Genomic DNA, 144179 nt, shown 5'->3' on the forward strand with positions numbered 1-144179 from the left:
CAGCAAACAACATCTGAAACACACATTACACATGTGCATCCAGCACAGGACAAATAAAAACCTTGTGCAGCTAGCACTTAGCATAAAGTAAAAAAGTACCTCGTGCACTCAGCACGTAACACAAATTCATCTTGTGCTCCCAGCACATAACAAAAGTAAACCCTGTGCATCCAGCACAACTCATAATACCTCGTGCATCCAGCACGCAACGCTTAACAACCATGTGCACTTAGCACATAACGCAAAAACTCTCGTGCTTCCAAACACGACACACAATAAACTCAAGGAACACATATCAAACTCACATGCAACCCGCACATGACGCATAGAACACTCGTGTAACCAAACACAAACACATATCGAACACACGTGCAACCCGCACATGACGCATAGAACACTCGTGTAACCCAACACGAACACATATCAAACTCACGTGCAACCCGCACATGACGCATAGAACACTCGTGTAACCCACACGAACACATATCGAACTCACGTGCAACCCGCACATGACGCATAGAACACTCGTGTAACCCAACACGAACACATATCGAACTCACGTGCAACCCGCACATGACGCATAGAATACTCGTGTAACCGACATGAACACATATCAAACTCACATGCAACCCGCACATGACACATAGAACACTCGTGTAACCGAACACAAACACATATCAAACTCATGTGCAACCCACACATGACGCATAGAACACTCGTGTAACCGAACACGAACACATATCAAACTCACGTGCAACCCGCACATGACATATAAACTCGCACTAAATATCACTGGAAAACTTCACATTTACGACATTCCAGCCGTTCACTGCTGTCCCAAAACCCACTGAACTCCCAAAAAAACTGAATAAAAACTGCACCAAAGTGATGATTACAAATAATAAAAAAAAATATATTAAAAAAAACCAAACTTTTCACATTACTAGAACCCCAAAAATTAAAGCCAATTATTTTTCTAAGAGGTACCAAGATCGAAGTTTTGTAAAAAATTACAAAACTCCCGGCACTTCCATCACCTTGTAACGGTCGTATTCCTCTTGGAATACCTACTGTTACTTTGGGTGACGTAGCTCAGGAATGAAACTCAGCACTCGTTTACAAAACCCAACTTTATTAATTACTCAAAACAACACAAAGAACACAAAGCTCAACTAACAATCAAAAAGGTAGAGTAGACTGGAACTGTATAAATGAGTTAGGAACTTAAAACCCAATTTGGAAAAGACTCTAAACCCCAATTTTGAAAACCCTTAACATTTTCTTACCTGGACCCAAGGCCAAGGGCCTTGGGCTCCAGCTCCCCCAGCAGGACCCCGTCCTCAGGTGCACCACACAAACACTACACACCAAAACTGACCCCTTGATCAAGTGCACTGGCCTACTTAAAGCAACAGCCTTCAGTAGGTCAGCACAACAAGTTATTGTTTAACAACACTACCAGCCTACTCACACAACATTGCCAAACACTTCCTCTTTACAATATTTGACCCTCCTATTACAAATCTAAGTTTGAAAATGCATTTTTTCATTAAAAATATACCTAATCCTTCTTGTAATGGCTGATTTGAATTGGCAACTAGATAACTAATGGTGATAAAGTGTTTTACAAATCCTGAAAATGTGTTAACGTTTTTTAAAAAGCCTCACAAAAAATATTTTGTACATTTTATTTTGCTTTTTTTTATATTATGATCACACAAAAAATATTTTATGGGTATATTTATTTTTATATTTTGTTTTACTTGTGTACAATTTTATGCTGAATAAGAATCAAGCCCTCAAGTACAACAAATAATTTATTTTAGTCAGTATATGTACACAAAACTTAAAACATGTTTTTTTGCATGGCAATAAATGCAAGCGTATGGGACAACAAGGGGTCAACTAATCCGAGTGGAAAGGGTTTTAAACTATTTTAATCACTCTAAAATGTATCTCTACAACAATTGTTCTTTATTTGATATTGTTGGTAAAAATAATGTTGAAGCCTAAAATAATGGAGAGGGATTTTGGCAATATGCACTGATGACTCCGCTCAATTTTGTGGAAGCGTCTGCGAACGCCACCTAGTACAATTTTCAGTTTTGTGAGTTGTGTAGACTGGACTGGACCCTGGACTGTCAACATTCAGACTGAGACTGAGCTATTTATCTCAATGGTCAACAACAACAACAACAGAACTGTCAACTGTCACTGTTTTGTCGATGTCACTTGTCCTTGTCTGTCTGTCTGTCAGCGAATCACCTGTTTTTGTTTCGTTCTGTTAGTCTGCTCCAGATAGATGCATAACATCATCACCATAAAAACAAAAACATATTTTTCTCCATCGTTTATTTATTTACTTCACTTTCATAAGAGCAATAATTTATTATGGCATCAATTGGAACCCCTATTCGTGGGAACGTGCAAGTTGATTTTAATTTATATTCTTCGTCTATAGATGGTAATATTACCTCTTCATCATCTCTTCAAGAATGTCCACTTTGTTGCAAGTCAAGAAAGGTATTTTATTGCAAAACTTGCATAAACAATGGTGATTACTTCAGGTCGACTGCCCCCTGTGCTGAAAGGTAGGCTAGTTAATTATTTTAAACAAATACTTAGGCATACTCGTAAAATTAAGTCTAAATCCAATTATATGGTATCTACAATTTAGGCCTATTATTTTTTGTCCAGCTTTAAAGGAAATGTACATTAGACATATCGTTTCCATTACCAGCCTAATAAGTTATTTAACTTAACCAATTTTTAATATTAAGTTATTTCTTTAACTAGACTAGCCTAGGCTAGACTATGCTATTTATGAAGGCTTACTTATGAATGTGGTTTTTGTTGTTTAGCGTGGTTTACGCAACTAACCTGGGCTCTTACTGTCCTTGTTTCTTGTGTATAGCCTACTAACTTAGTGCACCCCAAAAATCGTTAGCCTATGTCACGTCACCCTCACCTCGTTAGTCACCCCAAGAATGATTATTCAGTCCGGTTTTATTATCGTTTAATTTTTTGTAGGTTAGCCTACACATTTATAAGGCTCAAACAATGTGACAGACCAGAACCAAACTACCCTTAAGTTAAATGGGGTACAGTTTCTTAACTGGGCTATGCTAATATCGATTGAAACTATCGATTCGATTAGTAACCTTCATGCAATTTTTTCACCATCAGCAAGTTTGGTTGGTTAGGTTAGGTTATGATAGTTTAATTTTATAATAGATATAGGCGCCTATTTAAAAATAGGCTAGGCCTATAGATTATTAATCAATATTTTCAATTCGATGTAAGCATAGGCCTAGCCCAGTTAAGAAACTGTACCCCTTAACCCTCCGAGTTTCATGCGTCGCTGCAGCGACTCACGAACACTGTTTACGGCGAAGGCTCTATGACTGACAAAATCGGATTGAACAGGATCGAGTTAGGTATCGTTCTTTTCATTAGATTCTAAGCTTTCTCCAGAGGTCTGTCTCTAAGCGCTTTATGTTCTCCGAGCCGATCGTAATTGTAGCAGACAGCTGACGTGCGTATTTGTAAACAGGTTAGTTAACCTCGGACCGATGACTGATGTGTTTTATTATGTTTATCATTGTTCTAGTGTTAAAAATCAAAAGTAGTGATATACCGGTACGTGGTGCATTATAAGAAGATTTAAGTGATTTTGAAGGGCTGGTTGATGATCCTGAAGAAGTAGGTAGTGATATTGATGTAAATTACCAGCCAGATTCCTAGCTATGGTTAGGCTATGCATTCTTAGCTAAACGCTATGTACTGAAATCTGTTTTTTGCCCATAACTTATTTATTTACAAATCTACTTCCTTATATTATTATATATTTGTAATCCTCATAAAATTTAGAACAAAGTGGCTATTTTCAAATATTTATAGGCCTATAATTTATACAATTTCATTGAGCGTGAACTTATTTATTTTTTTTTCAATTTTTCCAAAATAATTTTTATTTTTACCTAAAAAAATTGGTAAAACTGAACTTATACTACTTATGATATATTCCTTAGGTTTTATGTATGATATTGAAGCCCATGATTTTCCAAACAAAATGGTATATAGAACAGTAGAATTAACATTGTTTTAAGCTTTTCAGATCCGTTTTAATAAAACCTTGCAAATGAGCCAAACATAGGAGGACATTAAGGCCTAAACTATGGACACTCGGAGGAAATGGTGTGGTCAAGTAATTGGGTAGCTTAGTTGTGCGGAGGCGGTAGAGGGTAGACTTCCGTATCTGTTGTCAAAAACAACTGAATGAAAATATCGATCAATATATCGATTATTCAATATATCGAATGAAATAATCAATATATCGAATAATCAGTAGTATTTTCATTCAGTTGTTTTTGACAACAGTACGGAAGTATACCCGCAGTAGACCTAAGTTTACTGTTTATTCAGTAAACTGAATTGTCTGTGTGGTGGGAATGTAGTGATAAAAAATACATTTTCTAAACAAAGGTTAGAAGATGTAGACATGATTCAACTAGGCCTATTATTTTTCTTTCCATTTTCATACAAACCTAAGTAGGCTAACTTATTTTTGTTTGCTATTTTGGTACCATTAGATTCTCTCTAGAACTTATCAATGGGAAGAATGGTAGGCTAATAACTGAGCTTATACTACTTATGTTACATTGCATTTTTTTGCCTTATCTTCCAAAATTAGCCTATTTTAAGCACTTTTTACCTTTGGCACTTTTGAGAAAAACACCTATATTTCACCCTGACAATTGCATTTTAAAATGAAGAAAAATGCTAGAAATCCTTGATTTAGGCGCATGCAAAACTTCTTGGGTAGAGTTTCTTAACTGGGCTAGATGCTAATATTGATTGAAACTATCGAATTGAAAATAACGTCTATTAATCGATATTTTTACCATAGGCCCTATCAATTATAAAATTAAACTGCTATAACCTAACCCAACTAACCAAACTTGCTGATAAGTTAGTAAACAAAATCGAATGAAGGTTTACTAATCAAATTGACAGTTTCAATCGGTATTAGCATAGCCCAGTTAAGAAACTGTAAACTTACCCAACTTGTTTTTACTTTAAGTAAATGGTATTTTTCTCATTAAGTTAGCCTTAAAAGTTCTTTTTCAGTCCGTTTTTCGGCAAACACCTAACTTATTTCACCCTGAAATACGCAATTGAAAATTGTGAAAAGCGTTAAAAATCACTAAATATTGGCACATTTAACCGGTAAATGTGTCAATAACTTAATACTAACCTAACTTAACCTTGGTTTAACCCTAGATCTAGGGCTGGTCGATTATCGACCACTAAAAAGCGAGTCCTCAGTGGCGCTGTTTGATTATCGACCAAGACAATGTGGATGTGGTTTTTATATTATTAAATTATTATCAATCATTAAATCACAATGAATCTTATACTATTAGAAAGATGAGATTCTGAGGATTCATTTTCATATACAAAACAGTATTGAGCGAGTATTATGTAGCGAGAAACATGGTTTGAAAAACTAGAGAGTTCAAAACAGATTTTGGCGGTGGAAGGTTTTGGTCACCTGACTACAAAAACTAGGCCTACTGTTTTTGGCGATCGAAAATTAAATTGTATATAATATTATTACCTACATATTCCAAAACTATAATAAATTCCCTCCAAATCCCTCTGAATCTATGAGGATGATTGTAAAAATTGTATTTGGTTTTGAAAATGTCATAAAAATTAAGTTTTCTTAAAAAAATCTTCAAAATTTTACATTCTGACGTAAATTACTCAGAAATGTTAGAATTCAACTAGATATAACTATTAATATTTTCAGAAAGATCTTTTATTTTCTATTATGCAGTTTATCCTATTTATTTTCTTTTGATGCATTCAATTATTTGGTAGCCTACATAAGTTAACAACAAAAATTTGGTAGTTTTTCAAAAAAGAAAACTACTACCGTAACTTAGGCTATGTAGAATTTATTTTATTATAATTTTATTTTTATGAGTAGGCCTAGGTTAAAAAACATTTGTATTTCTACGTAGGGATAGGACTATTGATAGGATAGGGACCACTCGCCAAACCGACCAACACCAAAGACCCCCTATCAACCCCCCAATCCTGAAATCAATCCTAACCAAAAAAAAAAATATGACAAAACCTGATGAAATATCAGACGAAAATGACATTGCCAGAAAGGCATACTGCAAAATCTGTGACCAAATTGTTCATGAAAATGACAAAGCAGTGGCATGCGAGTGTGATGACTGGTACCATAAAAAATGTGCCTTGATAACTAAAAAAAAATATAAAGCTATCACAGAAGACAATTTTCCCATGACTTGGACATGTAAAACCTGTCTTAAAATTTGACCGAAGATTAACAACTCCATGAACAGACCCATGATCGAACCCGAAAAAGAAACTAGCCCGGAACAAAAAATGAATCAAACTATTGCAATGTACGAAGATAAAATAAAGGAATATGAGCAAATCATTGACATTTTGATGGAAGATATGAAAACCTTAAAAACCAGCCTAGAAGAAAAAAATAATGACATTCCGAAATTATCTGAAACCATAGCTAAAAAATAGAAATAAATTATAAACTCGAGGCAACTATACACAATATCCTCAAAACTACAAAGGGTTCCCTACAAGGACACTTGATAGACGATGCCAAAACAGCCTCTGACAGCGATTCTCTTGCAAGACAACACGGAAGTGATGACACAAATTTCAAGAAAAACATAGAAAACTACAATAAAGTATGCGGTTCACTAGAAAAAACAAATCACAGTGCAAAAACAACAAATCTTCCTGAAACAAACACCAGACCCAACTTACAAGACCATACCGATAAAAAAACAGAAAAAACAAATATGCACAAAGCCCTAATCATAGGAGACTCCATCCTCAGAGGAGCCGTCCACAAAATAAACCCAGATATCCGAGATGTCATCGTCAAAATTATACCTGGTGGAAAAATTGCAGACGTTAGCAGACACCTCAGCTCACGAAGCAAACTCCCATCAAAAGTCATAATAAATATAGGATCAAACAACGCAGCGACAGCGACTACTCCTAATCATCTAATGAGACCATACTGGCTCACCATAAAGGCCTTAAAAATTACACAAAGACACAAGATGGTACGTACATAGTCTACTCTACAGAGCGGATGTACCAAACACCTACACCGACCAACTAAACGAAGCACTAAAATTCATGTGCGACCAGTTGAATGTGAACTACATAGACATAACCAGCACATTCGGAGCGGAACTCTATTCAAATGACGGCATCCACCCAAACCCGAAAGGAGACAAAACACTGGCCAGGCAAATAACAAAAACAATGGACTTAGCTGAAAGTAACACATCAAGAACAAACATAGGCCTAATGGGTAAACCCAAAACCCACGGGATGACGCAAAACAAAAGCCCAACAAAACCAAAGACAAACCAAAAAACCCTGACCACAAACGGAGACACATCAGAAAAAGATGAACAGACAACCCAACAAAAAGATTTAAATGGAAGTCCCAAACGCAACGAAATCGAAAGCCAAAAAACCAAAATATCCAGATGACCGAATCCCTGACCTAAACATAACTCAAACAACAGCAATCCCACCCACAATTCGAACAAATGAAAAACAAAAATGCAAGATCAAAGACTGAAAATCCTTTTACTAAATATCCAAAGAGGCTTACAAGGCAAACTAGATAGATTACAAGTTGAAATAGGCCCTACTGCAACAAGAACCAGATATCCTTATAATATCAGAGCATGGACACAAAAAAGAGGAACTACTTCAAATAAAAATCCCGAACTATCAACTACATACAAATTTCTGTCCAGTGACGTAGCCAGGATTTCCAAATGGTGGGGGGGGGGGGGGGGTCGAGTCACCGGGGGGCCTGGGGGGTATGGAATACCCTCCAGTTAGAAGGGGGGTCCGGGAAAATTTTGGAAATATAGGCCCTAAAATGGCCTTTTTCAGCTCTCATGGCATTGAAAATAACCAACCCCTTTGACAATAATTTGGCTTAGTACGTCCAGGCATATTTTAAAATATGTTAATTGAGACATTTAAAGGCCTTGGTGAATATTTTTTGTTTCTTATTACTAATTGGCTACGTGTTTATAGCCAATTTCTGTGAAAATATAAAATTGTTATAAATTATTAATCTAAGTACTGTCGTGTAGAATTTAGATTGTTGCTAACTCAACAATGCTGTAACAGTTTCAATGACCTCTCAGACGTCTTAAGACGTAATTTTCTTAGTGATAGAATAAGTTAAAAATGAGATTAATTGAAGGTTTAGTTGGAACATAAGATATGCAACTCCCAAGGTGAAAGTTTTGTATTTTAGTACAATAACGATAGACCTAACATGAAATTATTACATTTTAAAGAATTAATTTTCTCTTTCCTTTAGCCGCCATCACATTCAAAACATCTTCTGCGGTGAATGGTACAGGATAATAAATAGTCTAATGATTAAGGCTAGTCCCGTCAGTCTCTCATTTCCCATCCTATTCCGTAAATAAGTCTTAATGCGTTTCAACGCAGAAAATGACCTCTCAGCTTCACATGTTGACACAGGCAGTGATGCCAACACACATAGCAAGTACCTGATGTTTGGATAAAAGTTCTTATCACACGAGTCTATCACTGTCATGAGCTGAGTCGGCCGGTCTGACTTTTTGACTGAACTCCACTTTTGACACCACATGGAGTATTCAGCATTGAGTAATTCTTGTGAAACTCTGCTTTCATAATAAACATTCAAGTTTTCCAAAAGGTGGAGGTCTTGAAGGCTACAGGTTTTTGGAAGGATTACCGTACTTTAATTGAGGACAAGAACTTGCGGTTTTGGTTGAATCTTTCCTCAATGTTGACAACAAGTCCGTCTATAGCTGGAATAAAAACTGCTCGTTTGTAGTAATCCTCTGGAGAGCTATGGGGATGGTTGTCTCGTTTAGTTTGACTTTTACTTTGTCTCGGGATTTCAATTTCACACCCAAGAACTAACTCAGACATCAATTTGGATCGCTCAAAAATCTTGTGAAACTGTTCTTCATCTCCAGATCCAGCTCTAAGATCCTTCAGTCGGTTCAAAATGTCGTCACAATATTTAATTGCTGAAGCAAACAAAAATGTATTCGCATACTAAAATAGAAACAATAAAGCTTCCTTTCTCCATTGCAGCTAAGAGCGTTGAAGCGGTTACAGAAAAAGATCGGTTAAGTTCTGACAACTTTCTAAGGCTGGGGACTATTGCTGGAAACAGTTCTACAAAAGAATTTACCGAATCTTGCCGCTCAACAAACCTTGTTTCACAAAGTTTTAGAAGCCTTGACTTTGTTGACTCAGGACAAAATATTTTGATGTTTTCTTTCAAAATATCTCCTGCTTGTGTGTTGTGCCTAAAAAAACTAACAGTCTCTTTTAAAACACCCAAACTGTTTGTGATTAGAGGAACATTGAGAGAGTCAGAAAGGACAAGATTTAAATGGTGACTTGAGCAATGAACATACATAGCTTTTGGAAAAAGCTTTGCGATTCTAGTTTGAACTCCACTTTTGCAACCACTCATTGTAGACGCTCAATCGTACCCTTGGCCGACCAGTTTGTTTTCTAAGTCAATACCAAGTTTTCTGCATGCCTCAATTATTTTTTGAGCAATACTTTCCGCACCTAAATCTACTAATGGAACAAATGTTACAAAATCCTCTCTCAGTGATGAATGTTCTTCATTTGTAACGTACCTTATGCAAATTGACAGTTGTTCTTGGCCAGAAACATCTAGAGTTTCATCCCCAATGATTGAAAAACACTCTGCAGAATTGACATTTGATGCTAACTTTTCTTGTATTATCTGGCCACAAATACCTATGATTTCATTTTGGATATCTGGGCTAAGGTAGGTTGCATTTTTAGGACATTTTATCACGTGGTCCTGGAGAGTTGAATCGTAAGCTGCTCTATGTCTAATGAGAGCTTGAAATTTCCCATCTTTATTCTTTGGTTTCTCAAGAGTCAAGGGTCCACTGTCATTGTCACCTCTTAAGGGTAGCTCTTGTTCTCCACACAATATTATTGTCTCTATGATCGGTAGAATGGCAGCTCTGTTTTGCTCTTTTTCTTGTTTCCTCCTGTTATCAAGAATGGTGGCTACATCTTCAACTCTCCCTTCTGCAACTTTCAGAAAATTGTCTGCAGAAATTGTAGCCAATTTGTGGTAGTTCCTGTTTGAATGGTGCTGGAACTTCTCAACAGCATCTTTCCATTTTTTGAATGGCTGTCCTACTAATGATGCTGTTCGAACAGATAAATCTCCCTTTCCCAAGCATTCTGAGGAAAAGAGAACACAAAATTTACAATAGGCTCCATCATTTAGTTTTGAATAAGCTAGCCAGTTCCATCGTTGCAGCCAGTTGTGTTGAAACTTTAGATGTTTTTTCTGTAGTTGTGTGGTAGGAAACTTAAATGCTGCATCTGGCACAAACAGTCCCTTAAGTATATTTAGTTTCTCTTCGTCACTAGTATTAACGCATTTATTTGAAGAATGAAATATGCTGCTTGAAATGCTTCCAATGTCCACTTCAGAGCAACTTACTTGTAAATTTGAACAACCTTCTTGTGAAACAGGTCCAAGAAGATCAAGAATTGGTAAGGGTGTATTGTCAATTTTCTCCACTTTCGGTTCAACCTAAAAAGAAGGCTAATAACTATTAGTAGGATTATAAATAGGTAATAACAAATCTAGGTCTTTATTTAAAAAATCTAAACACAGCTCAACCGTTGACGTGAGTTGAGTGAATTTCAATATTGTTTACTTATATTACGTTTCAACTGACGCTAAATCACTAATTTGTTATTAAGTTCAAAATTGGTGATTATTGTTTTGATTGCAGAATGTAATTTGTATGTAAAACTTGGAACACTGAAATGACATCATACGTATAATTTTAACCATCACATTTCCACAACTCAATGTGAAAAATAAAAATCGAAAATACACCAAAAACTACTTAACACGTTGAGTGCTGAAAATCTTTAAACAGGCGCTCGCCATGGCAGTGAGGCGTTGCCTCGGCGCGACACTGAATCAGCGAACGCAATTGGCATTCAAATATTTCAGTCTGACGAATCACAGAAGATCAGTGGTGATTGTGCTCCGTTGCCCTGTGAACCTGTTATTAGTAGGAAACTTTAAGACTTGTTTGGAAATTAAATTTAACTTTTAATAGACAGAACAGATCACAACACCAATACAAACTGAACTAAACAATTACACATTATAAATAATGTCATATGTTTCATGATTTATATGACATTATAAGCAGGCTTATTGAAATTGCTTTAACACTCCCCCGCAATTTTATATTCTTCAGGCACAAATATTAAAAATGTCAAGTTTCATTTAAGTGCCATATCCTTCCTGAATTTGTTGAATTTAAATATAGGTAATCCTTTGGCAAAAATATCTGCAACTTGGTTTTCAGATGCAACATACTTAAGTTCCACTACACCATTTTCTATCAGCTCCTTTATATAATGGAATCGCACATCAATATGTTTGGATCTCTTAGTTTCAAGTGTCTTAGCCATTTTTATGCAAGACTGGTTATCTTCCCAAATAACAACCGGAGTTATTTGAACCTTAAGTAGTATTTCTGATAATAATCTTGTTATGAACACACACTCTGTTGCACATGTAGCCAAGGCAATATATTCCGCTTCGCAAGTGGAAAGAGCCACTATTGGTGGTTTCTTAGTTTTCCAAGCCACTGTGTTGCCAAATATTTTAAACATATAACCACTGATACTCTTCCTATCTTCAATACTATTAGCAAAATCTGCATCGCAGTAGCATTCAATGAGTTTTTCTGTTTTGCTATTTTTGGAATAGGTCAGCGTCAAATCCTTGGTTCCAATTAAGTACCTCACAATACTTTTTAAGTTCTTCCAATGTCCTATGTCGTAACAGTTTTGAAAGGTGCTGAAGTACGTAACAGAGTAACTCAGATCTGGTCTTGTACCCAACATGAGATATATTAAACTTCCTAATAGTTGTTTGTAAGGTAAGCTTTCATAATTTTCTTTACTTTTTGTTAGTTTCAAATTCGGCAATATAGGTAACGAAACTGGCTTAGCTTCTTCCATCCTGAACTTTTGTATAATTTTTTCAATTAACCTAGTTTGTTTTAGTTTAAGTCCTTCTTCACACTTTTCTATAGAAATACCAAGGAACTCTAGATGTTTATCATCAGTAAGATCTTTCATTTCAAATGAAGATATTAATTTGGCTTTAACTTCCAACAAAATGTTCTTTTCTTTGGCCAGAATAATCATATCGTCAACATATATAACGATAAAAACATCTTGAGTATAATAGAAACATGGATCAGAAGACGATCTCTTAAAGTCAATACTGATCAAAAACTCATGAAGACGAGTATACCAACATTTTGGCGCTTCTTTCAATCCATATAGTGATCTTTTAAGCTTGCACACGATACCATCCTCAGTTTTTACCCCTTTAGGCGGTTTCATATAAACAGGGTTGGTTAGATTTCCATTAAGAAATGCACACTTTACATCTAGTTGACAAAAAAACAAACTATGCACAACCAAAAATGAAAGTAAAGTTCTTATCGTTATCATGCGTGCTACCGGAGCGAATATTTCTTCACATGACATCTCCCCCTGAAGAAATCCGCGAGCAATAAGCCGTGCTTTCTTAACTAGGTTTCCATTACAGATTTTTCCCGAAAAATCCACCGGGAATCAATTATTTTAGTGTCTTTAGGAGTTTCAACCAAATCCCAAGTTTCGTTTCTGTGTAGACAGTTTAATTCTTCATTCACTGCACTACGCCATCCTTCATCTTGAATTGCCTCCTCATAAGTCTTTGGTCCATCGTTCAAAAGTTCATCCACAGAATAAGCAGCTACATAATTTACCTCATAGTCATCCAGCCATGTAGGTAGTTTCTTTTGCCTTGTCGACTTTCTCAAATTATCTTGTGTTTCATTGAGGTGATAGTCATTGACCTCTGGTTCTTGAAAGATTCCACCTTGTTCAATTTCAGAATTTTCATTCAGTTGATTAACATTACCTTCAACTTCTCTATCACTGTCATTTGAGTATACATCAGGTATGTAGATTGAAGATTCAAACTGTAGAATGTCTTGTTTGTCTTTCACATCATAGTACAGCTCATTTTCAAAGAACTTGACATGTTTAGCTATGATGACTTTTTCTTTCACAGGGTCCCATAAACGATAACCATTGTTTTCATAACCAACCATGATCATTTTTGAACTGCGGTCATCCAGCTTCTTCCGAAGTTCCTTATCGACATGACAATACGCTACACAACCAAAGAGTTTGATTTTTGCCTGATCAGGTTTATATCCATACCATATTTCAGCAGGTGTTCAACATTTTTGTCTAGAGTTGCAGTAGGTTTGCGATTTATTAAATACACAGCTGATCGCAAAGCATCACCCCAGAAGTGTTGTGGCATTTTCGAGTCAAGTAAAATACAACGCAAACACTCACAAATAGCCCTATTAAGCCGTTCACTGCATCCATTCTGTTGGGAATTCCGTGGTACAGTATACTCTAAGGTTATACCCTTTTCACGACAAAATTTTTGAAATTCTTTAGATGCATATTCCCCACCGTTATCACACCGAAGGCGGTCAATTTTACTTCCAAAACGTGCAGAAACAGAGGCTTCAAATGATTTAAAATGTTCTAATACTTCATTCTTGGTTCTCATTAAATAAACATAAGTAAAATGTGAATAATGGTCTAGAAAAGAGACAAAGTACTTCATATCATCATATGTCTTAGTTTCAAACGGACCACAAACGTCACTAGAAACGACCTCAATAATTCTCTTTGGTTTCCTTTCAATTGGTAAAGAAGAAAAACTGTTTCTTGTTTGCTTACCCTTTAAACAAGTATCACAAGGTTGTTTACATGGAAATGTTGATGAATGCCCCATCCGTCTATGTAATAAAAGTTGATTGTCACTACCTTTAACAACATTAGCTTCAGATAGTTGAAGGGTAAACCTAGTTTAACCATGTATAAGTTACCATATATCTGACCTTTCAGAAGTACATTCCCAAGAGGTTTTTCAATGGAAACCTTATTGTCTGAAAATATTACAGAATGTCCCTTTTGCTCAATTCTACGCACAGATAATAAATTTCTTGTAAGGTTCGGACATTCAATGACATTTTCGATTGTGACACTTTTCCCGCTTGGTAAAAGTAACCTTAAATCACCACATCTAATAGCCTTTAGTTGTTGACCATGCTTGGCCACTTGAATATTAAAATCAACATCTTTTACATTTTCAAGAAATGCTCCGTACAGTAAAAATATGTTTTGACCAAAAAAAAAATTAGCACAACCGGGGAATTTGGTACAGATGTTGGGTGTACCTTCCTTTTGAACATACTAAAAGTCCCCTAAAATTGAAGCTGTGCTACGGCCGCCATATTGGAAAATGGCGGCATATTTCAGTATTTTTCGCTATAGTGACTTTATTATTAAAGATACAGGAAAAAGCTAAATATACAAAATGTAGGTCATCTAAAAATACACATTTTTTGTATTTACCATCTTTCTCTAAACCCAACGGTTTTTGATTTATTTGTTATTAAGTATATTTAGTTTTTTCTAATTATCAAAAATAGGTGAAACACATGGAAATTGACCGTTACTTTCAAGGATTATGATAATGTATTCTATTTAGTTAAATAGTATGATACTATAAAATCTCAAAATTTAAGCTTATTTTATGAGTAAAACAACTACGCCACAGCAAACCTGCAGACTCAGCAAATTTCCATTTGATTGGATGTTTTATTAAAAAATGTATATAAATAAAATTAGGTTCAACAGGTACCTAGGTTTGCTGCTACAGGTAGGTTATTATAGTGTGTTTTTTTTAAGTAAAATATCAATACCTTACAATAAAATAACTAATTTTCCAAGTTTGATCAAAATATATCTATAAACAAGCAAACTGCAACAGTTAACTAATTCATAAGAATAGCATGGGAGTTTTAAATTTACAATAAACAAATTTGAATATACAAATTTTGGTTGTGTTTACTAAAAAGGTGGCGATTATTCGTCACGATTAGAATATTAACCAAATGGGTTTTCAAAAGGAGATGGAGCCTGTTATTTATGTAATATTAATTCGTACCAAGCACCGAAAATATTGTATGCAGTAAGGTAATCTACCATATTTTGTAAAGTACGCAATAGTCATATTAATATTTTATCTTCATTTTTTACCCATTTAATAGTTAACATTTTAGTATTTTGATGGCACCACCACACTAACTAACTATACTTGACATCCCATTGTAAATTTGGAAGGGTGTTTTTCGTGTCTAGTTCATGTTGGTGACTAATTAAGTATGGTATAGTATAGTTTGTTTTATTTATCAAAAATTGGTGAAACCCATCGCAATCGACGGTTACTTTCAAGGTTTACGACAATTATTCATCCCACTTAGTTGATATCAGAGTGATAGTGGTAAGCCATCAAAATATTAAAATGTTAATTTATTAAATGGGTAAAAATGAGTATAAAATATTAATATGACTATTGCGTAGTTTACAAAATATGGTTGATTTCCTCACTGCATACAATATTTCCGATACTTGGTACGATTTAATATTACAGTACTTAAATTACTTGCTTCATCTCCTTTTGAAAACCCCTTCGGTTAGTATTCAAATCGTGACGAATAATCGCCATCTTTTTAGTAAACACAACAAAAATTTGTATATTTAAATTTGTAAATTGTAAATCTTAAGCTAACATGCTATTATTATTAATTAGTTAACTGTTGCAGTTTGTTTGTTTATAGATTTATTATGATCAAACTTGGAAAATTAATTATTTTATACTAAGTTATTGATATTTTACTAAAAAAAACACACTATAATAACCTACCTATAGCAGCAAACCTAGGCACCTGTTGAATCTAATTTTATTTAAATACAATTAATAAAACATCCAATCAAATGGAAATTTGCTGAGTCTGAAGGTTTGCTGTGGCAGAGTTGTTTTACTTATAAAATAAGCTTAAATTTTAAGATTTTATAGTATCACACTATTTAACTAAATGGGATAAATTATCATAATCCTTGAAAGTAACGGTCAATTTCCATGTGTTTCACCTATTTTTGATAAACAGAAAAAAACTAAATATACTTAATAACAAATAACTCAAAAATCGTTGGGTTTAGAGAAAGATGGTAAATACAAAAAATGTGTATTTTTAGATGACCTACATTTTGTATATTCATCTTTTTCCTGTATCTCTAATAATAAAGTCACTATAGCGAAAAATACTGAAATATGCCGCCATTTTCCAATATGGCGGCCGTTGCACAGCTTCAATTTTAGGGGACTTTTAGTATGTTCAAAAGGAAGGTACACCCAACATCTGTACCAAATTCCCCGGTTGTGCAAATTTTTTTAGGTTTATGGAATTTTTCTCTTATTTTTACTGCACTACAATGGTGTATCGTACCAAAAGCAATCCTATGTCATAGAATCTACCAGAATGGCTTGTAATTAATTATTTTACAAGAATATTGTTGTGGCCAGTGGCTTACTTGTAGCAGAATTAATGGTATAATATTTCTTTCAGTAAATATTACGTTATTTTCTTAGATAATTACACCACATTACTTTCAAGTTACGTTGTTCGTGCTGTTATCCTACAAAACATAACCTAGCTTAACTCCTGATTTTACTGGAAGAAATTAACAATTAATTGTAACAAAGTACACAGTGAACTTACCTCAGATACGTTTGTATCATCATCTGATTTCCTTTTCTTACGTGTTACGAACTTATCCATAACTATTATTCAATATAAAACATAACAAACCACTGTACCGGACGGTAAGATAAGATTCAGAGCGAGAGCGGCGTTGCCAAATTTCACCGAATAACGTAGTGTTGCCAGATTTTGCTTCTCATACGAAACCATAGATTAAAGTTACCATACTTAGTTGCTGTATTCAGGCTATAGTACCTGGGGACCGAGCTTTGCTCGGGGAACTTCATTCCCCAACTCTGCGATGCCAGCCTTTACTACTTCCTTCACCATTTCCTACGTCATGGACCTGTTTCCTTCCTTTCTCATAGCATTTAAGTATTACAGATACATTAATCGAACTGAAACAAACGGTTCCCACACTCTGCGATGCTAAACTTTATTACTTCCTACGTCGTGGACCTGTTTTAATCTCTTTCCATACAATTTTAGTATTTTAAATACATTAATCTAATTGCCACAAACATTTCCCACACTCCGCACTGCTAGCATTTACTACTTCTTTCACCATTTCCTATGACTTGGACATGTTTCCATCCCTTCTCATAGCATTTCAGTATTTCAATTTCAGATACATAAATATAACTGTTACAATTGGTTTCCAGTTCCCAGACTCCACACTGCTCGCCTTTACTACTTCCTTCACCACTTCCTACGTCGCGGACCTGTTTCCCTCCCTTCCCATAGCATTTTAGGATTGTAGATACCTTAATCTAATCGTCATAAACAGTTCCCACACTCCGGACTACTCACCTTTACTACTTCCTTCACCACTTCCTACGTCGCGGACCTGTTTCCCTCCCTTCCCATAGCATTTTAGGATTGTAGATACCTTTAATCTGTTCGTCATAAACAGTTCCCACACTCCGGACCGCTCACCTTTACTATTTCCTTTACCACTTCCTATGTCACGGAGCTATTTCCTTGCCTTCCCATAGCATTTTAGAATTGCAGATACCTTAATCTAATCGTCATAAACAGTTCCCGCACTCAGGATAGCTCACATTTACTACTTCCCTCACCACTTCTTACGTCGCGGTCCTGTTTCCTAACCTTCCCACAGCATTTTAGGATTGCAGATACCTTACCATCCTTATGGAACAGCTGAAGCCACTTTTCTTGTTAGTTCTGTCTGGTTTTCTGTAGATGTCATGTTTTGTTTACAATTTGTTTCTATTATTATAGGGTTAGTTTATCATTATTTGTGTCTCACTGTTTTGTTATATAGCCAACTATAGTAATATAGTAATATAGTCATATAGTACGGTAATATAGTGAACGAGTCTTCGTTTATGATTAAATAGTATTATTTGGTTAAACGAGGTTTTAAATTACTGAAATAACAAGAAACAAATTGTAAACAAAGCTTGACATCTGCAGAAAACCGGACAGAACTAACAATAAAATTGGCTTCAGCTGTTCCATAAGGATGGGAAATCTACCTTAATCTAATCGTCATAACAGATCCCATACTCCGCACTGCTAAGTTAGCCTTTACTACAATGTATCGAGTAAGCTTCAGTATAGGGCCTAATCATTGCTCAATAGCAACAAGTGATGTTTTTGGTTTGTACTGTATTTTGGAATTTCTAGTATACTGTGGGTAGATGCCTTTATGAACACATGTGTTACAACTTACAAGTCTTTTGTTTACTTTTTCCTTGTTATTTAATTCTTCCAACATGGTTACTTAGCAACCCATAATACTAATGTTAAAAAAATCTGACTTTCAGTTTCATTTTTCTACTTAATTAGATTTTTGTTGGCAGTTGTAACTGTAGTAAACTCGTTTTTAGGCCAAAAATAATCTATTTACAACATTTGAAGAAAATCGTCGGAGCCGTTTTCGAGATCTTGGTACAAGCAAGCAAGCATACATACATACAAGCAAACATTGCTCGTATTAGAGTATAGGATTTATATCAGCCTGATTAACCAGTTGGCTTACTAATCTGTGCCTTAAAAATAAGAAATAGGGAGTAGTATAATATATAATTTTACATTTAAGTTAGTAAACAAAAATATATATATTTATGGCCGGAAGGGGGGGTCCGGACCCCCCAGACCCCCCCTGGCTACGTCACTGTTCTGTCGCAATATACACATGTGGGGAGGAATAGCACTATACAAAAATAATAAATTAAAAACCACCATAGATGAAATATCTCTAATACAACCATATGAGCAAGAAGAACAAACATTTGAAACCTTAGCAGTTAAAATAAAATTCAAGCGCCACAACCTAATACTGATAGGAGTATACAGATCGCCAAACCCAAATACAGAAATTATCTTCCTCGAAAAACTTAGTAAACTACTACAGCCATACTCATCAAATAAAAAAAAACCAAATCATTGTGGTGGGAGATGCAAATTTTGATATTTTAAAGCCACTAGACCCTAGTATAATAATTTTTAACCATACACTCATAGAACATGGATGCCACATCTACGACATCCCAGCTACCCGAATAACACCAACAACAAAAACGAGCATTGACGGATGCTATACTAACATCCAACCTGAAAAAATCAAAACTGTAGCCTATCAAACCACCATATCATACCACCACTTCTTAATCTGCAATGTACAACAGAAACTAGATCGCGTCAAAGCCACATACAAATATTCAAGAAATTTCTCCGTAAAAAAACTGGACGAACTAAAAACAAAGCTCAGCAATATAAATTGGAATAATGTATACATAGCAAAAAAAAATAATGATAAATACACCTTTTTAACCCTAATAACAGAGAAAATCAATGAAGTGATGCCAGGTGAACAAAAAAAGCTAATTGAAAAGAAAATTCAGGACTTATGGGATGAAAAAATAGCGGCTTCAAAAAGAAAACTAGACGAAACACTGAATAAATATCATACAAGCGGCCTAGACAAAGACAAAGACATCTATACCCAAGCTAAAAAAGACTATGATCAAAACATAAAAAAGAAAAAATCAAGTAAAACTATGAAAAAGATAAACTCAGCAGATAATAAGACAAAGGCAATCTGGAATGTAATAAACCAAGAAAGGACCAGTCAACAAAAGACATATGAACAAATATCTTTACTGAACAACAACAAAATAGTGACTGACCCATACCACATAATAAATATCTTCAATAAATTCTTCGCACAACAACCTCTAATAGCAACACAAAATAAAACTAACTTAAACAATACCCAAGGAAAGAACATCCCACCGCTATGCAAATTTAACAAGATCACAAAAAATGAACTAGTGCTCCTTATACAAAGGTTAAAATCCAAAAACTCAGCAGGTTTCGACGACATAACAGGAAAAATCATAAAACACTGCAAAGAAGAATTAGTAAATCCCATCCTACACATAATAAACAACTCAATCGAACAACAAGAAATCCCAAAAAGAATAAAAGCTGCAAAAATATATCCAAAATTCAAAAAAGGCGATAAAAATAACCCAACAAATTACAGACCAATCGCAAACCTACCAGCCCTATCAAAACTCCTCGAAAGAGTCATCTACAACCAAATCACAGACCACCATAGAGAAACATAACTTAATTACAGCAAACCAACATGGATTCAGGAAAAAACTAAGTACCAACACAGCTATAGCTCAACTAGCCTATGTAATGACATAACCAACATTTGGGAACATAAAGAATCAGCATCAGGCATATTCATAGATCTGCAAAAGGCTTTTGACACACTCGATTGGAACATACTTATTCACAAAATGCAACAGTTAAATATACAAAATGAAGCTCTAAACTGGATAAAAATTACCTGACGGACAGACAACAATTCATAGAAATAAACAACCAAAATAAAAACATGATAACTACAGTCAAATCCTCACTCAAAACAACAGCTAGGGGAATACCACAAGGATCGATCCTGGGGCCCCTATTCTTCATAATATACATCAACGAACTTCCAAATAAACTTCAAAATGACCAAAAATGTATCCTATTTGCAGACTACACTACGCTAATTATCCCCACTAAATCAAGGGTAAACAATTGCCAAAAGATAAATAAGACGCTCAACCATATAACATCTTACTGCAACAACCTAAAGCTGAGCATAAATAAATCAAAAACCGTCCATATCAACTTCACAACCAACAACACAAAAACTAACGACGACTGGTCACAGCTAGAGATCCCAACTGTAGAAACCACTAAATTCCTTGGCATTACAATAGACAACAAATTAAACTGGAACAAACATACTGATCAACTCTGCAAAAAACTGGCATCAGCAGTATTTGTTATAAGAAGAATAAGAAGTATAACCAACCAAGAAACAGCCCTCAGAGCATACCATTCATTATTCACTTCACATCTACGCTACGGAATTGCAGCTTGGGGATCTACAGCTCAAAAAAATATGGAAAAACTTTTCACATTGCAAAAAAAAGCAATCAGAACATTAACAAGATCAGAAGATTCAACCAATCACAAGCCCCTTTTCATCCAACTCAATATAATGACATTAATCTCACTCTATATCTGCGAAACCATAATCCTTACCATCCGATCCAATCCCAACCTAAGACAATTGCAGCACAACCATAACACCAGAAGTAAAATAAACATAGACATGCCTCAACACAGACTTCAAAAAACAAACAACACACCCTCATACTCTGGATCAATGTTCTACAATCAATTACCCAAACACCTAAAATAAAACACACCCAATTTCGAAAAAAAAAATTAAAATTGTACCTAACTGTAAGCCTGTACGACTCAATAAAAGAATACATAGAGGAACACACATACACAAAACATAAAACATAAACACACGAAACCTGAACATAGAAAACCCTGAAAAAGGAAGAAAGTTGACGACTCCCCGATCAAACGATTGTGGTGAGGACACCGGAAGTAAGAAGTAAGTAAGTAAGAAGTAAGGGAATCATATTTTACACAACCTTTACATTTAGATAAAATGTGTTAAAAAAATATTTGTGGTTTTCTTGTGGGTTGCTTTTGAAATTTCTAATTTGCTTGATCCGAAAACGCCTAAACGCATTGCTAGAAAAAAATTTGTAAATCATTATATTCTACATTTATTACTGAAACAGAAAATATATAGGCCTACCTATATACAGGGTGATCAACTCAAGGAGGCCACCATTGGGATATCGGAAACGGTAAGAATTAGAGAAAACTTTAAATGGGGGACATTCCTTTATTTTTTGTGGCAATTAAAAATATGAATTTAGTATTTTTTTAAATTCAGCCGCCATTTTCCAACATGGAGGCCAACTTTGAAATTTCTTATGGAATACCCTATATTTGATCATGTTTTCGAATAGAACATGCAATTTAAAAACTTTTTTATTCTTGACATTTTTTTCATAAACTCGTTTAGGAGTTACAGCATAGATCTAAAGGCTGCGGTCTTGTGGATTGTCGGATGGATAGACTTGCTGTTGATTGTAGTGTCCGTTTGCGTAGGTTTCCTGTAGATGTCAAATTCTATCTTGCTCTCTTTTCTCTCTAATGTGAGGTCCAGGAAGTTGATCTTTTTGTTTTCTTCAAACTCGTTGGTAAAGGTGAGGTTCGGGTGGTAGCTGTTTAGTGTCTGCATCATCGTTTCGTGCTCTTGCTCCTGGGCTTGTCTGAAGATAACAAGAATGTCGTCTACATATCTAATGTACAGTTTTACATCATAATTCTTTCTTAAATTCTTTAACATTTCTTTTTCCTGATGCTGTAAAAATATTTCTGACAACATTGCCGAAAGTGGACTTCCCATAGCTAAACCATCTGTTTGTTCGTAAAATCTATTGTTAAATCTAAAATAATTTTGTTTCAAAACAGTCACAAGCAATTTTACAATCTGATTGACATATTCATCGTCTAAACTATTCTGTAAAAGCCTACATTTAACAAGATCTACAGTTTCAAATACAGGTATGTTGGTGTACAGATTTGCGATATCAAATGAGACTAGCCTACTACAGTATTCGAATCTATATCTATGTTCTTTACACGTTCAACAAATTCATAACTATTCTTTACATTGTATACATATTCTAATTCTAAATCATTGCTGAGCTTACTTGCTAACAATTTTGAAACATTGTAGGTAGGAGCACATTTAAAGTTAACTAAGGGTCTGATGGGTACATTCTTCTTGTGTATTTTTGGGATCCCTTTCATCACGGGTGCTTTAGAATTTAGTATGTTCATCTTCTGTCGACATTCTTCAGGAATCACTCTGGTGCATCTCTTCACAACGTCGGAAAGCTTTTTTTTGGCACCTCTGCGTTGGATCCTTTTTCAGCTCTTTGAAGTTATTTTCTTTGATGAAATCTTCCGTCTTCTTTACATATTCTTCTTTTCCGAGCACTACGATGGCGTTGCTTTTGTCTGCTTTCACAACAATTGAGCTATTCTCTTCCAGTTTCTTCTTTATTTCGTTGCACGTCTTCAGTTCTTCATTTCTGCTGGGATCTATGGGTCCTTGGCTGGTGAAATCGTTGGCTGTCACTTCCTTCCGAACGGCATAATGGTCTACGTCTCTGAGTGATTTTACATTTGCTTCAACTTCAGTAGCTAGTAGTTCGTTTTCTTCCTTCTTCTTCATTGCGAAATTGTACTTCATTCCGTAGTTCAGTATTTTCGTTTCTTCTTCACTGAGTTGAATGTCTGTAAGGTTGATGACTCTCTTCTGGAATTTGTGTTCTGTACTGGTCCTATCCAAGTCTTCATTAGGTGTATTCTTCTCTTCGAGTTTGTCTAATTTGTCGTTTATCCGTAAATATTTCCGGTCCATGGCGTCTTCAACCTCTTCACTGACGACTTTGTGTAGTAAATTCCATGCGATTAGTCCGTATAAGCTCAAAAATTGTAGGTGGATGTAGTAGGCAATCTGGTTCAGTTCTTCTTTTTCACAGTAAAGTTGTTTGATCATATTTTGGATGAATAATACCTCTCCTTGTTCCTTGGTTCTTTTAGCGGCAGTCAGCCCAGGATTAAAATGTACTATGGCGTAGCTATACAATTATAAATACTAGTGGTCGTCCAGTGGTCGAAAACTCGATCAAAAACATGTAATGTTCTTGTATTGACTATTGGATACTGAAGTAGACATCCCATCTATATGGACCAGCTGTCGCAATTTTTTTTAAAACCCATAGTTGTGTGAGCCAGTCAGGGACGTAACTAGGCTATTCAGCACCCGGGGCAAACACCTATTTTGGCGCCCCCCTCCTCAATTGGACTGAAACTAATTCCTTACAAATCTTCTTAGGGGTGTAGGCACATGACCCAGGCTGTAATCCTCTTAATCACGGTCGGTTGACCTGTCACTTCTAAGTTGGTGTCGAACGATTCCACATCATACCGTGCATTGCCGAATTGTTCGCGTCAAATTGTTAGCTCTATCACCGTCGATGTCAAAACGTATCGTTAGTAGGTTAAATCTAAATTTAATTTAACTGTCCTAACTTAACCAAACTTGCAGATTTTGAAAAATCGAATGAAGGTTTACTAATCAAAAAAATAGTTCTGTTCATAAAAAGAAATTACACATGCCTAAAATTAATTTTTTAAATTTTTTAATTATAAAATTAAATTATTATAACCTAACTAAACCAACCAAACTTGCTGATAATGAAAAAATCGAATAAAGGTTTAGTAATCAAAAAATAGTTCTGATAATAAAATTATCAATTCTAACAAAAGGTGTACAGTTAAGAAGTAATCGTATTCTAAGCGAAATCTTTGACAAAAAGTTAACGAATCCGGTGGGATTCAGAATTCTCGATTCCCCACCCCTCCTCCGTTGACCACTACCCTCATGCCATAAATCAGTGGATTAACCCAAACAAAGATCTGGGTCGTTGTCCGCCTCCCCTTAAAAAATGTGTGGTGTGTCCATCGGTACACAATACATTAATACTATTTAGATATTAAAATGCTTAACCTCAAGTTAAAAGTACTAAGGCCTAGATATATGTGGTAAATAATTGAATACAGTACGGTACATATTTTCAAGACAAATAGTTTATTTGAAAACAAAATCATTCACGAAAATAATATTACTAATAACACGCAAAGAAACAGCACCGCAACCACATTTCGTGTCCTGAACCACTGATTACGAGTAGAATGAAGTATTTTTATTTATTTATTACATGCACGGCAAACGCCATTTAGCAAGAGAGCTTAGTTGACATTGAGTATGAACTGTTGTCAACTACACTAGTGCATATTATACGTAGTTAGTCAAGGTCAGACGTGTTGTATATCGATGGGTCAGACCAGCGAGCGAGCGTCGATGTGTTAATGTTGTGTTTGTGGTATGTGTGTCTGTGTGTGTGTGTGTGTGGTGACTGGTGTGAGGGATGGTGAGCGAAGGGGTAGGTGGTTGCCGGGAGAGGGGTGGAAGTGTTCTGACGCCGCGCCGGCGCTGTCCTAGTCCCAGTGACTGTTCGACACAGACAACGCAGTATGCTCATCCTCATACTCGCATCCGTACAAGTTCATACAAGTTAACATGATTCGTAAACAGTATAATAACAGTCAGATAGCATTCATCATTTCACTTTGTACTTTCTTAGACTTATATAAAAATAAAAAATATATTGATTTTCTTTTGCAAGACGGATTAAAAATATTTTCAACAATTTTTGTTTGAAAAATTCTGTGCCCGTTTTGGCTCCCCCAACAACTGTCGCCCGGGGCTCATGCCCCACGTGCCCCCCCCTAGTTATGTTCCTGGAGCCAGTCGCCGAATGTGTGTCTTAAATTCTATTTTATACCTTATTTTTTGTTGCTGACAAAGTTTATGGTTCATAACAGTTGCTGTAGCTCATAATAAGTCATTCCATAAGTTTGACTTGGTAAAAAACATCGTTCAACAGAAATTAGTCATTTAGATCAGCGCAATGTGTTGGTGGCTCACATCAACTACGACGAATTTAATTTTAAAAAACTGGTGACAACTTTAACATGGGGATGGAATGTAAAGGTACAGGCTTCTCTATTTTCACCCCATACTGTAAATAAAACATGTGATTGTAATTTCTTCCATTTGTTTTGATTTTCTGTTTATATTTGGTTGTTATTTCGTTGCCAACATGGAAACCCATAAAACCCATGTTAATTATTTTTAAATTTCAAATCCATTTTTTGTGCTTATATTTGAGCCTATTTTAATTTAAAAAGGGATTCTGCACATCTACAGGAAATATCTTTCCAACGGTATGCGTCAATTTTCCCTGCGATGCACACGAGTTGAGAAAAAAGGTTGAGTAAAGAAACATGCTTGCCTATTAATATATAGATAGATAGATAGTAATTGTGAACCATTTTATTTTTAAAGTTCTTCGAAATCCCAAAATATTTAGGCAAACAAAACATCTTATTTCTTCTAACTTTACATAGGTATGCAGAGAAACGCTTGCGACTTATGAGACTCAAGAAAGAAAAAAGGGACATTGAACTAGAATGTGAAAAACTCCTTGAGTGGCGACTCCTCAAAATAAAACTTGTAAGTATAATCGTAGTTGTTGATCTACTTGAAGGCCTACCTATACTATGCTAGATTTACATATTTTTTATTGTACATATCTAATCTGTAGCCTATATATTTACTGCACGCCCTACCTTAGCGTATAGTACTGGCACCATACAACTTAACTAATGTAAACACGTTGGGACCAGTATTAAAGTGGGGTACGAGCCTGTTGGAGCCACAGTCTTGTGATTATGGTTTTAAAAGCACTGCGGCATCAGTTGAATTGGGCACGCTGGGACCGAGATCACTCGCTGACATCAAACAAGTGGCGGCTCTTTTCTCTTTATCTTACTTTTATTTGTTTCATAAATTGTACATTAAGTGGCAGTTCTGAATAATCCATTTTTCATTTCAACAATTTCTGGATTAATATTTTTAGTTTTCTTCGTACATTTATGACAATGAATTGGCTCTTCCATTTAGATATAAATGAATGTGTGTTATAAATGTCATAATTTTACTAATTTTACAATTATTGGAAATTGTGTAGGATGTAATTTATGTAAAAGAATTATTTTTGAGATAAAGATTAATAAACAAAAGAGTAAGAACAAACATTTTAAGAATAAACCAATAACCAAATCAGTAAGAATATTTTCTAACCAAAATCTTAAAAAATTCTCAAATATGCTGAGTCAGGAGGGTTGGGAGGAGGTCTACTTTGCACCAGTAGAGTTGAAATTTAACATTTTCAACAGTATTTTTATGTATTACTTTGATATGTGCTTTCCTATTACTAAATGTAGAGATACTGATCAAAAAGTCCCTTGGAATAATCATGAGCTAGAAACCGAGAGGAAAAAAATTATAGAAAAAAGCACATTAGGGAGGATAACAAAAAATTAATCTTAAGTGAATTCAGCTAAAGAAATGAACAAAGCATTAAAAAAAAATATTTTCAAAGCCAAACAAAGTTATATGGATGGACAAATTTTGAGATCAGGGAATGTGTCCAAGACAACTTGGAATTTAATTAATTTAAATATAAAAAACAAAAAAAAGGTTGTGAAGGGTGAGGTTCATTTGTCCGAGTTTTCAACTGTCCGAGTTTGTTAAAAATTACAAAAATTTGAAAAATCATTTGTCCGAGTTTTTAACTGTCCGAGTATGGTTTAAATAATAATAATATTTCGTTAAATCAACTGTCCGAGTTTTCATTTGTCCGAGTTTTTAAATTATTAAAAAAATATCAAAATATCATTTGTCCGAGTTTTCAACTGTCCGAGTAGGGGCAACATCAAAATGTGACAATGCGCGCCGAGACTAGCGTGTCTAAAGCGCCTGTCCAGAAGTCGATGTGAACCCCTTCTGTGAAGGAGTCGGGCATTGTGCGAGCCGCGAGAGGCCCTCACGTCGACTTAAGAAAAATTATATTATTTTTATTATAAGACTAATTTTACAATTTTTAATTATAAAATCAAACTGTCATCACCAAACACAACCAACCAAACTTGCTGATAATATAATAATGGCGGGGGTATTTTATATTATCAGCAAGTTTGGTTGGTTGTGTTAGGTGATGAGAGTTTAATTTTATAATTAATAATTGTAAAATTAGTCTTATATAAAAATAAAATAATTTTTCTTAATTCGACGTGACGGGCTCTCGCGGCTCGCACAATGCCTGACTCCTTCACAGAAGGGGTTCACATCGACTTCTGAACAGGCGCTTTAGACACGCTAGTCTCGGCGCGCAGTGTCACATTTTGATGTTGCCCCTACTCGGACAGTTGAAAACTTGGACAAATGATATTTTGATATTTTTTAAATAATTTAAAAACTCGGACAAATGAAAACTCGGACAGTTGATTTATCTAATTATTATTAGTTATTTATCAAAACTCGGACAGTTGAAAACTCGGACAAATGATTTTTCAAATATTTTGTAATTTTTAACAAACTCGGACAGTTGAAAACTCGGACAAATGATGTGATCCCGTTGTGAAGAGCATAGATGAAATAGAGGTAAATTCAAAAGTACATAATGACCCTACGGTTATATGTAACACTTTTAATGATTTTTATGTCAATGTAGTTGATTCTGATGTAATTCCAAAAATAAATACACCCAATTTATCAGTACCTAATTTAGGAATAAATAACCAAAAAAATAAATTTAGATGTGAACCAATCAGTGAGACAGATATCAGTAAAATAATTTCCATATTTGATAATAAACTATCATCAGGCTTCGACGATGTTCCCATAACAGTAATAAAGCATGCCCAGAGTTCACTTAAAAAACCATTTGCACACTTAGTAAATTCATCATTTATATCCGGCATATTTCTAGATAAATTAAAAATTTCTAAAGTAAAACCTCTTTATAAAAAAGGGGACCAATTAGATGTTTCAAACTATCGCCCAGTAGCCTTGTTACCTGTCATGTCTAAAATTTATGAAAAAGCTATGTATAATCAGCTCGTTAACTTTTTAGAAAGTAATGATCTACTCGATAAAGAGCAGCACGGTTTTAGATCAAACCATTCTGTAATATCAGCGGCTGCTACATATATTGAGTCAATAATTGATTCTGTAGATAGGGGAGATAAAGTAATTGGAATATTTATGGACCTAAGCAAAGCATTTGACAGTGTATCTCATCATAAATTGTTAAAAAAATTGGAAGGACTAGGGGTTGTAGGAATTTCACTAAAATGGTTTCAATCATATTTAACTAATAGGAAACAGTTCGTAGAAATTACACACTTAAACAATCATAACCAGATGGTTAAAACAAGATCGCAGTTGAGAACAATTAAACATGGTGTACCACAGGGTTCTATTTTGGGTCCTCTACTATTTCTTACATATATCAATGGATTACCCAATGTTATTTCAAATTCAACAATGAATACCATCTGTTTATATGCCGATGATTCTAATCTTCTTGTAAGCGGAAAATCTGTTCATGAGATAGAAAAATCTGCCATCGATAACTTGATGAACATCAATAACTTTTTTTCAGATCATCAGCTATTACTAAATCTTTCCAAAACTAATTTTACACGCTTTAATCTAAAAACTAATACCAATTCAGATTACCCAGCACTAAAATTAGCCGGTGAAGATATACAAATTGTTGAGAACACTAAATTTCTAGGATTATACATAGACAGTAAATTAAGCTGGAATGATCATATTGATCATGTGGCAAATCGAATGTCAACAGGCCCATTTGCACTTTATCGATTATCAAAATTTTGTAAACTCGAATCCCTAAAATTGGTTTATTTTGCTCATATTCACTCACATTTATCCTTTGGTATAAGTATTTATGGAGGAACATCACAAGCTAATTTAGACAGAATTTTAATTCTCCAGAAAAGAGCAATACGCATTATGTTAAATTTGGATTGGCAAGATTCTGTTAGGGAAAAATTTGAAGAACTAGGCATAATGACTGTATATAGCTATTATATCTATCAATGTATATTATATACTGTCAAAAATTCAAATAATGTCTCACTGGTTGGGGATTCTCATCAATATTGTACCAGAAACAGAAATAACTATGCAACACCTTCACATAGATTAAGATTTTTTGAAAAAAAAAACCAATGTATATGGGTATAAAATGTTACAATGCTCTTCCAACAAAACTAAAGGACTACACAAGGACTACAAAATTTAAAAATAATCTAAAAATGTACTTTTTAACCAATCCCCTGTATTCAAAGAACAAATTTTTCCTCTTACATAATATATTAGAATAAGAACTTTTTCAATAGTGATTTCTTTTGTACTTTTTTAGGATTAAGCATTATGATTTTGATCCAATGTAATGACGCCATTCGTGCACATGTTTGCAAAGTATGAATAAAGTTGATTTCATTTCATTTCATTAACAAAAGCTAAAATTAGTTGTAAAAAATGTGTGTTTCCTTCCTTTCTATTGCTTTTACAATCAAAATAAACTATACCGAGCCATGGCTCAGGACCCCGGTACTTAATTGTTATCTAGTTTTGGTAATGGTTTTTTTGGTAATGTTATCTATTTAGTTATGTTTGATAAAATCTTTATCAGTGTATTTTTGTTCATTCCTGTTCTGATGTAATTTTTCGTACCAGCATCTCAGCAATCTATTTTATTGTCAAGCTTGACGAATCTGAGTTATGTTTGTACTCTTAATAAAAGAAAAGCGTTTTTTTTCTGTTTGTTCATCTCTATATATAAATGTGAAATTCCGATCAACACACAGGCCAAACCATACCACTTAGAAGCAACGTGAGATTTTGCATACATATTCCTCTTGTAGGCAGACAATAAGAAGTGATTTTACAACATTCCCAATGGGCCCCACAGAAGGTCAAAGTTAGCACGGAGTTCGTATAGGAAGAATAATTTGTTTTGTGTTTTTGTTTACATTTGTCTGCAATTTATTTAATCATCAGCTGTTAGTATAAAAAATTAAGCTTACTAAGTATTTTCGGAGGCTATTTCGGACCATATAAACATCATAGTTGTGTGCCAGTGAAATTAACCTAATTAATTTTGGCATTTTAGTCTTATCAACTTCTAATATGTGTGATTAGTGTTGAAGAAAGTAGAATTGAACTTAGTTTTTATTGCATTTGAATTCTTAAGAACTTAAGATATTGTTTTGTTAATATTTTTTTAGTTGTTACCGTCTCATAGTATGGACACTGAGGTTTTAAATGTTAATGGCGGGTCCATTCAACACAATATCATTCACATTACAGGAGATGGTGCGTGTTTATTTACTTCACTCTCATTCATAATTCACCTTACACACATACATACACTAACTGTACGCATATCAATTGTTGAAGATGTTGTGAGAAACTGGGACTACTTCTCAGTCTTATCCCAAGTCAGTAATGGGAATAATTAGCTTAATTCAAGGGAATACAATGTCTAAGCCACCTTTGGTGGGTTGTGTGAGCTGGTTGACAAATAATATTCACATTTGTTTTCGAGGTTTATCGAATTGGTGAATTATATTTCAAGTTTGGCGATGAACGGTATCCCTCAAAAAGACTAAGATTTACACAATCCCTGTCTAGCGGGCACTTCGACGTTTATCTTCACAAAAATGTAATTGAGGCCATAGTGATCACCGCATGTGCCCGAGAGGAATCAGTTTTTATACCATGACTTCCCCTGGTTCCTACGGACTACCCGTTTAAAGGTTGCAATTCCCTTTGAAAGTGTGCTTCGCCCTCACCATCAATAAAGCGCAGGGATAGTCACTTAAGATCGCAGGACTAGACTTGAGAGAGGATTGTTTTTTCTCATATTCATGGGTCAGCTCAGCCACGAGTCTGGTGATGCTAGCACCTTCTGAGAAAACAAATAATGTTATATACTAAGATATTCTGTAAATAATCAAAAATAGCAAGAATAACAAACAAACTGTTAACTGCAGTTTTAATCATCATCGTAAAATGAAATATAAAAATTAAAATAATGTATTGTTTATTTAATGTGATTTATTTTATAATAATCTGGCACTTGTACACTAATTTATTAAACATTTCAACCAATTTGAATGTTTCCGTAGCAAAGCGCGGGTTTTCCGCTAGTCTTAAATATTCAAATATTCATCATGTAACTTGCCTATTATGTATTTATTGTAAAAATGTATTGTAATGTGTTTACCACGCGATTAAATAAATAAAATAATTACTAGATGACTTGAATCAACTATCAGGATTGGTTATGTTCCCACTATTTATTTGTTGTCTTCCTAAACATTTTTGTCCATTTGATGACAATTGCTTGACATGCTGCAAATAGGTGCATAGCAGTTTCCGGTACTGATTTACCCTTCATTTACTATACTAATCTTAACAAGGTGACAGGCCTATTTAAGTCTGCTATGTCCAGTTGAAAGAGCTCAGGGTCGCCCCGCCGCAGCAAGGGGGGCGCCACGGCTTTGAGGTAAAAAATTTAACAACGTTATCGGCAAACCGCAAATGAATATTTTACGGGAAACTCTTAAACATGTTATAAATGAAAATAACTATTCTAAAAGAAGGCAATCCATAGCTTTTGTTTTATTCATATTAAAATAAATACTGTTATTTAATATACAACTCGTACTATTACTACTTTTACCTCTGGCATATGACTTGTTGGCAATACTGCGAGCCTGAGACACACACTGCGTATTCGCCCACACGCCCCACATACACTTGCTTGTTTCTAACCTCAAAGCTCAAACTCTTACGTCAACTCATAGTCACTCTGTGATGTCTGTTGTGAGTCGTAAATTCAATGTTTTTAGTAATTTAGTTCAGGGTAGTTGTTACATTTATAAAAAATACTTGCAAAACATTCAATATCGATATATCGGATGTTGGGTCTGTTGACGCAAACCCCCCAAATACCTTTTTTGGGGAGGGGGCGAAAATTTAAATCTCGCCCCAGGCGTCTATTACTCTTGGGGTGGACCTGAAAGAGCTGTCACAATCCTAAGATTGTTCGGTGGGATTGTCTTCATCCAAGGGTTTCTCCCCCCCCTGAGTTTCCGTTAAAGGCTTGAAGGTACATTCATTTACTTATTATCGATGATTTGACCACTAAGATAAATAAATATTGTTCAGTATCAACATGAACAATAAAAAAAAAATATTTATTGAAATAAAACTGTTCTAAGCTAACCTAACCTAACCTAACCAACCAAAATTTCTGTAACATTTCTAAATTCCTATTGATATTCCCCACATGCCTTTTCTGTTTTAAAACGGAATTTTTAAATGGTGTAGCATGTTTGGTTAGTTATTTTAGGTTGGTTTGGAGCGGTTTCATGTCTTAATCCTATAAGTTATATTATATTTTGCCTAAAGAAGATCAGTTGTCAATTTTTAACTTAATATAAATGTGTTTGAAGATATTAAAACAGAATTAATATAGATTGTAAAGGAAAACCAAAATATCGATAATATATTGAAAAAATCATCAATAATAATGAATGTTTCCTTTAACCTGCAAGAATCTTCCATTCAAGAGCTTTGTTTCAGGCCAATGAGTAGGGAAGACACAACCTATCTGGTGATCATGTTCAATCCAATGTCCAGGAATACATAGAAGGGAACCTCTGATTGTTTTATTAACTTCATCTGTCTTGACGAAATGTTCAGTGTGTCAGTTAAAAAGACATTGTGCCTACACGGTTCAGTGAATTGAGTTTACATTACTATAAAATTTTTCATGATTTGCTGGGGTTTTATCTTTTATTATTATGGTTGCAGATCAGTGAGATTGATGATCACAAGGAACGAATCAAGCTGCTTAGGTGTCTGATAAAGAAGTCACAGGAGGAAATAGCCCATAGTAAGATAAATCATTGAGTTTGTTAGTACATACAGTATGATTCAACTACTTTAAACTCTTTTTTACTGTATAATAGAAGATAAATATGCAGACAGTACAAAAGTAGCCTAAGAATAAAACCAGTAACTGATCCTAACAATCTTTGAGATCAGTTAAGAAATTTGATCATATTAGCGTAAAGTTGAATAATTGCTGATGTCAAAAACAGTTCAATTAAGATGTTTAGAGTTTGATTTGTAGTTTGTGTTTCATTAGCAAAATTTGCTAACATTTAATGTTCCGGCTAAACATAATTGTGTTAGGGGAGAGCGGGGCTAAACCGTACAGCGAGGCTAAACCGTATACCCATTTTTTGGCCTTGAATTCAAGCTAAGTGATCCCGACAAGTGCTGCTATCTAGTAGCAGAATGCGCAAGTTTACAGTATCTGCATCGTTTTGCTATGTGTGCTAGTTTCAATTTTTCAGTAAAAAAACATGTTTTTACTCACTTGCTTCTAATTTTCGTCCAGTACTAAATAAAAAGTGAGTGAAGTAGTTTTTATCGTAGTCTATTAACTGTGAGATCATAATAAACTACATCCCTTTTAAAGCTCTCTTTTGGTTATTAGCGATGATTGGTTAAGTGATAGAATTTGAGTTTATGTCTATAAATTCCCACGAGGTACAGATTGGGGCTAAACCGTACAGCTCTGGTACAGGGTGCTGCTCATGTTCAGAGTGGGTCCATTCAGCTTGCAGTGCTGCGGAGTCTGCAGAGAACTACATTTGTGGACTTTTTCCTCTTTCTTTTAATTTTGGGATGAAATTTTATAACTTTTTCATAAACTTCATGTTTTTTATGAAGGTTGATTTTTGAAATGTAATAGGCTATCTTCTAAAGTGTTTAAATTGTAATACACTGTTTCTTAACTACAACCTTTATATAGTAATAAAAAGTGTTTGTACAATAATTTGTTGCAGTACTATTATATTACTAACCTAAACAAATAATTTTTGAACTGTACGGTATAGCCCCTTCTACTGTACGGAATAGCCCCACCCCCGGGGCTATTTCGTACAAGGTAACTTTTTTTTAATTACAAATTTTTACATGTAAAAAATGCAATAGTTCCAAAATGTTTGTATACAATCAGTAGCTAAATAATTAAATAATATATTGCTTGTGTTTACATTACTTTTACTTCGTAATTTGCGATGTAACAACGAATCTCCCTTATGTGTACAGTATAGCCCCGCTCTCCCCGACAGCCAGGTTACAATTAAATGTGATACAATCAATCGAGACCCTTGAGATGACGTGATTTCATTGTCATTTCATATTAGGCCTACAAATTATTTAGAAGATTTTGTAGGTCATTTTGAAGATCATTTTGGCCACAGTCCAACTGATTTGATTTCTACGTCTCTATCTTTAGTGTTGAATTAAAGCAAAGCAATTGGATTCAACTTTTTAATCATCTTAACTAAAATAGGTTTTTAAAAAGTAGATTTTGGTTTTTTTTCCAGAAAAGACAGTGATTGCCCAACTGAAGTGTGATAATGAGAAGAGTGTCAGTCAAACGTTACCATTATACAGGGAAAAGGTAAAACAGAAAAGTTGACAATTTTACCATCCCACCAATGTAGTTGATGAATGCGTTTTTGAATGTGAATTGAAGTAAACGTTTATTGTTTCATAATTTTACGTACATTTTACAAAACAATAGCCAAACATTGAAACAATAAAGAGGTAAGAAAACCTGTTCGGGAAAACATGATCTCTTGAATCTAAAAACACTTAGGTAGACCATTAACAACATCTACATACAATGTATAATAATTAGTGTCATAAATTGACTTAATAATCTATATCTATAAAAGAGGAACTGTGTATGTATGTATGTATATATGTATGTACCTTATGGACTCCAAAACCGCTCTACAGATTGTAATGAAACTTTCAGGCATTGGTTTGTGTGAAGTTTGGTGCAGATCCGTCAAAAGGGCTCTATTAAATTGTCAATTATCAAAGTCAAATAAAAGAATAGTCAATATCAGTACAACATTTTCATATCACTATTTATTTACTCATTCTTTAACATTATTAAAAACATGTGACATTTAATCTTCACAAATAAGTTATAGCACAAATATCTATAAAGATTAATCAATGGTCATACATATATATGAAATTAGTCATTAACATCTTTCCCCTCCTCAGGTAGAATGGTAATTTCTGTCATCGGACGCCGAAAAGTACTTTTTGGTGTTGTGATGTCAACAACTCTTACTTGTCCATCTCGACCGGGGTATAGAGCAGATATTCTTCCAAAGGGGCCATGTGTTACTTGCGTTGTCTTCGTCTACGATTATTGCCAAGTTGTTAACTTTAGGTGGAATAGTTCTTTTGTCCTCATCCATCCAGGCTTTCCACTTCAGACTAAGTTCAGGTGTCACAACATTATCCCAACCTAGTTTCGTTCTCCATATATCTTGAACCAGTAGTCTCCCTTTTACTGTGGTAGGGGCAATCAGACCTAGTCGAGTATCGGGCATCAAATGTTTGGCTTGGCTGGCTTTCAGGTTTTCAGGAATTTTCAAAAGTACTTGTTTTGAATTAGACATCCAGCTAGGCCTCGAGAACTAGGCCTGGACTGTGTACAGAGCTTATGAGTCTGGACTGCACTAGGCTTACTTGAAAAAATAGAGTTCCAGTTCAAAACTATTTTTTGCAACCAATTTCTACCTAAAAGCAACGGTGCGTTGGCTTTATCTACATCCACTACTGTCATAGGCAACATGTAGCTTGTCTGTTCATAAACCACGTTAACATCTACTTGGCCTACTACTTTAACTTCATCACCCGAATAGGCACGTAATTTTACATTACTACGAGTCAATTGTAATTGAGAAAAATGTTTTTCATACACTTCAAATGGACATACTGTGATATCAGATCCTGTATCAATCTCCATGTCTAAGTCTACATTTTCTATGGCTACTCTTACCTTGTAACAAGAGTTAGGGTCAGTTAGGCCTAGCCCAATATTGTACAAATTTAGCTCTTCACATTCCTCACTAGGGCTTTCAGACATCTGATGCACTTTATATTTACCTCCAGTAGTTTTACTACCTCTATCCTTGGCCTTGCATGCCTTTCCTAGGTGACCCACTTTTGAACATATATGACATTTATATTTATCATATGGGCAATTGTTAGCCTTATGGTCGGTCTTCAAGCACCTATAACACTTAAAAACATTCGTAGCACCTTCACTTTCTTTCATTTTACTACCCCTAGCCCACGTGGTTTTCCTAACATGAAACTTGTTCACATCCTGAAAATTTTCCTGTTTGCTGAGAAACATGTTTGTGTGCTTGTCTGCCTGTTCTAACGTGAGCGCCAACGCTAAGGTTTTATCAAAATCTTTTTCCTCCGACAATAACTTTTGCCGAATTTGTTCATTGGAAATTCTCAAGATTAGCCTATCTCTTAAAGCGTCCTTTAGGAATGTTCCAAATTGACAAGTAGCCAAGAGATGTTTTATCGCAACCACAAAATCTGAGATGCTTTCACCAGACCTCTGCGAGCGGGAATTGAACACATAACGCTCTACCACTATTAAACGTTTGGGTGAAAAATTTTGTTCCAGTACTTTAACGAGTTTATCAAAATCTAATTTGTCCACTTTTTCAGGGGAAACTACATCCCGTAACACTGCGAGCACTTTAGGACCTAACACGGTGATTAGAACAGAAACCTTGCTCGTGGCCTTGACATCATTCGCAATAAAATAATGTTTCAAACGCAACAAATATGACGAAATATCTTCTTCACTGGGATTAAATTCTCCCATTCGTCCCACACTCGACATTTTCACCGACTGCGCTAGTATAATATTCTATCACTACAGAGTTAAAAGAACCGCACATAAGAAATATGACACGACTAACCTGTAGATAACGTAGAACTGAGGCCGGTTCAGAGACACCAGCCGTGACGTCATTGCGTTGGCAGTGCAGCCACACACACAAACTAAATAGCACTACTTACTGCTAGTGCATATAACTTTAAAATATATCACAACATTGATTGGAGCATAACAGTATTTAGCTGAATTGTTCACTGAAGGCTGTTATTAAAAATGTCAACCAATCTGAAAGTTTCCGTAGCGAAGCACGGGTATTCCGCTAGTTATTTATAAATCTAAATAGACTTAATCAAGATAACAAGAACAAGAATTAATATACTGCTGTATTAAATAAAACGATAATGAACATTTTTTCCTAACATAGGCTTAAAGTTAATGTTTGGAAAGTAGGCAAGAAAGATGTCTAAACAAATTTTACATTGATCAAGCTACACACTTTCACTAACAAAACTGCAAATACCTTTAAGGTGAAGTTTCATATAAGAGGAGGAAATAAATACAGTATCTGAAATAGGAAAAGAAACGTGTTTAATCTGCAGTATGTTTAACTTAAATGTGCTTGAATATTTAACAAAGCAACTTGGGCTTTGCTTTATAATGAAATAGGTTTTGCAATAAGGTCTATAATTGACAATTTATATCAGGATTCTTGTAGGCTTATTGACATATGGTCATAATGTGCCTAGGTTCAGCGTCTGCAAGGATTTGTAGTACATCACAACAACGATGTAGCCAGCAGACGACAGAGACTGGCCGATGTACAGCAAGAGCTCAAGAAAGTGATCAGGATCAGAATACATGAGCTGGTCAAGTACATCTTCCCCATATCAGCTGTTCAGCCGTCCAGGAGGTCAGTATAATCAGCTGCAATAGCATATACCTATTTATACTGGTACAAAATGCATCTTTGAAACACGAACGCTTTGAGAAAAACTATGTATATCAACTTGATGTGTTGCACAAAAATTTTATAGCATAATATCTTGCGAATATCAGTTGTTAAAGAATATTTGTTCTGTAATAATTATAAAATCCTAAAAAAACTTTTTAATTTTCACCCATAAGAATAACATTAAGAGCTACTTTCTTCTTCTTTTTTTGTTTACATTTTACGAGCAACAATTTGGTCGTTTATTTGAGACAAAGAGAACGACTCAAAAACTCCTATTTATTCTATCCTTGGAGTATACAGTTTTTTGCATAAGAAATCTTGCATCCTACGATTTCTAGAAAATAATAATTTATCTATGAAAAGAAATAGGGAATTTAAAAGATATCCAGATAAATTTATTGAAAGCAATATAAATATATAGTTAATTATTTTTAAGTTTAACAAGTATGGTTGTTTAGTAGGTTATGTAAGACCATAGACCATTGAGCGACAACAAACGTTGGGTTGCTTGTTGCTAATACTGTTGTCTTATCCTCGCTCTAAATTTTAATTGGGTTGGAGCTATTAATTATGTTTAATTTTCAATATCAATGTTATAGCATACTATTATTGCCCATGTTAATGAGATTTTTTTATTAAAAGAGGCATTTTTCAAACATTTTTCTTTTGGTTGTCGGTTAGTCTGCTGCTGTAGGTAGTGGCTTAGATCTCAGTAACAGTGAGTATATACTACACTAGTATAGACTGCTGCTACACAGATATAAATCCTGCTAATATAAAAACCAAAATCACACAAAACTTCATATCTGACCATTTCGGAGTTTTCTGCAAAATAAGCCTTTTCAATCCTAAACTATCAAATATAAAAAAATACTTAAGACAAATAACCACTAAATCCCTCTTTGACGTAAAACATGCACTATCAATGGTAGACTGGTCAATAATATATCAAAATATATCAAAAATACACAGAAGAAAAATATAACACATTTCTAAGAATGTTCATGGAAATAATGCAGACACACATGCCAAAGACCTACAAAACCCCCAAAAAATGTTAATAAAGGCATAAATTAATTAATTTATGATGACAATATAAATGATCTACGACAGGAGATGAAAAATGCACACTTCAATTACTTAACAACAAATAGGCCTGAGGATAAATCTATTTATACAAAGACAAAAAAGAAGTATGACTCCGAAATAAAATTAATGGGGACAGCTGACTGATAACAAGAACAAAGGAATGACGTCACAGCGCCGACCGACCACGTTGACCGGCAGTCTAGACGCTACATCTATCCGGTCGCAACGCATCATCCTCACCGGTGTTACCATTTTTAGCTTTTACTCGTTAAATTGTATTTTTTCGTTTCAATGTTCGTGTCTGTGTTCATGTTCGTAACCGTGACCATGTTCGTATATGAACGTACTAGCAGAGTACCCGTCCTTCGTACGGGGTTGGCATATAAGTATCAAATGCTTATAGCAGTTATGAGTGAGGACATGGTTTAAGAAATTTCGGTTCTTTTTGAAGTTCGTTCGCTACGCTCACTCACCTTTAGGTTGGAGCTCGTTCGCTGCGCTCACTTTCCTTCAGGTTAGCTCGTTCGCTACGCTCACTTGCCTTCAGGTTAGCTCGTTCGCTACGCTCACTCGCCTCCAGGTTGAAGTTCGTTCGCTACGCTCACTCACCTTTTGCTGTTGTCATAAATGTAAAAGAAATAATAGTGCTAGTGCTGCACCCTGTTGGTAATCCTTGTAACTTTTAATGCTATTGAACATCATAGAACAGAACCAACTTGTTTAATTGAAACAGCTGTTAAGATTCATTAATTCCATTTCTCATAAGGTTAACATGGGAAACTCCAGAGCCACTGGGGCGGAGCCCCGAAGGATTTTTTGGGATAAAAATATGCCTATATGTTAATCGGGAATGTGAGCTATCATCATGCCAAATTTCAGCCCGATCCGACCAGTAGTTTTTGAGATTAGCTCATACAAACACACACACAGACACCACCTCTTCTTTATAATAGTATAGATAGATAATGTGTGTATTGACGACCTTCTGATGAAGTGATTTGACATTCCCTGGACGCCCGAAGATGGCCTCGTGAGAAGTTGAAACTAGTTGCGTCATAGCAGCAACATTTTGGATTACAAGAAGCAGGTATTTACACCAATTTTTATTATCAACGTATCCGGAGGCTAACATCAACAATGAAATAAAATTAATTAAAAAGTCCAAAATATCATCTAAAATTGAGGAATCAAAAAACAAAAATAAAGAAATATAGAGAATCATAAACAAAGAAAGAAATAAAACCCATACAACAGAGAAAATATTATGCTTAAGGTGGGAAATAAAATCATCTCGTCCACAGAAGAAATAAGCGAACATTTAAACAAATACTTTATCACAATTGGAGGCTCTGCTGAAAACTCCCACAACAACAGGGAAATATCGCAAGAACAAGAAGAAATGCAAAACTCTCAAACCTCTCAAGAACCCTCACCAGGAATTCTATCAAAATTCAAAACAATAAACAAAACTGAATTAAACAATATATTATTTAAAACTTTTGACCCTAAAAATGTCTATGGCTTTGATGAAGTCCCGAACTCTGTTATAAAACACTGTAAGGAAGAACTAATTAACCCCCTCCTAGATATCATAAACAGTTCAACTCTAAATTCACATGTAAAAAATGAAATTACCAAAAATATATCCAAAAGCATAAAATACCCCCCCCCCCCGCAGCAAACCTGCAGACTTAGCGAATTTCCCTTTGCCTGATTGGATTTACACTAAAATGTCTCCTTAAAAATATCACATTTATTCCCATTTGAATAGAATTAGTTTAACGAGTACTTAGGTTTGCTGAAACAGGGAGGGTAAAAGTTTTTTGATGTAAAATGTTAATACTGTAGTTTATTAATAAATGAATGTATTTTGCAAATTTGATCAAAATATGTTCATAAACAAGCAAACTACAACAGTTGACTTATTCTCCATAAGAATAACATGGGAATTTTAAATTTACAATTTTTTTGAATTTTCTCCGTAACCATTAGGTGCATAATAACGCTTCAATATACTAAATTATTGGTTTTTTAAGCTCTACAAAATGGTTTGGAAAGAAATTGTGAAATTTTGTGTTTTTAGTGTCAAAAATGGGAAAACCCTATTTTTACCCCGTAAAACCCCCCATAAACCCCTGTTTCCAAAGTCCAATCAGGCTGGTTCGCGTACTCGTTAGAATAAATGTAGGTTTACACACTTGTACCAAATTTCATCAAAATCGGATCATTTTTGCTCGAGTTATCGTGCTAACGGACACACATATATATATACTAGCAGAGTACCCATCCTTCGTACGGGGTTGCTGGCATATAAGTGTAAAATAATTATTGCAGTTGTACTCTAACTTAGCATTTGCAATGGGGGAGAACACAGTTTGATAAAATTTGCTTCTTTAAATTTACGGTATACTATAGTATTACACATTTAACGTACCCATAATGTTCTACCACTTCACCTAAACAATAGAAAAAAATAAATTATTAAAACTTCGCAAAATATCACAAATTATTCATGCAATTAAACACATAAAGATAGCTGTAAACAATCCTACTTTGACAGTTCTCATTGCCTATCACAGTTTTTTGTTGGTGCTTAGTTCAAATTAGCTGTTTTCATAAATGCAAAAAAAATTATAGTGCTGCATCCTGTTTGTAAATCTTATAACTTTTTAATAGGGATGGACGGGTTTGAATTTTTAGTTCGGGACGGGACGGGATTTTCATTTCCTTCCCGATTTTCAGGACGGGACGGGACGGGATTTTTTCATGTGCATAAAAAGAAATTGTTGAGTATTGCAGTTACCAAAAAAGACAAACGAAATCAATTTTTACCGTTTGTGGCACTGAACTATAAAAACCGAAAAATGGGTAACAATTTACAGGTACCTATAGAAACTTGTGACTTGTCACGGTGCGATCGTCGGTATGAATCGCGGTCACGGTGCGATCGTCGGTATGCATCGCGGTGACGGCATGATTGTCATTATGACTCCACGGTCACGGCATGATCGTCATTATGACTCCACGGTCACGGCATGATCGTCAGTATGACTCCACGGTCACGGCGTGATCATCGATATGAATCCGCGGTCACGGAGTGATCGTCGGTATGACTCACGGTCACGCCGTGATCGTCGGTATGAATCCGTGGTCACGGGGTGATCGTCGGTATGACTCCGCAGTCACGACGTGATCGTCGGTATGACTCCGCAGTAACAACGTGATCGTCGGTATGACTCCGCAGTCACGACGTGATCGTTGGTATGACTCCGCAGTCACGACGTGATCGTCGGTATGACTCGCGGTCACGGGATGATCGTCATGACTCCGCGGTCACGGGGTGATCGTCGGTATGACTCCACGGTCACGGGGTGATCGTCGGTATCACTTGCGGTCACGGCTTGATCGTCATGATGACTCCGCGGTCACGGTGCGATCGTCGGTATGACTCCGCGGTCACGGGGTGATCGTTGGTATGACTCGCGGTCACGGTGTGATTGTCATTATGACTCCGTGGTCACGGCGCGATCGTCAGTGTTTTTGATAAACTGATTTATTTAAGTTTTGTTTTTGTACATTTTAGAAAAATACTCACTTCAATTCAATTCTTTATTCTACAATATTATTCTTGTATCATTGTTTTTATTTATTTTTATAACATATGTTTCTATTTTGTTTGTACAGTATACAGGGTGATTTTTAAATGAGTTCCCCCCCCCTACTTTTTTCTACATTTCTTAAGATATCAACTCCGGACCACGTCAGATCATTGTACAGTAGTAAGTACTTCATTTTGACTGGGTATAAATTTTTGGCCGCCATCTTGGATCCGCCATATTGGATACAAAGTTTTTTTTCAAATGTAAAGGTAGGGTTGTGACCCATTATTCCAAACTACAATTTTACGCTGATTACAATGCCGCAAATAGTTTTTAAAAATCTTGATCCGTTCTAAAGTTATAAGGACTTTTTATAACTTTATTTTTAGCCCATTTTAACATTGTGCATTTACAAACTAAGACTATAAACTCAAAATAGTGCTAGGTAAAGATAAGTATACACCACCATTCATTGTCGACCTATTTTCACTTGCTTATGAAGGATGTATTTTTTCGGCCGCCATCTTGGATCCGCCATCTTGAAATGTGACTAATTAATTTAAATACGAAGGTGGTGTTGTGACCCACCATTTTGAACTACTTTTTTATGCTGAACTTAATGCCGCAATTAGTTTTTCATTTGCATGTTTGGTTTTTGAATTATTGAAATTTTAAATAAGATAATTTTAATATTCCATCAAAAAAACTTGATAACCAAAAATGGATTGCGACATTGAGTTCAGCATAAAAAAGTAGTTGAAAATGATGGGTCACAACACCACCTTCATATTTAAATTAATTTGTCACATTTCAAAATGGCGGATCCAAGATGGCGGCCAAAAAAAATACATCCGTCATAAACAAGTGAAAATAGGTCGACAATGAATGGTGGTGTATACTTATCTTTATCTAGCACTTTTTTGAGATTATGGTCTTAGTTTGTAAATGCACAATGTTAAAATGGGCTAAAAATAAAGTTATAAAAGGTCCTTATAACTTTAGAACGGATCAAGATTTTTAAAAACTATTTGCGGCATTGTAATCAGCGTAAAATTGTAGTTTGGAATATTGGGTCACAACCCTACCTTTACATTTGGAAAAAAAACTTTGTATCCAATATGGCGGCCAAAAATTTATACCCAGTCAAAATGAAGTACTTACTACTCTACAATGATATGACGTGGTCCGGAGTTAATATCTTAGGAAATGTAGAAAAAAGTAGGGGGGGAACTCATTTAAAACTCACCCTGTATAATAACTGCACTACACTGTATTGGGTTGATTATACATCAATTGGGCCTTAACATACCGCCCGCCAAAAGAAACATTTTCTTTTCAATAAAGAACAATTAAAGGATAACACCAATCAAGTTAAATAAACAGAACATTAACAGAAAATAATAAAAAATCACAAAAACTATGTGATTAAGTAGCGACGGCATTAGCTTGAGCTCGAGGAAACTGATGACTCGTTCTGATTCTGTATGAAAAATTCACAATCTTTGTTATTCCAAGTATGATGTTTAGATGTATTGTGTAGCTTAGGTCTGTGAGAAAAAGGTGGGCCTGTGTCTATGCGAGGTTTAGCATTATAGATCCCGCGATAATGACTGGACATATTCTGGTACATAATAGTTTGAGCTACACTATTTTTTGGATAGACTTCATAGTTGTTCATTCTTTTCATAGCTTTGATCGACGACTTCATGTTCCCAAACGACTCTCCAATCTTGGGATCTTCGTTTTTAAAAGGGAGCGGAACAAAGTATCTTCCTTCCTGATCCCGTTTTACAGCATTACAATAGATCATCTTACAGTTTTCTTCTTCAGGGTTAACTGATGCATGGACTGGGATTTCTTTTAATTCGCAAAAACGTCTAAGTTGATCATCTAGAGAATGTTCAATGGTTTCAACATTGGAAACAATAGATGAAACCTGGTCATATGGCTGAGTTTTGCCATTAAGATCAATTGGACCCATCAAAACATATCCGAAACTACTGTGGTAAGGAACGGGGTAACCTTTTGGGAGCAGGCATCCGCCCGCCATTCATTACCTCAGGGTACAAGTCTGCACCCAACAAAAATTCAATTTTTCCTGGTGCGTCAAAAGTAGGATCTGCAAGTTCTAAATGTTTGTATTCGTCTTTCATACATTCTGGAAGGGAGGTAGAAGGCATTTGAGATGTCATTTTCTTCAGAATCACAGCATTAGTCTGAAGGCGAAGTTCAGAATCAAAACGAGGTTTCAGAGTGCACGATACAACTCCTTTAGTAGATAAAACAGTAGATTCTGCAATACCAGATACATGTTCATTGAATTTCTTTCGAGGAAGGCACAGGCGCTGACAACAGTCTTCAGTTATAAAGGAAGTCTGAGATCCAGAATCAATCAAAGTTCTAACTGGTTGGAATTGACCTGATCTATCCTTTATATGAATTAAAACAGTTCCTAACAAAACTAAAGAAGACCTAACACTGCTGCATGCATGCAAGGGACTTGACTTAAGTTTTTCAGTTGGTTGAATGGAATTTTCATTAGGACCTACTTTATTATTCTGCCCTACCCTAACCTGAGCCTTGTTGGTTAGGCCAATATCATCATTATGTAGTAAACTGTTGTGTCTTGCTCCACGTTTAAAACAGCTTGTTTTTGAAGTACACTCATTTAGTTTATGCGAGGTCCGTAAACAATTAAAACAAGCATTTTGTGTTTTAATCCAATCCCTACGCTGAGCAGGAGTTTGTCGTCCAAAACGTTCACATTTATAAATTGTGTGAGCTTCCTTGCAAAATAAGCACTTTACTGCATTGAGATTAGATACACAGGCTCTTTGGTGAAAATAAGGCTTATTATTAGTGTATTGCTTATACGGTTTATTTGTAGAAACTTCTGTCACAGAAGTTTGAACAGTTTCAAGAGCTTTACACTGTTCATCTAGAAAACTCAAAAATTGGTCAAAAGTAGGCAATTCAATATCAGAATGTGTTGTAATATTAAGCAGATGTTATAATTAACATCTGTTGGTTTATTGACTTTGAATTGTAAATATTTTGAATGTTCTCGCTTTATAACTTTATCTGAATTAAATAATATACTTTGAATTAAAACTAATGAATTCTCATTAATCTATATACTGTACGGTACTAAAACATGGCGCAGTCGTCGAATGAACCTAATGTTTCCCTTAATGTGCCTCATGAAGCTGCAATTTCCCTAAATGTGAAACCACCAGAACCTTTTACATTCAACCCCAGTGATTGGCCAAGATGGAGAAAACGTTTTGGAAGATACCATTCATTGAGCGGCCTTAAAGAAGCCAGTGGCATAACACAGGTAGATATGCTTATTTACTGCATGGGAGAAAAGGGAGAACAAATACTCGATTCATTTAAACTAAATGAATCAGATATCAACAATTACAATGTTGTTTTGAATAAGTTTTAACAGTATTTCATTCCAAAAAAAAAAAAAAAAAAAATTTTTGAAAGAGCTAAATTTTTAAAGCGTAAACAAGGATCAACAGAGTCTATAGAAGACTTTGTAACTGCTCTTCATTCTCTAGCAAAAAGCTGTGAATGGGGACAGATTGAAGAGGAAATGATTTTAATGGTCTTGATAATTGGTATGCATGACGAACCCCTTAGCGATCGTCTTCAGTTTGAAAATGACCTAAAACTTGACTTTGCTGTAAACACTATTCGGAAGTCTGAGGAACTAAAGAAGCAAAAGCATGAACTATCACACTCTGAAGTAGACACAATCACTAAAATGAATCCTAACTTTTCCAACCATTCCCATGCAAACCAAATTACTAATCAATTAACCTTTGAACAACAGTAACTCACCATCACCAACAATGAACTTCAAACAAAGAAATAATCAATTAAGTTCACAAAATGATACTTTTCCTAAGAAACCCAGTAATGCTAAAGCTATTCAAAAAAATATCAAATCTTGTTTTTGGTGTGGTCTGACTCCATCTCATCAAAAGTATATGTGCCCTGCTAGAAACCACACATGTAAACTCTGTGGTAAAGTTGGACATTTCTCAAAAGTTTGTCGATCAAAAAACGTAAACCATGTTGAAACTGACGATTTTAAATCAATTGACAATCTAAACCCTGAATCACAAGACTTTATTGGTTCGGTGACTCCAAGCCAAATTTAGTCATCTACTGATCCATGGACAGTATTATTAAATATCAATGACAGTGACAGTGTTGCATTCAAAATAGATACAGGAGCAGATGTAACAGTCGTGCCATCAGACATTAAATTAAACAGAAGAATTAGATTGTAGCCTACCCTTAAACAGTTTAAAGGGGCTAATGGGCAAGATCTGTCAATTTTAGGGATGGCTACTGTCAAAATGTCATACAAGAATACAACATGCTATGAAACAATATATGTTTCTAAAGGGACTTCTGTTCCTCTTTTAGGAAAACCAGCAATTGAAAAGCTTCAGCTTGTATCTAGAATAAATGAAATAAGTTCTAACTCGTGGTTCGCTAATTACCCAAAACTTTTCAATGGCTTAGGGAATGTTACTGAAAAGTATAAAGTTGAACTAAAAGATAATGTCGTTCCTTATGCTATCAATGCCCCTAGTCGGATCCCCTTGCCTCTGTGGCAGGCTACAAAAGAAGAATTGAAAAACATGATCTCCATGGGAGTCATAGCTGAAGTCCACCATGCAACAGATTGGTGTGCTCCAATGGTTGTTGTTCCCAAGAAAGATTCCAATAAAGTTTGCATTTGTGTAGACCTATCAAAATTAAACAGTAGTGTAAAGCGAAGATACTATCCTATCCAACCAGTTGATGTAACACTAGCCCAAATCTCTGGAGCAACGCTATATTCAAAATTAGACGCCAACCATGGATTCTGGCAAGTCAGTTTAGATGAGACATCACAAGATTTGACCACTTTCTTGACGCCATTCGGTCGTTTCAAGTTTTTAAATTTGCCTTTTGGTATAAGTTCAGCACCAGAAATTTTCCAACAGTTAGTGAACAAGACCCTCAATGGACAAAAGAATGCAGTCGCTCATATGGATGATATCATTGTTTGGGGAAAAACCAAAGAAGAACACGATCATGCTCTTGAAGAAGTACTTGCAAAGCTTCAAAATGCAGGCTTTACTCTAAATAAAGGAAAGTGCCAGTTTTCACAAAAGTCTCTCACATTTTTAGGCCACCAATTATCAAGGGATGGTATCAAAATTGATGAATCAAAGGTGGAAGCCATAACAAAATTGCCTCCTCCTACTAACATAGCAGGTGTGCAAAGATTTATTGGAATGGTAAATTTTGTAGGAAAATATATTCCAAATAAAAGCCAAATACTTAAACCAATTACAGACCTTTTAAGTACAAGAAATGAATTTGTTTGGGGCAAAACACAAAATATAGCCTTTGAAGAGATAAAGTCACTTCTTGCTTCTGCTCCCCAACTGGCGTTCTATGATTCTAGCCGCCCTACCATGGTGTCTGCTGACTCTTCTCAAACAGGTCTTGGGGGAGTACTCTTTCAGCAACAAGTAGACAACAAATGGAAACCTATTTCATACATCTCAAGAACACTTACTGAGAGCGAAAAAAACTACTCCAATATAGAAAGAGAAGCCCTTGCTGTAACCTGGAGCTGTGATAAACTAAAACAATACATAATTGGCAAAGACATAATCATTGAAACAGACCACAAACCTTGTTCTAACTTCTTCATTAGATTGGAGACTTGGTTGTGAATAAGAAGGATTGTTATTGTTTACAAACAACCTTGTATTGAAAGTTGGTGTACTGGTGTTTCTAGAGACTTGTCTTGGTGCTTTCTGATTACTCTGATTAGTGTTGTTGGTTTGAGAGGTAGGGGTTTTGAGCAAGCTCCGTTCATTGTTTAAGTCTATAGAAGTTTTCGGAGACTGATCGTTATTTTTAGAGAAAGGAAGTGGAGTAATACTTGCTGATTGTTTAGGACTGGTTTGGCTTTTGTACGGAATCAAGTGGTATCTGTTTCGGCGGACTGTGTTTCTTTCAGTATTTAAGATCAGACTGTGGAACTCAGTTTGCTTCCCAGCGGACATGCTTAGAAAATTCTGAGTTTAAAGTTTTTGCACAAAAGTACAACTTCAAACTAACAACAAGCAGTCCCGGGCATCATCAAAGTAACGGCTCTGCAGAAGCTGCTGTAAAAATAGCTAAAAGTGTCTTACAAAAGAACAAAGAAGACCCTTACCTTGCACTCCTATCCTACAGGAACACACCCCTTATAGCCAACGGGCTTAGCCCAGCCCAACTTTTGTTCAACAGGAGGTTACGAGATAATTTACCTGTATTGCCACAGAAGCTTACTGAAAGACCTGACTTATCCAGTTTCAAGAAGAGGGAGGAAAAATACAGAGATTCCTACAAAAATCAATATGATAAGCATCACGGTACCAGGGATTTACCCCAGTTGCAACAAGGACAAAAGGTGTGGATCAAAGATCTAAAACGTCAGGGTACAATAACAAACCTAGCCAATGAGTCAAGATCTTATTGGGTAAATACTGAAAGAAACACAGTCCGCCGAAACAGATACCACTTGATTCCGTACAAAAGCCAAACCAGTCCTAAACAATCAGCAAGTATTACTCCACTTCCTTTCTCTAAAAATAACGATCAGTCTCCGAAAACTTCTATAGACTTAAACAATGAACGGAGCTTACTCAAAACCTCTACCTCTCAAACCAACAACACTAACCAGAGTAATCAGAAAGCACCAAGACAAGTCTCTAGAAACACCAGTACACCAACTTTCAATACAAGGTTGTTTGTAAACAATAACAATCCTTCTTATTCACAACCAAGTCTCCAATCTAATGAAGAAGTTAGAACAAGGTTTGGAAGAATAGTGAAACCTGTGAAAAGATACGAGGGAAACTAAAAGGGAGAGATGTTGTAATATTAAGCAGATGTTATAATTAACATCTGTTGGTTTATTGACTATGAATTGTAAATATTTTGAATGTTCTTGCTTTATAACTTTATCTGAATTAAATAATATACTTTGAATTAAAACTAATGAATTCTCATTAATCTATATACTGTACGGTACTAAAACAGAATGTTTAAGTTCAAAATCAGTGCGCAGCTTATGATCGATTTTGCAAACAACACTTGAAGCAAGAGAAAGCTCCATTGCTCAACAGGTAGGCCTAGTGGTTTTAGGGCACTTGTATTTTCAGATAAGGTATCAATGAAGTTTCTCAAAGCCTTTGGAGATTTTGAAGTTACTGGAGATATGTTTTGTATTTCATCCAAGTAACATGTAGCAAGTTTACGCTTATTTTGGAATCTAGATACAAAACTTTGCCAAGTAATGGTATAATTGACATCAGTTATGGGGAGATTCTTTGCTAACCTCAATGCATCATTTGTACATGAGCCAATAAGGTACATGAACCGCTCAATGTTTGACAATAATTTATTTTCATGCACTAGTTGTCTAAATAAATCATAAAAGGTAGGCCATTCTTTGAAGTTGCCAGAAAATGTAGGCAAACTAATTTTAGGTAACTTTGCTTGGCTTTGTACGGGCAAATAGTTAGTTTCAGATCTAGAATTAGGTGGTTGTACTTGTTCAATTTCGGGAGGGACAATCTTTGACATAATAGTTAAAATGTAATAATATTTGTCACTAACACTATCAGAAAGCTCTTCTACTTTACTATAATCTGATTCATCTAATTGACTTTTCAAAGCAATTATTTCTGATTGGAGTGTGTTCCTCCTGATGTGTAAATTCCTCAAATAACTCATGAATGGATGCACTACGAGTTTTAAAGGATTCACAATCTTCAGACTCGGTGGTTATTGCTAAGCTTAAGCCTAGATTATAAACTTTGTCTATTTTCTTTAAAGCACAATTTCTACGAAACTGGACCGCATCAAGTTGGCTTTTAAGTTTCTTAACTACTTCATCCGTCATGTTACTAGAAGTGGGTTAGAAGAAACTAGCTTGAAATGTTGTAGTCTAACAATGGGACCAATTATGGCTGTACATACAAGGTAAAGTAATTGAAAAGGGTCAAAAGAACAAAAAAATAATAAGAGATGTAAATTCAGGTCCAATATCCAAAAGCTTAGACTGTGATTGTGTAACTTGTTGATTCCTGGATGGGAAAACAGCACAATGTGAATCTGTTGATTCCTTGGTGGAAAACAGTAATCTTCAAACTGTAGAAATTGATAAAAATGGACTTACAATAGATGCTGTGCACAATTAATCCGGCTCGAAGGACCATAATGTTTTTGATAAACTGATTTATTAATTTAAGTTTTGTTTTTGTACATTTTAGAAAAATACTCACTTCAATTCAATTCTTTATTCTACAATATTATTCTTGTATCATTGTTTTTATTTATTTTTACAACATATGTTTCTATTTTGTTTGTACAGTATATAATAACTGCACTACACTGTATTGGGTTGATTATATATCAATTGGGCCTTAACAGTCGGTATGACTCCACGGTCACGGCGCGATCGTCGGTATGACTCCGCGGTCACGGGGTGATCTTTGGTATGACTCGCGATCACGGCGTGATCGTTGGTACGACTCACGGTCACGGCAAAATGAATTCGACTCCTGCGTTCGCGGAACTATCGAGAACATCTCTCGCGATAGCGGCGTCATCGTCACTCGCGAAGCGGAAAAATCGCCGAAGATCGGACCAAATCCCGTCCCGAAAAATTCCCTAATCAAATATAATCTTGTCCCGAAAATCGAGAATATTTTTTTCCCGAAAATTTCCCGAAATTTCGGGACCCGTCCATTCCTACTTTTTAATACTTTTACATATCATAGAACCAACTTTTTTAGTTGAAACAGCTGACTAAATTCTTTAATTCCCTTTAAATAAGAATACGCACAAGGTTAACATGGGGAACTACAGAGCCACTGGGGCGGAGCCCGAAAGGATTTTTGAGATAAGAATATGGCTATATGTTAATCGGGAATATGATCTATCATCATGCCAAATTTCAGCCCAATCCGTCCATTAGTTAATGCGTGATTAACTTCAAACAAACAAACACACATACTTTTACATCTACAGGGTGGTAATAAAGTCTGAATACAGTTAAATATTTTCCAAACGACAACAGATAAATCAATAAGATTTGGTACATCAACGCTACACCTAAAAATCTACTTTTTTTTGGAAATATAAATTTTCTGTCATATTATCATGGGGACATCCCGCAAGGAGTCAGAAGGAAATCTTAAATAGAAGCATAGGTTGACATGTACATCAAATTAAAGGTCTTTACTAGCAGAATATAATGCCACAAATTTGAACTCAAACGGACAACCGAGCCAAGAATTACAGTTGTTCAAAAATTCATTTAATTTGCATGGCTATTATACGCTTACTCCTCAGGGGACACAGTCCTAGGAATCGGAAGAAAATTGTTAACGTAAGCATAGGTCGATATGCACATCAAATTAAAGGTCTTCACTAGTAGATTACAATGCCGCAAATTCAAGCTCAAAAGAACGCCTGAGTAAAAAATGGCAGTCGTTCAAAGATTCAAAATGGAAGATTCAAGAAATCTTTGAATGGCTGCCATTTTGCGCAGGATCAACCTTTTGAAGTGCGGTTTGCGGCATTGTATTCTACTAAAAATGACCTTTCATTTGATGTGCATATTGACCTATGCTTCAATTTAAGATTTTCTTCCAACTCCTTATGGGCCGTCCCCCTGAAGAGTTATTGGATCACTGAATATGTGTTCAAATAAAGTTGTATGCTTTGTAACTTTGTACCAAGTATTGTAGCTCTATTTACATTATTTTTAAAAATATTTAACTGTCTTCGGACTTTATTACCACCCTGTATATAAATAAAATTACAGTTTTGTCTGAACATTGCTTAGAATCATGCAGTTTTTGGCTATTTTTATGTTTCATAGCCTAAGAAAGCCGAAATAAGTCTTATCTCAATTTCTGTCTGTCCGTCTGTCTGTCTGTTTGTCTGTTTGTCCATTCTGTCATTCCGTCTGTGACGCCAAAATGTCATTTTACGCGGCCTACTCCTAGAAAAATAGAGTACCGATCAAGGTTCTAATCATTTTTCTGTATTTACTGGATTAGTAAGAGTGTCTTTGGCTATAAAAACATGGCCTCGCTTCTTTGAAAACAAAATAATAAACCATCAAAAACCCAATTTTGTTCGTTTTTTGTCAAATTTTCTCCCAATGTTTACTATTACATTTGATGAAATAACGATCAGCTGTTTGGATTAGTTCTCACTTCTAGCTGTCACTGATATGTTTACATTAAAAGTTGTTTACAAATACCGCAAACATTTCCCATCAAGTTTTGTTAGCACATCCAAACCAAGTGAGATTACAAACGTTGTGCCTTACTTAACCGGCTTAATTAATCGCAAGTGCAACGATTGTTCTTGAGTTTTGATAACCGGGGAAAATACCGTGAATCAGTGTTGTATTAGTGCTGGGATACTTACATTTTTTTAATCATCGTCACTAATAGCTTGCAAAAAAGGTTTCCACTCATTGACGGCGCTTCAAGGACAGTTGTGTAAAGTGCAAAGTAAAAAAATCACAACTGCAGTGGGTGATCGTGGATGTTGCTGCGATCTTGGAAGATCTTTCTGATTTCGCTGTGATCGTAACAGAGGTTTAGCTTACAGATGTAGCTAAACTCGCTTTTCCAATGTATCACTTTTGGTTTCTACGTACTTACATTTCGACAACTATATCGGTACTTATCCTACTTAGAAAGTAAAACTACAACCGTCCAAAACCCCAGATTTGTGGGTTTTTTGTCACATTTCCTCCGAATGTTTGAATGAATTGACACTAGGCTAGATATATGTACCGATTATCGTTTAGAGATGGTACGTAATCTTTTAAAAAAGAAACCTTTGTTTTGATAAAGGTGGTTTCTTCAAACTGTTATTAATATGTCAACATTAAAAGTTGCTTACAAATAATGCTATTAATGGGAAATACTTTGAAAATCTAAGAAAAACTTAAACCCAAGGGAGATTAATAACTTCGGTACTGCACCACATCAAGTGAAAGTTTTTTTGAGCAAACCATGTTGAGTTTTTAAAGCTTTACGTTGTTAACGTTACATGTTACATGTTTTGTGGCCTGTGTATTTTTTTATTTATATATTTGCCTACGGATTAACACCTATAATACAGTTTGATTAGAAGGACAGTTTGAATTGGTCGTAAGTGCTATAGTTCTTTTCTTAAATGTAAAGGTTGTTTTTTTTTTACTGCTACTTTTATATTCTAAAACATATCGAAGAATTTGATGTATATTTGTGGCTGCTGGACTACATGGTAAGGAGTTGTTACAGTCAGGACAGCTGTGGTACCCAGAATGCACTGAATAAGGCAGCTACATTGACATACATGTGTGGCCGCTGGGTGACTACATGGTAATGAGTTTTTACAGTCAGGACAGCATTAGTACCCACAGTGCCCTGATGAGGCAGCTACATTGGCATACATATTTGGCCGCTGGGTGACTACATGGTAATGATTTTTTACAGTCAGGACAGCATTAGTACCCAGAGTGCCCTGATGAGGCAGCTACATTGACGTACATGTGTGGCCGCTGGGTGACTACATGGTAATGAGTTGTTACAGTCAGGATAGCAGTAGTACCCAGAGTGCATTGAATGAGGCAGCCAGAACAACATACATGTTTGGCCGCTGGGTGACTACATGGTAATGAGTTGTTACAGTCAGGATAGCAGTGGTACCCAGAGTGCATTGAATAAGGCAGCCAGAACAACATACATGTGTGGCTTTTGGGTGACTACATGGTAATGAGTTGTTACAGTCAGGATAGCAGTGGTACCCAGAGTGCATTGAATGATGCAGCTACAACAACATACATGTGTGGCTGCTGGGTGACTACATGGTAATGAGTTGTTACAGTCAGGATAGCAGTGGTACCCAGAGTGCATTGAATGAGGCAGCCAGAACAACATACATGTTTGGCCAATGGGTGACTACATGGTAATGAGTTGTTACAGTCAGGATAGCAGTGGTACCCAGAGTGCATTGAATGAGGCAGCCAGAACAACATACATGTTTGGCCGCTGGGTGACTACATGGTAATGAGTTGTTACAGTCAGGATAGCAGTGGTACCAAGAGTGCATTGAATAAGGCAGCCAGAACAACATACATGTGTGGCTTTTGGGTGACTACATGGTAATGAGTTGTTACAGTCAGGATAGCAGTAGGACCTAGAGTGCATTGAATGATGCAGCTACAACAACATACATGTGTGGCCGCTGGGTGACTACATGGTAATGAGTTGTTACAGTCAGGATAGCAGTGGTACCCAGAGTGCAATGAATGAGGCAGCTACAACAACATACACGTGTGGCCGCTGGGTGACTACATGGTAATGAGTTGTTACAGTCAGGATAGCAGTGGTACCCAGAGTGCATTGAATGAGGCAGCTACAACAACATACATGTGTGGCTGCTGGGTGACTACATGGTAATGAGTTGTTACAGTCAGGATAGCAGTGGTACCCAGAGTGCATTAAATGAGGCAGCTACAACAAAATACATGTGTGGCCGCTGGGTGACTACATGGTAATGAGTTGTTACAGTCAGGATAGCAGTGGTACCCAGAGTGCATTGAATGAGGCAGCTACAACAACATACATGTGTGGCCGCTGGGTGACTACATGGTAATGAGTTGTTACAGTCAGGATAGCAGTGGTACCCAGAGTGCATTGAATAAGGCAGCCAGAACAACATACATGTGTGGCTTTTGGTTGACTACATGGTAATGAGTTGTTACAGTCAGGATAGCAGTGGTACCCAGAGTGCATTGAATGAGGCAGCCAGAACAACATACATGTTTGGCCGCTGGGTGACTACATGGTAATGAGTTGTTACAGTCAGGATAGCAGTGGTACCCAGAGTGCATTGAATGAGGCAGCCAGAACAACATACATGTTTGGCCGCTGGGTGACTACATGGTAATGAGTTGTTACAGTCAGGATAGCAGTGGTACCCAGAGTGCATTGAATAAGGCAGCCAGAACAACATACATGTGTGGCCGCTGGGTGACTACATGGTAATGAGTTGTTACAGTCAGGATAGCAGTGGTACCCAGAGTGCATTGAATGATGCAGCTACAACAACATACATGTGTGGCTGCTGGGTGACTACATGGTAATGAGTTGTTACAGTCAGGATAGCAGTGGTACCCAGAGTGCATTGAATGAGGCAGCCAGAACAACATACATGTTTGGCCGCTGGGTGACTACATGGTAATGAGTTGTTACAGTCAGGATAGCAGTGGTACCCAGAGTGCATTGAATGAGGCAGCCAGAACAACATACATGTTTGGCCGCTGGGTGACTACATGGTAATGAGTTGTTACAGTCAGGATAGCAGTGGTACCCAGAGTGCATTGAATAAGGCAGCCAGAACAACATACATGTGTGGCTTTTGGGTGACTACATGATAATGAGTTGTTACAGTCAGGATAGCAGTGGTACCCAGAGTGCATTGAATGATGCAGCTACAACAACATACATGTGTGGCCGCTGGGTGACTACATGGTAATGAGTTGTTACAGTCAGGATAGCAGTGGTACCCAGAGTGCAATGAATGAGGCAGCTACAACAACATACATGTGTGGCCGCTGGGTGACTACATGGTAATGAGTTGTTACAGTCAGGATAGCAGTGGTACCCAGAGTGCATTGAATGAGGCAGCTACAACAACATACATGTGTGGCCGCTGGGTGACTACATGGTAATGAGTTGTTACAGTCAGGATAGCAGTGGTACCCAGAGTGCATTAAATGAGGCAGCTACAACAAAATACATGTGTGGCCGCTGGGTGACTACATGGTAATGAGTTGTTACAGTCAGGATAGCAGTGGTACCCAGAGTGCATTGAATGAGGCAGCTACAACAACATACATGTGTGGCCGCTGGGTGACTACATGGTAATGAGTTGTTACAGTCAGGATAGCAGTGGTACCCAGAGTGCATTGAATGAGGCAGCTACAACAACATACATGTGTGGCCGCTGGGTGACTACATGGTAATGAGTTGTTACAGTCAGGATAGCAGTGGTACCCAGAGTGCATTGAATGAGGCAGCTACAACAACATACATGTGTGGCTGCTGGGTGACTACATGGTAATGAGTTGTTACAGTCAGGATAGCAGTGGTACCCAGAGTGCATTAAATGAGGCAGCTACAACAAAATACATGTGTGGCCGCTGGGTGACTACATGGTAATGAATTGTTACAGTCAGGATAGCAGTGGTACCCAGAGTGCATTGAATGAGGCAGCTACAACAACATACATGTGTGGCCGCTGGGTGACTACATGGTAATGAGTTGTTACAGTCAGGATAGCAGTGGTACCCAGAGTGCATTGAATGAGGCAGCTACAACAACATACATGTGTGGCCGCTGGGTGACTACATGGTAATGAGTTGTTACAGTCAGGATAGCAGTGGTACCCAGAGTGCATTGAATGAGGCAGCTACAACAACATACATGTGTGGCCGCTGGGTGACTACAGATGTATCTGGACAGCTTCATCACAGCATTGTAGCCCCTACCCTGCCTGCGTCTGGAGACTACTCCTCTTACAATGACTGGGGTATGTAGACTGTAATTGAAAATAAATAGGAAAATAAGAGTTTAGTATTTCAATCTTTACATGAGCAAACATTTTAAAAAGAGGTGTGTGGATATCCGAATAATCGCGTTGGTTTCGGTTTGGTTCAGATACGGTTATCCGAGCCCCAGGACAAAACACTATGTTTCCAACGATCTAACAGCGGTCGATGAGTTTTCTACGACTATGACGAGTATCAAAACATCCATATGCGAGTCTTCAGGTCTTGGTCGTGTTAAATAATCAAGTTAACAAAAAAATACTGTAATTACAATTGATTTCTTTGTAACCTGCGGTACTGCAATCCGATGAATCTAAAACAAGACGGATATTTCAAAATTTCATTACACCATTGACATATCTTAATCTTAATATATAAAAGAAAGTTGTGTTAGTTACAGCGTTTATAACTAGAAAACTACTGAACCAATTGGCATGAAAATTTACAGGGATATTCCTTAGGTACTAGAATAACATAATAGCCTGTTTCCGTTTCAAAAACCCTTAAGGGAAGCGTCCTATGGCCCTTTGCAGTTTACATGTTAATCTTATGGAAGAATGTTCTATTTTGTTTACCATGCCATGTTTGCCATTTCTTGATTAAATTAAATTAAGGAAACAGCTGTTGTAATGATAACCTAATTTTTAAAAACAAATCTATGCATAACAAATGAGAGCTATCAAATAGGTTTCTATTCCATTTGTTTTTTATGAATATTTGTTGTCAAATGTAACCGAAGGCAAGTGAGCGCAGCGAACGAGCTCCAACTTAAAGGTGAGTGAGCGTAGCGAACGAACTTCAACCAGGACGTGATTGAGCCATGCGAACGAGCTCATCTTGAAAATGAACGAGCATTTGACATAAAACCACATTAGGACAGGACGACGTCTGTCGGGCCAGCTAGTTTTAGACATATGAAAAGAGTGCAGTTGAGTTCTAAATAAGCAATCAAAGTAATGCAAAACACTAAATCTTAACCTTGTATTTTTTTCTTGAGTTTTACTATTTCCTAGCCTAAAATATTCGTGAGCTCAAAGAAGAAGCCGTGTGATGCAATACCGATATCTCGTTTAGTCAAGTCATTATCGGCTGTTTTGCTTTATGATTCGATTAATCTATAACGAACAGACATAAAGCTGAAAAGAACCACCGAGGTCAAATTAAGTTAACTAGTGCTCGTCACCTGATGCTAGGGGCGCTGCGTCGCCATAATAGTTAACAGCCATTGTTTATAGTATGAATGCAATTTGACAATAACGAATAAACTGTTTAATAGTTCCACTTGGATAGCTAGTTGTGTTTTGGTTTTACAGTAGAAGTTGTGTAAGCAATAGATTTAATTTTTCTCAAATAAAAGTCAGAATAGAAACAATAAGAGGCAAAACAATAGAAGGGTGAGAGGTAGTGATGGGCCAATTCCTGAATAATTGGCCGATTCCATTACCGATTCCAATTCTACAACTTTGGTTTAAATTCTCGATTCCGCACTTGATACCGATACCTGTTAAAAATTGATTTAATAACATATATAACTTATGTGTGCTTCTCGCTATCCCTATAAATAAAGGAGCATGCTATTTTTATTTAATCTTTATACAATATGATAACTACATTGATATTGATTAAGGTTAAACATAGAATAGGTTAGCCTATAAGGAAAATAAGATACTTCAAGAAGACATTCATTGTAACATATTTTAATAAATCAAATTGAGACAACAATCATCGGTTTAGGTAGGCCTAAAATGTTTAGTGAGTTTTTTGTGTGCATAAGAATTCGTATATCTTGGCCTACAATTAATATTCCATATTGCTCATAGTCAATATCAAAGTCATCTTCACTATTGGCATCATCAATATCACTTAAATTACTAAAAGAATCACATAAAAGTCATGGAGTTCGTCACATCACTGGAACAGAGATCATAACCCCTTTTGAACAACTCACTACGCACGCACAGCAAACAAACAACAAAACCAAAACATAAGTTTAACAATTATGTTTGTATTATTAAAAAAATACTAGTAAAACTAATTTCATTCTTTTCAAAACAAAAAGTGACAAAAATGATAAAAGTATAAAGTTAGATATAGATACAAATTCCATTGCTCAAGTTAAAACCTCAAAACTATTGGGTTTGATAATAGATGAGGATTTAAGCTGGAATAAACTTGTCGAGTATTTAATAAAAAAACTAAATTCTGGTATATTCGTCCAAAGAACAATGTCATATCTCTGTGAAGGATCAGTCCTTAAAATGATATATCATGCTCATATTGAATCACAGATTAACTATGGAATTAGTATTTATGGTGGGACAAAGAAAAAGAATTTAAAAGAAATTTTGAAAATACAAAAAAAAAACAATCAGGATAATTCATAAATTAAAATATAACCAGTCTGTCAAATCTTATTTTAAAGGGATGGGCATTTTTACAGTTTACGCCTTATATATTTTTAACACATTCACTGCTAATGATATGTAATACTTTTATAAATGGCTAAAAAACATAAACATTAACATGATCATGTTAATTGAGTGACAATATATCTTTAATTAAATAAATTTTATACTATAAATTGTGGATTAAAATATATTATGTAATTATATACTTTATGTATTATATATCTGCTAATATGCTTATGACGCACAAGTGCGTCATTAGCAGTGAACGTGTTAAAACAATTAAATATTTTTTAAATATTGCTGAGACTCAAGAATTGCCTATGCATAATTATAATACAAGGGGTAAAAATTATTTAGTTAAAGAAAAGCCAAGACTTGAACTTTTTAAAAATAAACCTTCTTATATTGGAAACTATTTTTTTAGAAAACTTCCTAGCTTTTAAAAAAACGAAAAAGACGAATCTAAATTTATGAAAAAACTGAAGGCATTCTTACTTGACCTTGCACCTTACAAAATAGAAGATTATAGTAATTTCAATTTAAAATAATGTAGCCTTTAGTATTTTGTTTAAATCTATATATGTAATACGTGAAGCCGTTTTTTGTTAACACAACTCCTCCCTTATTTGTGGACCAATTTTAACGTTCAAGGTGTCAAAAGATTCGTCTCAATATGTAGTTTTGCAATAAGGTTAGAATTTTAAAATTCCTACTCTTAAGAGTGTAAGACCCTCTCAAAGGTCGGGTTTTCCCTATTAGAAATACACATTCACTTGGTGAGATGAATAATGTTTGCCAGTTCTGCCATGCCACTTACTTTGGAATTACCTTTTTGGTTTTTGTTGCTTTGAAGTTCTTGTTGATTTTTGATACCTGATGCGCATTTCGCCACAGGTTGTGGCATCTTCAGAGTTCACTATCCTACACTTACATTCTAATATATACACAGTTTATATACACGAGAGTCACTGTACCGGTTCACATGGTAGCGCTTACACTCGCGGCGCGGCGGGCGTGTGTTGCGAGCGCGGGGTGTTTACTAGCGCCAGGACCGTTGTTAGACTGACAGAGACAGTGTCTGGTGGATGGACGGGTTGGGGTGTGGATTTCCCAGAATTGTTGTATCTGCGACGTTGTCTAATTTCTGCGGGGTTGCCAAATCGGTTGGTTTCTATTTCGTACATGGTCTTAAAAATGATGGAGTTATTGAAGTCCTCTTTTATGTTAAGTAGGCTGTCGGGTCCAGATTCGGTAACTTGTTTATAGATTTGGTAGCTTTCCTGTATTTTGACTGGGTTCTGTTCAGGATAGTAAGGGAATCGGGGAATGTTATTGAATGAGTATGGTTTTGTTTGAGGTGTTTTGCTACTATTGAGGTGGGATTTTTGTGGTGACTAGTGTTGTGCTCTTTGAAGCGTTGGGAAAATGATCTATTCGTGAAGCCAATATATTGTTTGTTACATGGTGGATTGCAGGTTACTTTGTACACTCCTCTGTCTTTTTCTATTGGTCGGGCCTTTGTACTTGCTTCAATGTCGTATAGTGGTATAGGATTGTTTTTTGACTTGGTATGCAGGTGTGTAGCCAGATTTCTTGAAAGCTTTGCCAATTTTCTCTGATATTTTGCCAGTGTATTTGATTGATATATATTTTGGGTTTGGTTCGGGGTTTTGGGCTGTAGTCTCGTTTTCAGGTCCGTGTTTTATTTTCCTTTTCATTTTGTTTATAATGGGGTCAATTATGGTGGGGTTGTATCCATTGTTTTTTGCTATTGTTTTTATTATATTAATTTTCTTGCATATTCCACGGTAATAATACAGAACAACGATCTAGAATCAAAAGGTAGAAGAATACCTACAAAAGAATGATATAAACAAAATCCAAGACCAAACTAAAGAATACAACAAAGAAATTAAAGATTTTATTGAAAATAATTGTATAATAAACCCAGACACAAGCAAATATCTGTACAACACCAACCCTTCCCCTCCCACTTTCAAACCTCTAATAAAAACCCACAAAGAAGGAAACCCAATTAGACCGGCCATAAATGCAATTCTAGCCCCATCATACAAAATATCAAAATATATCAACGCACTAATCAAAAACAACTTACCTAACACATCCACAGTATCATGCAAAAAAAGTAAAGATTTCATTCAGAGGATTCAATCACAAAATATTCCTGTGAGATATACATTGGCTTCCATTGATGTAAATAATATGTACGGAAACATTCCACGCAATGAATCAATAGAAGTTCTGAAAAATAGACTAAAATCATCGAACAATTTTTTAGAAAATGAAATTAACACGTTCACTGCTAATGACGCACTTGTGCGTCATAAGTAAATTAGCAGATATATAATACATGATGTATATAATTACATAATATATTTTAATTCACAATTTATAGTATAAAATTTATTTAATTAAAGATATATTGTCACTCAATTAACATGATCATGTTAATATTTATGTTTTTTAGCCATTTATAAAAGTATTACATATCATTAGCAGTGAATGTGTTAATGACATAATCAAAATAACTACCATAGTAACTAAACAGAGCTACTTTTCATATAGGGGAAGTATCTACTATGACCCCAAAGGCCTTCCCATGGGTGGACCTTTATCTGCCACATTAGCTGAATTATATATGCAGGAATTTGAGGAACAACACATCCTTTCTGATTCAAACCCATTCTATAACAAAATAACCTTCTACGCAAGATATGTAGACGACGCATTCCTTGTAATGAACTGCAATAAACGACAATCTAATCTCTTTCTAAACCACATTAACAAAATTCACAACAACATCACATTCAAAATGGAAACAGAAGAAAATATAAATTTCGTATAAATTTCCTCGATTTAACAATCACAAAAAACAGCACAGGAAAGGTAGCTATCTATATATATAAAGCTCAAATACCACTGACTCATTCATTCATTCATTCACTCACTCATCACGAAATCTCAGAAACCGTAAGACCTAGGAACCTGAAACTTGGAAGGCATCTTCCTTTTGGGTAGTAGACGCTCACTAAGAAAGGATTTTACCCTCCGACCTCTGGGCTCCGCCCCAGTGGCTCTGGAGTTTCCCATGTTAACCTTATGAGAAATGGAATTAATGAATCTTAACAGCTGTTTCAATTAAACAAGTTGGTTCTGTTCTATGATGTTCAATAGCATTAAAGTTACTAGGATTACCAACAGGGTGCAGTACTATTATTTCTTTTACATTTATGACAACAGCTAATTTGCAACCAATAGGTGAGTGAGCGTAGCGAACGAACTTCAACCTGGAGGCGAGTTAGCGTAGCGAAGGAGCTATCCTGAAGGCAAGTGAGCGCAGCGAACGAGCTCCAACCTAAAGGTGAGTGAGCGTAGCGAACGAGCTCCAACCCAAAGGTGAGTGAGCGTAGCGAACGAACTTCAACCAGGACGTGATTGAGCCATGCAAACGAGATCATCTTGAAAATTAAGAAGTTAAACGGGGCAAAGCCCGCGGGTTACAGCTAGTTGGAATATATAGGAAACCCATCCAAACGGACGACCTCATAATACCTGCCGACTCCAACCATCCATACAATCAAAAAATGGCTGGCTTCCGTTCATTAGTCTATAGGCTAATTAACTAAAACCTCAACGACCTGGAATATGTAAAAGAAATTAATATAATAAAAACAAAAGCAAAAAACAATGGATACAACCCCAGCATAATTGACCCCATTATAAACAAAATGAAAAGGAAAATATAACACGGACCTGAAAACGAGACTACAGCCCAAAACCCCGAACCAAATCCAAAATATATATCAATCAAATACACTGGCAAAATATCAGAGAAAATTGGCAAAGCTTTCAAGAAATCTGGCTACACACCTGCATACCAAGTCAAAAAACAATCCTATACCACTATACGACATTGAAGCAAGTACAAAGGCCCGACCAATAGAAAAAGACAGAGGAGTGTACAAAATAACCTGCAATCCACCATGTAACAAACAATATATTGGCTTCACGAATAGATCATTTTCCCAACGCTTCAAAGAGCACAACACTAGTCACCACAAAAATCCCACCTCAATAGTAGCAAAACACCTCAAACAAAACCATACTCATTCAATAACATTCCCCGATTCCCTTACTATCCTGAACAGAACCCAGTCAAAAACCACAGCCAAAATACAGGAAAGCTACCAAATCTAAACAGAACTTCCCCCCCGCGGCAAGCCTGGCACTTTTCGGATATACCTAGTAAAACACTCTGGCACTTTTCGGAAAATACCAAAATAAATTTCTGGCACCTAAAGGGTTAACAATTTTTGCCAAATTTCTTTCTTCTTCTTTCTTGGCTAGGCCATGTCTCAATGTTTGTCTCTAGATGCAAATAACTTATATGGCAAGGCCATGACTCAGTGTTTGTCTCTAGATGCAAATAACTTGTATGGCAAGGCCATGTCTCGATGTTTGTCTCAGATGCAAATAACTTATATGGCTAGGCCATGTCTCGATGTTTGTCTCTAGATGCAAATAACTTATATGGCTAGGCCATGTCTCGATGTTTGTCTCTAGATGCAAATAACTTATATGGCTAGGCCATGTCTCGATGTTTTTGATGCAAATAACTTAAATGGCAAGGCCATGACTCAGTGTTTGTCTCTTGATGCAAATAACTTATATGGCAAGGCCATGTCTCAGTGTATAAGATATATTAACCTTTAAACATTACCGATTGAATTTTAAACGGTATGATTTAAATTGGCATTCTGTTAATTACGTTTTTTTTAACCCGCCCTTATGACAGTGTGTATCTGGATCCGGATCCGAAGATCCGGATCCGAATTTTTCAAGATCCGGATCCGGATCCGGTACCGACATTTTCTTGGATCCGCCCATCACTAAAAGTTGTTAAACTTTATTATAAACGTTGTTTACAGAAACTGTTTCAAGGTAAAACAATCATACACATGATTTAATTAATTATAAACCATGTGATTGTAAATAGTCATTGAGCAAGTTAGTTTCTTTCAATGGTAAGCTAATAAATTAATTTTACAGTATATTTACCATAATATTATTATATGTTCTATAATGGAAGTTTTTAAGTTGAACGGATGAAAACATAGGATGACACAGTATTAAATATTTTCAATGTACTACTAAGTTTACTTGATTAAACATTTAATTGTAATGCCGATAAGAATAATTAACAATGAATTTACAAGGAGTGTAAAGATAAAATATCAATAATTTTAGAGAGAATTTTGTATTTGCCAGTTTAAGGTCAGCCAAATCTGGATTAAAGTTTGTTGTCCTGATCCTAAGGATGGTTTTCAATTCGAAGGTTCACTGAGCTAGGAACATCTGTATTAAGATAGCTCGATCACTAGGCACCTGTTTAGACCTACAGCTAATTTTCTCTTATTGGGAAAACTGTGGAAAGTGTGAGAGAAGTGTACTACTATACACATATTTAAGCAGGGTATCTGGGTATCCAGACAACCTGGGCACCGAGAATTGTACTTGAATTTGGTATGGATGGACCAAGGACTACAATGATCATGAATAGCCAATAAGTCTCAATTCATTGACGGCATTCCATTTTCCTCATTTAACATCATAAGTAAATCACGACACGATTACTGGAGATCATCACAGAAATTTCACTGATGCCGCAAGAGATGTTCACAGTGCAGTCGAGATCGGGAGAGACAATCGCCATATCGCTGATACTGCAAAAATGTGTGCGAGTGTTGCCACGATCGTGAATGACGATTACGTTATCGAAACATTTACTTACGGGCATTGCTGTGTCCGTGAGTGACGATTATGGTATTGCCGAGACAGCAATATTTACTTACGAATATAGCAGCGAACGTGAGTTACAATCGCGGTATCACCGAGACAAAAAAATATGCTCGAGAGTGTTGCTGTCATCACAAATGACGATCACATTATTACCAAGAGAACGACATTTACTTACAGGTGTTGACATGACCTTGAGGAACCACAGTACCTCAAGGCGTACCTCAAGGTACCTCAAGGTGTGGATTGTTAACCACAGTATCGGAGAATTCTCACGATCGCAAATGAGGATTTTTTTATGGGCGTTGTGTTGTCGCAACTTTGACAATCATCGATTTAGATCAAATCTGTTAAAATCTATTCGCAGGCCGGATATGACCCACGGGCCGTAGGTTGGAGACCCCTGATTTAAACTACAGTTTTTATAACTGAACCAAGGTTATACAGTACAATATCACAATTATTGTGCAGTATTCATACTGTAGTTTTGGTAAGTAAAAATGTAAATCATAACTTCTTTACTTAATACTTCTTTACTTCTTGCTTAAACATCGAACTATCTGAATCAGAAAAAATCCGAATACGAACCTCTAATTATCCAATCCAATCTGAACTAGCCTTAACTATCCGACCCGGACTGAAAATTTCACTATCCACATACCTCTAATTTTAAATAATATCCACAAAACGTTCACTAGAAGCCGGCCAATCCAAACTAATTGAAACCTGGGGGTCTTGCCTACGGGGGAGTGGGGTAGCAAAACCGGACCCCCCTCAGTGCTAAATATAATTTAATATTAAATTCCCAAAATAACAAAATAAATATTTAATATGATATTTGGCACTTTCAGATTGGTAGCCTAAATCAGCAATATTGATATCAATATTGATAGCAATATAATATCACATATTTCTCAAAATTTTCTCGAGGGAGAACCTGGTATTTTGTTTTTCCTTCTAAATATTTTATTTTAAAAATTTTTTAATTTATTTTCATCTTGCTTGGAAATTACCCAGGATTTTAAACCCATATTTCAAGATTTCTAGTCGCTTCATATGAAGGTCGTTTAATGATAATAAATATTAATAAATAAGACAGCATATTCACACGTTTAAATTTTGACATTTATGATGGTAAAACAAAGATAATAAACTGTTGTGGTACGGGACACAACATATCGGGCAAAAGTTATGTCTGTCCAAATTTAAATGTGTTAATATGCTGTCTTATTTATTAATATTTATTATCATTTAACGACCTTCATATGAACCGACTAGACATCTTGACTGGCTTGAGGATGACTCCCATGTGAGTCGAAACTGGTTGCAATACGGCAACGCTTTGATCGCATAAATGCAGGTATTTTACACCAATTTATAGTATTTAAATGCGATCAGGAGGCTAAAATTCAATGTAATGATTTTATTATTAACTTTATTTTTTTAACCTTAACCAGCAAGTAAACAAGTTTCACTTTTAGGTTTTGAGATTTGTGATTTGGATTTATAAGTTTTGGTTTCTAGTTTGAGATTAAACATTTCTGATTCTGACCATCAACAGTCGGGAACAATTTCTAATGTCTTCCTCAAGCACTAATGATGCTTTGGTTGCACAGCCAATGTGTATAAACCATCTACTCATGCAATATACAACCATGTACTTGTGTATTTCAAATTTTATTCTCTTCAGCTACAAACAACTATGTTTCTCATTAACCTTAAAATTTTTTCCAGTTAGTGCCTCGAAAGATGGAGTACCTATGACTAATATTGAATCGATTGAACAAAACCAAGCATACAACATCAGTGCGGCTCTTACCTATACGACTCAGTTAGTCAACGTGATAGCCTTCTACCTGGGAATCAAACTGCCCAACAAGCTGTGCTATAGGTAACTCCTATAGAAATACATTTCGTTTAGTGCTTACTTATCAAAGAGTTATACAGCTATTGCATATGTGCACATTGTTAGATTTGCCAGATCTGTATTATATTAAAGTTGATGACCGAAGTTGTTCACAAGGCCAGCATCCAGTCGACCCAAGTCTTACAGGTGGGATGTAATCTCCTTTCTCACTAACCTTGTTTTATTCGTAGTTGATGGTTGATGTAATTTGAAGCATCGGTTATTACATATTGATCTGGAGGAATTTTAATCCATAGGAAGATTGAGCGCTGTATGGAAGTATCGGATGTCCACAAAGTCTTGGCCTCATAAGAAAACTGCATGGCATGAAAACGAGTGATAGTTGGATAAAGATTTATTCACAGATATAACAGGTAACTTCTTAAGATTTAATAACTATGTACAAACTTAACACACCTTTACGTGTGCGCCTCCAGTGGCCTGCAGATCTTCTAGACGTCTTTTGAGTTCGTTACAGGTTTTATTCAGTATATCTTGGGTTACAGACGTCACAGCATTCCTAATTCTCTCCTTCAGTGTTTGTAAATTAGGAACCGGGGAAGAATATACAGTATCCTTGACAAATCCCTACAGAAAAAAATCCATGGGTGTTACATCAGGGGAACGAGGTGGCTATTTCGTATCACGCTCGATCCAGCGTCCGGGGAAGTGGAGATTTTAAAATCTTATTATCATATTATCATAGGTTGCAGTTCTTCTAATTGAGGTACTACATACAACTTCAACATATCCAAGTAAACAAACCTATTTACATTTTCTTCCCCAAAGAAAAATGGTCCAATAATTCCATCATGCATTACACCGCACCAAACACTTAGTTTTTGACTGTCCCTTTCATTTTCAATCACAACCCTGGGTTTTAACTTCCCCAAATTCTAGAATTATGTGTGTTAACCTTCCCACTTAAATGGAAAGTGGCTTCATCAGAAAAACATATACGTTTCAAATTATTGTCATCAAGTTCCAATGCATTTGGGTAGCAAAAGCAGTTCGGAGGGAAAATAATTTGGCTCAAGCTTTTGAACAACCTGCATTTTATAAGCAGTGAACTTAAGTTCTTTTTTTAAATTTTGTGAATAGTAGAACGTGGGCTGTGTAACTCTTGGCTAGTTTTACGAATTGACTTACGGGGATTGAGCTGGAATGTTTGGCGCACGACATCTACATTTTTTTCAGTGGTGCGGGGGCGTCCGGTGCGTTTCTTGTCGCATACACTGCCTTCTTCCCTAAAATTAGAATACCATCTCTTGATGCTTCTTCTATCAGGAGCAGGTCTTCCAAATGTTCGCATGAAAAGTCGTCGAACTACTGTAGGGGATTGAGTTTCTTGAAACCACAAAACACACTGTGATTTTTCTTGTAAACTCACCATTTCTGATTTGTTATTGTATTCAATTATAACTGTATTGTTGTCAATCAGCTGTGTTTAGGTGTAACCATTTAAAAAAACTTGATTCTTTTCATAAGGATGGTAAATTCTCTTCAAAACAAGGCATACAAATAAAGTTTGGCTCTAATGGTTTTTGTACAGCAAAGCTATTAAATCAGACCAAGACTTTATGGACACCCGGTAGGCATATTTATTTTTTCAAAATTCTTTTATAAAAAAATATGTAAATGCTCCTTGAAGTAACAATTACTTATTTTTGTAGTAAAGATGTTAATCTATTTTATTTGGTTTGCATTTGAGAAATGTAAACGTTTTCTTTGAGTCATGGAGACTAAGCAAAAAAATATGTTTGATTGGCTTGGTACGGAAGGGGGAGGTCTCATTAATTTGAAATGAGCAGATCTTACCCTCTTGGCACCCCAATTACTTGGGTTGAACGTTTGTATCCTACCCTCAAGTGAATTTGAATAAATTAAGATGTGGCAGTTAGGTGAACCTCTACAGCCACTGATGAGCTCCTTAAGAGAGTTTATCCAGAGTTGAATCAAAGATCAACATTGGTAAATATAAACTGTTATTCCCTCAAGATCAATTTGACGTTTTCTTTACATTTTAGTTTAGGCCTACATATTTTGTTATAGATTTAATGTAATATCTTTAAATAAAATACAACTTTACTTTCACCAAAGAGCATGACTTATTTTTTTCAACTATTCAATTTTGAACATTGGTGTAGAAACTCTGAGGAATCAGCTGAATGGAAAAGGAATTGTTACAAGGTCAAGAGTCAAAATGTTACTTGTAAGACAACAAGATGGTGAAGATAAATAAAGTGATACAGTACACTCCCGATTATCCGAGCACCTGTTATCCAAGGTCGTTTTTGGCCCTAAATATATATTTTTATTTTCAGTAGGAAAACAATAATTACTTTTATAGTGTATTTCTTTTCAAAGAAACGTAAAAGTAGCAATTAATTTGTGATTTATTGAAACAAATACCTTACTTGGAATAACCATTAGGGCCTAAGTATTATTTTAACGTTAGAATGAACCGCAATAAGCTTAAGAATTAAAATGACACGGTACAGTACTAGGTTAGCCGGCTACCGACGGCAAACTGGCCTAGACGAGCTGTCTGCAGAACATACAATAGCAGTGTCAGTCTTCTTAATTACGATGTTTTGATGTGGACATAATTGTGCCAAGTTATAGATCAGGTCAAACTTAAACAAAATGTAATTTTATGCTTTTTAAACTAGAAGGATTTACAACAATCCAAACTCCAACTATCCAAATTGCTGATTATCTGAATTGCTTACAGAAATGATAAAAAAAGTTCTGGTGAAAGATTGTTAAATTTAACTTATCACTGCTTTTTTTATTATTTTGAATAGGCCTACTATTATTTTCATAGATATTTGCATTGTTTTTTTCTGATGAGCTGTAAAAACTAACATTATCCAACCTGTGTACAATTGGTAATCTACTTAAAGTACTTACAGCTATGGGTCCATTAGTGGTTGTTGATGACGATGCACAAAACTGGGTTGTCCTGGAGGGGTGTAGTTTTCCAACAGCGACTCAGTTCCCGGAGGAGTCGGCTGATCTTCAACGCCCCGCAGACATTTTCTTGCGACAGATGATGTTGATGCAATTGTCTTGGTTATGAGATTAGCTAACCATATCTTGCCGTGCTGATTGAGGTGCTGCCCATGTTGTGTATGCAAATGTCTCAGTGCTCCACTTGCCTTAACCACCGTCACATTATGATAGTTCTCACTCAGTTCCTCAATGCGCTTATTAGTTCTTCTAACTTCATTATTTACACAAGACCAATTTGTTAAATCGTGTCTCATTGGTAAATCTACTAACATAACATTTGTACTTTTTACTTTAGGCAGGATATTTGTTAAAGTTTCAAAAACCTTGTCAGATTCATTCTTAGCCACATCATTACTTCCACAAACAATTTCAAGAACATCCTCTTTCTTCAGGTTTTCTTCTTTAATGTTTCTTTCATTAATTATCTGTTCTGTAAGTCCACCAGGCCTTATGAAACCTACTGCTTCATGAGTTTGCTGAGCTTTGTTCACAAACCAAGCCAAATCTTTTCCATGACTGTCGGCACAAATAAGTATTTTTCTCTTCTTTTTGATTATTGGCTTGGTTGTAGTACTTTCTTCTTTTTCTTCTTCTTTGTCATTTGAACCACAAACAGAGACAATTACATCCGAGTCGACATCCTCCAAAACATCTTGTAGCACCTGAAACTGATTCTTTGTAACAAAGCTAGGTGTCATGTCACTCCCTTTAGTATTTATTTTATTACGATGAGAGGTTGCAGACACCTCATGCCATTTATCAGGTGCGGGGAGGGTTTGAAGTTTACCATTATCATTAGTGTTCTTGAGTGGGGGAAAGCATTTTAAACATATGGGTTTTGCTGTTCCTAATGTATTTATTTGTTTTTGTTTTTCTAAACACTCCTTTTCCAGTAGTTTTGCTATATTCTCTAAGCTACGTATTGTGTCCAACATTTTTCTAGATTCTTCTTTATAAATATCACAACTATCACAATTCTTATTTTGTATATGATTATGTGTAAAAGATTGTCTTGACTCCTCCTCAACCTGTACTATAATACTCTCCCTGGCTTCTTTTTGAAGTTTCAGCTGCTGCTCTAAATACTCGATCTTCTTCTGCATATCCTTTCATTCTCATAAAATAGTTTTTCCCGGGATTCAAACTTTTCCTCATATTCCTTTAACTTATCTTCCAGTTCCAATACATACAAAGAGCTATTGTTCTTTGCCAAATGGAGCTCATTTTTTAATTCTTCATTTTCATTGAGAATCGATTTATTTAACTCCTCAAATAGTGTTGAGTGATTTAACTGCTCTTCCTTGTGACTTTTCTTATCATTAACAACAATTCCTTCATTTAATACCACATTTTCATTAACCTCAATGCCGAGAGAACATTTTGAACATTTCCAGTTCCTCACCAAATCTCCCTCCTTCATGTGTTTAATATCAGAGGGGCTCAGCTGCACACATTTAAAATGATGCCATTTGCAACATGAACCTGTACAATAAATAGCAGACGAAATATGGACACGTATTCATAAATGTGTAAAATATTTCTGTCTTTCAGAGTCTGTATTTTCATTGTTTCCTTCAAACTCTTAAAATGTGCTCATTATTATAGTTACATACATTTCGTTTTACTTCCTGATATTGGTGAATTTTGTTTTTCTTTCTTGTCTTTTCCACAAAAAAATATTGGACTAAAGGTTTAATATAATTTATTATTCATTTTGTTATCATTTTCAGAGAAATTTTGTTGTTGTTGTTAAGTATTAGTTGAGACTCCCGCCCACACACAGAATTTTTGGTCTTCTCTTGGGTATATTTCTTCGCAAGTTAAAGCAAACTGTTTTTTGTTGATTAACAATAAGTTTTGATGTACATTGTAAGTTCATTAATAATTTGTTTCTTAGATCGTTATAGTTTATTGTATTACTTGTGGAGAAATAAAGATTTATTATTATTATTATTAGATGGACATTCTCTTTCAAAAGTATTAGGATGTTCAATACGTGATTCTTTGTTATGATCATGTTGTTATGATTCATATTGTTATGATTCATATTGTTATGATTCTTTGTTTTGTTTAAATTTACCTTTTTATTTTGTAACCATCATGGCAACCCATAAAGCCAATGTTGAAATTTAAAAACTTTAAGTTACTTTTAAATCATATAGGCATCATCAAAAATTGTAATTGGTTTTGTCTAAACCTTCTAAACATCTGACAAAACAACCTTCGTTTGGGTAAAATATGTTCAGCTGTTATTGAGTTAATGTGTTAGAGATTTTGCATTGAAGTCGATCCCAAAGAGCTTCGCTTAGCTCCGCTCAATAATAAAAGATATAAAAAATAGAAATAATAAATACAGTTTAAGAAAGGCAGATTATAGTTTTGAAACTTTATAATAGTATTTATAAGTCTAGTTGCTCTCGTTTGATCTATGTGTTGATAAGTGAGATTAAAACGAGATAAAACAGTAATATCATTTCTATATCCTAAAAATTGTCAGGTTAAACTTTGTATATATCTACAGTAGAACCCCTCATATCCGACCATAACAGGACCGAGCCATGGTCGGATATCGGGAGGAGCATAACCTGCAGTCTCAGTGTCAACGTTAATTGTCCCATGCAACTGCGACAACACCCGTGAGCATAACTTGCTATCGGCAACAGTGGTGATCGTCTGCAGCGACTACAGCAAAATTTTTGACCGGCTTTTTAGCTAACCGATCATGCTCGGCGTTATTGCCCCAAGCAGTAAACAAGTAGACGGTTGGCCACTTGTTTGGATATCCCGAGGAGTCGGTTATTCTGGGGTAGGGTATGAGGTGTTTTACTGAATATATTTAATATGCTACAGGAAAAATTTAAAAATGTTAAGGGAAATTTAAATTTTTAAATATTGACCAAAGCAGTCTACCACAAGTCGCCGTTTGTTATCTATTCACGTCGTTGTGTCACTTAAATCGCTTTCGGGGTAAATTAAATTACCAAGATGTATCCGTGATCACGGGAGATCATAACAGTGTTGTAATTGTTGGAGATGACCACAACTTAGCTGTGATTTGAGATAACTACAATGTTCTTGTGATCGCAGGATAAACCTTTTGCCTTAATAGACATAACATACATGGAATAAACACTAATTTACTAATTTACTAAATGAACGCAGAACATCCATAGCTTGCTTCCCTCATAGACAAAGCAAGGCAAGGATTTTTATAAACGATAAGGACAAACAGTGTAAATCCTAACCAACGCTGTTTTCAAGAGAAGTTGAAGGAGACCTAAAAATTGGTTAACTGAGGAAACTCGTTCGGGTGGCGTAACTGGCTAACTCTGAAACTGGCTAACCGTCTGTTCGGTAAACTTGAACATTTTATTTCATCCTCTTTGTTTTACTTAAAACTAACTCTCTTCTCAGCAACATGTGTTTGTTTTCATATTAAATTATTCCTTATTATTATATTGTTAACATATGCTGCATTCAAAATCTATTTATATTTAACTAGCTGGCCCGACAGACGTCGTCCTGTCCTATTGTGGTTTTATGTCACATGCTCGTTCATTTTCAAGATGAGCTCGTTCGCATGGCTCAATCACGTCCTGGTTGAAGTTCGTTCGCTACGCTCACTCACCTTTAGGTTGGAGCTCGTTCGCTGCGCTCTCTTGCCTTCAGGTTAGCTCGTTCACTACGCTAACTCGCCTCCATGTTGAAGTTCGTTCGTTACGCTCACTCACCTTTTGGTTGCAAATTAGCTGTTCTCATAAATTAAAAATAAATATAGTGCTGCGCCCTGTTGGTAAACCTATTAACTTTTTAATGCTATTGAACATCACAGAATCAAATTGTTTAGTTGCACCAGCTGTTAAGATTCTTTAATTCCATTTAAATATGAGTACTCATAAGGTTAACATGGGAAACTCCAGAGCCACTGGGGCGGAGCCCTATTGACGGATCTGCACCAAATTTCACACAAACCATCCTTGAATAATACTTAATAATGCCTGAAAGTTTCATTACAATCTGTCGAGCGGTTTTGGAGTCCATAAAGGACAAACATACAAATATACAAACATACAAATATACAAACATACAAATATACAAACATACATTGGATTTTATATATATAGATACACAGTTGTAACACTGATTCCTCAGTAAATACTGGACCGATCTACAAGATTTATGTCTCAAATTAAAGGAGATAGTGTGTAGATTTGCCGAACTTCCTTAGAATTTACGTTTTTTCTAAGGGCTACGACCTACAGCCCTTTAAAGTTTGAGTCGATACAATTCTTATTGAAGAATTGTTGTAAGAAAGACTTAGTAAACCAAAAGTATGGCTTTTATTCATTCAAAATTACAACCATGTTTTAGTTAAGAACAAATACAATATTTACAAACAAATCAAATAATAAATATTATCAGGTGATAATGTTCACATCACCACATTCTCCCCCACTAGTTTTCAAGGTAGGTATAGCATATGTAATCCTTTAGATATGACGGAGGCTTGACATTCCTCTTTGGACGTAGTTCCCCCACAGCCGTCTCTGAAGTTGGGGTCTGAGATACCGTTTGTTGAGTTTCATTTTGAACTTCATTGTGGTCAATGTCTGAATTTATATTTTCAACAATCTCTCTCTCAGTAGTGTTGTCTTCATGAGGTAGATCACCAGGAGGTAGGCCAGCGGGTGCAAGATGTCTCAGGGATACTTGTGATTCTGACCCATCTCTTCTTCGGACGAGAGCGTACTGTGGATTTGATTCCAAAAGTTGAACTGGCTCCACAAGGTCATCATATTTATTAGATCTTACAAACTTTCTAAGCAGGACAGGACCAGGAGCGGATAGCCAAGATGGTAAGGAGTCTCCATTGGTAGATCTTCTGCTATGTATAAAGAATCTTTCGTGCGGTGTGCAGTTTGTCGCAGTGCATAAAAGAGATCTGACAGAGTGAAGTGCCTCCTGTAATACTTCTTCCCATGCAGCAACTGGCAGGTTGTGGTTTTTCAAAGCTAGTAGGATGGTTCGCCATATTGTTCCATTGAAGCGTTCAATCTGAGAGTTCCCTCTAGGGTTATAAGGTGTCGTATGACTTGTAGCTACTCCGTACTTGTGAAGAAAGTCCGTCAGCTCTCGCGACATGAAAGATGAACCTCTATCTGAATGTACAAAGGACGGGGCTCCAAACATAAAAAATAGATCTGAAAAACATCTGATAACTGTTGCTGAACTAGTGTCCTTACAGGGGTAAGCAAATACAAAACGAGAATACTCGTCCACCATGGTTAAAAGGTAACGGTTTCTGGTTGTTGATGGAAGAGGGCCCTTAAAGTCAATATTTAGACGTTCGAAGGGAGTGGTTGCCTTTATCAATTTGCCTTGGAATTGGTGAAATCTTGGCTTCACTTCTGCACATGTTTGACAAGCTGACGTCATCCTTTTTACATCATCCAGAGTGTAGTTTAGATTTTTAGTTTTAATCCAATGAAACATTCGAGTGACTCCCGGATGGCAGAGAGATTTGTGTAATTCAAACAACTTAGCATTGTCCCAGCGAACCGCACATGCCCGAGAGAGCGTATCTGCTTTTACATGCTCCCTACCAGGTCGGTACACTATTTCATATTGATAAGGTGTTAGCTCTAGTCGCCATCTCATAACTTTATCGTTCTTGATTTTGCTTGTATGCCTCTTGTCAAAGATAAATGATAAAGCTTGCTGATCCGTGTATAATCTGAAGTCTCTTCCGATAAGAAATGATTTCCATTTTCGAAGGGCTTCGGCAATGGCAACGGCTTCTTTTTCAACAGCTGAATACAGCTTCTCAGATTTGTTTAGAGTCCGTGAGAAAAAAGCGATTGGCCAATTATCTTGACTTAAAGTTGCTGCCACGGCTATGTCAGATGCGTCAGTCTCCACTACCAGTGGCTCTTTCCCATTCCTAGGAGTAATTACTGAGTTTGCAATGTCAAGTTTGAGGTCTTCAAAATCTGCAACCGCTTCCTGTGACAAAGGAAAAGAATTGACTTGTGTCAGGTTTCTTATTTTATCAGAAAACCGATGTATCCATTTTGAATAATGAGCGAAAAATCCTAGGACTCGCTTTAGTGAAACTTGGTTTTTGGGCACAGGAAGTGACAGTAGAGATTCTAGCCGATCTGGATCAGGTCGAATAGAATTATGGGAAACTAAATGTCCCAACAAGGTTATTGAAGACTGGTTGAACTTGCTCTTTTCGTTGTTGATTACAAGTCCATACTTAGTTACAGCATCTAAAAATGTTCTTAGATTCTCATCATGATCCTTTTGATCCTTTCCACATACGGTCAAATCATCCAGATAGGCATACACTCCATTCAGTTTTTCTTGTCTAATGATTTGGTCCATGGTCTTTTGAAAACATGCCACCCCGTTGGTTACGCCAAATGGGATTCTTCTGAATTGAAAAAGACGACCAGCAGCCTCAAAAGCAGTGTACTTCTTCTCAAAAAGACTTTGTGAACATTATCACCTGATAATATTTATTATTTGATTTGTTTGTAAATATTGTATTTGTTCTTAACTAAAACATGGTTGTAATTTTGAATGAATAAAAGCCATACTTTTGGTTTACTAAGTCTTTCTTACAACAATTTTATTCATTCAAAATTACAACCATGTTTTAGTTAAGAACAAATACAATATTTACAAACAAATCAAATAATAAATATTATCAGGTGATAATGTTCACATCACCACAAGAATATAATACACAGTTTATAAATTATTTGTCAGCTGTTTAATGTTTGTCAGACATTTGTTATTATTTTTATAACCTCACTTTCAGTATGCAATTATTAAACTTGGAGTTTCTGTTTATAAACACACAATTTTGATCAAGGAAAGTGTATTTGTTAACTTATTTTTGAAATGTTTTAGTTTTCCTGCAAAGTGATCTGAAGGAAAGTGGTAATTGAGTTTAAGTTTGAGTATGGAATGTGAAATAATACCCATAGTAGGGAACGGAAACTTATTGTTTTGATCAATTTTAATTTATTCTCTACGGCCACCAGAATAATCATGGGGAAATCCGCTTGCAAGTTGTACATATAACTGCTAATGAGTGGGAAACATACAAACATTTTATAGTAGGTGACGAATCTTACTCAAGATCAGTGTTAGACGTTCAGTGGTACCAAACTTTACCTTCTCGAGATGGTGAGTACGCTGGGATACGTGGAACTACAATATATCAGTGATTTTTTTTTCAAGTACACAGGGAAGTTGCTTGAGAAACTATGACTTACCATTCGGTTCTGGCGAAGAAGTATGTGACTTGATGTTTAATGGCAATGTTGACTCGGATCATTATAGCGTTATAAAACTGAATCATTAACCCCAGGGTGTGAAAAGTACAAAAAGAAATAGAAAAGGTAATCAATCATTAACCGGGCGTAAAGAGACATACCGAACGAAAAAAAAAATCTATAGAACCATCGAACTAAAAAGGTAAAGAGCAGTGTTGGTGTTAAATGTGCTCTGGAAGTCCCTAAAAAAAATACCAACTCTTTTGAATTGGGGTCGTTAGATTGGATTTGTCACTACTTCAAATCTATGAATTTCGAGTCAGAACAGACTAACTGGGACACAAAAATGTTTTAGTTTTCCTGCAAAGTGATCTGAAGGAAAGTGGTAGTTGAGTTTAAGTTTGAGTATGGAATGTGAAATAATACCCATGTAGGGGACGGAAACTTATTGTTTTTATCAATATAATTTATTCTCTATAGCCACCAGAACAATCATAGGGAAATCCGCTTGCAAGTTGTACAGATAATTGCTAATGAATGGTAAACATACAAACATTTTTTCGTAAGTGATAAATCTTACTCAAGATCAGTGTTCGACGTTAAAATTTTACCTTCTCGAGATGGCGAGTACGCTGGGATATTTGGAACTACAATTTATCAGTGAACTATACCCTAACTATATTTTTTGGAGTAGGCCTACACAGGGAAGTTGCTTGAGAAACTGTGACTTACGATTTCGGTTCTGGCGAAGAAGTATCTGACTTGATGTTTAATGGCAATGTTGACTCGGGTCATTATAGCGTTATAAAACTTTATCATTAACCCCAGGATGTAAAAAGTACAAAAAGTGTAGGAAAAGTACAAAAATAAAAATAAAAGGTAATCATTAACCGGGCGTAAAGAGACATACAGAACAAAAAAAAAAAAAACATGTAGAGAACCATCAAACTAAAAAGGTAAAGAGCAGTGATGGTGTTAAATGTGAGTTTATGGAAAATCTTATCAACAGCGACTATAAAAAAGTATTAAGGGTCAAAAGAGACAAAAAACTATTTGAGTAAAATAAAAAAGACCTTTAATTTGATGTGCATATTGACCTATGCTTCCATTTAAGATTTTCTTCCGACTCCTTTGTGGGCCGTCCCCCTGAAGAATTATTGGATCACTGAATATGTGTTAAAATAGAGTTCTATGCCCTGTAACTTTGTACCAAGTATTTTAGCTCTATCTGCATTATTTTTTAAAATATTTAACCGTTCCGGGACTTTTCTACCACACGCTATAATACAAATTGCGTATTAAATAAGTACCTATAGGCCTAGAATCTGCATTTGAAATGGCCAGTTCTAAGTCTCACTTGAATCAACATCTTTCTGGTAGTAGTAGTCTACATAGTTTTAAAATCCACGACTCCTTTTCCATCAAATTGGACCGTTAATACCCTCTAACATTGAACAAAGTATGCCCAACTTTATATATATACGACGTAAACACAGCTTTTACTCACAGTATGGGTCAAAGATTCGTGAAATGCGACCAACTGCTGATGCGTGATTTACATGTAGGCTAAGTGACTATCTTTATTCCATACAACAAATGTAATGAAAAAAAACATACAAATATAGGAATATACTTGAGCAAATTATCTAAATAGCATAAATAGCTGCTTATTAGGTTATCAGCATTGCCCAGTTCGTATACTATTTATTTTTCAAATGAAACTCAAATTAATATAAAACATTCATTTGGTTAAAATAATATATCGGTTTGATTAACATAAAATAGTTTATACAGGCAAACTATCAGTTCTATTTCATTTAAAAAATTAAACAACCCCTAAATAAAATACAAAGATAAACAGTATTTGTTAATTATTATTTCTTTTATTGCTGACAATATTCCCGTGGCGGAGCACGGGCGGTTAACTAGTGTAAATAAAAACAGTGCTTGTTCTCCTATCTCAAAAGTGTGTTCATTTTTTCTCCCTCTCATAATCTCAATTTAATATATCCATCTCTCTACATATTACCCCTCTGGTCCTTCGAACTATTTATCATTACTCTCTTTCTCATTTCTATTCCCATTTTTCAAACATTCCCTATAATTTTAATAACCATTCCCTACAAATCATTCACCGTCCCAGTCTGTAATTGGCTAACTTGGGAAGATTTTGTCCTGCGGCAGAAATCACTAACTCCGGAGGTCGCTAACTCGGCCGCACCCACTGCAAGGAGCTTCGCCAACCTTGTATGAGGAAATAATTATACACTGCCGTTTTCATGTCAGTGTCGATAAACATAACTGTTATTGGTTTTTTTATTATCAATTCCATTTATAACAGCTACCTAGCCCAAAGTAATTAAAAGGCAATTAAAAGGTTATTTTTTCGTATTTAACTACATTTCGTATTTAACTACATGGCCAATTAAAATTGTATGATTTTTATCTTAAATAAATGCCACTATTATAGGTAAATAACAGATTATGAAGAATATTGATAATAGTACCAATTAAACCACTGTAAAATTAAGATAAATACACGTGAGTTCTCAAACACGGATAACAAATTTAATCGTGATGTCGTAATAGACCATTATCCTTCAAGAGAACTTCAAGTTCAAGTGGTTCAATTTAGATCTTACGGTCTTCTGGTTTAAAATAAAACTTTCATTAGTTAAAATATTGTCAATGCATGAGCTTGTATTTAGAGTTATTCTAGTTGGAGAACAAAAATTAATTGTAAAACCGTACATTCTGATTAAGTATAAAAACCTATTTTTATGGCTGGATGAGCTACAGGTTTCTAAAATATCTATATTAAATTCTCCTGCTATACAAATCTGATGAGTTTTTACAAATTTTTGTAGCTTAGCAAGTAGTAACTCTTTATCTATAAATATTATAAAATTACTAGCTGACCCGGCGAACTTCGTATCGCCTAAGTTATAGGTTTCCCCTAAGACAGACCGATGGAAAGAAAGTACCGTTACGTTTAATTTTCAAGATGATCTCGTTCGCATCGCTCAATCACGTCCTGGTTGAAGTTCGTTCGCTACGCTCACTCACCTTTGGGTTGGAGCTCGTTCGCTACGCTCACTCACCTTTAGGTTGGAGCTCGTTCGCTGCGCTCACTTGCCTTCAGGTTGAAGTTCGTTCGCTACGCTCACTCACCTTTTGGTTGCAAATTAGCTGTTGTCATAAATGTAAAAGCAATAATAGTGCTGCACCCTGTTGGTAATCCTTGTAACTTTAATGCTATTGAACATCATAGAACAGAACCAACTTGTTTAATTGAAACAGCTGTTAAGATTCATTAATTCCATTTCTCATAAGGTTAACATGGGAAACTCCAGAGCCACTGGGGCGGAGCCCTTTTAAGAATTTCGAAACGGGAAATAGTTTACGTCCGATTCGCATACCTACAGAATTTACACACCAAATTTCATAACGATCGGTGAAGTCGTTCCGGAGGAGTTTGCAGACAAACACTGTGACACGAGAATTTTATATATTAGATTTTCAGACTAATTCCAAATGAAATGTGTGAATGAATGTATGAATGAAATGAATGTATGAAATAATTTTAAGACTGGATTCACTGCACATCCCCGCCATTCTTCTTAGTGCACACCAGCCAGAATTTATTTTAACTAAAATGTTGCCTACATGCTCATTCCAATTCAAGTTTTTATTTATTGTTAGACCGAGAAATGTTGTACTTGTGACAAGCTCAATTGGCTCAGTATTCACCAAAATCAAGGGTTCTTTTTTGATCCTTGATTGAGCTGTTTTGAAGGAAATGTAGTTAGTTTTCTCAATATTTAAGTGGAGGTTGGGAAGTAATCATATTTCCTATTTCGGTGAATGATAAAATTTCTACTTGTTCTAAACTATTACCCGAAACATTAAGATTTGAATCATCAGCCAGTTTTATTTATAACTATTTGATTTATTATTATTTATAAAAATATACTCTCCACCGTCTTTATCTGTATTTCTAAAACTTAACAAGATACCATTTGCCTATTGTATACAATATAAAATAACGTACTCGGTATTTTAATGAAATATTCTTAACCTATAAATTGCATACTACTAGAACGTTATTTAATAACATGAATATTTTTTATATTGAAATTGAATTAAAATTTTAATTATAATAGAACAGAAAAATTGATTATGAAATAAAATAGACACCAAATTATTCTTGACTGACTTGAATTACTAAATTGAAATGATGAAAAGAAATAAATACTTGACAAACTATTACAATTATCACAATCAATGTGGAGTTTGTCCCCGTACAGTGAGTTATGCAGTACTGCGCTGAGTGAGAACAAGTTTGCACGTCGTGTGGCTCGTCTCAACCTCAATGTCTTACACTTGTGCCTCTCCCAAAATGTTCCTGCGGAGAGTATTCACCCGTCACAGACACTACAGAACATCCTCTACCTTCTGGAATCTGAGGACTTGGGAAGGTATATACATGAATAAAATGCTCATAACTAAATTTTTTTACTTTTACAAAAATATTCTTATTAGTTTAAGCAGGAATAAAAAAAAAATCAAAAACTAATTCAGCCAAAAACAAATAGTTGTCTGGATTGCCGAGTGGTTATAGTGCTTACCTTCAAATTTGAAAGTTGCTTTGATTCCAAATGAGACCGATTCTACACCCAGATGTCATTTCTCGGGCTATAAATTAATGATACCATCTAACAAAAGGCGGATGAACGAGACCAGGGTATGAACCCTTCTCTAAGAAAAGACCTTTAAAAAAATGCCAATGGCATAGATAAACATAACAATAAACAAAAACTCTCTTGAAAAATACAGTTTAGCATGATATCTTGGGATGGGTCGATCCTAGATTAAAAAATTCAGTTATAATTAAAAGAAAAATCTTAATTCTGCTTTTAACTAATACTGTACAGGAAAAATATTTTCCCCAGTATTTTATTTGTATTCCAATAATATTTTTAATGCAATATTTCAGTTGTTCGTACAAGAGAGTATATTAAATTTGCATCATTTTAACACAGCATGGGTTTACTGAAAGCAAAAGTGATGAAAAGGATACAAATATTTTAACATGTAAAAATTGTTGTATAGCTCAGGAACAAATGAATGCATGTTCTAGAATTGGCCCAGTACAAGTGGAGCCTTTGGTGTCTCGGGCACTTGAGGATCAGTTGAGGGTAAATCTGGACACTTCTAGTGATGACTCAGGCTCTGAGGAGGACAGTGACCATCTACCTTTGGAGTGGGAGGCAGTAAGTACCTGAATAGTCCTAATTATGTGAATAAATTAAAATACAAATGTTTATATAGCATATTCATGATGGAAAAAATTTGGTTACATACAAATAGGCACATAATTTTCTGATTCATTGGTGCTTTTGTGGTGGTTCATCATTTGAAATAAACACTGAGAAAAACAATGCCAAAAGGAGTTCTAGCCAGTGAAGAGATCGTTTTGAAGCTTCCAGAACAGTTTTAGACAAAGGCTACGTTATTTATTTGGACAAATGGTACTCCTCTCCCACGCTGTATTATACTTATGCTGTAGGCACTGTGAATTTGATCAGAAAAAAAACATGCCTAAAATGGATAGGTTGGAACCTGGAACTGCAGAGAGAGGAATCAGTTCAAAAGAGTAGTGAGGGCATCCTATACATTAGATGGGTAAATAAGAAAAATGTAAATACTCTCATTACGTTACATAGTGATTTGGACTTCCAGCCAACAGGTCGCCGTGTGAGGGACACACAAAGCCTACCAGGTTATGAGGTTTGTAAACGGAAACTGATTGTTGACTAAAACAATAGAATGCAGGGAGTCGACAGACAGGACCAAGTTTTAACTTATAACTTGCCATGTGCTGCTATTCATAGGGGCTCCACAAGAACTCTTACCTAATTGATTTGACCCTGTTCAAAGCTTTTGTGGTCTTTTCTCAGTTGAAAACGCTGTACACATCATCATCGCCTCTCGCAGTCACGGAAACGTCTTGTGCGTACGTGGCAATAGCGGTAATTTTCCGATCTCGTGGGCATCGGTATCGGAATCGACTTTCGATAATTGATTCTCGATACCGATATCAACGGCCAAGCATCGGTGGTATCGAGAATCGGTATCGAAAATCGAAACATCCCTAATTATATCTGATAATTTCTGAAAGTTTCAAGTTAATCTAATAATACATAACAAAGTTAGAGAAGTTTTCATAAAAGTACGTAAATTTGCCAAAATAATAAAAACTTTAGCCATCCCTTTTTTTAATTAAATAAAAATCCAAAGCGATTAAGTAATTTTGTGGCTTAAATAATAATACATATTATTTACAAGTACAGTAAAATTCCAACTATTGAATCTATTTGAATCGCTTACAGAAAGAATTTTGAAAACATCAATAAGAGTAGACAAATACTCATCGACCGTTGTTAGGTTGTTTGAAACGTAACGTAATGTATAGTCATCTGAAAATAATGACGGTTATTAATATTTTGTTTTCAGTCCGTGAAAATACATAGTCTATCAAAAGAAGTCGGATATATTAAAGGATAGTGTGGGATATCAAATTTGGGCTCAGGCGGATTCATATATAGGAATCAAACTAAATCCGACCCAATTTTGCGGATATCCGCACACCTCTACACATCATTAATCAACGAGGTGTAATGTTAGTGGCTTAGAAGGATATGAGCCGGACTATGTTTTGGCCAGGTTCAGTCCCTTGGATCAGTAGTTTTAGCAATATCTGGGGAAAACAGATACCATGTATGCAGTTACTATCTGAGTTAACAAACAATATAGATGTTTTTACAATCTTGGATATTTGACAGTTTGTATTGGATCACTTTGCTTGTTGCAGGTACCTCATGTGTCAAGTGTAGACATGTCTCACACTCCAGTGCACACCCACTCTACCAATGTAGCTGGGGGACTTATGGCCAGTGCTACAGCTAGTCTGGCGTCTATCCTGCGTGGCTGGACCACAAACAGATAACAGGTTAGACAATCAAGTAACAAATCACTATCTTACTCTCCTATTCCTATATGTCGAAACTTCTTTCATAAACCAAAATAATTTCTTTGCTTCAGTTCAAAAAACTTTTAAAATAAATTTGAAAAACCTTGAATATATTAAAAAGTCTTATGAAATCTAAAAGTTTACTAACAAACAACCAAGTCTGGTCAGCTTGATCCCCAAAATCAACAATTCAAGCAAATTAAATCAATCAACACCTTTATAAACATTTCTTTGTTAATCAGACTCATTACACACTTGTCCTTCAGTAGTACATACCTGCAATAGACAGTGTAATTTTTAGCATCCAAAACAAATAAAAATACATAATACAATTAATAAAAGACAAGCACAAGACGTCGTGGCTTTGTCCATGACAATGTAAAAAAAACATAGCCAAGTGTTTTATCTGTTACAAGGTAATAATACCCCCGCCGCAGCAAACCTGCAGACTAAACGAATTTCCATTTGACTGATTGGATTTACACTGAAATGTCTACTTAAAAATATAACATATTCTTGATTTAAATAGAATTAGTTTAACAAGTACTTAGGTTTGCTGCATCAGGGAGGGTGAAACTGTTTTTTTTTTGTAAAATGTGAATAGTTAGTAAGAAATAAAAACATTTTCCAAATTTGATCAAAATATGTTCACAAACAAGCAAACTACAACAGTTTACTTATTCTCCATAAGAATAACATGGGAATTTAAAATTTACAATTTTTTGGAATTTTCTCCGTAACCATTAGGCGCATAATAACGCTTCAATATACTAAATTATTTGTTTTTTTAAGCTCTACAAAATGGTTTGGAAAGAAATTGCTAAATTTTATGTTTTCTGGGTCAAAAATGGGAAAAACCTATTTTTTCCCCTTAAAACCCCCCGTAAACCCCCGTTCCCATGGTCCGATCATGCTGGATCGCGAACTCGTTCGAATAAACGTACGTTTACACGTTTGTACCAAATTTAATCAAAATCGGATCATTTATGCTCGAGTTATCGTGCTGACGGACACATATATATATATATAAATATATATATTGCGAGTCCCATGCCTCACTTTAAGTTTAAGTTTCCTAAAATGATTCACTCGCTTAGCTTAGTCAAGAGGTGTTAGGTTAATGAGACATAAGACTGCTTAAGGGTGTTACTCAACGTGTAATGAACAAGAATTTAAATTTAGAAAAACAACAACTAAAGTAACTAAGTGTTACAACAGCAAAAGAAAACTTTAGAAAAGGCAAAAATCAACAATAATAAGATTAATTAATTTACAACGTTAAATTTACAAGAAAAGAAAATCAATTGAAAATTTAAAAGAATTAGTTACTGACAAATTACATGACTTGTATGTTTGACAACACTTTAGTTATATATTTTATGCTTTTTACATACTGTTAATTGTCCCAGAAGCACACACACCGATACACGCACTCCCAATCTCCCGATCTTCTTTCTCCGGTGGCCCGTGGTGATCTCCTCGATGTTTTTACTTCAGATCCTCCAGCTCCAAGAGTCTTGACCCCTCCATCTTCTTCATTAGCCCTTCTCATTGGCTGATTACCGATAGGGTGTGTGGCTTATAGGTTAACGGTGTTTCTTGTAAGTCAGCCCTACCGGTCATCGCCTAGCTCACATCAGCTGGGAAAGGAATTTGTAAATCGATGCTCATGCTACTGTTCAACTCTGTTCACACCAACTGGTCGACTAAGTGTAATGTGAACAGAGTGTCTGCATAGATGAGCACCGTGGGTACGGGGTTAATCCCCTTTCTTACACCCCCCTGGTTAAAACGTCAACCTACCACCGGTTGACAATAAAAAAGAAAAAAGACAACTTAAGGAGATACACGGAAACATCAATCGCGAAGGTGGGAATCGAACGGATATCTTGATGTGCGTTCCGACTCTTCTTCCCCCCTTCCTGCGACGCGACGCGATCTTGAGGATCGGCGCATTTGCTTGTTTCGCGACCCTTCCAGCGATGCGGTAGAATGAGCTGGTGGTGTATAGCTCATAGTCGCTCACGTCTTCTTTCGCCCCATCGAGTCTCCTTAAGTTAATTGATTGTTTCATTAATTTTGAACTATTTAAATTTTAGCTGTTTGTTAAGATGTTTTATTTTTTAAATTATTATTATAAATTATTTTTTGATGTTGAGATTATTAATGGTTTATTCTGGGTAACACTTTGTTACATTAATAGTCTTTTTGAGGGGTTTGAGGTTTTGTGATTAGATTCATTTTAATATTGAGTATGTGGATGAAATATGCTGAAATAATGAGTAAGATTGTTAATATTACAATCCAGACTAATAAAATGTACAAAATTACTCTTCTTTCATCTAAAATGTCGGTCCAATTATTCTTTAATGTTATATGATTAAACAATTTAACAGGTTCTAGATTCTTTACAACAAAGGTGGGAGTAGTGATATTCCAATCGTCTATTATGAAGTTTGTGATGTTGTTGAATTCTGATCTATCGATCCTGTCTAGTGGGTCAACTTTGAGATAGTTTAAATTTGTCCATGAAAGAGGAATTAAATGAAAAATGGCTGGTGATTGATGGTCTCTGGAATCACAAGGAATGATAGTGTCAATGATTATTGTTTTTCCTTGGGAAACAGAACAGTCACAAGGTAATCTAATCTCTAGAGTTCCGGTTCTCATTTTTGGTATGGTTTTAATGTTGGGTTTGTTCAAACAATTGACTGTTAAGTCACTTTTTATGTTGGTGACTAGAAAAGTGTTAACTGATTTTTCTTTTACAATCACGTGATTAGGTGAATCATAGCAATGAAATTCACAGTGACTTTTTAGGTCTGAAATGTCTGTACCATTTAATAAATAAAGTGTACACATTGATGACTTGGAATATTGTAAATTGTGTCTTGGGATCAAGCAAAGGTTGGAATTGCGTTCATTGCAGTATTCATTATTTTCGGTCTCTACAATGTAAGTTGAAGTGTTCGTTTTAATGACTACAATTTTAGTCTCCGTAAGTTGGCATATTTTGTCTTCCCACATTAGAGGAATGGGGTTATAGGTGTATGATTTGTATTGCAAATTACTTTTTTGCAAGGGAATTTTGATTTGTAAAATTATATTTTCGTTTTCATAGTGACATTTGCAAATAGGAATACTGTAATAGGATTCAAGTTTCGTTAACGGAATGGCAGTGGTTAGATTTTGTTGACTCAATTTGATTTGAAGCCTAGCTAAATCTTGCTTCAAAGTCGGGGGTGGTAAAATCGATTCGGGGATTTTGTTATTTTGGCAGTCTTGTTCTATTTTATAAAGTTGGTTATAATACAAAGTTAGGTAAATGTATAGCCAAGTTTCTTGTGTGTACTTAGCTAGTTTTAAATCAAAATGTTCAGAAGTTTCATTTAAGTTTGATTTTATATTTCTGTCATAATTTTGAAATGTTTCATGGAGTGTTGTTAGTACTTTGTTGATATTTGAAGAGAAATTGTTTAATTTGGTTTCGGCTATAGTAAAGTCTCTGTGTTCATCTTTCACAAAATCTAACAGAGAATTTAGTTTATCGTCAACTTGTACTTCATTTTCCGCAAGATCATGAAGATTTGTCATGGTAGCTACATTACAACACCATTCTAAACCTCTTCCGATAAATTCAATGGAACGTTTAATTTGTTGTTGAGGTAGTTCTTTATTTAACTGAATGTTCGGGTCAAAATTTACTTGATCAATTGAGAGCATGTCATGAATAAAGGTTTGAATTTCTGCTAGTGTTTGTTTGAATTTGCAGTTTTGAAGTTCAGTTTGAATTAAGCTATTGCAATTATGGGGACGGGGTGTTTGATGCGATTTAGGGATCGATTGGGTTATTTTAGTCCGATAATTGATTTGGTAAAACAAAGGCGCGACAGAATGATAAGGAGTTACGATTGACGAGACCTCGTTAAATGTTACGCCGGTCACGATATGCGTTGGAATTTCCGCGCCAGCTGATAGAGTAGGTTGCCATATGAGAAGGATAGTGGCGAGCAGAGCTGGAACGGCGACATGGGCAGCATCACGGCGTCTGGGTTGAATGGACGGCTGACAATGCGATGGCGATGAAGTCATGTCGTGTTGCGGTGACCTTGTACTTGCTGGTGGCTTCAGGGACTCTTTTACTGCTGAAACTTACTTAACAGTGTGAGTTAGTACATGTTTTAATAGATTTATTCACAAATGTTGGTACTTGGTAACATACAATTTTAATTGATTCATATGCTTTCCCTACTAAGACTATCTATCTACTTATTGTAATGAATATTTAGTTGTTTGAAATGTATGTTACATGGAACTTAAAATATGTCACTTGTATGATACCTGATGTTGTTAGACACATAATGTTCAAAATGGTATTTGGTTCACAATTACTTTATGACGACACTTTGTTATAGGAGTTTTGAACATAAATGTTTTATTTTAATTATTTATGAATTCTTGCGTGAAAGTCCTTTCTTTCCTTAATAATCTAGAGAGTTGTAAAGAAAATTTTTTGAGTGAATAATTAAGGGTGATCAATCCTTAATTACTTCTCGTTGAGTGGAGTTTGTCCTTGGGCTGTACACCAAACCAGCTTGTATGTCACTGAATGTCACTAATTATCATTCATCTTACGCGCACTAGTAAAATCACTAAGTGTCCAACTTGTAAGTAAGTTGCTCGTTACAAGAACTAAAAATACAGTTACAATGGTAAACTTGATTACGATTGTCTGTGTGTGTCTGCGTGGCCACGCGATATTTTTGTATTAAAAGTCGACTTAACACTTGAGTTTTGTGTAGCTACACATTATTTACATAATATTTACACAAGTTTGCGGGAGTGCAAGTGCTTCGGGAATAGAAGTACTAATTGCTTCTTAGAATACACATTGCTTACGTATTACTAACTAAACATAAGTGAATACTAGCTAAGGTCAAAGCATATGAATCATATATGTATTGTGGTTAATTATTTTGCGTGGCAATAAATCAAAATCAGTTAAATAGCTAACTTGTGAAATATATTTATGAATAATTGCATGTTACCAAAATTATCTTATAAAATAAACATAGTATCTATTGACCTAACGTAACTAAATATTTTTATTTTACAAGTCTTGTTTGAAAAACTTTCATTCGGGAGACATGAATTACTTCTTTGACAAGTTTTCCATTTTTTAAGATTTCCACTAGATATGAAACTGGTGTAACTTGTTTTAATACAGTATACGGACCTTTGTAGCGGTAAGAAAATTTGGTTTGATTTTCCCTCAAATTTTTAGGGTACCATATGAGAACTTGGTCTCCTGGGTGTAAGATTAAGTCTCTTCTATTCCTATCGTAATACATTTTTTGTTTCTTTTGTTCACTAGCTATGATAGAAGGTATTGTGTCCCTAATTTCATTTACAATTCTTAAGTTTTCTAGCAGATCTTTTTCTACATTTGGATTTACAAACAAAGTATCATTTGGAAAGCTTGGCTCAAAGCCTAAAAATAAGTACGAAGGTTTGTACTTGGTTGTCTGGTGTTTACTGTTATTGTAAGCAAAAAGTACATAGTCAATGTATTGTGACCATGCGTTTGGTTTTTCAGCTACATAATGAGAAATCATATTTATCAACGTGTTATTAAAGTTTTCTACTTGTCCATTTACTTGTGGTGTGAAAGCACTACTTAGAATTTGGCATGTACCTATTGCTGTAGTTAAGTCACGAATCAAATTGTTGTTAAATTCAGTACCTCTATCTGATTGTATAATAGAAGGTGTTCCATAAGTACAAATTAGTTTTAAGAGACATTTTACGATTGATTTACCGTCTGCAACTACAAGTGGGAAAGCAAATGCAAATCGACTACAGGCATCAGTTACTGTTAAAATGTATTTATATCTATTGCTAGGATTTAATGGACCAATTATGTCAAGTTGGATTCGTTCAAATATTTTGTTAGTGGGAGGGATAGGATAAAGGAAGCCATACTTCTTCTTCGGAGAGTTCTTTCTTTTCTGACAACTTTCGCAGGTTTTCACGTAGTTTTCGACATCTGTTGACATACCAATCCAATGATATCTTTCTTTGATTTTTCCGAGAGTCTTGAATGTACTTAGATGTCCTCCTGATAACGGTGAATTGTGGTACTCCTGAAGGATGTTGTTGACGAGTTTTCGTGGTATTGCTATAACATGTCTGTGAGGATCAGAATCGTTGTACATTCGGTAGAGTACACCATTCTCCGTCTTGTAATACGTGGCCATTTTCCTGTACTTTTGTTCCACAAGATCAGGATTTTCCAAAGCAAGTAAGATGCATTTTAGGTCATCGTCCTGAGCTTGCAATTTCTTCAAGTCCACGAGATGAAGGGCATTTACTGAAGTAAGGTTGAAAGTGAAATCCTCTTCTATTGTCTTGTCAACCGGATTTCTGCTTAAGAAGTCAGGCAAGACTAAGGATTTACCTGCCTTGTGAGTAATTTTGAGGTCGTAGTCACATATTAAATTCGAGAGTCTGGTGAGTCTAGATGAAGCTCCTTTAAATGATTTATAATATTGCAATGCAGAATGATCAGTGAAAACCTTTACTTTTCTTCCAAATAAAAATTCTCTCCATTTTACCAATGCATAGACTAAGGATAAGAATTCTTTTTCTGAAACGCTGTAGTTAACTTCATTTGGTTTTAGTTTTCTACTTAAATACTGAATAGGATGTTCTGTAGATGTTTCTGGATCATACTGGGTCATTACTGCTCCTATAGCATAATTTGATGCGTCTGTGTACACTCTGGTCTCTCTGTGTTCTACGAAGTGGCTGAGAAGTGGCGGTGAGGTGAGAATCGTCTTGAGTTCCTGGAATGAAGTCTCATAGTCGTTTGTCCATTGAAACTTCTTCGTTGCGTTGAATTCCTTTATGAGTGTTGTTAAGGGCATGGCTATTTTTGCAAAGTTTTTAACAAATCTACGGAAGTAATTTGCAGCTCCAAGAAACGATCTTACTTGTTTAATGGTAGTTGGGGTTTTAAATTTAATTATGGATTCTATATTTGTTTTTAATGGCAAACAGCCTTTAGAACTTACTTCATGTCCAAGTATGTTTATTTTATCGTACATGAACTGACACTTTTTTGAGTTTAGCTTTAGGTTAACATTGTTTAGCTCTTGTAAAATAATTTCTATGTTTTCCAACTGTTCGTCAAAAGTTTTTCCTAACACGGTGATGTCATCAATGAATGGTATGCATCTGCTATACAAATGTTTTGATAAAATTCTAGTTATGGCTCTTTGGAAAGCTACTGTAGCAATGGATAATCCTTGTGGCATTCTTCTAAACTGATACTTTCCTGTTTGTGTTATAACAGTTAAATATTTTCTGTCTTCTGGGGCTATCTCTAACTGAAAGAAAGCGTTTTTCAAATCTAAGTGGGTAAAATAAGTCATTTCAGATAAACAAGACAAGACCAAATCTACTGAGACTATGGGGAAATTTTGTTGTTCTAAACATTTGTTAACTGATCTCAAATCAGATATTACACGCGATGAGCTGTCAGAGTTGGTTATTACGAACATTGGGCTGGCGAACTCTGTGTATTCGGGCGATTCTTCGAGTATACCTGCCTTTGTTAGTTTTTCAATTTCTTCTTGAAGGATTTTGCGTTCTTTTAGGCTTTGCCTATAAGGAGGATGATATACTGGTTTAGCATATGATTTTAGGTTAAGTTTAACTGGTGGTAGTTTAGCTGGACCTAAATCTTCTGTCTTGTTAGTAAACATGTGGCTAAATTTAGATAATATTGCTGCTAACTTATTATGCTGATTGACTGTCAATTTTGGATTTATGTCAAGTGGGTTGCCATTTCTGTCAAGTGCAATTGTTTTAGAAGGATGAAGTGGTTTTATTTTAGGTGGATGTGTGCATGTTCTTGTTTTTACTCCGGCATTTGGTTTTAAATAACCTAATATTACGTTTTGTTTTAACCATTTTGGAGATTTACTCGCATTGTAAGCGTAAATAAACTTTTGTGAATTTTCGTTTTCTGATGAGATATAAAAGTGGAGGTTCTTTTTGTCTCGGTAATTTAAATCTATATCAAGTTCATATTGATGATGTTCTGGCAAGATTTCCATTAATTTGTAGTGTTGTTGGGGAGCAATAACTGTGTCCGTAGGAACTTTAATTTCAATCATGTCATTAGGCCTACTAGACTCCGCTATAGTTGTTAGAACAAACGGTTTTAAATTAAGTAACCAAGATTTGTCCATTGTGATGCAATGAACTTTATCTTTATTCGTTAGTCTGATTTCCTGTTTCTTAAAATCCAATTCCATGCAGTTTTGGAATAAAAACCAATTTCCCAAGATTACGTCAGTTGCCAAATCTTCAATTACGTAAAAGTCGGTTGGATAAACACAGCCATTAATTGTTATTGGTAGTAAAAGTTTTCCTAATACTTTGACTGGTAGGTCGTTAGCAGCTACAATTAAGGGTAAGTTATCTGTTTGAAAGGATAGGTTATTTACAATTGATGATTTTATCAGGCAATAGTTGCAACCAGTATCTAAGGTAGCTGAATAAGTCTGTCCATTTTCTGGTATATCAATATTTAGTGTCAATGTAGGGAATGTTTTTGTTTGCTTAACATTAAAAATTAAGTCATAAATATCCGATAGTGTGCATTTAGATTGTCTTTTATCACATTTAATTAGGGTTCTCAAATTTAGGTGTTTAGAACTTTGTTGGAAAACTTCTTTGTCAATTTGATTCTGGAGGGTTATTGCTTCGCTAGCAGTTAAACAAACTCCTGCAGTTGATGAATCCACGTGTCTATCCGTAGAGGTTCCTGGAAGTGATGTACTCGTACTGAAGCTGTTGTTGTCATCCGACGTTGAAGGTCGTGAAGAGTTAACAGATGTACGTGCCATATCTTGAGTCTTGGGCTGATCAGCTGTGCGGTGCTGTGACGTCAGTTGCTGAGTCGGTGTTCCTAGGCAGCAGTGGGTCGACGCTTGTGACGTAGGCGTTTGTTGTGGTGCGTTATCTTCTCCATCAGCTGGCTGCAAGGTCGTCTTAGGTTCAGCCGTAGCTGTAGGAATGATGTTGGTCTGGTTCTCGAGTTGTGTGTGTTGAATATTTCTTGATGTTATTGTGGTTCTTGGAGGAAGTGATTTAGTTATTGGGGTTACTTTAACTTTATGTTTTACACGAAACGAATCCTCAATTGTTGGAAAGTTGTATTGGTATTGAGGGCTTAATGGTGAAAATATATTACATTTTGAATTATTGGATGCTTCTAAGATTGATGATTTGTTGAAATGTGGGAAACGTTTAGTTGTGTTCCAGAAATATCTCGTGTGTGTTTGTTTATTTTGGGAAGCCAAATATCTATTTTGTGGTAGTTGACTTCCCTGCTTTAGAAGTTTTTTGGAAACTGTTCCCTTTTAGCAGGACGCCTAAAGCACTGGTCAATGGTGTGGTTATTTCTTTTGCAATATGCACAAAATTTGGAAGGTGTATTTGAGTATTTTGGATTCCTACGGTTAGCTCTAGCATTGTACCAACAATTTTCTGTGGCGTGATTGTTTTTGTTACATATGTGACAAAAGAGTGGAGTGTTTTGTGATCGGTGTGGTGATCTATAATCTAATCTGGTTCTTGGGATAGGTTGTCTGTTGGAGTGATGTGAATTGTGAGGTGAAGAGCTTCTCGATAAATTTTGTGAGTTTCGAGAAGTGCTTCTGGGCCTATATTTTTCAGCTGACCTGTCATATCTGGGATGAGGGGAAATGTCTCTTCTTTGTGTGGATCTTGAACGATGATAAGTTTCTTTGTGTGGGTTGTCCCTAGGGTAGTTTGTTACATCAGGTTTGACCTTGAGGCTTAATAATGTATCTTTTATGTCCCTAAGTTCTAATTTTAAGTTGTCTAATTCGTCAGTTTCATACGTTACCGATTTTGGTTTAGGTTTTATTAGGGTAACGCGTTCAGCTGAGGTTTGGTATTTTCTCTGATTTTTATTCCTAATAGCTCTTTGAGATTCAATTTTTAGCAGATTTTCGTTTAGCTGTTTAAGTGAGTTGTTTTCCATTCTCACTAGGTCATTACAAATCTCCGGTTTTATTCCCTGAATTACGAATTTTATTATTTTTGCATCATTCATATTGGGATCTATTCTGTGGGAAAGGTGAATGATTTCGTATAGGAATTGCATTGGAGATTCATTTTCTCCTTGTGTTCGATTTTCAAGGACCGTCTGTAAGTCATCAATTAATGCAACTGGGCTGAATGCTTTAATAAATTCAGACTCTAGGTTTGCCCAACTAGTTTCATTGTTTTCATGTTTGTAGAGTGCAAACCATTTATACGGGGTAGACGTTAAGTGTGTGGGGAAAAGTTCAATTTTAGTTTTTTCGGACCAATGGTTGCACCTTGATGCTATATTAAATTTTTGAATAAATTCATGTACATCTTCTGAAGGAAGACCTGAGTATGTGCCTGCTTTTATTAAGGGAAGTTTCTCTTTTGACTCATCAGCCATGTTTTTGTTGGTTATATATGATTTAGGTTGAGATACGATTTGTGTTGATGTGTTAGGGGTTTCTGGTTGGTTGTGATTTTGATGGGTTTCTTGATTTAAGTTTAACGAATTAAAGCTATGTAACAATTGTTCGTGTTCTATTATTGACCTGTTTTCATAAAGGTTTTGTGAATGTTCAGGTTCAGGTTGTGTTTGGTCGTCAGAAGTGTTTATAGTGTCATATGTTGGTTCTTGAAGTATTTTCTTGAATTTTAGCAAATCTCTAAACTGTTCTTTTGTTTTGTCTTCTAGTATGTTGTTAAAGAACAAGTCTGTTAATGCCTCAGCAAAACTAGGATGTCTAAATGCAGTCTTGAAAACATCTTTGGTGAAAGCTAATTTTGTTCTTAGATTGGCTAGGGTTTCGGTTTCAGGGATGGGTGGGAGTTGTATTTCATATTGACAAGCTAGTTGTAAAGCCTCAGTTTTGTTTAAGCTATATATGTCAATGTTAACAATTTCAAAATCTAAATCCATAAATTATCTTTTCAGTTTTAGTAATGTGACAAACCTACATAAGCTATTGTAACATTTGGTGGTTTTATTAAGGTTATGGGCCTAGCTAAGATATGTGTTTTTATTTGAGTTAGTGGCCTATATTGTTTTGTTTCATAATCTTAAACTAACACCCTATACATTTTACGATACGTGAGTCTGATATTAACTTAAGTGACTATAATTGACTATAAATAAACTAAAATAATTCACAAGTCATATAATTTGTTTCAAAATAATTTATTAAAATAAATGTAGGATCGTTACTGTTTAGTTAAAATGCAAAGACAGCCTTCGCCGTGCGGCTGCCTCCACCATGCGAGTCCCATGCCTCACTTTAAGTTTAAGTTTCCTAAAATGATTCACTCGCTTAGCTTAGTCAAGAGGTGTTAGGTTAATGAGACATAAGACTGCTTAAGGGTGTTACTCAACGTGTAATGAACAAGAATTTAAATTTAGAAAAACAACAACTAAAGTAACTAAGTGTTACAACAGCAAAAGAAAACTTTAGAAAAGGCAAAAATCAACAATAATAAGATTAATTAATTTACAACGTTAAATTTACAAGAAAAGAAAATCAATTGAAAATTTAAAAGAATTAGTTACTGACAAATTACATGACTTGTATGTTTGACAACACTTTAGTTATATATTTTATTCTTTTTACATACTGTTAATTGTCCCAGAAGCACACGCACCGATACACGCACTCCCAAACTCCCGATCTTCTTTCTCCGGTGGCCCGTGGTGATCTCCTCGATGTTTTTTCTTCAGATCCTCCAGCTCCAAGAGTCTTGACCCCTCCATCTTCTTCATTAGCCCTTCTCATTGGCTGATTACCGATAGGGTGTGTGGCTTATAGGTTAACGGTGTTTCTTGGAAGTCAGCCCTACCGGTCATCGCCTAGCTCACATCAGCTGGGAAAGGAATTTGTAAATCGATGCTCATGCTACTGTTCAACTCTGTTCACACCAACTGGTCGACTAAGTGTAATGTGAACAGAGTGTCTGCATAGATGAGCACCGTGGGTACGGGGTTAATCCCCTTTCTTACAATATATATATATATATGAATTTGAACGGATGGTGTTTTTGGCCTCTAGGGACCTCAAAACGAAAAAAAAATCGGTCCCGCGTCCAGGTCTTACCATGAGTACTACGGTAATAGCTTATTCCCTATATGGGAAATTTGCTAAAAAATAATAAAAAAACATTACGGTTATAATCTGGTAATAAAGTGTACTAGGGGGACCTGAGCGGTTTCGTACGAAAATACAATTGAAATTTCTCCTTGTATGAATGAATCCTTTCAATTAGTTAAGTAATCAATTTAAGTCATGAAAAAAAAATGTGAATAATGTGAATAATACGCTGAAATTGACTGCTCCTAGAAAACTACCTACCTAGGTTAGGATTGCATTTACAAGTTTGGCATTATATTTTATTTTAAGTCCTGCGACCTAATTTCAATACTCAGATAGTTCAATCGCTAGAAGTAGGTGAATCTAAGGTCATTTTTTTGTGAATTTTGGGATGGATTGTTTTTTTTAGGATGGGCTCTGTAGTGCAGCTTTAAAATCACTCCTTTATATCCTTGCTGCTAATCACTCTCTTGTCATCATCGCCCCTAGCCAAGGAATTCTGTGGAAGCAATCAAGGAACAGTAAAATCAACTAATAGTAACTAACTTTACTAATAGTAACTTCGCGGTAACTATTTGATGTTGAAAATCGATCGTTTGCGCAAATCTTATTAAGGTGTTAAAATAATAAGCCAAGGTATTAAATGATATGATCCAAGGATTTGGTGATATTAAGGTTCAATTAAAAGGTAGTAAATAGGGATGGTCAAGTCTCGAAATTTCGGGAAATTTTCGGGAAATTTAAAATCTCGTTACACGAGACGAGATTTCTTTTTGGCCGAGATTTTTATCGAGACGAGAATTTAAAAAAAAAAATAATAAAATAAAATAAATAAATAAATAAAAACGCCTGCAGAAAGTCAATGCAATACCCGCAATACAGGAGCGTGTTGTAGTTGCGTTTCCTTTGCGAAGGCGTTCTTATTTAATTAATTCTTCAAATGTAAATATTACTTTTATTATTTTAATAACATTTGAGAAGTTTTGTTAAATGTTAGCAGTGTGAAGAATGTTTTACTACTATAAAAAAAGTCAAAACAAGTAACTATTTTATAAAAATTAATATTTTATTTTATGATTTATTTTATTTTAGGATAAGTTGAACTCTATCCTAACTGATATCACTATGTTTCCTAATCGTAGGCATTTTTAATAATTTAGGCGTGATTAATAAAAAAAATGTTATGCTGATGTTTTTTAATAAAAGATTGTAAATATTCTTGCCTATTATCATTATTTTTGTATTTAAACAGTCATCTAACAATGTTACAAAATCAGGTAAAAATTCTCGAAATTTTATGAGAAATAAAAAATCTCGTCTCGTCTCGTCTCGAACTAAAAATCCAATCTCGTCCATCCCTAGTAGTAAATCAAGGTAATAAGTGGTTTGAACCAAGAATTTACTAGCAAAGGGGGATGTATGACAATCTATATCTATATATACAGTCTGATTGAAAAGTCCCGGAAAGGTGTTACATATTTTTACCATTATAGATAAAGTAATAAAACTTGGTATATCAGTAATAACCATAAGTGTCTACTCTTTCAAGAGATTATAACTTTTTTATCCCTTACGAGGGACAGCCCACGGGGAGTCTGATTTTAAGCCTATGTTGAACTGGTTTTATAATATTTTTGAATCTTGTGGTATTTGGATGAGATTGTTGACAGTCCTCGAATGTGTCAAAATTACTTTTAACCATTAAGAGTCTTCATCACCCTAGGTGTAGTTCCGTTTTGGGGTGATAGCCTTGGGGGGAAGGTGGTGTGGACGGTCGGGGAGCGCGGGGTCAGTATGCGCACATTTCTGAAAACATCGTGTAAACAAACTACTACTAAAGACGCGAACCCGCACCTACGCCCGCGCAGCGGCAAACTTATCGATCTTTTACATCACTAGCTGTGAGCGTGAAGAGCCCTTGTGGCGAGCGCAACTAATATTGTTTGTTAATATCAATAATATGCTTAACATTGTGCCTTAGCATTATGGATATTTACAAAATAAATACAATGACCTTCAAAACAAGCATTAATTCATTTTGTATTAAAGTTTTATCAGGTTCTGACGTTACGAATTTTCAAAGTTATGAGATAGGTAGTTTTTAAATCTCAGAAAGTATTAAATTAGAAAGTAAAATTAATTAGTCTTAAAATACCATGAAATTGTGTATTATTAGAATAATTAGAATTGCTCATTCTAGCTTAAAACAGCAATTACTTAAAAGTTTCATTATTTTGGCATGTGCAGTTGTGAATAACTTGTCAATAATATGTTTCTCGTGCGTACATAGCTTAGATCACAATTTCTCTATAGTAATTAGTTATTATGTCAATAGTGTCAACAGATACAATCAGCCTTTGAATTACAATTTAAATGTAAATTAATATTTAATTTGTATTTAATATTCAAGTCTATGAGACAATAATTTACATTACATAAGTTAAAACTATTTACAATAAGTATAAAGAAATTTAGGTTTGAATAATGTACGCCTACGGTTTTTAATCCTTCTTCGATTTTATTGTCTTTGGATGCACATAGTTTGCTGGATTCCTAATAGGCATTGATTTGGTGTGCCGTGGAACGATCAGTTCTGGCAGTAGGCAATCTATATAAAAGGCTTTTAGAGGATTTACCATTTTTTCTTGCCAAAAGGTGACCTCCACTCGAGCTCCCAAAGGTGTCCACAACACAAAGAAGCACATGTTTCTTTTTGTAATGTGAAGCTGGTCTTGGACTTGGTAAAAATAATTATGATTTTTATTTACACAGCCCACATCACCCGTCTTTTAACAGTCCAAAAGTTGAATTTTTTCCTTTTATGGCATCTTCAGGGGTCAAGTTTCTGCAGGATTCTGGACACTTTACTTCTATTATTGCATCATCTCCCACAAGCCCGTCTGGTGTTGCACCGAGATAAGGGATTTCGTTGTCTACAAAGAGTCCACACTTTGAAACAGATAATGCATTGTGCTCTTCAAACCATTCTATAGCGTTAATTTCATTACCCCTTCCGTACCTCATTGCTGGGCAATCAATGTCGGTATATAACAATTGTTTAACCATGTTTTCACAGCTAGTAGTTTTTCGCCTTTTGCAAATACTTCCAAAGTTAGAGGCAGTGAGAAGCTTCCTCCTTTCTTCCTTCCACATTCCACATTCTGATTGCATAACAGTAGCTTTTTCAAGCTCTTCTCTTTCTTCATCTGTTCTTTTAAGGCTTTTGATAAATTCCCTTTTCTTTCTCTCCAGAATGTCTGGTTGCATGTCTGGCTTTTGAGCTAAGGGTCCATAGCTACTTTTCGACATTCTTTTCTCAACGATAGAATTTTTTTTCAAATTGTGTCTCTTTACTTGTGTTTTTCTTTTAAGTGCAGCCTTGCGTATTTTCATTGCTCTTTTGATACCATTGATACCATTGATTGTTGGATTTTGTTTACCTATCATTGTACCGCATTTTATGTCAGTGTTATAAACATTGTTTGTCAAATATTGTTGACAGTTTAACGTTGTACTTACGGTTGAAATTCAGCAACAGATGTGGAATCTTTAGAAACTTCCATTTGTTATCTCTGGTATAATTTGTCTAATAGTCAAACTTCTCTCAACTTGCAACCTAAAATTAAAAAATAAATTGTAATTATTTATGTAGAATAATTAATTTTAAAAAATTATGTTACGTTAGGTTTTTCGTCGTCATTTTTGTTTAGGAAATAATGAACAAAAGAACTGTAAACGTTTTGAATTTCACCTCACAATGAGTTTACACTCTCAGAATAATTATTATGTAACGATAGCCTACTATTATATTCCATCGATTTTGTACTTACGGTTGTAATTCTGCAACAGAGTTTAAATTGTTGGAATTTTCATCTGTTACTGGGTGTGGCTCGATTTCATTAACAATCAATTCCCTTTCACCTTGCAACCTAAAAGTTTAAAATAAATTGTCAATAAGTGTACAGAATAAACATTATTAAAATCATATTAGATTAAAATTGTCGGTACAAGTTGACCGAATGTTTGTCACCCTCAGACAACTTATTGTACTACAGCCCGCCCTCGCAAGTCCGACGCTGTGAAATCCGACGCGCCGTCAGGCGCCGCTACGGGAGCAAAAATAAGCATGCAGTGACATGAAACACTGTGACTCACGTCTCGTTGCCGACGGAGCCCTTCCGTTCAGTGTTCAGTTGACTTTCAAGACGTGTAGTACACTTTTCCGTTGCAGTCGTACCTTTGTTAGTAAGTGCAAGTGTTCGTGTACAGTACAGTACAGTAGTTGTGTGAAATGGCTAGTACAAGTGGTGTTAAACGGAAACACAAAACTTTAACAATATCGGAGAAGTGGGAGATTATTAAAAGAATAGATAGCGGTGAAACGCCGACTGCAGTAGTGAAATGTTATGACATCGGACGGCCTACGATCTATGATGTAATGAAGAAGAGAGAAAAAATTGAAGGGTTTATGAAGTCTGTTGAAGACGACGCTTTAAACAGGAAAACACTGAGAACAAGCGAGTTTCCTGAGGTGGAAGAAGCACTGTTCATTTGGTTTAAACAACAACGCACACGGAATGCTCCTATTTCCGGAGACATACTTAAACAAAAAGCTCAATATTTCTACACAGAAATAACAAAGAAGGATGATTTTCGAGCTAGTCATGGATGGTTCGAAAACTTCAAAAACGCCATGGTATACGGTTTATGAAGATGAGTGGTGAAAAGGTATCTGCTGACAAGTCTGAGATTGATGCGTTCATTGAAATGTTGGACAAAAAAATTACTGAGCTTGGTTTAGTTCCCGAGCAACTGTACAACGCCGATGAAACCGGGTTGAATTGGCGACAGCTCCCGGCAGAAACATTTGTAAGTGATGAGGAAAAAAAAAGTGTCTGGAAGGAAATTGCAAAAAGAACGACTCACGCTTATGGTGTGTGCTAATGCATCAGGCACTCATGCTTTAAAACTGCTTGTTGTAGGAAAATCAAAAAACCCTCGAGCATTCAAAAATGTCAAGGTTGAATCTCTGCCAGTAACTTACAAGTCACAAAGTCGTGCTTGGGTCACAAAAGAAGTTTTTCATGACTGGTACACTAACAGCTTCGTTCCACAAGTTAAGGCTGAATTAAAGAAGAACAAGTCACCAATGAAAGCCCTTCTTTTACTGGATAATGCGCCAGGACATCCTGATGCTGATGAATTGAAAATCAAAACTGCTGATGGCTACATTGAAGCTATGTTCCTACCAAAAAATACCACAGCTTTAATCCAGCCCATGGATCAAAATGTGATAAAAACTCTCAAAGCTCACTACAAAAAGCGCATTCTTATGGATGTTGTCAGTCAACCTGATGCTGATATTGCAGCGATTTTGAAAGCTTTCAACATTAAGGACGCCATTTTGAATGTTGCATATGCTTGGCAACAAGTGAAAAGCACAACTTTGATCAAATCTTGGAAAAATGTATGGCCTAACAATCCATGTCTTACAACATGTAATCCTACATCCAGCAGCGACCCAGAACTATCAGCTATCGGACCCTAACTTGACCTGTGCATCAGTAAAATTATCTATTTCTCTAAAAAAATATCTTTACTATTAGTACTACTTGTACTCTGCTTGTAGTTACAACTTGTACTCTGCTTTTCACTACCACTTTTGCACTTGTTACTTTCACTATGCTGTAAGGGTGAGAGGAGGGAAGGTGTTGAGGCTGGCCAGGGTAGGCACATCATCTGGCCGGGGACGCGGAAAGGTCTCCCCCAGAAACATCTCCCCCCTACGTCATATTGACGTCAGAGACCGGGGGGGTGATGTTTCCGTTCAGTTGCAGCAAGCACTCGTCGATATGACGAGTTATTTTTGAGTTTGCATATTATTTAGATAATTATTTTCACTTATGATATACAATTACCAGACATTCTAATTGCAATTGATGTTAACCGGATACGTTACCCCCGATCGTTTTCAAAATGCACACCCCGGAAAGGTCTCCCCCCGGTATACCTGCCGAAGGGGCTCGGGCTCGTGATTCGAGCCAGCTATTGATTGATTGATTGATTCTGTAGGGGCGGACCTTGTCCTGTTGCACGTCAGCCACTGATGGGCTTTTTGCGCTCCCCACATGGTACTTCAGAGTCCGTCAAACCTGAGTTGCTTAATGAACTCCAGCATCCTGTCAATGAGCTCCTCCTGAGGAAGGTGTCTGCCCCTTGTCATTGCACCAAGAGTACTGTCCCTTACCTCATTCAGAGCTGTGCAGTCGTAGAGTAGGTGATCAGCAGTCTCCTCTGATTGCCCACATTTCCTGCACGCAGTGTCACCATTGTGGATCCTCAAGCGATGCAGGTGTAATTTCAGAAAGCCATGTCCAGTGACCATTCCTGTGATCTGTCTGAGTCGCCTCCTGTCCAAGCGTAGGGCATTGGAGGCGACCGTCTGGGAAGGGGAGAAGAGGGTGAGCTTACTTACCCTATGGTGCTGAAGCCTAACCCATCTTTTCCTGTGTTCCTCCTGAGCCCATGCCATGACTGAGTGACATGCATGCCCACGAGAGATTCCACAGAAAGGCTGTGGTCCCACGAAGTCTGAGGCTGACGCGACATTTGCTAGCCTGTCAGCCACCTCATTCCCTTCTATAACTGAGTGCCCAGGAACCCAACAGAGCGTTACCTTGTTGCGCCTGCCCAGGTCACATACCGCAGAAAGGCAGTCCCAGACCACCTTAGAATTGAATTCATAGGAGTCAAGCGCTTTGAGCGCAGCCTGGCTGTCTGTGAAAATGGAAATGTTGATATCCCTGAAGCCTAGCCTCAGGTTTTCCCTAGCACATACCATAATCGCAGTCATTTCGGCCTGGAACACAGTTGGGTGAGTGCCCATAGGAAGACAAATGTCCACCCCGTACTGCACTCCATGAATTCCAGCCCCAGTCCCACTTCTTACCTTAGAACCATCAGTATACCATTCAAGGTCGCCTTGTGGAAGAGGATTCCCACCGGACATCCACTCATCCCTGGACGGAAGGAGGACAGTGAATGGTCTGGCGAAGAAGAATCGAGTCGGCATATGATCCGAGGGCATGTCCATTACCTCCCCTCTTACCTGCTGAGTGATCCGAGAGTGACCTCGGGATCCTCCAACATCCAACCAAAGGTTTTCACACTGGAGTCTGTAGGCAGTCCTCCTCGCAGTGACCTTGACATGCAGGTCAATCGGAGTGAGGTTGAGAAGGCAGTCCAGTGAGGCTCCCGGACAGCTGCTCATTGCGCCCGTGATGATGAGACAGGCGAGTCTTTGGACGGCAGCCACATCTCTCACCGCCGACACTGAGTCCATCTTGGGCCACCACACGAGTGAGCCGTATGTCATGGCGGGCCTTACCTTGGAGACAAATAGCCAGTGCATGAGCGCCGGCTTGAGCCCCCAGGTTCCTCCCACCATACGTCTGCAGGCCATGAGTGACCACTTACCTCGATCAATGACCTTTTGGAGTTGTGGCCCCCATTGCAGCTTTCGGTCCAATACCACCCCCAGGTACTTTACCTGATTCTGCATTTCAAGCACTGTGTCTTGTAGTCTCAGAGGTCCTATGCCATTTAGATCGCGCCTCCTCGTGAAGGGGATAACCGCCACTTTGGAGGGGTTGATAGAAAGGCCAACCTCAGTGCACCATTGTCCAACTGACCTCAAGGCTGTGTTCATGAGGTCGGAGACCGTGTTGTTGAATTTACCCATAACTAGTATCACAATGTCGTCCGCGTATCCTTGAACGAATACACCACTATCACTGAGAGATCTAATTAGGTCGTCCACAACAAGGTTCCAGAGAAGAGGAGAGAGTACACCCCCCTGTGGACACCCTCGTGTGGTCCTGGCCTCCAGAACCTCATTGTGAAGAGAGAGTCTTACCTTCCTCCTCTTAAGTAGAGACTCTACCCACCTGCACACCACCTCATGGAATCCACGAGCTCTGGCAGCATTGATTACAGCCTGGGTTTCAGTGTTGTCAAAGGCGCCCTGGATGTCAAGGAAAGCCCCAAGGGCAATCTCCTTGAACTCAAACGCCTTGTCGATTCTGCTTACCAGGTGATGTAGGGCAGAGTCACAGGATCTTCCTGGGGTATAGGCGTGCTGGTTTCTATGTAGGGGATTGACTCTGAGGACTGTGTCCCCCACATACCTCAGCACCAGTTTCTCTAAGGTCTTCAACAGGAACGCGGACAGAGAGATGGGACGGAAGGACTTGGGATCCGTGTAACTTGCCTTACCAGGTTTTGGGATGAAAACCACCCTTGAGATGCTCCAGGCCGGGGGAATGTGTCCCAGGGCCAAGCTGGCCCTGAACAACTTACTCATTGCCGGAAGTAATATATCGATACCTTGCTGGAGACAGACAGGTCTTACCTCGTCAGGTCCAGGTGATTTGTATGGGATGAGTGACCCTATGGCCCATCTCACACGACTGTGTGTCACAATGTGGCACGCAACCCTCCACCGAGTGTTGTTTGCCCTTGCGACAGCTTGTTCCTCATCCTCCGGCACCAATGGCTCGCTTGGGATGATGCAGCCAGGGAAGTGGGTGGCCGCCATGAGCTTTAGCACTTCCTTAGGTACATACAGCATATCTCCCCCAGGCTCCTTGAGGGGGCCTAGCTTGGAGGAGTTGTCCTTTGTTAGGACAGTGTATATCCTAGATGTATCTCTTAACACTTTCTAGCTTGCTACAGAAATGTTTCCAGGAGAGCCTTTTGGCCCTCCTTACAGCCATGTTATATTGGGTTAGCAATCTATGGTAGCCATCCCAATTATTTGTCCTCTTTGCCCACCTGAACTGAGACCTGACTCTCTTTTTCAGGCTGGTGAGCTCTGTGGTCCACCAACTCACTTTACCCTGCTTCCTCACCGTTAGCGGGCAGCTCTCGTCAAAGGACATGACAATGGCCTCGCCTAAGCTAACAGAGGCAAGGTCTAGCGTGTTGGTGTCTCTGACCCAAGGGAACTGTGTGTCAAAGCATTCAATGCGCTCTTTAAGAGTTGATCTGTACATATCCCAATCTGCCTTTCTGGGATTCCTGAACTCAATCTTTTCCAAGGAAAAGTTACCAATGTTGAACATGATATGTCTGTGGTCAGAGAGGGAAGGTTCCTGGGATACCCTCCAATCCAGAATTCTGTGACTGATCCCCACGTTGGTTATAGTAAGATCTATTACAGATTCCCCAACCCTGCTATGAAAAGTTGGTTCTGAACCGACATTAGCAATCATTAGACCATTAGAGGCTAAGTATTCAAGAAGTGCCTTACCTCTTGCGTTATTATTCCTACATCCCCAAGCAGTGTTGTGGGAGTTGGAGTCACAGCCCAGCACGAGGTCGTCGCCGGTCCTGGCCGAGTGCTCGACCAGCTTCCTAACTTCCTCTTGCGGAGGCTGCGTGGGCTCATCTTGCGGCATATATACTGAAGCAAGTAGAAGACGCCGTCCGGACTCCCTGCATTTGGCCTCTACCGTCGTGATGTCTCTGGAACAAAATTCCAGAACCGGCACACAAATGGTGTCATTACTAGTCCAAATGCAGGTTCTAGGATTCCGGACCTGAGCCGAGAATACCTGGCCCCTAGAGACCCCCATTCCCGTTATATTGCCGTCTCTAACCCAGGGTTCCTGGATAAGGGCAAAGTCAAAAGCCCCACCCGCAGTACTCGCACAGAGTACCGCAGTGGCAGCTTTACTGTGCTGTAGGTTCGCCTGCAGTATTCGGATCGTCATCAGGAGCACCTGAAAGAACCTTGAGTTGAACCCTTGTTATACCCAAGAAAATCCTCCAGCCCCTGTCCCTCAGGAACTTGGCACTCCCGCAGTCAATTGCCAGAACCAGAGTTTGGTGTTCCGCCTCTCGCTTGCAACTGACCACTCTCCAGTCTCTGGTTGACAGTCCAGGATTCAGCTTCTGGACAAACTCAAAGATTTCTTTAGGATCTTTCCTGGCCAGGATCCAGTCGGTATGGAGAAGGACCTTGGTGGTACGCAGGAGATCTTTATGATCCCCCACAATCACACTCGGCCCCCCCACGCCCACCGGACCCAGACCAACAGCCACCTCCTTGAGCCAATCTCTGGTCTCCTCGTTTCCGCACAAGACTGCGAGGGCACCTTTGTCCTTGTAGGTTTTCAGGATCTGCTGAGGAGTGGCGGCCATAATAACCATCTCAAACAGTTTCTCCTGCAACAAGCAAAATTGTTCATCAGTGAACCTATCGTCAGGATAGTTCTCCGGAACAATCGCCATCTTCCAGCCCGAGAGTTGGTCCTTGAAGGTCAAGTCCTTGCTGGCATCGCCCTCTGCAGCGCTCCTTGGCGGCGGGGGTGGGACATCCCACCTTCTCGGCCGCTTTGGAGTCTGCTGAGTCTGATGCTGCTGCGGTGGACCTGAAACTCTGCGCATAGGAGAAATACCAGAGCCCTCTCCTCCAGCAGGACTGGGAGTTTCAGCCTGCCTTTTCCTCTTGGGCTTGTTGACAAACCCTTTGGATTTTTTGTACTCAGCTTTTGAAAGCCAAGTACCCTCAGCCTCCTTCCTTGCCCTGACCTGTGTCCTCCACACACTAGGGGGTAAAGATGGCCGTTGTCTTCTCTCCTGTTCTGGAACAGTTGCACATGCCTGGGTCTCTACGCACAGATCCGGTGTTGCCACCTCAGAGGTAGAGCCCAGGGTTAGATTTGAATGGGCGCTTGAGTCAGCCACACTACCCGCCAAAGCCCTGTGTGCTTCCTCAAGCATTTGAACGTCGTCGATACCAAGATTTTGTGGAGATCTAGCAGTGAGGGAGCTCCTGGCAAAAGCCTCTTTGCCCCCCTCCACCTTCGTCTCTGAAACATTGTCTGATAATTTGCCCTCCCCAGAATCCATGGGCAAGCCCTCCAAGATGGAGGGGTGGGATTCACGCCTAGGCGCTGACCCACCTGGGGTATTTTCCGTAGTTTGATTAGCAGACATCATAGCTTCTGTTCAGAGCCAGCTATTGTTCACAAGGGTAGAGGCTGTCCCAAATTACCACCGCTCGACTGAACTCGTATGAATGGGAAGGATTTTGTATTATTACGCAAATTTTGTCAATATTAAGATAAATACAAATTAACACTTCGATATCGTACCTTCTCTAGACATTTCCCATTAATTTTATACATCAAATGATGTTGTATAAATTGCATATAGTTTTTTCCGTCATAAAATGTATTTGAAACACGTGGAAATGAAATGAAATGTTTATAGTGATAGTACTAATGAAGTAAGGAATCAACTCGTAATACTATGAGCATGCTTAAACCACGCAGCATCTTAATACAGTATACACTTGACAAACATATTTTCACATTTCCTAATTCTTAAATTGTAAACATTGAGCAATAAATGCTGTATATAATATACATTAAAAAAATTATCTGAGTTTTATGGTAAAATAAATGCATTGAGAATATTCCTGATTTGATATTGGTGAAGAACTCTTTCCCGTAAAAAGAGTTTAGAAAGTAAATATTGGTTAGTTTCTTCGGCAATAAAGGGAAAAAGCTCACACTGTTTACGTTTGCGTTGACAGGGAAAAAGCAACAATGTCACATTCACTTTATTTCATGATTTCACACTTAACTGCTGATTTTAAATAACTAAATTGACATGGAAGTAGTACAGTTATTCAATGAACGGTCACCCATTGTTTTGAAAAGTTACACATTTAAATTTACCTATCGTTCACAGAATATTATTACGTAGAACAAAGGTTTACGTAGAACTTAACAGTTTGCAAGAGAACATAATCCTAAGTATAGTAGTGTGTAATTTGCGTTAATTCGTAGAGTACAACTGTATTTATAGCGGAAAGTTTTTTTTGTAAAAAAAGTTTAGACTTCCCCACCTCAGGTATCCCTCCCAAGAATACCTGAACCAAACAAGTTTGTTTAACATAGTTAAAGAAAAGTTTGGTTAGTTATTTACTAAATAAAAAATAATGAAACTTGCCAATACGTTTTAGTTAAGAGTTTTAACCAAGCAGAAAAGAATTATTAGAATATTGGCAAATGAATCAAAGTCAGAACACTGCAGACCTTTGTTTTTACAAACTGGTATTTTAACTGTGATAAATCTGTATATTTTTGAAGTCATTAGAAATTTAAGAAAAGATATTGATAATTTTAGATTTAGATGTGATGTTCATGATTACAATACTATATTTAGGTACAAAATATATATTACTAGATGTAGGTTAGCTAAGGCACAAAAATATCATGATTATTTTGCTGTGATATTATACAATAAATTACCATCTTGCCTAGTCAATTTAAAGTCTGATAAAATGTTTCTATCTAAACTTTATAAATGGCTACTGGAAAATCCCATGTACTTGGTGGAAGAATACTTTGAGCGAGAAATTGTGATAGTTTAGGCTTGTTTTGTTATTTTGTTCTGAAATGTTTATTAATTGTTTTGTCCTTAAATTATTTATGATTTATGTTTAATAGTCCGTAAGCCAATACCACATCCTACCTGACTCCGTACCTGACTCGCCATATAATTTCTTATTTTATGTAGCTATGTATTTTAAAATTGACAAGACCTATTGTATTTTGTAATTACTTAACGGTCAATAAAATATCTTATTGTCTTATAAGATATGACAATTAATTAATTGCACACTCTAGTGGAAATCGATGAAACCCACCCATATTAATTCTTGCTTACCCGTTTACTCTTCCACTCTTTGCGTTTTTGTACATGCCAAGTCAAGTGTTAAAACATTAAATTTAAAACAATTGTATTAAAACTTCCATACATTTCAAGAAACAGTGACTCTTCCATTTTCTCCGATTCTAAATATTTGTGCGCAATCTTGACGACTTATGTTCAGTCTCCAGCATTTTGGACGTGTTCGCAATTCAGACGCACCAGGCCGATTATGCTGGTTCACGAACTCGTTCTAATAAACTTAGGCTTACACGTTTGTACCGAATCTCATCAAAATCACAGCGTTGTTGCCCGAGTTACCGCGCTCACGGTCACATAGACAGTGTGTTTTTATAAAGTCCCGCATGGGCTTAATATTTTCTAAACGGCAATAGATAAATCAATAAGATTTGGTACATAAACAGCACACCTAAAACAACGTTTTGAAGACTGTCAGTTTTCTGTCACATCATGGGGACATCCCGCAAGGAGTCAGAAGGAAATCTTAAATAAGAGCATAGGTTGATATGTACAGATAACCTTAGGCCTAATCTACAACTTAGTAAAACGTTATTTTTTTACAGTATTAAAGTTTTTTCGGATAGGCCTACTAATGATTTTTTATTTTTTGTGCACTTGATTTTTCTTTTTCATTATTTTAATGTTTTAAATTATATTTTAAATTCTTAATTAAAATGTATAGGCCTAATAGACGATTTAGTACTCATTGTATGTATTTATTTCTCAATTTAAGTACCTGTCTTCCAAACTTTGTTACAAAATCCTATATTTGTTTTATTTTATTTTAATTGGCAGTACGTTGTGATACATTAATTGAAGTATATACGAATGTTACTATCGTTTAAGCGATGTAATGCACGTTTACAGCTCAATATTTTTATATTTTGATTGCATACTAAAATTTGAACTCACGTATATATTCCCCTTAGTAATTATGAAACATAATTTAGCAAACTTCAGTAGCAAAAAGGTTTTCTAAACATATACATCTTATAACAAAACTAATTTATTGGTATATCAACACTGATTGCAAGTCATCTTCTCGATTTAAAGTGATTCTGATATTTTGATTATACTTTCATTATACACCGTGTCCCAAAAAAGACTGAACAATTTTATTTACGTATAAAAAGTTTATTCAATCACACAATAAACTAATTACATTTTAACTTATACAAATATTCCTAAGTTTTGATTGATATCATATGTGTTAATGAATTTTAATATGCTTGCCATTTTTGGCAAAAAGATAGTCAATACGGCTGTCCAATTCAGCCCACACTCTATGGCGCATTTCTTCAGTAATGTTAGTAAAGGCTGCATTTATCCTTTGTCTCAATTCTCCGACATCGGAGACTTCTGTACTATAAACTTGGTCCATGATGAAACTCCAGATAAAAAAATCACAGGGTGTTAGGTCTTGGGACCGTGGGGGCCAGCGTATTGGACCGTCACATCCAATCCATCGAAAGGGGAAGGTTTGGTAGAGTGATTCTCTTACAAATAATTTCCAGTGCGGTGGGGCACCGTCTTGTTGGAAAATCACGTTGGGCTGAAGGTCTTCCAACTGCGGATATGCAAAGTTTTCTAACATATCTAGATAAATGTTTCCATTTATTAATTTTTTTCTGGAAGAAAAACAGACCAATAAGTCTGTCATAAGATATAGCGCACCAGACATTCAACTTGGGGCTATCTCGAATATGCTCTCAAATTTCATATGGATTTTCAGTGTCCCATATTTGTACGTTATGTTTATTCACTTTTCCACAAACGTGGAACGTTGCTTCATCAGAAAACACTATCTTTTTTACAAAGTTTTTATCAGTAAACAAACAATCAAGTACAGTAATTGCAAAGTACATCGTTTGTGTTTAAGTTTGTCATCTGGGGTTATTTGTTGTAGAATTTGCAATTTATAAGCTTTCATATTTAAATTTTTCTTTAATATTCTATGAATGCTAGATTTTGACGAATTTAACAATTGACTATAGTGTTATATAGTCAATGATTTAACTCACGTGCCTCACAGCGAACAGACTTTCGAGGGTCGTGAAGAAAAAAATGTTACACGTTTTCAATCAATTCATTTTGGATTTTAGGCCTACCATTACCTTTTAAATGTTGTAAGCTTCAAGTTAACATAAATTTGTCATACCAGGCTCGAATGCTGTTCCGTGATGGAGGACGTTGACCATAGCGTCTTCTAAATTGTCTTTACACTGCAATTGACTTACTTTGAATGTACCACTCAACACATTGCGCTTTCTCTTGTGCGTTCATGGTGCCTGCTTAATGACAGGGCAATATTTTGAAATTTCAAGTTTCAAGCGACAACAATGAATCAGCTGATAGTTAAAATTGATATTGAACAAAACTTTATGAGCTCAGTTATCATATGATCACCTTCAAAATAGACTAGGTATGCCTGGACGTATTATATAACAATTTAAAATTGTTCAGTGTTTTTGGGATACGGTGTATTTTGACTCTATTTCAGTGATATTAATCTACTTACTTCTTACTTCTTGGTGCGTGCTTCCAGCTTCAAGTGATGCCGACCACACGGTGTCTCTCGTATACATAGCTTGCTAATCTCCAACAGTTAGGCTCAGTTAGGATTCTTTTGAGGGAACAGTCAGGTTGGAGTTTTCTCTTTAGCTCATCTCTCCCGTCTGACTTGCTGGGACAATGCAGGAGGATGTGTTCTAGAGTCTCTTCTTCCAATTGACAAACAAGACACAGGGGTGACTCTGCCAGGTTAAATCGGAAGAGATTGGACTGTGTAATTATATGTCCTATTCTTGCTCTTGAGGCAAACGATGCTACTGATCTGGGAAGGTGTTTGAAGACTTCGATGTTGTTGGGTTCTTTGAGGAGGCTATAAAGATGGCGGCCAGTAGGTTCATTGTTCCATCTCTCTACCCACCTGTGTCTCAGAGTTCTGTGAGCTGTGGCTATGCAACTGGAGAGAGTTGGTTGCTTCGGTGGTATTGGATGCATGTTGGAGGCTGCTTTTGCTATTTTATCAGCTTCTTCATTTCCATGCAGTCCGCAGTGACCCGGTATCCATTGTAAACAAATATTTTTGCCTGAAGCTAGATCCAGGAGATGAAATATTTCTTCTGTTATATGATAATAGTTTGAAGGCTTATATTGTTTTAGAAGCTGTAGTGCGCTTTTTGAATCGCTGAGGATGCATATGTTCTCACTCTCCAAACTTATGCAGTGGGCAGCTGCTGCGTTGATGGCAAGAAGCTCGGTTTCGGTGCTTGAGCACGAATTTGTTGGAACAAAAAAGGAGGTATTGGAGTGTTCTGTGAAATAGCCGGCTCCAGATTTTGGTTTGGTGGGGTCCAACGACCCATCAGTGTAGATCTTGTAATAGTTGTTGTACCTTGTGTTTATCATTTCTATGGCCACGGCTCTTTGTATTTCTATATGATCTTTTTTTGAGGTGAATCCTGGAAGTTCTAGCTCAGTTTTCGGGGGTCGAAAACACCAAGGTGGGATTTTGTTGATTGTTGGGTATGGTATTGGATGGATATTTTGTGTATTTTCTGCTATTGATGATGTTTGGAAGGCAAAAGAGGACTTGTGATAAGTTTCTTGTGGGTTTAGTCTTAGAGCTGGATTTGATGAGGGGTCTGCAGAAATACTGAGATATAGATACTGTGATATTAATCTAGCCTAGGCTGTTTCTGAATTAAGGTACTTCTTGGCATAACCTTTAGAATAGTATCATTAACGTATTTGTAATCAATTGTTAATTAGTAACAATTAAATATTTCGTTAAATTTAAGGGATTAGTCACCCTAAAAGAGATTAATATGTTTACTCTTATTTAATAATCTGTTTTATTTCTAATTTTCCAATTATTAATTAAATCGGGGCCAAACCTAAAACAATGCTATTATTTTTTATACATTTAGAAATCATTCTATTTTTAACAAATGTGTTGCTAAACAATTACCATTGGGTGTAAGGCAAGTTTACTGATGTTGATAAGTATAGCTACTATTTAATGCAACAGAAAAATGTATACTTTACCCATTATCGTTGGTAGTTTTTTTTATGAAATAATCATTTTTTAAAGTCAAACTATGGCTCGTATTATTTAGTCGTCTTAGACGTTCATACACTTCTAAATCTACTGATTGATATTCCACCACAACGTCTGCTATTTTTTCTGTGGCAAAACGGTTGTCCAAGCGAATGAACTAGCAGCCGACCCTCAGAACAATCGGCTGGGGAGGACGGGTAGCAGGTAGGCTGCCAAAGCAGCCCAGCCCTACTAGGGGTAGCGTTTCAGGGGGAGACGATTCGGGGGTGTACATAGGGGAGACCTTTCCGTTTCTACTTGTTTGAATTAAAATTAATAACATAATTAGTTCGTATAAACTAGACTTTGATCAATTACATGTCAAACCCTTGGGGGGGGGTACGATTCCGGTCGTGGACATAGATTTTATACCAGCTGGTTGTCTGGTGACGTTTCCGGGGGAGACCATTCCGGCGACCCATCTGGCCTCTGTGATGCTGTATGGTCATGGTGGGGTGATGGACCTGGAGTCGCCACATCTTCAGACATAGCAGCATCCTGCTCAGTAGCTGACAACTTTGTATGCCTCTGTATTTCTTTGCGAAGTCTTGACCAGTGCCGGATTTACCACTAGGCCGATTAGGCCGCCGCCTAGGGCCGCAAGCAAAAGGGGGCCGCAGAGGATTGAAAAATATTTGTTTAGATAAAAAATAATTATTTTAAACCACCAGTTTGCCGCGATCACAGGTGACGATAATGATTCACTTCGCACTTCATTCGGCAGATGTTTATGATTTCACCACGGCCGCGAGTGTTGATGATGGTGTCCCCGTGATTGCGACTCATGGGAGATGTTAACGATTTTGCCGGGGCTGGGGTGTCAATGAGGATGTCCCCGTATGGCTTCCCTAGGAGGATGTTTACAATTTCGGTACGGCCGCAGGTGACGATGATGATGTCCTCATGATCGCAGTCCACGGGAGATGTTTTTAACATGAATTAGCCGCGATCGCAAGTGTAGATAATGATGTCCCTGTAATTGCTGCTTCGTGGGAGATGTTAAGGATTTTGCCACAGTCGCGAGTGTCAATGATGATGTCCCCGTGATTGCGGGCTGCGGGAGATGTTCACGATTTTACTGCAGTCGCGGGTGATGGTGATGATGTCCTCAAAGTCACAGCTCACGGGATATGATCACAATTTCGCCGTGGTCACGAGTGTCGAGGATTATGTCCCTTTGTTGCAGCCCGCGGGGGATGTTTACGATTTTGCCACGGTCACGGATACCTATGATGGGCTTTGACTTGGTATAGGAGAGATATCCATGAATTCATCCAAGATCACGGTTGTTGATGATGATGTCCCCTTGATGCATAGGAGATATTCACGATTACTTCCACGATCGCAAGGAATTTCCACCAAAGGGGGAGGGCCGCTCAAGTAATTTGGCCTAGGGCCGCAAGTACCCTAAATCCGGCACTGGTCTTGACAGAAAAGCTGAGTGAGACAGTCCATTTCTCAATACTCAATCAGTCCTGGTCATGGGAGATTATGATGATTCTAGCTCCTGTCTGATTATGAAAATGTAGGACATTTGAGACGAACTGGTGAAGCTTAATGTGATCTCGCACGCAGCTCATCGGCGAACAAATCAAGGTTTTTAGTTTTCGGGTTTTAAAGTGTTTTGTGAGCTGTGAAAAATGAAATCTGCTTTTTTTGGCCTTCCGAATGTTTGTCTAAATATAACTGCCACTCCAGCGCTAACACCATAATTTTGATTCAGCTTGCTGATATTAATATTTTGCTTAATAGTTTGTTCATTGCATAACTATGTTTATAAAGTAGTATTGGTTGAAATCTAGGATATAGAAAATTGTGAACCCTAAAAGAATAATACAATGATTGAACTCCAAGGAAAATATGTCACATTATAATAAATTCATAACTAAGCAATAATCAGCCTAGCTTGTGCCATTGTCTGTTGTAGGTGCTGTGTGCTGGTTCCAACACAGACCAGCTTTGTCAACCGATAGTGAGATTCACAGCTAATGGCGGATCAATATTTAATAGTTTGTGCTCTTAAAAACTGATTTGCTAATTGTTTACCGATTTGTAATTTATTGTTTTTTTAAATATATTTTCAAATTGAATCATGTGTTTCTAGTTATTTTCTTCAATTAATAACTATAAGAAAATTTGCAAACAAGTCTAAAATATACAGGGTGTCCCGGAACTCTCTACAGTAAAGTCCCGCAAACTCGGCACTCGAGATTGTTTGGACGATCTACTGTTTTGGGGAATGCCTCGTTGAATGAATTTAGAAAGTGTGTAAGAAATTTATTGTAATTTGTATCTACATTAAAGGTTTCAAAAGGGTTCCAATTAACATTGTGTAATGTGTTTTCAAAAGTTTGAAAATTTGTTTCTGTAAACTTCCGAGTAAGTTTTTTGTTTACACCCTTAAGGCTTGGAGAGGACATTTTCTCAAATGACAAAAGTAAAACTTTGTGGTCTGATGCACCTATGTCTAAAACTAAACTGATAGTATTTTTTTGTCTGCAAGTTAGAAATAATATTGTCAATACAAGTACAGTAAAGTCCCGCAAACTCGGCACTCGATAACCCGGCAGTCTGGATAACTCGGCCATCACCTGGCTCAGAAAATTAGTGATTTTTTTTGTCCGAGTTAAACATGGACTCAAGCCAGCTCAAGTCAAATCATTCACAACTCGTACCAAGGATTTGTTGTGCTATATCTGATGACCTAATACTGACTTGTAATATAAATATTAATAAAAAATGTGGTTAAAAAGCTTAAAAATTGTATTGTTGTTATTTTAACACTAGTTCCCATTAACCCAGCATTTCACAAACTCAACACCCTTCCAGTCCACATTACGCCGAGTTTGCGGGACTCTACTGTACCAAAATTTTAGAGCATTGTTCCTGAGTTAGAAACGTATGTAAAAACCATTTTTAAGTTGACCGGAAGTCCTTATTTACTTACACAGCCGCCATTTTGTTTTTTTCACTTATTAATTTGCTTCTAAAAAATGGTTTAACATACGAAATTGAAACTTTGCACAAACGTTTATGACAACTAAGCAACTTTTACAAATTCATCAAACAAAATGGCGGCCATTTAAAATGTTTATAAAATCAACTGTTTTTGAGTCATTTGAGAAAAAAAATTTTAAATGGCCGCCATTTTGTTTGATGAATTTGGAAAATTTTCACAATTTTTTCTAGCATTGCTTAGTTTTTATAAATTTTTGTGCGAAGTTTCAATTTTGTATGTTTAACCGTTTTTTAGAAAAAAATAATAAGTGAAAAAACAAAATGGCAACTGTGTAAGTAAATAAAGACTTCTTCTGGACAATTTAAATATGGTATTTACATATGTTTTTAACTCAGGAACAATGCTCTAAAATTTTGGTAGAGAGTTCCGGGACACCCTGTATATACAGTTGAACAACTTTGCCACCATTGGTATCTCAGAAACTATTAGATTTAAAGAGAACATTAAATGGGGAACTTCAACTAGTTTTTCATGAGATTAAAAATATGAATTCCAATGTTTAAAAAATGGCCACCATTTTCCAATATGGCGGCTAACTTTAAAATGTCTTATGGAACACTCTGTATTTTACTACTGTATTAGATTCTAGATGCAATTTTAGGACTTTTTATTCTTGGCATTTTCTCTCTAAACCTACTCGTTTAGGAGCTACAGCGTGCTAAACTTAGAAAAATTAGCTTGCCGTGTGGTTATAGTCATTATGGCATTAGCTTTTTTCAAAGTTTAACACGCTGTAGCTCCTAAACGAGTAGGTTTAGAGAGAAAATGCCAAGAAAAAAAGTCCTAAAATTGCATCTAGAATCTAATACAGTAATAAAATACAGAGTGTCCCATAAGACATTTTAAAGTTAGCCGCCATATTGGAAAATTACGGCTATTTTGGAAACATTGGAATTCATATTTTTAAATTTCATCAAAACTAGTTGAAGTACCCCATTTAATGTTCTCTCTAAATCTAATAGTTTCTGAGACAAACACAGGGTTTCTGAGGGTTTTCCTCATTACATGAATCATCAATGTAAAAAAAAATCACCTTTCAGATGCCAGTATTACTATTTACAGTTCTTATTTACTTTGTTTTGCAAAATTTCAATCACATCACTATCAAATTCTGAAAGAAAATAACTTACATGTATTAGTTTATTTTAGGAATGAAAATAAAAAAGTTTGATAATAAATAAGAGACAATTAACTTCAATTTCATACATCAAAGGCAGCTATGTAAAACTTTAAAAAGTGCTACAAGGTGAAAATGGTAATCCTATTTTGAAATATCAAACTGTCAAGGTCCGTGGTTTTATAACCAAGAATTACAAATCTGAATGACATAAAATAAAGATTGAAACCAATCTCTTATACTGTCAGGGTTTCTACAATATGTAATGCAAATTATTAAATGCCTGTATTAAATTCAAACAATGTCACACAATGTAATAACTATACTGATTGAAAAATGTAGCCATGTCAAAGTGGAGAAGGAAAAACTCCTCTTTTTCACCTGGCCAAGATGTTAACACATATTGTAATATTATAAAAACAATATTACCAATAACAAATTATTTGAACACACAAACCAAAAGGACCAGTCTGTGAGTTTATTTCCTAATTGGGTCGTAGGATTGCAGCCGATTCCCTTTGTTGTCAGACAGGGAATCTTACAGATTTTCAACCGTCTAATACAAGCACTGTTTGACATATTTCCCAGCGGCAAGAACTAGAATATTTAATTATTGAACTGTTGTTACCTTAGCCTTTGTTCTTGCAGTTAATATCCTCTAATATATTTCGCCACAGTGTGTGGCATCATCAGGGAGACGAGAAGAACTATTTACACATTTTATATACAGTTTATACACACATCACAAGACCGTACGTTTACTAAACGCAGCGACTTCCGGCGCGGACACACGACGGACACCTGTAGGGGATCACACTAGCACTGTGTTCTATTTTATGAATCTATTCCTATTTAGGAATTTTAAATGGTAAGTTTTGTATGTATTTTAGCAAGTTATTTTTTTAATTTCATAGATTTTTTTTAGTTTAAGCAATGTTGCTGAGTATGCGGCCACAACTTTATTTAAGGGTCTTCAGTAGTGCCGCGATATATAGTACAGTGCAATTAGCTTAAAAAAAGGTCAAACCGGGACATAAAAAAAAAGTTTCAAACCAGTGCCAAATTGTTTAATACACTTCCCTCAATATGTAAAAAAAAGTTACACTGATTTGAGTGTCGGGTTTGGGGGGGAGGGGGTGAAAATAGGACTTTTTTTACTTTTTTGCAAATACCTCAAAAAATGGTGCGTTTTTCTTAAAACATAATCAATTACAAAAATAATCTGCATTAAATTTCGAACAAAATGATACCATACAACACCTATCTACTCTGAACGGTTCAGGTAATATTGAGGGGTAAATGTGATTTTTTTCTTAAAATTCTAAAAAAGTTGTTTTTTAAATGGAGGAAACCCATGGACACCCATAAAAAAAGTTTCTAATGAGTGCCAAATTGTTCAATAAACCTCCCTTAATATGTATGGATTTGGGAACAAGGGTTAAAATAAAAAGGGGGGGAATGGGACTTTTTTTTGCTATTTTACAAATATCTCAAAAACGGTGCGTTTTCTTAAAATATAATGAATTACAAAAATAATCTACATTAAATTTCGAACAAAATGATACCATACAATACCTATCTACTATGAACCGTTCAGGTAATATTGAGGGGTAAATGTGATTTTTTTTCTTAAAATTCTAAAAAAGTTGTTTTTAAATGGAGGAAACCCATGGACACCCATAAAAAAAGTTTCTAATGAGTGCCAAATTGTTCAATAAACCTCCCTTAATATGTATAAAAAAGTTACACGGATTTGAGTGTCGGATTTTTGGAAGGAGGGTTAAAAGAAAAGGGGGGGGGTGGATGGGACTTTTTTTACTTTTTTTGCAAATACTTCAAAAACGGTGCGTTTTTCTCTAAATATAACAAATCACAAATATAATCCACATTAAATTTCGAACAAAATGATACCATACAAAACCTATCTACTATGAACGGTTCAGGTAATATTGAGGGGTAAATGTGATTTTTTTTCTTAAAATTCTAAAAAAGTTGTTTTTTAAATGGAGGAAACCCATGGACACCCATAAAAAAAGTTTCTAATGAGTGCCAAATTGTTCAATAAACCTCCCTTAATATGGATAAAAAAGTTACGCGGATTTGAGTGTCGGATTTGGGAAGGAGGGTTAAAAGAAAAAGGGGGGGGGGAATGGGGCTTTTTTTGCTATTTTACAAATATCTCGAAAACGGTGCGTTTTTCTTAAAAATAATGGATTACAAAAATAATCGATATTGAATTTTAAACAAGATGATGCCATACAATACCTATCTACCAGGAACGTGTTAGGAGATATTGAGGGGTAAATGTGATTTTTCTTTTTAATTCTAAAAAGTTGTTTTTTAAATGCAGGAAAACCGTGGATACCCATAAAAAAGTTTTTGTTCTTTGCATTTTTTTTATTAAATTACTCGTTTATGAGCTACAGGATGCGGAATGTACACAACAAGCCTTTTTTTCCATAAGTGTAACATGCTGTAACTCCTAAACGAGTAGCTTTTAAGAGAAAATGTCAAAATTAAAAATGTTTTAAAATTGGATTTGTATTCTAAAACAATCATAAACTACAGGATGTTCCATAAGAAACAACAAAGTTGTCGGCCATATTGGAAAATGGCGAACATATTTTTAAAATTGGGAACCATTCCAAATCATCTAAAAAAATAAAGGAGTGTCCCATAAGAAGTCAACTGTATAACTCATGATAAAAAAGTTAGCTATTGGTTCACTTTAGGTGAGACATCCTGTATACAGGGAGTCCTGTAAGTAAACAGCAAAACCCCAGGAAATGGTTCTATGGGTGAAAATAAAAAGAAAATCAAGAATATTTTTTCCAAAATCGCTTCGTTAACCAGATATTTGCCATTTTTTTTTTTTTTACAAAAACATTATTTCATCTCTGAATTTTTTAACCGATCATTAACAAACTTGGTATGTATGTTGAGATAAAATAGACCCACGTTAGAAAAAAATTATCTTAATCCAATAAAAATTTTAAAATGGCGGCCATTTAATTTTTAAAAATTGAAATTGCTAGAAATGGCTAATTTTATGAAAAAATTTCTGTAACACTTTTATTTAGCTTTTAAAATAATAATAAATAAATAAATATCACGATTTTTATTTGTAAAATGAGGCAACCCTGAATAGCGTAGCCTTGATCACAATAATTTTACAACTAAAAATCTTTGTAACTTCAGTTATTTTTTATTCGATCTTCGTGAGAATTCAAACGGTAGAAAGTTCACCGTGTTCCCGTATCTAGGTAGGTTTGTCTTTTTAGGTAGGTAAGTCATATTTAGTTATATTGTAGTTATATTTGTGTTAAAATGGAAAATAAAAAATGTTACTTAACAAAATTTACAAAATTACTTACGAATAATATTCCCAACCCCGTTTTCACACCCTCCTACCCAAGACCGGCACGCAAATCAATGTAACTTTTTTACACATATTAAGGGAGGTTTATTGAACAATTTGGCACTTGTTAGAACCTTTTTTATGGGTGTCCATGGGTTTCCTCCAGATAAAAAACAACTTTTTTTTAGAATTTTAAGAAAAAAATCACATTTACCCCTCAATATTACCTGAACCGTTCATAGTAGATAGGTATTGTATGGTATCATTTTGTTCGAAATTTAATGTAGATTATTTTTGTAATTCATTATATTTTAAGAAAAAACGCAACGTTTTTGAGATATTTGTAAAATAATGTAAAATAATGGTTAATGTTGACGTTGTGTTCAGTCTTTATATAAAATCCGGCTGAGGTTGTGGTGGTAATTTAAAATCGTGATTCCTGATTATTCTTGATCTTCTTTTTATGACATCAATATTTCCGGGCCTAATCCAAACAAAGTTAAAGCATACAAACATTAATTGTAAACAAAAAGCTACCATGAAGAATTAAAACATGTAAACATTGTTATTTTTCTATTCTTTCCTCGAAAAGTGGAATAGTTAAATAATTTGCATTTATCCTTTTTTATTAAACAGATTTTTTATTTAAACAGAAGAAGAGAAATCAAGATCAAATGGATATCAAGCAGGAGAGCTGACAATGAAGAAGAGAAAAGGAAATCAGAGCAGCTTAGAGTAGAATACTGTGAAATTAACAGAAATACAAAACAAATGCTTAGAGCATGTAAAAGAAACTTTCTGAAGCAAAAACTGTCCAAAGCAGAAAACGACAGAACCACGAACAACACCAGGAATTTTTATAGAACAATTAGATTTTTCAAAAGTGGTTTCTCTGCAAGAACCTATGGAGTTAAAAATAAAAGTGGAAATGTTGTAGTAGATAAAGAATCAGGCATTAAAGTATGGAAAGACTATTTTGAAGAACTTCTAAACTGTGATGGACCGACAATTAGAGACATAGAAGAAAATCTAAGCTACCACAATGTTGAACCAAATGTTTTACCACCCTCAGAACAGGAAGTAGAAGAAGCAATTAGGTTACTCAAATGCAATAAAGCCCCTGGAGAGGACGGAATCAAAACGGAAGTAATTAGAAGTGGTGGAAAAGTCCTAATCAAAGAAATTCATAGCCTTTTAACAAATGTATGGAATAATGAAATAATACCAGAGGAGTGGGCAGAAGCGATAATAATCCCATTACATAAGAAAGGTGACAAACAGTCTTGCTCAAACTACAGAGGTATCTCACTTCTAAACACAGTGTATAAAATATTCTCAAAAATTCTATTAATGAGACTAAATCTGTACACAGAATCAATAATTGAGGATCAACAAGCTGGCTTTATGAAAGGTAGATCGACAGTAGACCAAATATTTTTGCTTAAACAGGGAATCTCAAAATATTATGAATATAATAAGAGTTTTTATGAGATATTTATTGACTTCAAGAAAGCTTACGACAGCATTGATCGAAGGACCTTATATAGGAAAATGGGAAAACATGGCATACCTAAAAAGTTAATAAATTTGACAAGATTATGTGTTGACGATTCAAAAGCGAAAGTAAAGGTAGATGGAGAAATGTCGGAGAGCTTTAGTATAAATACAGGAGTGAGACAAGGGGACGGGATTTCCCCTACTCTTTTCAACATAGCGATTGAAGAAGCTCTACAAAAAGTAAAAAATCTAAAGAGGGGACTAAAATTGGGTGTAGACTTAAATGTCATGGCCTTTGCAGATGATGTGGTGATATTGGCTGAAAAGTCGGAGGATTTGTGTTTTCTAGCCGACAAGTTTATTCAAGAATGTAAAAAAGTGGGTTTGGAACTAAATGAGGAAAAAACCAAAATAATAAAGTTTGGACGACATCCCATCAATAGAGGCACCAATTTCAATATAGCCAACTATTTAATTGAACCAGTAGAAAGCTTTAAATACTTAGGAGTTACTGTAAATAGCTTTAACATGGAAGATACAGAAATATTAAGTAAATTAGCAAATGCCAATAAATGTTTAGGTGCATGTATGAAGCTCCTGTCATCAAGACTCCTATCATCTGATACAAAAATAAGAATATATAAAACCATTATTCAACTAGTATTATTGTATGGAAGCGAGACCTGGGTCCTATCCAAGAGAAATGAAGGACGCTTGATTGTTTTTGAAAACAAGGTCCTAAGAAAAATATTTGGCCCAGTAAACGAAGAAGGAGAATGGCGGATTAGAAAAAACAGAGAGCTACGAGCGTTATACCAGGACCCTGATATAATAGCTTTGATAAAGGCAAAAAGATTAGGTTGGCTAGGTCATGTATTGCGAAGGAAAGAAGGAACAAGACTGAAGGAAGTATGTTCTGCTGTACCAACTGGAAAGCGTCCACTGGGTAGACCAAAAATGAGATGGTATGACCAAGTTAAGAGAGATGTGAGTCAGTGTGGAAGGACAGTGGAGATGGCAGCGGACAGAGAAGCGTGAAAGAGGCTGATCTACGAGGCGAAGAATCGACTGCGATTTGTAGCGCCCCAGCAGTAAGTAAGTAAGTAAGTAAGTATCCTTTTTTATTAAGACTCGTGTACAGAGCCTCGATTTGTACTGTGGTTTAATTAATTTTAGTCTAAACTGTTTTAAACTGTGGTCTAATTATCTCTACTAATCTTACTTATTTCCTATAATCAATGACAAAATAAGAGTAAATAAAATAACCTCATAGTTCCATAGTTTATATTTAACCAGCTGTTAGTTAAAACAAATTATATTGCTCTAAAACAAATCGAAGATTACAAAGATTGCTTTAAAAAAATAATTTGAACATCCTAGTATTTTACTGTGTATAATTTAATTAATCTGTCATTCTCTTACAGAAGAATTGAACGTATCAATGATTTGCATTACACATAGTATACATAAGTCAACCCTAAGTATGTCTTTACATTTTTATCCAAATGCTGAATTTGTGACACAAAATCTGAATGTTTACAGCTGTTATGTTAAGCAAATTATTTTATGCCAAAAGCTAGTTTAGAATCTTAGCGTCGGCTGCTAGACTTTTTAAAAATTAAAACTTAATTTCTAAAAAACTGAGACCCTAAACTAAAATTATGGCTTCGACATTCCCTAGTTTTCAAAATTATCTTTCTTGCAACACAAAAATCATGAAAATCCGTCGAGTGGTTGATTCAGAATCGTGAAATAAAAAAACCTACTTCTCTCACCTACTTTATTTAGCCTATTCGTAAACGACCTGCCAGAAGCGGTGGGGGGAGGTTGTAGTTTTGGAGGAACTAGGGTTAACATACTTTTATATGCGGATGACATTATTCTCCTCTCTCCAACAAGAACTGGGCTTCAACACATGATAAGAAACCTATAGACCTACTGTAATATGTGGAATCTCATTGTAATTTTAAACAAATAAAAAATTATGGTTTTTAGAAACGGCGGCAGACTTAAAGAAATTGATAAATGGTGGTATAAAGGTGATAAAATTGAAGTAGTTAGCACATACAAGTATCTAGGAATAACTCTTTCAAGTTCTTGTTCTTGGAATAAGTATTTAACGGAAAAATGTAGGATGGGTAAATTTGCTATCAGTTCAATTTGGAATAAACTTATAATTACGATAAAATACCGCTGAGCTCAAAGATTGTTTGTTTTGAATCGGTCGTGCGGGCTGTCATATGTTATGGAGCTCAGGTATGGGGATACATTGAAAGCGATATAGTTGAATCAGTGCAAAAAATGTTTATTAAAAAATTATTGAAGTTGCCGTGCAACACTCCAAACTATTTACTATATTTAGAAACTGGATTTGAGAAATTATTTTTCTATACCTTAAAGACACAAATAAATTATATTTTGAAGGTGTTATCCCTGCCACATAACAGGTTGCCCAGTATATTAGCGAAACAGGTTCTGGCTAAACGTATTTTTTGGTGCAGAAAATGGGAACGATTAGGACAAATTTGCCACATTGATATTCATTTTGATGTTGTTGAGACAGACAGGCTGAGAACAGATTTACAATCAGTGATGGAGGTTTTGCGGGAGAAGTGGAGGGGGGAGTGCATCGGCAGAGCTCGTACCTCTGTATTCCATAAACAATTATCAATGCTTGACCTTGGCCCGGAACTGGGCGATAAGAGTCCGCTTTTCACCAAAGATCGTGATATAATTTCATGGGCAATAAAGGCTAGGGGAGAATTAATTGACCTTAATTATAAACCTTGGATTGACAAAAATCATAATTGTTCTTTGTGTAATTTAAATGAATACGAGACAGTTTAAAATTTTGTGTCAGTTTGTCCTATTTTAAAGCAATTAAGAAATCAATATTTTGGGAAAAATGTCCTAAATGAAATAGAGTATTTTGAATACCTTAATGGGAGGAATTGGCGTGTCTTGGTTGATTATTTGAAAAGAGCCTGGCAGTATAGATGGGTCTTTATTAAAGAATTTAATTTTTCAACTTAATATAATATGGAAATACCCCTGTTTTATTTTTGTTAGTTTGTTAAAAAAAAAAAAACTTAGTGTAGTAAACTTCAGTTTACCTTTTGAAGCTCGATTAGACATCAGTCATAGTTTGTTTTGTTTTGTTAAATGGGGCAATATTATAGCAATATTAATTAGGGAGAGGTTATTTATTTTCTTATTTATTTCACATTATATTTATATATATTTTTTGTTTCTTTTAAAAAAAAGTATATAAAGAATGTTTAATTTAGTGTAAGTTTTAAAATTAAGTGCCAACCGAACAGACGGTTATTTAACCATTGTTTCATCAAGTGTAATTTTTTACCTGTGAATGTATGTATCAATATGTTGTAAATAAAGCACTTATTCATTGAAATAAAAAAAACCCACTTTCGTTTTAATATTATATAGATCAGTCTCAAGTTAGTTTGGAACAAATTTACTATTTCTTTTTCAACACACAAAGTTTACATTCATGTTTCTATTTTAACTATCCTAACTATTTATAATTATAATTATATTTATAATTATATTATAACTATTTATAATTAAACATTTGTTAATATATTAGTACCTGGCGACCGAGCTTTGCTCGGGGAAAATCATTCCCCCACTCTGCGATGCCAGCCTTTATTACTTCCTTCACCATTTCCTACGTCATTGTTTCCCTCCCTTCTCATAACATTTAAGTATTAGAGATGCATTAATGTAACTGACACAAACGGTTCCTACACTCTGCGATGCTAAACTTTACTACTTCCTACGTCGTGGACATGTTGTCATCTCTTTCCATTGCATTTTAGTATTTTTAATACATTAATCTAATTGCCAACAACATTTCCCACACTCCGCACTGCTAGCATTTACTAATTCCTATGTCTTGGACATCTTTCCATCCCGTCTCATAGCATTTCAGTATTTCACTTTCAGATACAGAAATCGAACTGTTACAATTGGTTTCCAGTTCCCAGACTCCACAGTGCTCGCCTTTACTACTTCATTCACCTCTTCCTACGTCGCGGACCTGTTTCCCTCCCTTCCCATTGCATTTTAAGATTGCAGATACCTTAATCTAATCCTTATAAACAGTTCCCACACTCCGGACTGCTCGCCTTGATTACTTCCTTTACCACTTCCTACGTTTCGGACCTGTTTTCCTACCTTCCCATAGCATTTTAAGATTGTAGATACCTTAATCTAATCGTCGTTAACAGTTCCCACACTCCGGACTACTCGCCTTTACTACTTCCTTCGCCACTTCCTACGCCACGGACCTATTTCCCTCCCTTCCCATAGCATTTTAAGATTGTAGATACCTTAATCTAATCGTCATAAACAGTTCCCACACTCCGGACCGCTCACCTTTACTGCTTCCATCACGACTTCCTACGTCACGGACCTGTTTCCCTCCCTTCCCATAGCATTTTAGGAAAACAGATACCTTAATCTAATCGTCATTAACAGTTCCCACACTCCGGACTACTCACCTTTACTACTTCCTTCGCCGCTTCCTTCGTCGCGGACCATGTTTCCCTCCCTTCCCATAGCATTTTAGGATAACAGATACCTTAATCTAATCGTCATTAATAGTTCCCACACTCCGGACTACTCGCCTTTACTACTTCCTTCACCACTTTCTACGCCGCGGACCTGCGCCGCTTCCTTCGTCGCGGACCATGTTTCCTCCCTTCCCATATAATTTTAGGATAACAGATACCTTAATCTAATCGTCATTATTAGTTCCCACACTCCGGACTACTTACCTTTACTACTTCCTTCACCACTTCCTACGCCGCGGACCTGTTTTCCTCCCTTCCCATAGCATTTTAGGATTGTAGATACCTTAATCTAATCGTCATAAACATTTCCCACACTCCGGACTACTTACCTTTACTACTTCCTTCACCACTTCCTACGCCGCGGACCTGTTTTCTTCCCTTCCCATAGCATTTTAGGATTGTAGATACCTTAATCTAATCGTCATAAACATTTCCCACACTCCGGACTACTTACCTTTACTACTTCCTTCACCATTTCCTACGTCGTGGACCTGTTTTCCTCCCTTCCCATAGCATTTTAGGATTGTAGATACCTTAATCTAATCGTCATAAACAGTTACCACACTCCGGACTAATATTTACCACAAAACTAATAACAACAATTAAACGAAATAATCTGGCTTGGAATAATTCAGTAAGGCCACCAGAAATTATGCGAATCGGTGTATTGTTAATCAACGCTTAATGGTATTCATCGGACTCCTTTCCTTTTGTACTGTCTTTTGTAAATAGGCCATATGTGCATGCGCAAGCTGAGGTGCCCGTGGGTACAGAACGTCACGTTATGTCTTAAAATGTAAACAAAATGACAATAATGGCGGAATGTTTTCTCATAAGGCCCATGTTAAGTTTTCAAAAGTTTGTACTCATATTATGGCGAAAATAGATTTTTCCTGGCTATACCACTGGTCTAGAACTTATTTTTGACACAGAACTTAGTTATTCCGTAAATATAAACGTTTTTGTTAGAGCCGATTCCCAGATCGAGTTGACAAGTATTCAAACTTTACTCGTATTATATATAGGATATCTTTACAAAGAGGATAATATTGAATTATATAACAATATTACATTTTATAACACACTCCCCCTTTTTTTGCGAGGTCGCAAAATAAGAAGTCTTCATTCAGTCCTTCTCCGGTAACTTCCAGTGGGTACAGTCGTTGTATGGGTCAATCTGTTAATTTCTTTCACTCGGTTTTCAACAAAACAGACCACTTCCCTTGCTTTGCAATCCATGCTAGAACTACGGTGGAGTCCAGCCAATAATAAACTGGGACTTTGGGGTTGTTGAGACACTGTAAAGCTAGACATGAGAGTCTCACACCAGTAATTGCACCCATTAACTCAAGACGAGGTAAAGTAATTGGTTTGATTGGTGCAACTCGTGATTTGGCTAATATAAGATTTATGTCAATGATACCATCTACTTCGGTTCTTAAGAATATACAACATCCAAAAGCAGCTTTACTGGCATCACAAAAAACATGTACTGTACTTGAAGCATTCAAAAATATTCTCCTACTCAGTACGCACATTTTCAGACAGCCAAGTTCCTCGACCCATTTTTGAAATTGTACCTGTTCGTGTTTTTCGTGTTTTTTGTAATGTGTGTCCGTTCCGTGTTTCGTGTTTTGTATATGTCTTATTTATTGAACTCTGTTATTAACGACCTTCGAATGAAGTGATTATTTGACACCTTGAGGCCTGAAGATGGTTCAATAATGAACCGAAACTAGTTGCCAAAACAGCAACAAAGGATTACTATATGCAGGTATTGTAAACCATTTTAAGTATAATACAGTAATCCGGAGGCTAAACAACTACATTTTAAAATGTACCTGTAGGTTTTGAGGTAGTTCTTCATCCCAACCTACCTTCAACGTCCAAGTCGTTTTCAAAATAATTTTGGGAATCAGTCCAACCGGAGCAGTAAAACCAATAGGATCGAAAACCTTTTGGCACATGATAGTAATGTCCTTCTGGTAAGTACTGAGTCTTTGATATTCAAAGGTTGAATATTGCAGTACAGTTCATCTTTAGAGCATAACCATCTAAGTCCCAAGACGTTCTCAACTTGGTCAGGAGTTTTAAAGTAACCGTTACCAGCCCAACCCCTTAGGTTAAAGCCTTCTAGCTTAAAAGTGTTTGAGCATCATTAATAAAATTCTCTTGCTCAGAAATACTGTTCACTCCCGTAAGGCAATTGTCAACATAAAAAGTTTTTAGCAAAGCCTTGGCTACATGCCTAAGATTGGTAGGAGCGTTTTCCAGAAGATTATTTAATACTGCTCCCAAAAGAAAAGGACTACACGACAAACCGAAGACAACTCTAGCATGGCGGTAAACGATCACATGATTGTCTTCCCACCACAAAAATCGTAACATGTCTCGATCATCATGGTCAATTCTAATTTGTAGAAAAGCCTTTTCAATATCTGCCGCTAAAGCAAATGCATGTAACCTAAAATTAGTCAGTACCTTAGGTATTAACTCTATCAAGTTAGGTCCAGACTCAAGACATCCATTAACAGAATATCCATTTATGTCTTTAGCGGAAGCGTCAAAGACAGGTCTGATCCTCGTGGTGTTTCCCTCCTTGACATCAGCCCGGTGTGGTAAATAGTGACTTTTCAATGGCTGTGAAATGTTTTCATCCGTCACTCGCTCAATGATGCCTTTGGTCAACCAATCCTTCAATACTAAATCATAATCAAGATACATATTGCACTGTTTCAACTTACGTGTTGTTGACAACAGACGTTTTTTGGCTACTTCACGGTTCGTATCCAGAGGGGGGTGGTCTTCAATCCAAGGTAGTTTTACCTCGTAGCGTCCATCCACATCTCTGGCGACAGTGTCTTCGAAGAACGCTAAAACATCTCTATATCTCTCTTTCTGTTGCTTGACACTCGGATCCATTATACCCATTGTCTCTAGTTCCCAAAATTGCCTAATATCTTGTGAAGATTGGAAAGCCACAAACATGGAGGAGACAAAAGAAGATTCCTCGTCAGACGTGCCAACAATTGTCCAGCCCAATCGAGTTTTTACAGCTACAAGTTGCTCATTTATCTTATGAAACTCTGGAGTGATGATCTGTGTCCAAACGTCAGCTCCTAATAAGACATCAATACCAGTGAAGTCGTCACCGTCACAAGAAGAAACATCAGTCAGAAATATGTTTTCTTTCTCTAAACGAGAGATCAAGTTGTAATCACAAAACTTAGGGACATGGTTACAGATAACATGTTGTTCTACAACGTTGACACTTGTCTGAAAGTTCTCATTTATTGAGCTCAAATTTAATTCATAGGTGTTATGATATTTAGGACCGGTTTGTTTACCTCCAAAGACTTCTTGCTGGATCAGAACTTTACCATTGCTTGAGAGACTTAATTTAGATACACAGAGACTAGAAATGAAGCTTTTCTGTGAACCTGAGTCACATAAGATTCTAACCCTTTTCATTTCCCCATTTACATTAACAAAGGCATACAAAGTTTGTAAATAGGTAGTTTTACTTTTGTTGTTCAAAGTCGAAAATGAACTAGTACTTTGAACCGGAGTTTGTTTTGACTTGTTCTCACCACTTGGCTTGGATTCATTAGTGGTAGGGATCTTTTGACATAAGATTGCCAGATGTTTACCCATACAGATGTGACATTTTACCTGAATCCTGCACTTACTTGCTAAGTGTCCCTTCTTCAAACATTTAAGACACAACCCCTTTTTCTTTGCAATCTCGGTTCTTTCTGAGGTTGTCTTATCAAAGATGGAAAATCAATCAGATGAATTGTGAGTTGATTTTCCACAAAATACGCAAAGATTCTTATTAGGGTACATACCTGTGCTCATTTTAGGATCCTGATGTCCATCAGACGATACCAGAACTGCTGCTGAAGGTGTTTTAGGCTTACCAGTTCGTTGTTGTTTCTGTGAATCTTCATTTACCTTGTTATTTTCACTACTAACTACCCCAAAACATCCTTCTCTCAACTTAAATCTCTCCTCTGCCTCGACTTCCGTCTTTAGGAACAACAATAGCTCTCGTAAGCAATTACCAGGCTCCATTGTGGTCACATTTTTGCCTACTCGATACCTTTCCCAAACTTTAAAAATATTCTCTGGTATTGAAGTTTCGACAAGAGGGAATAACATAGCGGCATATTTTTCCTTAGTGACGCCCAAAGTTTCAAGAGCCCGCAGCTGCACTTCAAGTCTATCATAGAGGTTAGTGACAGACACCTGGCTACTTTTACTTAACACTAAGGTCAACAGCTCCCTTACATAATACTCGATTAGTAATTCGTCTTTGCCAAATCGAGATTTCAAGAGTTTGATTGCTTTATAATAGTTTTCCTGAGACAAAGGAAAACCCTCGATCAGTTTTAGAGCCGCGGAACCTGGTGTCATTGATTGAATTAAATATTCAAATTTATCCTCATCACGCAGACTCTGATCATTATGGATTTTCGAAAACTGTGACCAAAATCCAATCCAATTTTTGATCAAATTTTTTCAGTTCAATTTTTGGTAAACGAATTTTGGTTTCATGTTTAGAGGGGTTCAACTCACCTCGGTCGCTGTAGGGAGAGGTTTTTACCAGGTTTTTGTATTGGGCCTTCATGTTGAACCACTTGTCTCGAAACTCTAACGAAGCGTCGTACTCTCTGCGTCCAGGTCAGCGTCAGAAGTGTTCTCGCCTAGCATCATGTCTTGTATCTGTTCATCTATAGTGAAGAGATTGTCACATGTCGCCTCCATACTTAAATATTGTGTTTCAATGACTACCAGGAGTTCTTCTTTTGGCAAATCTTCTTTTAAAACATTTTCAAAACTATTATGTGCTTTCAAAAATTGTCGCCGAAGCTGTCTTCTCTTCCTGTTTAAACGTATTAGGTCATCTGCCATTTTTTATTAATTGACCTTCAGGTTTTATACAATAATTAATACTTCAAAATAATTTATTCTTCTAATAATCCTATCAGGGTCGCCAAAAATGTAAACTAACTTCAAATATGAACCAATTCTCTATAAAGTTAAATAAAATCAGTCTCAAGTTAGTTGGAACAAATTTACTATTTCTTTTTCAACACACAAAGTTTACATTCATGTTTCTATTTTAACTATCATAATTAAACATCACTGTTAATATATTATATCTTTACAAAGAGGATAATATTGAATTATATAACAATATTACATTTTATAACAAGCCGTCTAGGAGGAGTTTGCGTATTACGAAATGCATAAAAGTCTACGTATAAGAGCTTCGCTCGCTCCACTCAATAAAATCCAAAGTATGTTGTATGTTTGTCCTTTATGGACTCCGAAACAGCTCGGCAGATTGTAATGAATCTTTCAGGCATTATTAAGCATTATTCAAGGATGGTTTGTGTGAAGTTTGGCGCAGATTCGTCAAAAGGGCTCCGATCCAGTGGCTCTGGAGTTTCCCATGTTAACCTTATGAGTACTCATATTTAAATGGAATTAAAGAATCTTAACAGCTGGTTCAACTATCAATTTGATTCTGTGATGTTCAATAGCATTAAAAAGTTAATAGTTTTACCAACAGGGTGCAGCACTATTATTTTTTTAAATTTATGACAACATTTAATTTGCAACCAAAAGGTGAGTGAGCGTAGCGAACGAACTTCAACCTGGAGGTGAGTTAGCGTAGCGAACGAGCTAACCTGAAGGCAAGTAAGTGCAGCAAACGAGCTCCAACCTAAAGGTGAGTGAACGTAGTGAACGAACTAACCAGAACTACTGGTAGAATGTACAGTATTTTTTATATCAAAAAGGTCTTTTAAAAATAAACTTCATTAAAGATGCTTTAAATGTTGAGACCCTTATAATTTACTCGTCAGATTTAACAAACACCATTAGCTCCTTTGTTCTCAAAGAGACTTTTCAATGTTTGTCTCCAAAATGCTGAAAATTCATTGCACTGTGCTTACCTCTGTTTTCTGTATATAAAATTCGAAACCTTATAATATTAGTAAAATATAATTATCTATATATTAATTTGAAACTGTTTTTCTTTGTCATAGCTATTTTGAGAGAACGGCTGGGCGTAGAAACTCTGTAGAGGTGTCTAAAGAAAGGTATTGGTCTGTAGATGAGCCATCAAAAGAGAAACATGGTGAATTCTCTTGGGGCTCTGCCCCCGTGGCCTTTAAATTCCCATCCCATGTTATTCTTATGGAGGAAAACGGGGTTTTTGTCACAGCTAATTTGAGAGAACGGCTGGGCGTATAAACTTGGTAGGGGTCTCTAAAGAAAGGTCTTGGTCTGTAGATGAGCCGTCAAAAGAGGAAAGAGGTAAATTCCCTTGGGGCTCTGCCCCAGAGGCCTTTAAAGTTCACTCTGCAATATTGTTTACATTTCGACCATATGGATAGTTTTACACTACTTTTATGAACCAGCTGTTAATATTAAAATTGTATTCAAAGGTCTACTGAAACTGTCAAAATTAAATGTTTACATTATTATTTATGATTTTAAATGGATTCTCCACTGCATGGCAAGTTTTTTATAGTTTCAACAAAATGATGAATTTATGATACGTTTGAAATGTTTTGTTCAAAAATCTATGCTTTATTGCTCTTAGAGAATTTTAAATTATGAAATAAGTGTGACTTATCAATTTCAAAGGAACATATAACTATTCCTTATCGGGGGTGCATATTGTAAGGTTGGCACTTTCCTTTTTTTCCTACTTTCAATCACCATTTATTTTTAAATTCAAGAAAGAACACCTGAGATTCATTTATTGGTATAACAGTTTTTGATAATCGGGTTGAAAATTGTGTCATAGATGAGTACGTTGAGGATGAGAGCTGTGTTCAAGTTTTGGAATAGACTAACTACGAAGTCTATGGTTTTGGTAAAGAAGGTGAATTAATGTCAATTCAGGTATTTAAAAAAAATGTGTACACAGTTTTTACTTTGATGTACACATGTAGCTAGGTTGAACAACGCATCTAAATCTCACTACATACAAAACATTCGGAAACATAAAAGTGTCATCACATCTCATCGCATTTGCATAATTTGTTACCAATGCTGGACTAGGTTATGGATTTGGTTCCGCAAATGTTCAAGATTTGTGATGAGATTTCCTACAATTATGGTTCATTCCAATCCACGAAATACATGCACAGCTTTATGTGATCTATATGGCCAAGGCAAAACTACCCCATAAGTTAATGAATTATCAAGTAAGAACAGAATGATTAAATACATGGGTCGATGTGGCAAGAGAAGGATTTAAAATTGCTAAGATCGAAGTAAGAATGTTACTGCTTTCTGGAGCATCAGATATTTTTATAAAAAAAATATGAAGATTTACTTATAAATCCGGATACAATCTGAATGATTTTCCTAAAGCAGATGGAATTAGTGGTTAGTAATAAATATTGACTCTTTCCGTAACATGATAGACTAATTATATGAACTCATTCTCCCATATAGTGAAAGTGGCTTTGGTTTGAAACAAACTCATGAACAAACAATTATGAGACTCCTAAAAAACCTTTTGGGCAACCTAAAGCCGATAAAAAGAAAGGTAGGAAATATTGTGTTAAACGAATTCATCAATCACGTTTTATAGGGAACACAATCGTCATACTTATTATTGCTTTTCCTCCCTTCATATATCTAAGATTTTAATGACTTCACTCTATCCTACACAGTTTGCTGAATTTACATAAAACCTCAAGATTAACCGTCGATTTCGACGGGGTTCCACTAGTTTATTTTATAAATAAACAGACTAAATACTTACATGTATTAATAACCGGCCATTTACAAACACTACATTCCAATTGCATTACTACATACATGTCAGTCTCATCTATATATAAGTCCCAAAGTACCCATGAACTTTTAAGAAAACTAAAAATCACACCCCCATAAACCATACCTAAAATGTTCGTCATGACGAGAAACCTTGCGCAAAACTATCCATTATTTCATAAATTGCCCTTTAAGGTCGTAATTCCTTTCTAAAGGGAACTTTCCATATACCTGATGTAAAAATAGCTCAGCTATAGGCTACTGTTGTTTTTGTGAATCTTTCAATTTATTACCTTATTAAAATCAGGTGTGATTATTTGTTTGTATTACTGTATTCTGTTTTGTTTATTTATAATCAGAGAATTATAGGATATGACCTTAAAAAAATTGCAAGAAAACGTTTTATGGTTTTATTTTGTAGTGTTCTGTAGAGTGGCATACTAAAATTTGCCAAAAATCGGTGGACAGGAAACCACCTAAAATCACTATTAAAAATGGCGGCTTTTTCTAACATTGGACAAAATTGAAAAAAAGATACCACATGCATTTTTATACAACATTTTTTGAGATATTGACTTGGGACGGCCACCGATGTAAATTGGGTAGTTAGTAATTTATTTCGACAGGGAACTCATTTTCGGCGGCCATCTTGGATCCGCCATATTGGATATAAATAAAAATTTAAATGTAATGATAACGTTGTGACACATAATCATAAACTAGATTTTCACGCTGATTTCAATGCCGAAATCTATTTGTAAATATCTGTTTAGGTTTTAAAGATATATTCAAACGAAAATTCCCCCCCCCCCCCATACTTACTTACTTGAAATACTTGTCTTCTACATCGTTGACCGACATGTCGGATAGATTGCGTCATGTTACTATTTACATATAAACACTATAAAACCATTAAAAAATATCTACATATACTTTTACTTCTACTTTTGTGGCGGACGTGTCACGTTAAAAAAAGGGGTTCACTCTCCAACTCATGCAAGGCGTAAAATGGCCTATTCAGCAGTCCATCACGAATCTCCCTCTTAAAGTCTGGCAGGTCCATGTCACGCACTCGCTTAGGCAAGGTGTTGAATACCCTAATTGCCGAACGCGGGTAACTCCTCATTGTCTGTGCAAGTCGGCACCGAGGCATGTCAAGGTCTGGGGCTCTGCGGGTATTGTGGGTGTGGACCTCCTCCCTCCTGCCAAAGAGTCCCACCTTGTCCTTGAGTAGTACAAGGATGTCGAGGATATACTGGCTGAATACAGTGAGCACCCTATGCCGGATAAATATAGGGCGGCAGTGCTGCTTGTAGCCAGCAGATGACACTATCCTCATGGCTTTCTTCTGGAGCAGTAGGATGTCATGGGCTGCTGTAGAATGGCCCCATAGGACAAGTAAGGACATAGGACATACATTTCTTATGGGCATTTCGTACTTTCGTTGATTTTTTAAGATCATTTTTCTTGTATCTCCGGTTCTTATCAACGCTTGCAGTTCAGTCTAGCCTTTAAATATTCTGTTATGTATGTAAGGGCTTTCATTTGACCTATTGATAATTCAAATCGAACAGGTTAGAGACAAGCTACGATCCCCAAAACAATATTAAATTTAACTTTTTTGAAATCTTTTTTTATTAAAAGATTTATATCTCGCATTGTTAATACGTCACCAAGTTCTTTGTCGTCTCAAATTACTCATTTATTGTTTTGCTTTAATTTTATTAATCATTTAATAAAATCTGACAAATTTAAAACGAGCAGAGTCGCTTCATTTAACATAACATTATTTTTATTTTGAAATTTGTCTTTAGTTAAATACTTATATCCCCAAATATAAATAACTCCCAAAACTCTTTATGGTCTTAAATAATTCGTCAAATTTTGTTTTAGCTTTTATTTTATTTTATTTTAGTTTTATTTTAGCTAAAGATTACTTATTGATTGCTATTTAAAATTTGGTATATACTCTTAAACCAAAGACAAATTTCTAAAAAAAAAAAAATAATTTAATGTTAAATGAGAGTCCACGACTCACTTTAGATTAGTCAGATTTTATATAGTGATTAATAAAATTAAAGCCAAACATTTACTAAGTAATTCAAAATCAGGAAGAACTTGGTGACGTATTAACAACTCGAGATATAAATCTTTTAATACAAAAAGATTTTGAAAAAGTTAAATTTAATATTGTTTTGGGGATTGTAGCTCGTCTCTAACCAGTTCGATTTGAATTATCAATAGCTCAAATGTAAGTCCTTACATCACAGAATATTTAAAGGCTAGACTGAACTGCAAGCGTTGATATAAGAACTGGAGATATAAGAAAAATTATCTTAAAAAATCTACGAAAGTACGAAACGTCCATAAGAAATGTATGGGGGAGAATTTTTGCTTGAATATATCTTCAAAACGTTTTAAACGGATATTTAAAAAAAGGATTTCGGCATTAGAATCAGCGTGAAAATCTAGTTTGTAATGATGTGTTACAACATTATCATTACATTTTTTTTTAAATTTATATCCAAGATGGCGACCAAAAATGAGTTTAGTAATAACCACCCAATTAACATCGGTGGTCATCCCAAGTCAATATCTCAAAAAATTTTGTATAAAAATGCATGTAGTGTGACCAGTGTTAGTGACAGTGACAGTGAAAGAGTAGGGACAGTGACGGTGTTGTGGCAGAGAAATAGTGATAAATCCTGTAGAGGTAGAGGTTAGCTGTAAGTGGAAGCATCGTAAATTGGAATGATCTCGGATCTCGGCATTAGCTAGGTTTAGGTAGAGTTAGTTAGGTGATTGTAATTACAGTGTTTAAAGATTATTAGTGTTAATAAGTAGCTATTAAAAAATCACCAAGTTTTTATTGTAAAGAACCTGTAAGCCGCAACAATATCCGAATATTGCATCAGGGTCGTCACCACAGATATATCGGCTAGTATATATTAGACCACCACCATTCAGACGACCGATTATAGAAGAGAGAAATATAAATAACCATAATGCCGGTTTAATGAACCTAGAGTGCATACAATACAGAGTTCTTAATTTTATGCTAAGAACTTAATAATAACCATTTAAAGTATGTTATAAAAATTGGTTTATCTAGCCTACCTTATCCAGAACAAAAATATTTCTTTGAACAAAGCCCACAATACATTATTCAATAAATTCATATTTCCTTGTTCTGCTTCAAATTCTACAATTTTTGGTAAAGCAGCAAGCCAAAAGCTTGAACGGTTACTTTTGAGGAGCTGTAAAAAAAAAAAATTTTAATCTAGACTTTTTTGAAAATATTTTATTTTTAAACTTATTTTTATCAGTCATACCAAACAAATTTGCCCGAAATATTAATGTAATCTCTTTGAAACGTAATATTCTATCTATCAATGCAAGTTTTATCAAAATATCTTGTCAATTTTCTGTCTGGAGGTCAAAATGTACAAAAGATACACTGAAAAGCTAAAAAGACACATTTTTACGTATAAGTAGGGAACGAGTGAGTTAAGGACATATGCTTGTAGGACATTTTCATCTAGTTTTGACCCCAGGAACCATTTCCCGAAGTTTGTCAGGGTTCCCGTAAAAAACCCTGTATTGGTATCATCTATCTATCTATCTATATAAATAAAACTAGAGTTTTGTCAGTACATTGCTCCAAATTATATATTTTTAGGTTATTTTTACGTGTTAAACATTAAAGAAGCAGAAAGAAGTCTTATCCCTATTTCTCTCTGTCTGTCTGTCTGTCTGTAACACTCAAGATGGCATTTTACGCTCTCTTCTCCAGGAAAACGAGAGTACCTATCAAGATCCAAGTCAGTTTAATGTATTCACTGGATTGGCGAAAGTGTCTTTAGCCATTAAAACATGGCCTCACTACTTTGTAAATACAATTACGGACGTTCAAAAATGCAGTTTTGTGCGATTTTTGTCAAGTTTTCATTCAATTTTTATCACATAATCATCTATGAAATAACGAACAGCTGTTCGGATCAAGATTATTTTTTCTAGCTGTCACTGATATGTTTACAAATGTTGTTTACAAATACCGCAACCATTTCCGATCACGTTTTGAAAGCAAATCCCAACCAAGTGAGATTAAAAACGTTTTTCCTACATAACGGATTTAATTAACCGCAAGTGCAATAATATAGTGTAACCGTAAATGAAATTAAATAACTATTCATCATCCAGGTCAGGAACCAGAGATTCTTTGTGTATAAAATTGTTCTTGAGTTTGGATAACCAGAAAGAGGACCTTGAATCGGTGTTGTATAGGGCTGGGACACTTAATGATCGTCGCCAATATAGCTTACAAACAAGGTTTTCACTCATTGACGGCGCTTCAATGGCGGTTGTGTAAAGTGTAAAGTAAAAAATCACAACTGCAGTGGGTGATTGTAACAGAGGTTTACGGATGATGCTAAACTCACTTTTCCAATGTGTCACTTTCTGTTTCTACTCACCGTGTGTGATGCAATCGCTGGACCCATCGACCTCTATTATTACTATAGATCGATGGCTGGACCATACAGCCAATAGGCCAATAGCCTATCTCTTGGGTACGTACGCCTACCCAATTATTTATAACAACCTATTCGACGACGATCCTTGATACCGGTACTTTTCCCTAGAATCCATGGCGATATAGCTGATGGATATTTTTCAAGATATCGCCGTAAAAACATACTTAACATTACAATAAACAAGATAGGATGGATAACATTTCAAATGATTCTGTAGTCAAATAACTTAATGTTCTCTATAATAGGAATTTTGTCACATTATGGAGATATACAGGGTGAATCTTCTAAGCTGTCCTAAACAGATTACAGACGAACGGCTTGACATACAGAGATGAAACAAACATTTCCCCTCAAATTCATACCCAAGGAACAACGTAAAAATATTTTTACCATTTTTTAAATACAGGGTGTTCAAGAAACTGGGAGTCATGGGATCGAATCTCAGAGTTCTCAAATGTAAACATATGTCATGTTATGCATCATTTTAAAGCTCTAGACTAGACAAACAGTTTAGTAAAAACAGAACTCATTTATCTTTGTCCGTTTCAAAATGGCGGCCATTTTTATAGAAAATATTGATACTTACAGAATACCCTGTATCTTGACAACTACTAAAGTTATTTTCGTTCTGTTTAAAAATTCTTAGTCCTGTTAGGTTCAGCTTTAATTTGATATACGACAAGTCAACATTTTAAAAACTAAATGTTTTTTCTATGATTTTAATTTGTTTTTAAGTTGGTATCCTTGTAAATGAAAATTTTTAAATGGCAACATATGTAAAATTCTGTATCATTTTTAAGGTCTTGTAAAAAGAAACAACTTTTAAATTTAAACCTACCGTCTATCTTTGGTCGTTTTCTAGTAATTAACCAAAAACTCCAATTGCCCATATAAAACTCGTGTTAAACGTGCAGTACTGAAGATTAGTGGATGCAGATGCACTATTCCCATGATACTGTGCGTTTAACATGGGTTTTATATGGGAAATTAGAGTTTTGGGTTAATTAATAGAAAAAGAACAAAGATAGGCGGTAGGTTTAAATTTGATACAGAATTTTACATATGTTGCCATTTAAAAATTTTCATTTACAAGGCTACCAACTTAAAAAAAATGAAATTATAGAAAAAATATTTAGTTTTTAAAATGTTGACTTGTCGTATATCAAATTAAAGCTGAACATACGAGGATTAAGAATTTTCAAATAGAACGAAAATAAGTTTAGTGGTTGTCAAGGGTATTCTGTAAGTATCAATATTTTCTATCAAAATGGCCGCCATTTTGAAACGGACAAAAATAAATGAGTTCTGTTTTCACTAAATTGTTTGTCTAGTCTAGAGCTTTAAAATGATGCATAACATGACATATGTTTACATTTGAAAACTCTGAGATTCGAACCCATGACCCCCAGTTTCTTGAACGCCCTGTATTTTAAAAATGGTAAAAATATTTTTACGTTGTTCCTTGGGTATGAATTAGTGGGGAAAAGTTTTGTTTCATCTCTGTATGTCAAGCCATTCGTCTGTAATCTGTTTAGGACAGCTTAGAGGATTCACCCTGTAGATGGACTGGTGGACTAATTACATGTAGTTCTTATTTAGGCATGTCAGGGTGGTAGGTCGTGCTTTATGTGAATTGGTGACTGCATTAAGTCCTTTGAAGGTAGGTTGGATTAGGTAAGTTAAAATTTAGGTTTATAATGTATCGAGTTGTTAGTTTATGTTGCCTGCAGACTGTTTTTGTAAAATTAAAATCCAGAAAAAAACACTTCAAATTACTATTTCAAAAATGCAAGCATTTTTGAAAAAGTTATTTGAAGTGTTTTTCTCAGTGTTTTCCTATCACCCTGACATGCCTTTTCTGGCATCAAAATAAGGAGTTTGCTTACACATTCTAGAGGTTTGGTTAGGTTAGGTTATGTTAGAATAGCACCATTTTATTATGTAATTTCTAAACGGCGAAATATAAATCAATAAATCATTAATAAGGATAAAATACTTGTAACAATAATACATTATTAACTTATCGGTCTTAGAAAGTGAAAAGTGTAACTTAATCAGGTGATTTTCATATTGCAGAATCAGAATTAGCTAATTAAAGTTGTCACTTCCATTTGCTTGACTATGATTGAAAACAATCAGCTGTTGGTTTACTTAACCCATAGTTCATTCAACTTGTAAATGTCATCCATCCTACCTTGTTTATTGTAATGTTGTATATTATTACGGCGATATCTTGAGAAATATTCATCAGCTGTGAAAACTAATGGTATATTTGGATTCAGGAGATAAAAAACTATAAAGTAAGATATCACAATTAAAAATTCGTTTAGAGGCACCTATACGGAATAACTACCTACATGGCCTACCTTAAGAAATAAAATTTAGGCCTCGGGTACGATACGAGCGGCGAGCGGCAAGCGGCGAGCGGCAACCTGAGCGGCACGTAAGCGGCGGTGGTGGCTACGATACAAGCGGCACAATTATAACGCTCATCAAGTTTCCCAAGTTTTATGAGTCAGTTTAGTATAAAATTGTAAACTATGCTTACCTGCAAGGCGTATTGAAACTTTTGTTGCTATCTGACAATTGTTTGCCTTTAAAGAAAAACTTAGTTTTTAGAAAAACCTTAACCCTAATTTTTCTCATACTTTTCCGGTGACTGAAGTGTTTTAAAACTTCCGTGCTAGTCATTACACAAACATTCCCTGGACTGCACCTCACGTATCGACCAGTATCGCATGTTTTCTGCTGTTTCCCTGTCATTTTAGGCCGAACTGAAGCATGACTCACCTGAGCGGCGAGCGGCGTTTACGCGAAAATCGGTTTTGACTTGGAACCACGAGCGGTGCCGCTTACCGCCGCTCGCCGCTCAGGCGTATCGTGGCCACCCTCAGCAAATTTACACGCAACTAAATGAGACCCGATGTCAGAGCGGCGTCGCTCATGCCTCTCACCGCTCACCGCTCGCCGCTCGCCGCTCGGCGCTCGTATCGTACCGTGGGCCATGTCCAAAAACCCAACATAGAGTGTTTTGATCAATCTATCACAGACTACTCACTAAAAAAACCCCTCTACTCTGTTCGACACAGATCTGGAATTGTTTGTCAAATTACTTTAAGCCTCCAGGCGGGGGGGGGGGGGGGGAGGGGGGGGGTATGTTCCAGAAAAAACCGTGACCCTTCATGATTTACCAATCATTGTTTAGAGAATTATTAAATAACAAAAAGTTGTTTGGATAAGGTTGTTTTTTTTTTTCAAACTTACACCGATAAGTTTACATTAAACGTTGTTTACAAAAAACACAATTAATGTGAAATTACTTTGATTTCCAATAACTTTTTACGAGAAAATCCAAAACCAAGAGATCAATAACCTCGGGACTTGATTAATGCATTTAATTGGTCGGATGTAGGCCTACTATAGTTCGTAACTGTAAACGTTGGTTTTTGGTACTGGTTTTTTCCCTTAGAACCGTTGGTAGCTGCAAGAATAATTTTTACGTACCAACACAACACTGTAATTACAAATTAGTTATCGTTGGTGTTGCACCTTATTTATTACAGCCGTATTCAATTTAATTTATGTCTTTACTGTATAAGTTTCGCTTTTTCTGTTTGGATTCCAAAATCTTAGTTTATGCTAAGAAAATGATAACGCATTTGAGTAAATTATTTGTTGAGCAAACCATCATGAACTTACGCTTATTTACGTTGCTTATGTATCAATAGTTCGTGGCCTATCAAAAGGATGTACATTTTTGTACTTCCAAAAATGCAACAGAATAGTAATGTCAAATGTGTTTTTTTTTTTAATATCCACTAATCTGTAAGTTTGTTGAATAGTGG

The 144179-nt window shown here is 36.0% G+C and overlaps 2 protein-coding genes across 2 annotated transcripts; both read left to right on the forward strand.

Annotated features, from left to right (window-relative positions):
- The first annotated feature begins 2250 nt into the window (after positions 1 to 2250).
- On the forward strand, positions 2251 to 116503 carry LOC128983695 (beclin 1-associated autophagy-related key regulator). The gene is made up of 11 exons (XM_054403096.1): positions 2251 to 2591; positions 26280 to 26385; positions 33631 to 33712; positions 35220 to 35296; positions 38311 to 38474; positions 57720 to 57880; positions 67859 to 68015; positions 82639 to 82809; positions 83472 to 83604; positions 85206 to 85343; positions 116341 to 116503. Exons 1-10 carry the CDS (start codon positions 2392 to 2394, stop codon positions 85338 to 85340), a joined length of 1386 nt encoding a protein of 461 aa, XP_054259071.1. The 5' UTR covers positions 2251 to 2391; the 3' UTR covers positions 85341 to 85343; positions 116341 to 116503.
- LOC128998508 (jerky protein homolog-like) lies at positions 102444 to 103115 on the forward strand. Its single transcript, XM_054424677.1, has one exon. It carries the CDS (start codon positions 102444 to 102446, stop codon positions 103113 to 103115), a length of 672 nt encoding a protein of 223 aa, XP_054280652.1.
- Positions 116504 to 144179: the final 27676 nt, after the last annotated feature.

This window comes from Macrosteles quadrilineatus, unplaced genomic scaffold, assembly GCF_028750875.1.
Source record: "Macrosteles quadrilineatus isolate MER2022 unplaced genomic scaffold, UCM_ALF_1.0 Scaffold_1__1_contigs__length_201487025, whole genome shotgun sequence".
NCBI classification, from domain to species: Eukaryota; Metazoa; Arthropoda; class Insecta; order Hemiptera; family Cicadellidae; genus Macrosteles; species Macrosteles quadrilineatus.

What these genes read in the sequence shown, in the direction of transcription:
- LOC128983695 (XM_054403096.1), top strand. Translation starts at nt 2,392, where the DNA reads ATGGCATCAATTGGAACCCCTATTCGTGGGAACGTGCAAGTTGATTTT. An exon ending in GACTCCTCAAAATAAAACTT is followed by an intron (nt 26,386 to 33,630) that starts GTAAGTATAATC and finishes TTATGGTTGCAG; the next exon opens with ATCAGTGAGATTGATGATCA. An exon ending in TACCTTTGGAGTGGGAGGCA is followed by an intron (nt 83,605 to 85,205) that starts GTAAGTACCTGA and finishes TGCTTGTTGCAG; the next exon opens with GTACCTCATGTGTCAAGTGT.
- LOC128998508 (XM_054424677.1), top strand. Translation starts at nt 102,444, where the DNA reads ATGAGGAAAAAAAAAGTGTCTGGAAGGAAATTGCAAAAAGAACGACTC.